The following is a 127,505-nucleotide window of genomic DNA, read 5'->3' as shown; positions in this document are numbered from 1 at the left end:
TTTACAGATAAGTGCCAGAAGTAAGTACTGCAGCGTAGTGATGCTATATGTTACAGTATATACAGCGATGGATAGTGACAACATACAGATATGTTTGTAAATATTTAAATGCATATTTACAGACAGGAAGTGCACAGGACTACATGCACAGATGTGCAATAAAGTGACAGTATGTGCAGCAGCAGTATGAACACGTGCAGTTGTTTATATATGTTCAGTAATATTGCATAGTTGTGGCATAGTTTGTGCAACAATTTAAGTGGTCCATTTTGTGCAAGAGATTAATAGTGCAAATGGCATGTTAAACTAGACTGCATTTCCGCAGAGAAAATGCAAAGTGTGCTTGCTGAGCTGTAGCAGAACAGCTATCATGCTAGCATGCTAACAGCTAGCATACTAACATGCTAACAGCTAGCATACTAGAGTGGAGGAGCTCTTTATGACATCATCACTCCAAAGTTCTACCCATTCATTTCAATGGCACGGAATTTTGCCGATAAATGGGAATACTGAACGAATGACAAGGGGTAGTGCAACCATTTTAACAAGCATGCCATTCCAGATTGGGCCCTACGTTTCAGCGTTGGAACGGTGTCTCTATCTCGAAAGCCCTAGGAGGAGTAGTGGATCCAAAAAACGGGTGAAACGGAATAATAATAATAAAACTTAAGACGAACAATAGCGTGCTTTTGCAAGCACACTAATAATAATAACTAGACTGCATTTCCGCAGAGAAAATGCAAAGTGTGCTTGCTGAGCTGTGGCAGAACAGCTATCATGCTAGCATGCTAAAAGCTAGCATGCCAACATGCTAATGCTAACAGTTAGCATACTAATGCTAACAGCTAGCATACTAGAGTGGAGGAGCTCCTTATGACATAATCACTCCAAAGTTCTACCCATTCATTTCAATGGCACGGAATTTTGCCGAAAAACGGGAATACTGAATGAACGACAAGGGGTAGTGCAACCATTTTAACAAGCACGCCATTCCAGATCAGGCCCTACGTTTGAGCGTTGGAACGGTGTCTCTATCTCGATAGCCCTAGGAGGAGTAGTGGAGCCAAAAAACGGGTGAAATGGAATAATAATATAAAACAATAGTGTGCTTTCGCGGGCGGCACGGTGGTGTAGTGGTTAGCGCTGACGCCTCACAGCAAGAAGGTCCTGGGTTTGAGCCCTGGGGCCGGCGAGGGCCTTTCTGTGCAGAGTTTGCATGTTCTCCCCGTGTCTGCGTGGGTTTCTTCCGGGTGCTCCGGTTTCCCCTATAGTTCAAAGACATGCAGGTTAGGTTAACTGGTGACTCTAAATTGACTGTAGGTGTGAATGGTTGTCTGTGTCTGTGTCAGCCCTGTGATGACCTGGTGACTTGTCCAGGGTGTACCCCGCCTTTCGCCCATAGTCAGCTGGGATAGGCTCCAGCTTGCCTGCGACCCTGTAGAAGGATAAAGTGGCTAGAGATAATGAGATGAGTGTGCTTTTGCAAGCACACTAAATACTGAAGAGTGCAGTGATGCTCGTAGAGTGGTGATGTGCAATTCAGCACGGTTACTGCCTCAGAGAAGAAGCTCCTCCTGAGCCTGCTGGTGCGGGAGCGAAGGCTTCGGTAACGTCTGCCAGATGGGAGGAGGGAGAAAAGTGCATGGTTATGGTGGGTGGCATCCTTGATGATGTTACTCGCCCTGCCCAAGCATCACTTGTGATAAATGCTCTCAGTGGAAGGGGTAGCTGAGTGCTGGTAATCCGTTGGGCAGTTTTCACCACCTGCTGGAGTATAGTTAATATAATGTGATGGTGGAATTAGAATTAAAGGTGACATATGATACCCCTTTTCCACAAGTTATCACAGTTCCCTGAGGTCTTAATAAAATGTCTGTGACATGCTTTGGTCCAAATACTACAAGGATAAAACACCACAGCTCCGTTTCACCCTGTCTAAACAGCCCTGTTCAAAACGGCTGATTTGAGTATCTGTTCCTTTAAATGATAATGAGCCGCTGTTCACTCCACCCCCCCTCTTTTGCCAATCAGTCAGGTTGCACTTTGCTCATGAATAATCATTCGGAAAGGCAGTTCTCAAGCCTTGAGTGGAGATATTCAGATGAAGGGGCGGTATAATCTTAATGAGCTCCACATGTGAGAGAAAGAGGAGCCGAATCTGAGCAGCTTGTTGAATCACATGTTTTCTGAAATAGGCGGGATTTATATTTGTAGGTTGGTAAGCTGCAGATACCTGTAAGTATGTGCACAAGCACTGAAAAAGTGAGTTTTTCACACCCCTGTTAAAATTGCAGGTTTTTGTGATATAAAAATGAACCCAGGGTGGCACGGTGGTGTAGTGGTTAGCGCTGTTGCCTCACAGCAAGAAGGTCCGGGTTCGAGCCCCGTGGCTGGCGAGGGCCTTTCTGTGTGGAGTTTGCATGTTCTCCCCGTGTCCGCGTGGGTTTCCTCTGGGTGCTCCGGTTTCCCCCACAGTCCAAAGACATGCAGGTTAGGTTAACTGGTGACTCTAAATTGACCGTAAATGTGAGTGTGAATGGTTGTCTGTGTCTATGTGTCAGCCCTGTGATGACCTGGCGACTTGTCCAGGGTGTACCCCGCCTTTCGCCCGTAGTCAGCTGGGATAGGCTCCAGCTTGCCTGCGACCCTGTAGAACAGGATAAAGTGGCTACAGATAATGAGATGAGAAAAATGAACCCAAGTTACAGTTTTTCACAATTGTTAAAACACATTTTTTGAATCCTCCTGTCCTTTTCTCAGAATTCTAAACACAAAACTCTTTTCTCAAACTATATTCACAAAACCTCTGATTCTTTTTGCAAAACCATACCATCGCCTCAAAATAGTTTTACATGTGTCAAAGACCAGACAGGAGAGGAGATCAAATGCACTCGAACCACAGTTTATTAATAACAGGGGAAAAGGGAGTTGGAAGAATGTGTGTGTGTGAAGTTCAGTGGCAGGAGGACTGAGAGGCAGGTGGGAGCGACATCTGAAGTCTCCCATCCAAGTACTGACCAGGCCTGACCCTGCTTAGCTTCTGAAATCAGACAGGATCAGGCATAGTCAGAGAGGTGTGGCTGTAGGCTGACAGCTCTTGGGTTTCAGGCAGTCCCTCAGCAGGCAGGAGATAGAGAGCAGGCTGGAACACAGAGTCACAAATCAGGTAGCAAGAAAGGGGACAGAAATGCAGGGTCAGGTTACCAGGGCAGATGAGTAGGGCTCCAGGCAGGGCTGCTCACACCAGGCAGATGGAGAGGCAGGCGAGCAGCAGGGCTGGGCGAGCTGGAGATCAGGCGAAGGTACAGGAGAGGCAGGCAAGAGGCAGAGTCGACAGGACAGAAGGCAGATCAGGTTACCGGGGCTGGAGAGCAGACAGAGTCAGACGGAACAGAATATCTTCAGGAGTCAGAGTAGTAGGAACACAGAGCAGGTTATCACGCTGAGAGTTGCAGACAATCTGACAAAGAAGCTTGGGAGAACTGCAGTATAAATACACACAGGGGGAAAGCAGGTGATCGGCAACAGCCAATGACAGTCACTGAAAGTAAATAAGAGGAAGTGAGTGGGGGCGTGGCCGGTAATGCTGAGTGGAGATGTTACCTGAAGAGAGAAGCCCACAGGTAGGACCATGACAACATGTGCTCAAAACCAAACAATGTTGTCAGACCTTACATGGATCGGTCAAAAGAGAAAAACTGCTGAGCAGTTATTAAACACTGCACCAAAAAATTGAAAACACAGTGGTCAAGGCATGTTGCTCATGGAGAAATGTTTACTGGTCACAATAAAGTATAGCATATGTATTTTGCATCTCCAAAAGTAAAGAAAAAAAAGATTTCACAACTCAGTGGATTTAGCATTTACTCTGCATTCAAACATCTCGTCTCATCTCATTATCTCTAGCTGCTTTATCCTGTTCTACAGGGTCGCAGGCAAGCTGGATCCTATCCCAGCTGACTACGGGCGAAAGGCGGGGTACACCCTGGACAAGTCGCCAGGTCATCACAGGGCTGACACATATGGCCCTTTTCCACTACCCTTTTTCAGCTCACTTCAGCTCGCTTCAGCTCATTTCAGCCCGACACGGCTCACGTTTCGACTACCAAAAACCAGCACGACTCAGCTCGTTTCAGCCCTGCTTAGCCCCTAAAACTCGCACCGTTTTGGAGTGGGGCTGAAGCGAGCCAAGCCGTGCCGAGTGAGGCTGGGGGCGTGAGCAGACCCTCCCCTGTGCACTGATTGGTGAGGAGGAGTGTCCTCACATGCCCACACACGCCCCGCGAGCGCGCTGGGATCTGTAAACACCGCAAACCCGGAAGGAGAATAATTACGAATTACGAGAATTTCTGAAGCCTTATGCGCCTCGCCTCATCTATACGCTCTTGCCAGTATCTGTCCGCGTTGTCGGTGACAACAAGCCACAGCACCAAGACCAGCAACACTAACGACTCCATGTCCTCCATGTTTATTGTTTACTATTCGGGTCGTGAGACTACCGCTTAAAAGCTCACTGATGTCACTGTTTGCGCTGCTTAACGACATCACGTGACGTCCACCCACTTTCGCTAACTCCACCCAATGTGTCCACCCACTTCCAGCCAGCACGGTTCAGCGCGGTTGTAGTCGAAATGCAACTCCAACAGCCCCGCTCAGCTCGACTCAGCACGGCACGGCTCAGCCCGACTCAGCCGCGTTTGTAGTGGAAAAGCGGCAAGAGACACAGACAACCATTCACACTCACACCTACGGTCAATTTAGAGTCACCAGTTAACCTAACCTGCATGTCTTTGAACTGTGGGGGAAACCGGAGCACCCGGAGGAAACCCACACGGACACGGGGAGAACATGCAAACTCCGCACAGAAAGGCCCTCACCGGCCACGGGGCTCGAACCCGGACCTTCTTGCTGTAAGGCAACAGCGCTAACCACTACACCACCGTGCCGCCCGTATTCAAACAAACTATAGTAATGGATACTGTGGAAAAAAAAAATCATCCTGAAATTGACAAATACAAATGAAAGTGTACATCCTACAATGTACAAAGGTTAAAAAAAAAGGTCATTTCCCGATCCCTCCCTGTCTCTCTCTCCCGCTCATTTCCTGTCTCTACACTGTCCTATCCAATATTAAAGGTGAAAAAAGCCCCCCCAAAAAAAAAAACTCAAATAACTTTACACAGTTGATCAATGAGCTTCATTGAGCGTCATCCTGTCTTTGGGCTGGGTCAGGCCACAGCACTTCATCCACATCACACGCTATATTTGCCCTTGCCAGGCAACGGGGGAAAAAACCCATAATGTGCCATACCCAGCCCTGACACATCTCCTCAACAATGTCATCACAGGCTAGTTCCATGGCCTCAAGAAGATTAAGCCTGGTGTAGGGCTGTCGCTTGTACACCTTCCATCTCCAAGTGGAGAGAAACTCCTCTATTGCATTGAGGAAGCGAGAGTACGGTGGCAAATACAGGTTAATGAAATTCTGATTCATATTGATCCATTCTCTGATTTGGACAGGGCGGTGAAAACTAACATTGTCCCAAATTATAACCTAAATAGGCCGCTCAATCATCTCATGTTCCTGCTGTTCATTTGCAGACAACACATCTCTAAGACCACCAAGACAGGTGAGAAGGTGCTGGGTGTTATATGGCCCCAGAGTGGCATGATGGTGAAGAACACCCCGGTTGCTTATAGCAGCACACAGTGTTATATTACCACCACGCTGGCCAGGGACTTCAACAATGGCTTGCTGGCCAATTATATTCCTGCCTCTCCTTCTTCTCTTGATGAGATTGAAGGAACAAAAATGAATTCATGGGGACTCTCCATGGCATCCAGTTCAAACATTCTCTGCAATTAGACAGATATAGTTTTGTAAGTGCTTCAAAGAGACAGGCCTATGCTGTGGAGTACCGTACAATGTATGCATTCTTCACTAACATACATTGTATATATAATGTGATGCTATTGAACTTGACAATAATATGTATATAGTACAGTACCATAACTAACTGTACACTTACCTGTACATACTGAAATCGCAGCTCCTCACCCTTGCAGAGTTACGTTCAAAGGGCGCTCTGTACACTTGTTTCATTCGTATCCTGTTGCGATGGAGGATACGGTCTATGGTGGAAAGGCTCACACTATTGATTCCCTCGAAGCCTCTGTGGTTTTCAGTAATTTGTTGCTGTGTTTCCCTAGTGTAATGGCATTGTTTTGACGGGCAATGTCGACTACAATGGCCTCCTGCTGGGGTGTGAACATGGGTGTCCTCCCACCCCCGTATGGCAGTCTTGCAATTCTGCAAAAAGAGAATGTGCAAAATATATGTCATGTAATGTTCTGAAATATAGTATATACAGTATACAGTAGTACTGTAAACTTTCAATGATAAAACAGTACAGTAAAGTAGACTGTACCTGTTCTCATGTCTGAATCTCCGAATTATGGTGGACACAGAGAATCAACTGACATTTGGCTGGACTCTTTGGCCTGCCTCCCTCATGGTCATGCCATGCACCAGTACGTGGTCTATGACGGTAGCCAGAATTTCATCAGAAATTGCCACTCTTCGTCTTCCTCTCCCTCCTCTTCCTCTACCTCCTCTTACACGCACTCATCCTCTGTGTCTCTGATCCATTGTTGTCATGAGCTTGCAGGACCAACCTGCTTGCACTCTGAACTGGCTTATATTGGTTGTCATGTTGTCATGACATGATGAGAAACAAGCGTGATCAATTTTGAATCGTTGTGTTCAATGGATGACACGTGTTTCATTTGTGTTCATATTTTGCCACTTGTTGTTACCATTATGCATCACAAGTGCATCACAGTGACAACTGTGTTTTATTGCATGAGAATGTGTTTCGAGTTTTGCAGAAGGAAGGACTGAGATCTGCACATAGTGTTTTACTAGGTGAAGATAGTTTATGGTTTTGTCAAAATGATGCTCAGTTCAGTGAATGAGTTTAGACAACTGAGCAATCGATTCACACAACAGGAATTAGTGTTTTAGCAATTCAGAAAAACTTTAATAACGTCATCCTTTACCACCTTTAATGTGCAAAGCAAAGGGGAGTCCCATACACGATTCGTACATTGGGGGAGTGCCTGTTAGAGAGCGCACTTGTCCTGGGCCATCGGCATAGTGAGGTAGGGTGGCCAGTTCACCTTTAATGTGATATAGCAGCCAAAAAAATCCAGTGAAAAACAAATGAAAAAAACATTTTATAAAAGATAAAAACTTTCATAAAAGTGTGCATACCACCTTAACGAATACTTAATTAAGACAGTGATCAGGGGATCTCCTGTGCACAATCCGCTTCAAGTTATTCCACATGGTTTCAACTGGATTCGGATCTGGGCTTTGACTGGGCCATTCCAAAACATTGACGTCCTTCATCTGAAGCCAGTCCTTTTCTTACTTGAAATTGTGTTTTGGGTTGTTATTGTGACTGAAGGTGAAATTTTTCTGGCAGAGGCCTGCAGGTTTTCTCATCTCATTATCTCTAGCCGCTTTATCCTGTTCTACAGGGTCGCAGGCAAGCTGGAGCCTATCCCAGCTGACTACGGGCGAAAGGCGGGGTACACCCTGGACAAGTCGCCAGGTCATCACAGGGCTGACACATAGACACAGACAACCATTCACACTCACATTCACACCTACGGTCAATTTAGAGTCACCAGTTAACCTAACCTGCATGTCTTTGGACTGTGGGGGAAACCGGATCACCCGGAGGAAACCCACGCGGACAACATGCAAACTCCGCACAGAAAGGCCCTCGCCGGCCACGGGGCTTGAACCCGGACCTTCTTGCTGTGAGGCGACAGTGCTAACCACGACACCACCGTGCCGCCCTTCTGCAGGTTTTCTGCCAAAAGAAATGAAGTATTTGGAACTATCCATGATTCAGCTAAAGAGAAGCAACACTATCGCATGATGTTCCCACCAGGCTTGTAGTATTCGAGTCTGACTCATGCCCTAATTTTAAGGACTCATGACTTGGACTCGGACTCATGCATTGACGCATTCAGATTCGTAAAATGGAGATGAGGACTCAGATTTTTTCTTTACTTTTTGTAACACGCCATAATAATTTGGTTATATCTACATTAATTTTGTACTAATTTCGTCCAAGAGTGTCACACCTGCGTGCCTTGGTGCATGCATCAGATAGACTCTCAGGCGCACTTTGGACAGTGCGCACGCCAAGCGGACTCTCACACACACGCTGTAAACAACTCATACCTGCACAGGATTAAGGCGCAATCAGTGCGCCGATATAAAAACTGTGAAATCACACTTACTTTGCAAAGTATTGAGTTTCGTTGCTGACACATTACCGAGCCTTATTTCCTTGGTTGGTTTCCTGATCCCTGATTTCCTGTTTCTTGTCTTTGATTCTGCCGAGTCTACCTGTTTGTGCCTCGCTCGACCTATTGGCTGTTTCACTATTTTACGATTTTGCCTGCCATTCTGGATTGTTTACCGTCTTCACTTGTATTAATAAACACACCTTCTGCATTTACATCCGTCTTCCAACCATCTCTGACCGAATACTTCACACTCCCTGACAAAGAGAATGCACAATCACCAGTTCATACATCATGTTCAGGAACAAACTAATGTTAATGGTGCTAAGACAGCCACCGTCAAATGGTGCGGTTGGAGTCTTGAACTCAACTCAGATCAATAGTGGACTCGACTCGGACTTGATTCGAAATTTTCTTTAATGACTCGGACTTGACTCAGAGTTGAACACTGGGGGCTTGAGACTGGACTCGGACTCCAGGTTTAGTGACTCGACTTCAACACTGGCTCCCACCACCATGCTTCACCATGGGTATGGTCAGATATGTTATAAGGGAGGAGACAAACCACTTAAAAAAATCCTGAATCTTCAAATCTCTGAGAAAAGGCCAAAGATGGTGGTTGTATGCACATTTCCCACCCCTCTCCCCAAAAAGATAATCATCTGCCAAACCAGGAAACATATTAAGCCAATCATGTTGTTGGACTGACGGAAGCACACAATTGCGCATGTGTAGTAGAAGTATAGCAACCTTGTAGCAACCTTGCACGTGCGTTGTAGAAGTATAACCTGTATTCCTGACACTATTCCTGACACTGTCCAATATGCTCAGGGACGGTCAGGGCTCGGAGTATTTTTTACCGACCCCTGTATTACCAACTCTGTCCAATGTGCTCAGGGACAGTCGGGGCTCGGAGTGTTTTTTTACCGACTCCTGTATTACTGACACTGTCCGATGTGCTTGGGGACAGTAGGGGCTCTGAGTGTTTTTGACTGACCCCTGTATTACCGACTCTGTCAGATGTGCTCAGGGACGGTTGGGGCTCGGAGTGTTTTTTACTGACCCCTTTATTACTGACACTATCCGATGTGCTCAGGGACAGTAGGGGCTTGGAGTGTTTTTTACCGACCCCTTTATTACAGACACTGTCCGATGTGCTCGGGGACAGTAGGGGCTCTGAGTGTTTTTTACCAAACCCTGTATCACTGACACTGTCCGATGTGCTCGGGGACGGTAGGGGCTCTGAGTGTTTTTTGCCCACCCCTGTATTCCTGACACTGTCTGATGTGCTAGGGGACAGTAGGGGCTCCGAGTGTTTTTTACCGAACCCTGTACACTCAAAAAAAAACATTGGATTTACTTAACCGAGTTATGGCAACCAGTCCCACGAAACTGTGTTAATTTAGATGTATTGAATACAGTTATGTTGAGTTATTCAAAACATAACTGTATTCAATACATCTAAATTAACACAGTTTCATGGGACTGGTTGCCATAACTCGGTTAAGTAAATCCAATGTTTTATTTTTTTGAGTGTATCACTGACACTGTCCGATGTGCTCGGGGACAGTAGGGGCTCGGAGTGTTTTTTACCCACCCCTGTATTACTGACACTGTCCAATGTGCTCAGGGACGGTAGAGGCTCGGAGTGTTTTTTACCAACCCCTGTATTCCTGACACTGTCAGATGTGCTCAGGGATGGTGGTTTTTACCGACCACTGTATTACCGACTGTGGCAGCGGGGGTGTGGACAAGCGTCGGTCTGTGAACGGAGGGCGGAGTCAGGGAAGGTAAGTGGCAGAATCACTACACCTGATGTTAGTTAACCTGTGTTTGTGTGTCTTCCCCAGTGACCGCGCCCTATAAAAGGAGAGAGAGAGCAGAGGAAGGGAGCTATCTCCCCAACCAGACAACTGATGTGTGTGTACGTGTCTGTGTGGCTGGGAGTTTGTGGATGACTGAAAAGTGTCACAATAAAGAGTTTTTGCAACTCAGTTTTGGCCTGCCGTACTTCTGTGCTTCATCCACCCACTCTAAGTACTACAGTGGTGCTGAAACCCGGGACAGGAGCACAGAGAAGAACAGCCCCATGGAGTCCTCCCCCTTCACAGACCTGATCCACGCCCTCGCCACGGCCCAACAGAGCCAGCACCAGGCGCTGATCGCCCTCCGAAAGGAGCAAGCACAAAGGTTCGAGGCCCTGGTGCTGGCGCAACAGGAAGATCGTCAGGCGTTCCGGCACCTCCTCGCGTTGGTGGGGTCCACCACCTCCACGGGCCCTCCCCACCTCACCCTAACGAAGATGGGCCCGCACGACGACCCCGAGGCCTTCCTAGCGCTCTTCGAGCAAGCAGCAGAAAGCTGTTGGTGCAGGAGGGCTGCCAAAGCACTATTGAGAAAGAGTGCCTTGCCATCAAGTGGGTGGTCCTCGCCCTCCGCTACTACCTACTGGGATACCCTTTCACCCTCTGTTCGGACCATGCGCCCCTCCAGTGGCTCCACCGCATGAAGGATGCCAACGCGCGGCTCACCCATTGGTATCTGGCACTCCAGCCGTTTAAGTTCAAGGTGATCTACAGGCCGGGGATGCAGATGGTCGTGGCGGACTTCCTCTCCCATCAAGGGGGAGGGGGGGGAGTCGGCTGCAGGCCGGATGGCTCCCCGGCCTGAGTTGGGCGGTGAGGGTATGTGGCAGCGGGGGCATGGTCAAGCATCAGTCTGTGAACGGAGGGCGGAGTCAGGGAAGGTAAATGGCAGAATCACTACACCTGATGTTAGTTAACCTGTGTTTGTGTGTCTTCCCCAGTGACCGCGCCCTATAAAAGGAGAGAGAGAGCAGAGGAAGGGAGCTCTCTCCCCAACCAGACAACTGATGTGTGTGTGCATGTCCGTGTGGCTGGGAGTTTGTGGATGACTGAAAAGTGTCACAATAAAGAGTTTTTGTAACTCAGTTCTGGCCTGCCGTACTTCTGTGCTCCACCCACCCGCTCTAAGTACTACACCGACACTGTCCGATGTGCTCGGGGACGGTAGGGGCTTGAAGTGTTTTTTACCGACCCCTGTATTACCGACACTGTCCAACGTGCTTGGGGACGGTAGGGGCTCCAAGTGTTTTTTACCAAACCCTGTATTACTGACACTGTCTGATGTGCTCGGGGGCGGTAGAGGCTCTGAGTGTGCTTTACTAACCCCCTGTATTACTGACACTGTCCGATGTGCTCAGGGACGGTAGGGGCTCTGAGTGTTTTTACCAACCCCTGTATTACTGACACTGTCCAATGTCCTCAGGGACGGTAGGGGCTCTGAGTGTGTTTTACCAACCACTGTATTCCTGACACTGTCAGATGTGCTCAGGGATGGTGTTTTTTACTGACCCCTGTATTACTGACACTGTCAGATGTGCTCAGGGATGGTAGGGGCTCGGAGTGTTTTTTACCGACCCCTGTATTACCGACACTGTCCGATGTGCTCGGGGACGGTAGGGGCTTGGAGTGTTTTTAACCGAGCCCTGTATTACCGACACTGTCCAATGTGCTTGGGGACGGTAGGGGTTCTGAGTGTGCCTCCCCCGTGGCTGTTGCAGCCCTTAAATCATCTTCAGTGCTTGAAGAAGCTCGTCCAAAAAACTTTGCCAGTTTAGACTGCCCCATTGTTCGGTTCACGCAGAGATAATTACATCACCACACCAGGCCGATTAAGACGCACTGTGATTGGTCAAAAGCTTGGTGCCCGTTTGATCATTATGTGTCGTTGATTTTTATTGGTCGCAAGCACATGCTCATAGTTTACACTCTAGCTTCCCGACGTCTCTTCACTGGGGTTGGATTTCGGCAGGTGGAGGGATTTCTATAAATGATCGCTTATGATAATGATGACGAATACATTCATCACTGCGACAACTGCTAGTAATTTTCTTTTCATCACTGATGGATTATGTTCATCAGTAACAAGTGCCAGAGGGAACCCTGCTTATGGTATGGTGTTCTCTGGGCGATTAAGCTATCGTGTTTTTGTGCCAGAATTGTAACCAAAAAAATTATACCTTGGTCTCATCAAACCATAATACATTTTGTTGTCACATGCAGGGTGTGACCGGTCTTTTTCTTCTTCTTTCAGCTGTACCCATTGGGGGTTGCGACAGCAAATAATGTCCCTCCATCTCCTCCTGTCCTCTATATCTATCGCACCATCCATCCTCATGTCCACATCCATAAATCTCATCTTTGGTCTTCCTCTTGTCCTTCTACCTGCCAACTCCATCTCCAGCTTTCTTTCATCATTATCCGCATCATTGATTTGGCTTGAGTTTTACGCCAGATGCCCTTCCTGACGCAACCCTGACCATTTATCTGGGCTTGGACCCGGCGCCAAGTATGCACTGGCTTGTGCACCTCAGTGGCTGGATTGCAGGGCGTGACCGGTATTTCCTAGATATTACCAACCCCTTTGTTGCTGTAGGTCTCTTCACATCCTCCCTGAAAAGTTTTCTTCGTGTTCTTCAGTCAGTTTTGAAGGAAACATCCTGTTCTTGATGACATCACTGCGGTGCCTAATTTTCTCCATTTCTTGATGATGGCCTTCACAGTGGTCCATGGTACATTCTGGAAGTTCTTTTGTACCCAAAGAAACACCTGATTGTTATTTGTGATGAATTAGAATCACTTTACTGATAATTATTCTTCAGTATGAGTTTGAATGAGGCTAAATCTGAGCACAGTCACATTATTATAAAAGTGTGTGCACCATTACGCAACCAGGTTATCGTAAGTTTTTCTTTTTCCTGCAATGTTTCTATTTGTTTTTCAGTTGAATTTTATGGTTTGCTATATGGCTTTAAAGGTGATAACAGAGCTGACGTGATTCTTGATTTAATTTTTAAACGTCATTAAAAAACAGGTGTTTGAACAAGGGTGCCTAGACTTTTTATATCCACTGTAAATATATTTATTATCCATTAAAGAGTGTCTGGAATTATGTGGAATCTATGCAGCATGTCTTTCAAATAATTCAAGTTGCATTAATTTGTGCTTTTTCTCCCAGTTTTTATGATATTGACCCCAAACCAACTTCAACTCATCCTTCCTGTGTCTGAATAGTGTGCTTGGATATAGCTTTTGGAAAAATTGATTAATTCTATCATTTTTTATTGTATATTTTGTCTCTGATAGGAATACATGAACTCTTACTGATCGGTCATGCTTCATTAGAGAGCCATAATCCTTGATATAACACCTTAGGACAACTCACCCAACACATACATGAAATCAGGTATGATTTCCGCAGTCATTTTTTCTTGCTTCTTGTCCATCACTTTTTCTCCCATTGGCTGCAATTCATTTTTGGAAACCAAATCAGTGACCAAGCTTTGACATTGAGTCATGATTCGTCCAACAGCCATCAAACTCCACTTCATATCTCAGACCAATTCACCTGGCACATCCATCCATCCATCCATCCATCATGAGCCGCACTCACATCTTCACCATGCTGCTGTGGAGCAATCGCACTAACATTTTCTTCAGGAAATGCACTTGTCTTGGTGGCAGCCATGGCTTGAAGGTTAGAGAAGCAGCCTTGGGCCCAAAGGGTTGCCGGTTTGATTCCCAGGACTGGCAGGGAAAATGTAAGGGAAGTTGAGTGAATGAACAACACTTTCCCTTCCCTCTATATCATAGCTGAAGTGCCCTTGAGCAAGGCACTTGGGCATTCCTGGGTATGACTTTAAACTGCAACCGGTGTTGAGTCTCAGGTCCGGGAGGACTTGAGTATTGGGGAAAGTGGATTTACCCCTTAATCACCATTGCTCCCAGGTCCGCTCTGACCCGGAGTGGTAGCACCTGTCTGAGTTCCTGAGGCGCTGGCAGCAGGGTGCTTTTTGGTGCAATGTGGCAGATGAACCCAACAGGGTCAATGGCACACTACTGGAAGAGCCACTCAGATGGCCAACGGATGGCATCACTCGGCAAGTCAGTTGTCACTGCAGGGCAACTTCCATACCCATCAGGTCTGTGGCACTTTTGTGCACCACTTGGCATCAGGTCTGGAGGGCCAGAGAGACAACACGATGGGGGCACGACGTCGTTTGTCTTACCTTACTGTGCAAGGCGCTTCGTTAGGAGAGGACGCTCTGGTGTGGGCCTCACGGCCCATCTCCGTTTCTCATCTCATTATCTGTAGCCGCTTTATCCTGTTCTACAGGGTCGCAGGCAAGCTGGAGCCTATCCCAGCTGACTACAGGCGAAAGGCGGGGTACACCCTGGACAAGTCGCCAGGTCATCACAGGGCTGACACATAGACACAGACAACCATTCACACTCACACATTCACACCTATGGTCAATTTAGAGTCACCAGTTAACCTAACCTGCATGTCTTTGGACTGTGGGGGAAACCGGATCACCCGGAGGAAACCCACGCAGACACAGGGAGAACATGCAAACTCCGCACAGAAAGGCCCTCGTCGGCCACGGGGCTCGAACCCAGGCCTTCTTGCTGTGAGGCGACAGCGCTAACCACTACGCCACTGTGCCGCCCCTTATCTCCGTTTCTGTGCATCCTAATAAAGCAGTCATCATCGCTAGCGGTGGACAGCTGCCGCCGCCGAGCAAGGCACCTAACCGCCAACTGCTCCCTGGGTGCTGTAGTATAGCTGCCCACTGCTTGGGTTATGTACGTGTTTGCTGCTTCAGATGGAAGAGGATTTTCACTGTGCTCGAGTCTGCGTGATAAATAAAGGCGGCTTCTTCTAGTTGAACGTTAAGGACCTTAATTAGCTTTTAGAGTAAATCTTTTGCAGTTTTGCAGTTATACCTGCACCTTTCCAGGTAAAAGGTGTACCTTTGAGGGTCTCACCTCAGTGACAATGAGAAGTACAGTGGTGGGTTTCCCAAAAGCCTCTTAACGCTAAGAGCATCTTAACTAGGAGAGAGAGTGTTCACTGTGCTGCTCATGTGACCATTTAACGATGATCTTTGTGCTATGATGCTTTTGGGAAACTCGGCACAGTTTAGTACTTTTGTATTGTCAGCATATAATTTAGCAAAATTCTTTTCACACGGTATATAAATATTACAACAAGGGCAAATACAGCCCCAATTACATACCGTATAACGGCACCCAAATTACGGGCTTGTCAAAAGGCCCAAAATAGAACCTACAAAAATCACCCAAATTAGAAGAAAAAATCCTGTTTCATAAGGGTGGAGAACCCAAAATATTTTTAAATTATTGTTAAATGTCGTTTTTTTGGCATATATATTTCAATTTGTTGTTTAGTCGCTTCATAACATGAAGTGAACATGAAATGCGTCTCGCGATTACCGTAAACCATGCCTGAGTGTCTGACGTCAGAATGTTGTAAAATATACTTCCTTTGTTTATGTCGTGAAATTCTCAACGATTCATAATAACACATGGCTGTCGGTTTGTGATACTGTTGATAGTATAGATTGACAAGTGGTCGTCATGCCAGGTCGTGGTAGACCTAAGACAACTGGTAAATCACATAATAAGAACAGCAGTTCATATATTCATGGAAAACGCACAATCGATGGCATTATTAAGTCTACAGGCGGGGGAATGGGGAGGTTTATCACACGACAGAACAGTCAGAAGACATCAGACGATATTGTTGACAAGGTCGAGGTCATTGACTTGTCGTCTGCAACAGCTGCCTTACAGTTGCCAGGTACGCTATGGATTTTTATTACATATTTTATGTGAGACTTTTATGTAATCTGCTTTGTACCAGCTTATTTTTAAACTTAAGTGAAAATTATTTTTATCCCATTTATGCCCAAATTAATTTATACCAAATTATATTGGAAGTTGAATTGAAATAGATGTGCGCCCAAATAGATGCTGTGATCATAATTAGGCTTACAAAATATAGCATAAGCTATTATATCTAGTACTTGATTTTTTTTTTTACTTTTCATGTTTAAAAACATGGCTTAACTCATACATTTAATTATAATAATAATTATTCTTTAGGTGGCACGGTGGTGTAGTGGTTAGCGCTGTCGCCTCACAGCAAGAAGGTCCGGGTTCAAGCCCCAGGGCCGGCGAGGGCCTTTCTGTGCGGAGTTTGCATGTTGTCCGCGTGGGTTTCCTCCGGGTGCTCCGGTTTCCCCCAAAGACATGCAGGTTAGGTTAACTGGTGACTCTAAATTGACCGTAGGTGTGAATGTGAGTGTGAATGGTTGTCTGTGTCTATGTGTCAGCCCTGTGATGACCTGGCGACTTGTCCAGGGTGTACCCCGCCTTTCGCCCGTAGTCAGCTGAGATAGGCTCCAGCTTGCCTGCGACCCTGTAGAACAGGATAAAGTGGCTAGAGATAATGAGATGAGATGAATTATTCTTTAAGGGCTGCACACAATTAAAAATCCAGTTATTAGTTTATTTCTCATCATCTCTAGCTGCTTTATCCTGTTCTACAGGGTCGCAGGCAAGCTGGAGCCTATCCCAGCTGACTACGGGCGAAAGGTGGGGTACACCCTGGACAAGTCGCCAGGTCATCACAGGGCTGACACATAGACACAGACAACCATTCACACCTACGGTCAATTCAGAGTCACCAGTTAACCTAACCTGCATGTCTTTGGACTGTGGGGGAAACCGGAGCACCCGGAGGAAACCCACACGGACAACATGCAAACTCCACACAGAAAGGCCCTTGCCGGCCCCGGGGCTCGAACCCAGGACCTTCTTGCTGTGAGGCGACAGCGCTAACCACTACACCACCGTGCCACCCCTATTCATTTATTTATTTTTGATATTTTGATTGTTCTAGATCATTATTGTTTCACTGTTTGAGATTTTAAAGTTCTCTGCTGCCCATACTCTTGTGCAAATAGATTGATATTGTTTCCCATTTTTCATGCATATAAAAAATTCATTAACTATTTCTCTCTTTTTTATTTATTCAGAATGTTGGAGAAAACTTTTGACTTTTTAGATACAGCACTACTTGCACATGATTATGTAATTTCTATTATTTTTATTGCTCGATATATTTATAACTGGTTAAAAAAATTACTAAAAATGATACGTCAAAAATTTTCGGCACGCTACGCGCAAAAATAGTAAAAAAAAAAAAAAATTAGGTGCCCAAATTAAAAACCTGTCTTTGCACCTGGACAAGAAGATGAATATTTTATGTATGAATATGAAATAGTGGTTGAAGGAGTCTCTGTGACGTCACAGGCTGGCAGCAGTAGCAGCAGCAACAGAAGCGAGAGCGCTGTTAACAGAGATGAGACGCCTCTGACACGGACCATTCATTCAGCCGCATTTATTATTCTTTTCTCATACTGTATAAAATTAATATGCCACTCTTATTATTAAATCACCATGGCGTGTGGTACCCCGGGCTCGGATTGCGGCAGCTGCAGATGAAGGTAACTATGCTTTCAGAAACGTTAGCTTTTCCTTCCCTACCCGTTTCCTGGTAAGTCCCGCCTTCTTCGTTCGGATTGGTTAGTAATGAGCGGTTTCTGCTATTCGATTTGTGTATCGGTCATATTTACAAGAAGACGACCAATGGGATGTGTCCGGTCAGAATGTGGGTGGGAAAACAACTCAGTCAAGCTAACCAAGTAATACAGGTTTTATTTTTTTGGCTAAATAATAATATTTAAAAGGAGCAGTAGGGGGAAGCGTTTTTGGTCAGTTATGACTGATAAATAAATTGCAGGCGAGTCTGTGAAGTCTACATGAGGCGGGGGAAAAGTAATTAGCAAGCTAGCAAAACAAAAACGTGAGCGCTAATAATAAACGCTGCAGTGATGTAGCTAGCCGGCTAAGCAGATCAACAAAACTAGCCTCCTTTTAGTGCACTCAACATGTAATTAGTGCGTTGCCAAGGTTACGCTCACATCCGAATGAATGCAGGTAAGTTAGTTAGCTAGCTAGCTGTGAATAATGAGACATGCATGTGTGTTTGCTAGCAGCTCTGATTTTAGCCTGCGACTGTGTGACCTTTAAATCTCTGAAGAAAAGCGACAAAATACTGAAACTCTTCACAAGCTGCAGTGTAACGGATCTGTTTTCTTCTCCAGCCGCAGTAGTAATGATCATCATCTCAACCACAGCAGTGTCTGAAGGTTGGAGGTGTTTTTAGCTGACTGAAGTCAACATTCAGAACCAGAACCAGAAATCAGAACTGAGTTTATTGCCAAGTCTGTTCTCACCTGCAAGGAATTTGCTCTTTTTGGTGATTAGTGCTTGAACAGGTGAGGTAAAAAAAAAATATTTTTAAGTGTGTGGAAGTCTTTATTTTATATCACAGCTGTTTTGCAGTCTTAAATAAATTCAGTTCAAGATTAGACATTTCACTTCGACTTCCTGTTTCCTACTAAAGTGTTTTAGGAGCTTTGTGTAAGTTTTTAGTTCTTTCTCAGTGTACCGTTGAATTATGTTAAATATTTTTCTCTTGAATTTGAAGACATTTCTCAATGTTTCATCAAGAACAGAAATTACGTTTACATTTCCTGAAGGAAATGCACAGTGGGCGGTACGGTGGTGGAGTGGTTAGCGCTGTCGCCTCACAGCAAGAAGGTCCGGGTTCGAGCCCCGTGGCCGGCGAGGGCCTTTCTATGCGGAGTTTGCATGTTGTCCGCGTGGGTTTCCTCCGGGTGCTCCGGTTTCCCCCACAGTCCAAAGACATGCAGGTTAGGTTAACTGGTGACTCTAACACTACGTTCACACTGCAATGCGCAATTCCGATTTTTTTGTGAGGTCGTTCACATTAACAAATATATGCGACTTGTATGTGATCCTCAGTATGAACGAAAAGCGACCTAAAAGTGTTCCGCATGCGCGTTCCAGGATACGACGACGTCACACGCAGTGAGCATGGCCAGTGTTTACGGAAGTAACCTAAAGTTTCCTGTGTATGACAGTAGCCAGCATGGAGTACCTGGCGATGATGCAGTTGTTGTTGCGACGGAGCCAGAACATGCACAGTAGCCTTAAGGAGGAGGTTGAGAAGGAAGAGGGCAAGGGTTTTGGCTCAGGCGTTCTGCGGGGTAGTGACTGCAACCTCCGTTCAAAGGAACGTGTGGGTGCGGAGTCGCATTGATGTCATGCGCCATGTTGTTGTAACTTTTTTTGAGAGACCCGCCGCCTACTTCAGCGCAGAATAGTGACGTTTGTGGCTTGTTGATGACGTGTAAGTCGGATGAATGCGACCTGGCGGTTCAGACTGAAGTCGCATATGAAAAGATCGGATAGGAATCGGAATTAGGACCACATATCCAAACGGCCTGGGTCGGATTTGAAAAAATCGGATCTGTGTCGTTCATATTGTCAATAAAAGATCGGATACAGGTCACATATGGGCGAAAAAATCGGATTTGAGTCACTTCAGCCTGCAGTGTGAACGTAGTGTTAATTGACCGTAGGTGTGAATGTGAGCAGGGTGCGATTTGTCAAAAAACCAGAAGGGGGGATGTTTTTTTTTTTAAAATCATGAAACGTCACAAAATTAAGGTAACAATAGGCTAACAGCTCAATAACATCCAATGATATCAAATGAATAACACTAAATGAAAACGAACACTAAACCAGAGATAGTAAATTCATCTTCCTATCTCTCTGACTTTAAATACACGAACACTAACACACAACAAAGTTCGCATTGCTTGTCGCGTTGCTGTGATGTTTCTCTCCCTCCGGATTAAATGGACAGTGACTCGAAAATCACTAAAATACATGAATACTAAATGAGCAGTTTGCTCTGATGGCGCAGTTCATGTGGCCTTTTCTGCTTTCCCGTCGGTGCGCTATCCGCCGCGTTTCGCCCTTCTTTAATCCACATTTCTGCGAATTTCTCAGCAGGGAAGGAACGCACGTCTGACCCACTGACAGCGAGGAAAAGAAGGCTGTTCAGTGTGGATACATTCATTCTGTTGCGCTCATCAATAAGGATGTGATTCATGGCGCTAAATCCACGTTCACACTCTGGATATTGTTATTATCTACAATGTATCTATTTGCTGGGGACGTTCGTGAACATCAAAGCTGCCACTTCGGGTCATTTTGAAAGTGAGTGCAATGTAGACCATAGAAAACTGTGTCACAACATGCCGGTCATGTCAACTTTTTTTTTGGTTTGTTTGTTTTATTGACGGGGTTGTCCCCGAGGATTTTTTTTCAGCAGAGATAAAAACCAGAGGGGGGGATGATCCCCACCATCCCCCCCAGCAAATCGCACCCAGAATGTGAGTGTGAATGGTTGTCTGTGTCTATGTGTCAGCCCTGTGATGACCTGGCGACTTGTCCAGGGTGTACCCCGCCTTTCGCCCGTAGTCAGCTGGGATAGGCTCCAGCTTGCCTGCGACCCTGTAGAACAGGATAAAGCGGCTACAGATAATGAGATGAGATGAGAAATACACAGTGCTTGAAAAGACATGAAAGAAAGTTTAAAAAAAAAAGGGAAAAGCAGTTCAGTAGATAGCAGTGTTGTGGTGGTCTGGGGCTCTTCGGGTTCACGGAGTATTTATATAGTAGAGCAGCGGCTACAATTATCGACACCTTAATGATCTTTTGGCTTTTGCAATACGTATATTGTGCATGAATAATTCCTCAAACTTCCACAGGGAAAAAATGAGTTGATTCACGATTACTTGGTGTATCAGATCACGTGACACCGTTTCACAATTATCGACACCTTTGTCCACAGTTATTGACACTGTTCCACAATTATTGACACCCAGATGATTATTTATATTTAAAAAAAAAATTGGTATGTGGTATTAAGTTAACAAAACATGCTTGAAAAGACATGAAAGAAAGTTTAAAAAAAAAAGGGAAAAGCAGTTCAGTAGATAGCAGTGTTGTGGTGGTCTGGGGCTCTTCGGGTTCACGGAGTATTTATACAGTAGAGCAGCGGCTACAATTATCGACACCTTAATGATCTTTTGGCTGTTGCAATACGTATATTGTGCATGAATAATTCCTCAAACTTCCACCGTGAAAAAATGAGTTGATTCACGATTACTTGGTGTATCAGATCACGTGACACCGTTTCACAATTATCGACACCTTTGTCCACAGTTATCGACACCGTGCCACAATTATTGACACCTTAGATGATTATTTGTATTAAAAAAAAAAATTGGTATGTGGTATTAAGTTAACAAAACATGCTTGAAAAGACATGAAAGTTTAAAAAAAAAAGGGAAAAGCAGTTCAATAGATAGTAGTGTTGTGGTGTTCCGGGTCGTTGCTTGGGTCTAGGGCTCTTCGGGTTCACGGAGTATTTATACAGTAGAGCAGCGGCTACAATTATCGACACCTTAACGATCTTTTGGCTTTTGCAATACGTATATTGTGCATGAATAATTACTCAAACTTCCACAGGGAAAAAATGAGTTGATTCACAATTACTTGGTGTATCAGATCACGTGACACTGTTCCACAATTATCGACACCTTTGTACACAGTTATTGACACTGTTCCACAATTAGTGACACCCAGATGATTATTTATGTTTGAAAAAAAATCGGTATGTGGTATTAAGTTAACAAAACGTGCTTGAAAAGACATGAAAGAAAGTTTTTTTTAAAAAAAAAAAGGGAAAAGCAGTTCAATAGATAGTAGTGTTGTGGTTGTCTAGGGCTCTTCGGGTTCACGGAGTATGCAGTAGAGCAGAGGCTGCAATTATCGACACCTTAACGATCTTTTGGCTGTTGCAATATGTATATTGTGCATGCATAATTACTCAAACTTCCACCGTGAAAAAATGAGTTGATTCACGATTACTTGGTGTATCAGATCACGTGACACCGTTTCACAATTATCGACACCTTTGTCCACAGTTATCGACACCGTGCCACAATTATTGACACCTTAGATGATTATTTGTATTAAAAAAAAAAAATTGGTATGTGGTATTAAGTTAACAAAACATGCTTGAAAAGACATGAAAGTTTAAAAAAAAAAAGGGAAAAGCAGTTCAATAGATAGTAGTGTTGTGGTGTTCCGGGTCGTTGCTTGGGTCTAGGGCTCTTCGGGTTCACGGAGTATTTATACAGTAGAGCAGCGGCTACAATTATCGACACCTTAACGATCTTTTGGCTTTTGCAATACGTATATTGTGCATGAATAATTACCCAAACTTCCACAGGGAAAAAATGAGTTGATTCACGATTACTTGGTGTATCAGATCACGTGACACTGTTCCACAATTATCGACACCTTTGTACACAGTTATTGACACTGTTCCACAATTATTGACACCCAGATGATTATTTATGTTTGAAAAAAAATCGGTATGTGGTATTAAGTTAACAAAACGTGCTTGAAAAGACATGAAAGAAAGTTTAAAAAAAAAGGGAAAAGCAGTTCAATAGATAGCAGTGTTGTGGTGGTCTGGGGCTCTTCGGGTTCACGGAGTATGTAGTAGAGCAGAGGCTGCAATTATCGACACCTTAACGATCTTTTGGCTGTTGCAATATGTATATTGTGCATGCATAATTACTCAAACTTCCACCGTGAAAAAATGAGTTGATTCATGATTACTTGGTGTATCGGATCATGTGACACCGTTCCACAATTATCGACACCTTTGTCCACAGTTATCAACACCGTTCCGCAATTATTGACACCCAGATGATTATTTGTATTAAAAAAAAATCGGTATGTGGTATTAAGTTAACAAAACATGATTGAAAAGACATGAAAGAAAGTTTAAAAAAAAAAAAAAAGGGAAAAGCAGTTCAATAGATAGTAGTGTTGTGGTGTTCCGGGTCGTTGCTTGGGTCTAGGGCTCTTCGGGTTCACGGAGTATTTATACAGTAGAGCAGCGGCTACAATTATCGACACCTTAACGATCTTTTGGCTGTTGCAATACGTATATTGTGCATGAATAATTCCTCAAACTTCCACAGGGAAAAAATGAGTTGATTCACGATTACTTGGTGTATCAGATCACGTGACACCGTTTCACAATTATCGACACCTTTGTCCACAGTTATCGACACCGTGCCACAATTATTGACACCTTAGATGATTATTTGTATTAAAAAAAAAAATTGGTATGTGGTATTAAGTTAACAAAACATGCTTGAAAAGACATGAAAGTTTAAAAAAAAAAAGGGAAAAGCAGTTCAATAGATAGTAGTGTTGTGGTGTTCCGGGTCGTTGCTTGGGTCTAGGGCTCTTCGGGTTCACGGAGTATTTATACAGTAGAGCAGCGGCTACAATTATCGACACCTTAACGATCTTTTGGCTTTTGCAATACGTATATTGTGCATGAATAATTCCTCAAACTTCCACAGGGAAAAAATGAGTTGATTCACAATTACTTGGTGTATCAGATCACGTGACACTGTTCCACAATTATCGACACCTTTGTACACAGTTATTGACACTGTTCCACAATTAGTGACACCCAGATGATTATTTATGTTTGAAAAAAAATCGGTATGTGGTATTAAGTTAACAAAACGTGCTTGAAAAGACATGAAAGAAAGTTTTTTTTAAAAAAAAAAAGGGAAAAGCAGTTCAATATATAGTAGTGTTGTGGTTGTCTAGGGCTCTTCGGGTTCACGGAGTATGCAGTAGAGCAGAGGCTGCAATTATCGACACCTTAACGATCTTTTGGCTGTTGCAATATGTATATTGTGCATGCATAATTACTCAAACTTCCACCGTGAAAAAATGAGTTGATTCACGATTACTTGGTGTATCAGATCACGTGACACCGTTTCACAATTATCGACACCTTTGTCCACAGTTATCGACACCGTGCCACAATTATTGACACCTTAGATGATTATTTGTATTAAAAAAAAAAAATCGGTATGTGGTATTAAGTTAACAAAACATGCTTGAAAAGACATGAAAGTTTAAAAAAAAAAAGGGAAAAGCAGTTCAATAGATAGTAGTGTTGTGGTGTTCCGGGTCGTTGCTTGGGTCTAGGGCTCTTCGGGTTCACGGAGTATTTATACAGTAGAGCAGCGGCTACAATTATCGACACCTTAACGATCTTTTGGCTTTTGCAATACGTATATTGTGCATGAATAATTACCCAAACTTCCACAGGGAAAAAATGAGTTGATTCACGATTACTTGGTGTATCAGATCACGTGACACTGTTCCACAATTATCGACACCTTTGTACACAGTTATTGACACTGTTCCACAATTATTGACACCCAGATGATTATTTATGTTTGAAAAAAAATCGGTATGTGGTATTAAGTTAACAAAACGTGCTTGAAAAGACATGAAAGAAAGTTTAAAAAAAAAGGGAAAAGCAGTTCAATAGATAGCAGTGTTGTGGTGGTCTGGGGCTCTTCGGGTTCACGGAGTATGTAGTAGAGCAGAGGCTGCAATTATCGACACCTTAACGATCTTTTGGCTGTTGCAATATGTATATTGTGCATGCATAATTACTCAAACTTCCACCGTGAAAAAATGAGTTGATTCATGATTACTTGGTGTATCGGATCATGTGACACCGTTCCACAATTATCGACACCTTTGTCCACAGTTATCAACACCGTTCCGCAATTATTGACACCCAGATGATTATTTGTATTAAAAAAAAATCGGTATGTGGTATTAAGTTAACAAAACATGATTGAAAAGACATGAAAGAAAGTTTAAAAAAAAAAAAAAAGGGAAAAGCAGTTCAATAGATAGTAGTGTTGTGGTGTTCCGGGTCGTTGCTTGGGTCTAGGGCTCTTCGGGTTCACGGAGTATTTATACAGTAGAGCAGCGGCTACAATTATCGACACCTTAACGATCTTTTGGCTTTTGCAATACGTATATTGTGCATGAATAATTCCTCAAACTTCCACAGGGAAAAAATGAGTTGATTCACAATTACTTGGTGTATCAGATCACGTGACACTGTTCCACAATTATCGACACCTTTGTACACAGTTATTGACACTGTTCCACAATTAGTGACACCCAGATGATTATTTATGTTTGAAAAAAAATCGGTATGTGGTATTAAGTTAACAAAACGTGCTTGAAAAGACATGAAAGAAAGTTTTTTTTAAAAAAAAAAAGGGAAAAGCAGTTCAATATATAGTAGTGTTGTGGTTGTCTAGGGCTCTTCGGGTTCACGGAGTATGCAGTAGAGCAGAGGCTGCAATTATCGACACCTTAACGATCTTTTGGCTGTTGCAATATGTATATTGTGCATGCATAATTACTCAAACTTCCACCGTGAAAAAATGAGTTGATTCACGATTACTTGGTGTATCAGATCACGTGACACCGTTTCACAATTATCGACACCTTTGTCCACAGTTATCGACACCGTGCCACAATTATTGACACCTTAGATGATTATTTGTATTAAAAAAAAAAAATCGGTATGTGGTATTAAGTTAACAAAACATGCTTGAAAAGACATGAAAGTTTAAAAAAAAAAAGGGAAAAGCAGTTCAATAGATAGTAGTGTTGTGGTGTTCCGGGTCGTTGCTTGGGTCTAGGGCTCTTCGGGTTCACGGAGTATTTATACAGTAGAGCAGCGGCTACAATTATCGACACCTTAACGATCTTTTGGCTTTTGCAATACGTATATTGTGCATGAATAATTACCCAAACTTCCACAGGGAAAAAATGAGTTGATTCACGATTACTTGGTGTATCAGATCACGTGACACTGTTCCACAATTATCGACACCTTTGTACACAGTTATTGACACTGTTCCACAATTATTGACACCCAGATGATTATTTATGTTTGAAAAAAAATCGGTATGTGGTATTAAGTTAACAAAACGTGCTTGAAAAGACATGAAAGAAAGTTTAAAAAAAAAGGGAAAAGCAGTTCAATAGATAGCAGTGTTGTGGTGGTCTGGGGCTCTTCGGGTTCACGGAGTATGTAGTAGAGCAGAGGCTGCAATTATCGACACCTTAACGATCTTTTGGCTGTTGCAATATGTATATTGTGCATGCATAATTACTCAAACTTCCACCGTGAAAAAATGAGTTGATTCATGATTACTTGGTGTATCGGATCATGTGACACCGTTCCACAATTATCGACACCTTTGTCCACAGTTATCAACACCGTTCCGCAATTATTGACACCCAGATGATTATTTGTATTAAAAAAAAATCGGTATGTGGTATTAAGTTAACAAAACATGATTGAAAAGACATGAAAGAAAGTTTAAAAAAAAAAAAAAAGGGAAAAGCAGTTCAATAGATAGTAGTGTTGTGGTGTTCCGGGTCGTTGCTTGGGTCTAGGGCTCTTCGGGTTCACGGAGTATTTATACAGTAGAGCAGCGGCTACAATTATCGACACCTTAACGATCTTTTGGCTTTTGCAATACGTATATTGTGCATGAATAATTCCTCAAACTTCCACAGGGAAAAAATGAGTTGATTCACAATTACTTGGTGTATCAGATCACGTGACACTGTTCCACAATTATCGACACCTTTGTACACAGTTATTGACACTGTTCCACAATTAGTGACACCCAGATGATTATTTATGTTTGAAAAAAAATCGGTATGTGGTATTAAGTTAACAAAACGTGCTTGAAAAGACATGAAAGAAAGTTTTTTTTAAAAAAAAAAAGGGAAAAGCAGTTCAATATATAGTAGTGTTGTGGTTGTCTAGGGCTCTTCGGGTTCACGGAGTATGCAGTAGAGCAGAGGCTGCAATTATCGACACCTTAACGATCTTTTGGCTGTTGCAATATGTATATTGTGCATGCATAATTACTCAAACTTCCACCGTGAAAAAATGAGTTGATTCACGATTACTTGGTGTATCAGATCACGTGACACCGTTTCACAATTATCGACACCTTTGTCCACAGTTATCGACACCGTGCCACAATTATTGACACCTTAGATGATTATTTGTATTAAAAAAAAAAAATCGGTATGTGGTATTAAGTTAACAAAACATGCTTGAAAAGACATGAAAGTTTAAAAAAAAAAAGGGAAAAGCAGTTCAATAGATAGTAGTGTTGTGGTGTTCCGGGTCGTTGCTTGGGTCTAGGGCTCTTCGGGTTCACGGAGTATTTATACAGTAGAGCAGCGGCTACAATTATCGACACCTTAACGATCTTTTGGCTTTTGCAATACGTATATTGTGCATGAATAATTACCCAAACTTCCACAGGGAAAAAATGAGTTGATTCACGATTACTTGGTGTATCAGATCACGTGACACTGTTCCACAATTATCGACACCTTTGTACACAGTTATTGACACTGTTCCACAATTATTGACACCCAGATGATTATTTATGTTTGAAAAAAAATCGGTATGTGGTATTAAGTTAACAAAACGTGCTTGAAAAGACATGAAAGAAAGTTTAAAAAAAAAGGGAAAAGCAGTTCAATAGATAGCAGTGTTGTGGTGGTCTGGGGCTCTTCGGGTTCACGGAGTATGTAGTAGAGCAGAGGCTGCAATTATCGACACCTTAACGATCTTTTGGCTGTTGCAATATGTATATTGTGCATGCATAATTACTCAAACTTCCACCGTGAAAAAATGAGTTGATTCATGATTACTTGGTGTATCGGATCATGTGACACCGTTCCACAATTATCGACACCTTTGTCCACAGTTATCAACACCGTTCCGCAATTATTGACACCCAGATGATTATTTGTATTAAAAAAAAATCGGTATGTGGTATTAAGTTAACAAAACATGATTGAAAAGACATGAAAGAAAGTTTAAAAAAAAAAAAAAAGGGAAAAGCAGTTCAATAGATAGTAGTGTTGTGGTGTTCCGGGTCGTTGCTTGGGTCTAGGGCTCTTCGGGTTCACGGAGTATTTATACAGTAGAGCAGCGGCTACAATTATCGACACCTTAACGATCTTTTGGCTGTTGCAATACGTATATTGTGCATGAATAATTCCTCAAACTTCCACAGGGAAAAAATGAGTTGATTCACGATTACTTGGTGTATCAGATCACGTGACACCGTTTCACAATTATCGACACCTTTGTCCACAGTTATCGACACCGTGCCACAATTATTGACACCTTAGATGATTATTTGTATTAAAAAAAAAAATTGGTATGTGGTATTAAGTTAACAAAACATGCTTGAAAAGACATGAAAGTTTAAAAAAAAAAAGGGAAAAGCAGTTCAATAGATAGTAGTGTTGTGGTGTTCCGGGTCGTTGCTTGGGTCTAGGGCTCTTCGGGTTCACGGAGTATTTATACAGTAGAGCAGCGGCTACAATTATCGACACCTTAACGATCTTTTGGCTTTTGCAATACGTATATTGTGCATGAATAATTCCTCAAACTTCCACAGGGAAAAAATGAGTTGATTCACAATTACTTGGTGTATCAGATCACGTGACACTGTTCCACAATTATCGACACCTTTGTACACAGTTATTGACACTGTTCCACAATTAGTGACACCCAGATGATTATTTATGTTTGAAAAAAAATCGGTATGTGGTATTAAGTTAACAAAACGTGCTTGAAAAGACATGAAAGAAAGTTTTTTTTAAAAAAAAAAAGGGAAAAGCAGTTCAATATATAGTAGTGTTGTGGTTGTCTAGGGCTCTTCGGGTTCACGGAGTATGCAGTAGAGCAGAGGCTGCAATTATCGACACCTTAACGATCTTTTGGCTGTTGCAATATGTATATTGTGCATGCATAATTACTCAAACTTCCACCGTGAAAAAATGAGTTGATTCACGATTACTTGGTGTATCAGATCACGTGACACCGTTTCACAATTATCGACACCTTTGTCCACAGTTATCGACACCGTGCCACAATTATTGACACCTTAGATGATTATTTGTATTAAAAAAAAAAAATCGGTATGTGGTATTAAGTTAACAAAACATGCTTGAAAAGACATGAAAGTTTAAAAAAAAAAAGGGAAAAGCAGTTCAATAGATAGTAGTGTTGTGGTGTTCCGGGTCGTTGCTTGGGTCTAGGGCTCTTCGGGTTCACGGAGTATTTATACAGTAGAGCAGCGGCTACAATTATCGACACCTTAACGATCTTTTGGCTTTTGCAATACGTATATTGTGCATGAATAATTACCCAAACTTCCACAGGGAAAAAATGAGTTGATTCACGATTACTTGGTGTATCAGATCACGTGACACTGTTCCACAATTATCGACACCTTTGTACACAGTTATTGACACTGTTCCACAATTATTGACACCCAGATGATTATTTATGTTTGAAAAAAAATCGGTATGTGGTATTAAGTTAACAAAACGTGCTTGAAAAGACATGAAAGAAAGTTTAAAAAAAAAGGGAAAAGCAGTTCAATAGATAGCAGTGTTGTGGTGGTCTGGGGCTCTTCGGGTTCACGGAGTATGTAGTAGAGCAGAGGCTGCAATTATCGACACCTTAACGATCTTTTGGCTGTTGCAATATGTATATTGTGCATGCATAATTACTCAAACTTCCACCGTGAAAAAATGAGTTGATTCATGATTACTTGGTGTATCGGATCATGTGACACCGTTCCACAATTATCGACACCTTTGTCCACAGTTATCAACACCGTTCCGCAATTATTGACACCCAGATGATTATTTGTATTAAAAAAAAATCGGTATGTGGTATTAAGTTAACAAAACATGATTGAAAAGACATGAAAGAAAGTTTAAAAAAAAAAAAAAAGGGAAAAGCAGTTCAATAGATAGTAGTGTTGTGGTGTTCCGGGTCGTTGCTTGGGTCTAGGGCTCTTCGGGTTCACGGAGTATTTATACAGTAGAGCAGCGGCTACAATTATCGACACCTTAACGATCTTTTGGCTGTTGCAATACGTATATTGTGCATGAATAATTCCTCAAACTTCCACAGGGAAAAAATGAGTTGATTCACGATTACTTGGTGTATCAGATCACGTGACACCGTATCACAATTATCGACACCTTTGTCCACAGTTATCGACACTGTTCCACAATTATTGACACCCAGATGATTATTTATATTTTAAAAAAAAATTGGTATGTGGTATTAAGTTAACAAAACGTGCTTGAAAAGACATGAAAGAAAGTTTAAAAAAAAAAGGGAAAAGCAGTTCAATAGATAGCAGTGTTGTGGTGGTCTGGGGCTCTTCGGGTTCACGGAGTATGCAGTAGAACAGAGGCTGCAATTATCGACACCTTAACGATCTTTTGGCTGTTGCAATATGTATATTGTGCATGCATAATTACTCAAACTTCCACCGTGAAAAAATGAGTTGATTCATGATTACTTGGTGTATCGGATCATGTGACACTCTTCCACAATTATCGACACCTTTGTCCACAGTTATCAACACCGTTCCGCAATTATTGACACCCAGATGATTATTTATATTAAAAAAAAAAATCGGTATGTGGTATTAACAAAACATTAGTTTTTATTTAAAATTTGTTTTCCATAGACTTATATTTAGTCCAAAATATCTTTTATATAAATATCTGGATGTCGGTGTTTACGTAAATGAGGAAGTAATTCTAATGTTTGTAAACAAATGAACTGATAATGTTTAACCTGCATCAGAAAATCTTTTCTACCCACTTTCTTGGTATTTTTGTAGATCATATTTTGTTCATCATTCATTGTGGTTTGTATTAATTTCTAGTTTTGTCGTTTACCAATAAATGTCAACAGGGAATTGAGATTGTAACTGCATGAAAATCCAGGTCAAAGGTCGCATATCATTCCTCGAACTAAAATATAAAATGTCTCGTGATATTGCAATATGTGGTAGAGATTTACAACAAACTGCAAAAAAAAAAAACCCTGACTATTTCAATCATGTCATTTTTATATGCTAGGAATTTAATTCTGGTCTAAGGCCGAATCCCATTTCACCCCTTGGACCTACCCCTTGGCCCTTCCCCTCCATTTTGCGCGTTCACGTGAAGGGGTAGGGGTATCCCAATCCCAGTTAACGCGGAGGGGTAGGGGAAGGGGTAGGGCTTCTGTACCCCTCCAAACGGAGATTTTCCTGGAGCTGACTCCGAACGAAGGGGTTTGAGTGATTTCCCACAATGCCATGCGGATTTCAGCGAGATTTCATGCGGATTTCAGAAAGATGGCGGTTCCTGCGGCGAAAGATTGTCATAAATGTATTTTCTCCATTATTTACGTGTTTTAAGTTGTTATCCAGAGGAAACACGCTGCTTGATTCGCTTTCGAGCTGAGAATGAGCAGCGATTTCTGAAATCCAAGCTGCTGCTAAAAAGCTTTGGGAGTGAGTATTGTTTTCGGTTGCTTGACTGCGTACGTTTTGTTCTGTTATTCTCGCTTTTATTGTTTACATGAGTGTTCTGACACCTCATTCTGTCGGATGTGGTGCACGAAGCGCCAAAGATATCCCATTCAGTGGTGTTAGTTAACAGATCACACCCTGCCAGCAGAGATTTCTGGCTCTGACTGTAGCGGCTGGTCGCAGCCAATGACGCATTTGGTCGCGTTTTGCTAACGTAAACGCTGACGGAGGTACACGATGACGTATGCGATCGTTGAAGGGCTATCCCAATACGTAGGGGTTGAATTTCAAGCCCTATCCCTTGTAGCTCAGTTTCAAGGGGAAGGGCCAAGGGGAAGGGGGAGGGGTAGGGGAAGGGGTAGAAATTAGAATTGGGATTGGGCCTTATTCTATTTATTGCAGTCGGATTCCAAACACTCTATAAACATTCCATTCTGTTATGAATAAAAAAAATAATTATTATAAATCACAGCACTTTTATTTTTTTAAAGTACTTCATTGTTCTACTTCAACAATGTTACACAAACATCGATCCATAACAGTTGTAAATGTCCCTTAATCCCACAGGGTGTCGATAATGGTGGACACCGTTAGTGGAAAGCGATCACTATTATCGACACCTCACGTGAGTGACTTGCTTCTTAAACGTGCGTTTAGATACAAAATGGCAGCTGTCGAATGAAAGAGTGAGAAACAAAGTAGGTTTGGACGAGGAGATCATGAAATATCGGTGAATTTGATCAGTAAAAACATGTCCATGATCTTTCCACCATGCTCACCTGCGATGATAACGTCCGGGCTTTCCGAAAAATTGCTGATCGTGCTGAAAAAAATTCCATCTCAGGTAACGAGCTGTCATCCAACAAGCTCAAAGGCCGAGGAGGGTCTTCCGGTTGATTAATTAACCAATAATAACTGTTGTAACTGAAACTCACCTTTGTAAAATTGTTTTTTATTGGTAAATCTGAAAAGGTGTCGATAATTAATTGTAGCCGCCGCTCTATTTGGGTTTTGGGGAAATTAATAGACAAGGTGGTATCTTTATATCTGCATGGGGTAAAGGGGTGTGTAGTTTTGAGGTTGGGGTATTTACCGATCAGAAGGGTGTTTTTGTTTAGGTTTGGGGAAATCGAAGGGCACACGGTGTTTATATTTTGGTTCTGAGGCAATTAGCAGTCAGGGTGGTGTTTGGATTTGGGGGAAATTAGAGATTCACGGGGGATTTGTTTTTTGGTTTTGGGGCAGTTAACAGACAGGGTGGTGTTTATATTTGGGTATTGCAGGAAGTTAAGTGGCAAGGTGGTATCTTTATTTCTGTTTGGGGCAATTAAAAGTTATGGAGGATTGTAGTTTTGAGTTTGGGGCATTTAGCAGTCAGTGCGTATTTATATTTGGGTTTTGGGGGAAATTAACAGCCAAGGTGGTATCTTTATCTGTTTGGGGTAATTAAAAGTCATGGATGTATGTAGCTTTTAGGCAATGGGTATTTAGCAGTCAGTGCGTATTTATATTTGGGTTTTGGGGAGACACAATGGTATTTTCGCTTTTGTTTGAGGCAATTAAAAGTCATTGGGGTTTGCCGTTTTGAGTTTGGGGCATTTCGCAGTCAGTGGGTATTTATATTTGGGCTTTAGGGGAAGTTAAGAGACAAGCTGGTATCTTTATTTCCACATGGAGCAATTAAAAGTCAAGGGGGTATGTAGTTTTTAGGTTGGGGTATTTATCAATCAGAAGGGTGTTTTTGTTTAGGTTTGGGGAAATCGAAGGTCACACGGTGTTTATATTTTTGTTCTGAGGCAATTAGGCCAAAAAAAAAAAAAAGTGTGTTTCAGGTAACATGAAATACTAAAATAAGGTCGGTAGGTAGGAAAAAGGTTTTTTTTTTTTTTTCTTAATTTTTTTTATTTTGTTCGAAAAAATTAACACTAGTAAACATCTTACAAAATAGTATTTTGGCACAGAATCCTTTATACCACACATCATAAAATAAGTGTTTTAAATCTTTAAACGAATAAAAAAAAATCGCGAGAGTTCGAGTTATGATCTACGGAAGCGTATTGCTGCCACACTCAAAAAAAAATTGGCTTAGAATCAAGTAATTACGTGAAAAGATATTGTTAACAAAGTCATCACGTTTTTACAATATATTTATCATGTAATAACATAACATCACGTAATTTCATGAATCACGTTATTTCATGATATTTTCATGTGATAACGTGAAAACACCTTATCAAGAAATAACGTGAAAATAACGTCCTAAGCTAGGCTACTTCCATTAAAAGCAGACAGCCTAGCCTAGCCTACTGTAGAACTTGGGTCGAGCAAAAACATGGCTGAATCCTGAATGACTCCTATTTGTATAAATAGGGGACTGCATAGGCCGCAAAATGTAGTGTTTTTCCCTGCCATGGAAGTGCACTTGAATACTGAAGAGGAAGCGATTTGCATTACAGCCTTGAATGAGGATTCAAAATGGCGCCTCTGCTGTTTTCCCTTCCTCCTTCAGTATACAAGTGCGCTTCCATGTTTATGCAGGAGGGCTGATAGAAGTGGCGAAACATTTTACTTTTTATCGTTTCTTTCACAACTTGAATGCATTGAAACAAAAAATTGACAAACTAACGTTGCTTACACTAAAATATCGAGGGAAATTTGTAAAAAAACTTTACGGTCGGCAATTTCGACGCGGAAATTCTCGATCGGTCGGGTTACTGGAAACACACTTTTTTTTTTTTTTTTTGGCCTTATGCCATGTACACACGTAGCCGGGTATTTTTAAAACCGAACATTTCCCCCCCCTCCATTTATAAAAATGTTTTATCCACACCACCTCGTCTTCAAAAAAAATCCCTTCCACACATAACTGAACATCTGCGTTTTCAATCACATTCATAAGCATTCCAAACCTGTAGATGGCTATTTCCCCAAATCCTACCCCCTAATCACATCGCCTGTGCTCTTGGAGCAGTAGTTGGGCTTCTAAAATTAAACATGTAAATAGCACCTGCACAATAATTAACGCTTTCAAGGCACTACTCCGATCCATTACTCTTTAGCTAGCCGCACAACTACGCCAATTTTCAGCGTACCGAGCCAACTGAAGTCGCGAGTCAGGCGTAAAGACTAGTTTTCGATGGTACCGACTCATCTCACAGCCGATTCGAAAAAGTAATCGGGAGCCAGACTGATCGGCGAGAGTCGCTAGCAATAAATACCCAATCATATCTTTCGCATATAACACGTGACATCATTAAACACAATTTCTAGCGCGAGAAATACGTGTTGGTAGCACCTAATGCAGGTATATACTGTAATTCCATAGACTGAAGCTTTATCCATAGACACAGTGGGCTGGAAAACCACTCTGCTCAAGTTGTGTGGCTGAATTCCAAATCGCTTTAACTCCCCTATATAAGTGCACTATTTAAGGTTGGGAATAATAGCTCATGCAGCCTAGATAGTGCGCTACATATTCCATGTTGTGTCATTTGTAATTCAGCCTGTAGCATCTTCAAGTGTTGGATTTAACAGTAACTATATACAATAGCCAATCACAAAGCTATTAAGTTGTCACGTGTCGCTTCAATCGCGACTGCACTCGTCAACAGTCGGGGGATATGTGCGTGCCCTGTCGGGAGCCGGCTCTGAAATGGGTCGGTTCGGTACCGCGTGGATCGCCGTGGTGTGCGGCTAGCTTAAGTCCATGCTTAATCTGGCTTCTGCAGTAAACAAAGGTCGCACGTTTGACGTCAGGGCAGATTTGTTGTCATTTTTTTGGCGCAGATTGTGACGTTCTAAAACGCAAACCTCCGGTTATCTCTGTCTACACGAAAAGGCATACACGGAGTTTTCAAAAATCTTCACTTTGCCCGGAGTTTTTTTAAATATTCGTTTTTGATGTGTTTTCATGTGGATGACAGGCCAAAACGTAGAAAAATATCTTCGATTTAGCAGATACCCGGCTACGTGTGGACGGGGTCTTAGAGATCGCAGGGGAGATTTGTTTTTTGGTTTTGGGGCAGTTAGCAGACAAGGTGGTGTTTATGCATGTGAGTGAATTTGTGACATCACAAAACTCTTTAACCGAAGTCCATTTGTGCAGACTTTAAACCTAAACGGTTTTAATGGAGTCTGTACGTTCAAAAAAAATGGTGATTTTCAACGAATATTCAAGTTGTCCCATCGGACAGGCAGATGCAGATTTGACTTGTCTGGACCAGACATTTGGTCGTCCTGGACAGTTGGACTACCGTTAATGTTGAGCCCTGACCCAGCGTAAATTTTTAGTTTGTTTTGGCTTACGCAAACATTTTACACACAACTTTACATGCATTTAGCAGACGCTGTTATCCAGAGCGACGTACAACATACCGAGTTCAGCCTGGGGAAGCAGTTCAGGGTTAGGTGCCTTGCTCAAGGGCACCTCTGCCATTCCTGCTGGTGCAGGGAATTGAACCGGCAACCTTTTGGTCCCAAAGTTGCTTCTCTAACCATTAGGCCATGGTAAACTTTACTAAAAGATTGCTCAATGTAAACTGGAGCATAAACGCATTAGAGGTTGTGTTTTTGTGAATGACACTATATTCTACGTAACATGATAGCACATTTAATTCGTCAGCGTTTTGTAAATATCAGTTTCAGGTTGAACCATTGTGTGTAAGGCATAAAATAGATCTGTGATCTAAACAGTTTCACTGTTAATTCTGTGTTCTAGTATTATTATGCCAGCGTCGATCAGTGATTTTATATTGAGCTCCGGGTATAACAAATGTTTCTTCTACCTTGCATCATGCTTTACAACTTATCCTCAGGAGACATGTCTCCATTTGGCATATAGAAGCTCTGTTCTGTGCCCTGCGTTAGTCTTGGGACAAAAAATCAGGGCAAGGTCCTTAAAGAGGTCTTACTTTTGCCTCTCAAAAGGGATGAAGTATTAATAGGTCCATCAGCTGGCACAGTGAAGTTTCATTCAGTCACCTTTAATGAGTGCGATTCTGTACGTCCCCAGCAATGAGCTGAACTCCTCTTTAAACTCATCGATTCTTGTGCATTTCAGTGAGAAGCCTGCATCACTGATGCCAGATGCTGATCATCTCCGGCCGTGTTCAGTCCAGGCGTGAGCACTAAGATGAGTGGAGCAGTAGAGCAGACCGACATACTGTCAGTGGGGAACGTGGTCCGGGACCGCTGGAGGGTGGTGAGTAAGGCTTACGCACTTCCTACAAAAAACAAAACAAAACCACGGATTAGACCAATTGACTCATTCTCATCAACTCACTGATTGGTATACTGTACATAAACATTATATTATACACTCACTGGCCACTTTAATAGGTACTTGTTCTTGATTCTAAGCTTCCTGTTCTTGGCTGGCAGGACTGGAACCCAATGTGTTGTTCTGCCGAGATGCTTTTCTGCTCACCACGGTTGTAAAGTGTGATTATACGAGTTATTATATCCTTCCTGGCAAAAAAAAAAAAAAAGCTCAAACCAATCTGTCCATTTTCCTCTGACCTACCTCAGACAAGGCGTTTGTTTCCACCCACAGAACTGTCCCTCACTCAGCTCAATGTTTTTAGACCATTCTGTCCGTGTAAACTCTAGAGACTGTTGTGTGTGAAAATCCCAGGAGATCAGCGGTTTCTGAAATGCTCAAACCAACACCCGTGCCACAGTGAAAGAAAGTCACACTTCACCGTGAGATCACAATTTTTCCCATTCTGATGTTTGAGCATTAACCGAAGTTCTTGATTCGCATCGGCATGATTTTATGCATCAAGGGATCGGCTGATTTAGAGAACTGCATTAAAGAGCAGGTGGACGGTGTTCCTAATAAAGTGGCCGGTGAGTGTATCTCAGCCGATTGTTGAAACGGTTAAACAAAGAACCGAGAAAAACTTCAACCCAGATCAAGGCAAGCTTCAAGTTCAAGGTATAACACCACCCGTCGGTGTTTGAATGAAAATGGGCTTCATGGCAGAAGATCCCAGAGGACCCTTTTTAAAAGGCCACTCAGCTTACAGTTTCAGTTTATTTTATAAGGGACCATGTACAATTAAAACATAAATGTTGCCATTTCATTCATCGTACCAGAGTTAGGCTAGGCTGACACTTGCACGATTCCGTGGCACGCATTGGCACGACTCGAGTCGTGCCAGTGCGCAAACTAGTCGTAAACTGGCGTGAAGTGTGCGTAAACCCGTCGTGACTGCGTGCCATGTCGGGACGAGAATTTTGAAATGTTCAAAATTTTGGTCACGACAAAATTTCGCGACCGGGTCGTGAACTATGCGCAAACTGTTCGTGAACTCGTCGGGACGATGCGGGAGGATGCGTGCCAGTGCGTGGAAGTGCGCGCCATGCCACGAATAGTTCACGAACAGCTCACGTCGAGTTCACGAGTAGTTCACAACATGTTCACGAATTGGTGCGCGTCGCAGCGTGGCCGTGCCTTCCCACTGACACGGTCACGCATTGATGGCACAAGCAGTTCACGACTAGTTTACGCACTTCACGAACAGTTTGTGCATGGCACGAGCAGTTCACGACGAGTTCACGAGCAGTTCACGACTACTGCGCGACAGTGGCGCTCACGTCGGTGCGGGGGTATATATAGGGCTTCCCAGACACTTCTCGCCATTCGCAATTTTTTTTTCTTGCTTTTTTCTTTAATGTCTTTTATTTTCTATTCCTTCATGACTTTTTTTTTGGGGGGGGGGGTTTCGTTTCTTTTATTTCAAAAATGGAACAACTGTGGATGCAGCTCATGAAGCTACTACCATTCTTTCTTGCCAAGGGACAGCACCAGCAGGGGACATGTAGTAATGTGACAGGTAGTCTCGCTGATCCTTTGCATCCTTCTGGGTATGATGGCCGGTTAGAGGCAGCAGCCCCTGCAGGTGTCGGTCAGTCCTCCATCCACCAGGGATCAGATCATGTGTGTCCGGATCTTCGCGGTCCACTTCTGAAATTGCGTGTGGGTATCTGATGAGGATGAGGTTGTGCATGACACAGGCGTGCCCAAGTCGGCACGACACCGTCCGAATTGCGCAAACTCGTCGTGCCAATGCGGGAAGTGCGTAAACTATGCGCAAACTATGCGTGAACTCGTCGTGCCAGTTCGTGAATGTGGACAGGCACGCATTCGTGAACTCGTCGTGAACTATGCGTGAACTAGTCGTGAACAATGCGGGAGCCTCCCAGTTCGTGCCCCAAAATGGCACGACTTGCCATGACAAAATCGTGGCCAAAAGTCGTGCAAGTGTCAGCCTAGGGTTAGCCTCAGGCTAATTTACATCTGCAGTCCCAGGCAAGACATAAAAACAACAATACATAAAAACATACAAAATAAATATCCAGACCTCCTACCTCACCCAAATAGCAAACTCCACTCGTACAGTAAACAAATCACTCACATGAGTGTCCAACCCCCTACACCCCAAACTCGCGCACACACACCAGGCACGTGCACACATAGGGCTTTAGGGGTGCTTGAGCCCCTGCTGTTTTTGCCTCGAATTAAATGTTGCCCTTTTAAAATAATAATAATCCTAATAATAAATAATACAGTCCTGTTAGAAGTTTAAAACAACAGCGGTACAAAAACTCCACGGCAATCTACCAATGTTCTTGTAATCCACCCCGTTGTATTACAAGGTTGTGCGCGCTGAGCTGCCGCTTCTCTGTCCATTGCTGCTCCCCTCGAGCGCGGCCAGAGAGAGGGGGCGCGCGGACTGAGTGAGAGGGAAGAAGCCTCTGCGCTGCCACAATGATAACGGAGGAAACGGACAGTGAGGCAGCTTGAACATGTGAGTTATGGGCTAACAGTTAGCCCTTTCAAACTGTATGTACGTGACATCTGGGCGTTTGTAGGGCTACTGACATATCTCATCTCATTATCTCTAGCCGCTTTATCCTTCTACAGGGTCGCAGGCAAGCTGGAGCCTATCCCAGCTGACTACGGGCGAAAGGCGGGGTACACCCTGGACAAGTCGCCAGGTCATCACAGGGCTGACACAGACACAGACAACCATTCACACTCACATTCACACCTACGGTCAATTTAGAGTCACCGGTTAACCTAACCTGCATGTCTTTGGACTGTGGGGGAAACCGGAGCACCCGGAGGAAACCCACGCGGACACGGGGAGCACATGCAAACTCCACACAGAAAGGCCCTCGCCGGCCCCAGGGCTCGAACCCAGGACCTTCTTGCTGTGAGGCGACAGCGCTAACCACTACACCACCGTGCCGCCCGCTACTGACATTTGTGCGAGTAATTTTAAGTCTCTGTAGTTTAATAATCTGCTTGTTAACTGACGTGACCTGACCTGTTACTGTTCACAATCGATTGCCTCGGCCGTGCTTCGGTCTACATGCAAGTATCATATATCGTTGGGAAGCTTACGTTCTCCTCTTGTGTATATATAACTAGTCGTTGACCTCTTCCACAACGTGCTCAAATCAAATGTGGGTTATGTTTCAGAAAAAAACAATGTTATGCGTCAGTTTCTATTTTTTTTTTTTTAAAGATATTTTTTGGGCTTTTTTTCACCTTTATTGGATAGGACAGTGTAGAGACAGGACAGGAAATGAGTGGGAGAGAGAGACGGGGAGGGATCGGGAAATGACCTCGGGTCGGAATCGAACCTGGGTCCCCGGATTTATGGTATGGCGCCTTAGCCACCTGAGCCACGACACCCCCAGTCAGTTTCTATTTTTGCTGGACGTCGGAGTACGGTGCATCGAGCAGCACAGAGAAGTTTGCATGGTACAGGAAATCGTACATTTCCATATTTTGGAAAGGACCGGGAAAAAAAAAAAATCATGCACTTGCTGCCCTTTTTCTGACTTTGAGCCCCTGCCCCTCTATAATCCTGTGCACGTCCCTGACACACACACACGCAAACACCCGCATCCAACATAAACACATTCTGACAGCACCATGAATCAGAGATTACAGTTTTGACTGTTTTTTTAGGAAACATTTCAGCTGTGATTTGAAGCTCCTGATGGAGAGACAGCTCTTTAAATCCCCTGATAGTGCATTCCACTGTGTAGTGGCTTTAAAAGAAGACTGTCCAAAAGTTGTGCGATAGAAAGGTATGTTACAGTCATGGACAGAGGATCGTATGGAACTAGCAGGACGATAACAGACAAACTCTAATAGACAAGCTGGGGCCAGACCATGTAGGATCTTATACATTAGACACAAGCTTGAAAAAAGTCTAAAATTTTCAAAACTTAATAAATGATGTTTCTCTAAAATATTGCAATGGTGGTGCTGAAGTGGTTTTTTATCAAGAATTTTTATAGCTTGTTTATATAGTGATTGTAGCGGTCTAAAGGCCAATTTATGCTGACAACGCAGTCCTTGCAGATGGTGTCGCAGATGGCGTCTGCGTAGCCCCCCCCCCACCTCCCCCACCTTCGCAGACGCTCTGTGCGCACCTCCCAAAAATTGTGACCACCGCAGAAGCGTCGCAGACAAGAGGGTTCTGATTGGTCCACTCTACATCCGCTGTACACGCACTTCCGCTTCCCTACTTTCCCGGTTTGGTTTGTTTTCACGACCGCCATTTTTAAAAACACAAGCGAAGATGGAGCAGCACGAAGAGCGGTTGATCGAGGAAGTGAGGAAGTACGTACATCTATACGACTCCAGTTCTAGTCATTATAAGTAACCGGAGGATAAACACTCCACTAACCACACCCACCAACTACTCCTAGCGATTTCGCGACTTCGCGCCCCCTTGCGTTGTGGCGGTGAATAACATCGCGCACGCCTATTACTCCCCGCTCAACGATAAATTACAACTGTCTGCGAAAAGCTATCTGCGAAAGCCTTGTCGCAAGAGCATGCAGAGGCCCTAATGGTAGATTAATTGGCCTGCCCCCTACTGGTATGTTTAGGCCACACCAATTTAATTAGTTGGTTCTTGGACTTTTTTCAGGAAAAATATGAAGCGAGCGGGCGAAATTTAAAAAAAAAAAAATACTCTGATGGTAAAATTAGCGGTGGAAATAGACCAAACAATACAGGCAAACCAGTAAACAGAATTTCAACACACCTGTCAAAGATTTTACGCTTCTGTTCGCTGAATATCCTAACAATCACAAACACAGGCTTTGCAGGACTCCCCTCCACAGCCATGTTTCTTCCACAAGTCTTTATCAAAAGTGAAAGGGGCGATTTGATTGGTTTTCGATGTCACATGACTTCACGTCACGTGACCTTTTCTGTTGGCGGGAGTTTGATTTCGATTTTTTTTTTCCCATTTTGCATTTTCTTCAAGCGGCGATTCCGAGAACCAACTAATTGAATTGGTGTGGCCTAACCACCGGAAAAAAACAACAACAAAGCTTTTAAGGAAATGAACACTGTGCCTGTTATGAAACATGGAGGAGGCCCAGAGATGTTTTGGGGCTGTTTTGCTGCCTCAGGTTAGCCTGGCAAGCCAGACTAAATGTGAATATTTAGTCTGGCCTCGCTCGTAGACATTTCCGAAGGGTGTGGGTAGGGACAACCCGCTGTCTTTCAAACTGTCTCTGTGCGTATAGGCCAACGCTCTGACCAATCAGCGCAACAGTGACTGTGACGTAGTCAGAGCGACAGAAAGCAGTGGGGGAGGCCTTGAAATAAATAATTTTTCAAAATGCGTATTAATTAATAAACAGGTTCTAGATATTAAGAAGTTTGGAGATAATGACCACAAGTTTGGAGTCTGTACCACATACTTAACATACACTCTTATTTTTTTCAAGGGTTTTTCAAGGGTTTGCTGAAACTGTTTTTGAGAGTTTTTATTTAGTGGTGTTTGGTGAAATAATTTCCCTTAAATTTAAAATAACGGGAAAATAAGAAACAATCAAAAAGTAATGTTTCAAAGCTGTTTATTAATTCTTCGTCCTGCACAAACTAGCCCCATCCTTTTGGCTATGAGCGGAGCCAGCTGGTAGATCAGACTTTTGCCATAGCCGGTCGGCAAAACAGCGAAAACGTCCTACTTGAAAAGGAATGAGTGGAGAGCCTCTTCCTGCTCATGTTTCAACGAAAACTCCAAGTCTAATTCTTCTAAAACTCATTCCAAAGCGGAGTCAAACGAGCGCTATTCACTAGCCATAGCCATCTTTCCTGTTGTGCTTTCTCCAGCGTCGTGCAGCTTTGTCGTCACTCCTGCAAAAGCCCGCCCAAAGAATCCAAACAAAAACCTTGCGTTGTGATTGGCGGGCATGATTTGATGCCCGGGGTGTTTTGTTGATATGGTGCGAGGCTAGACCTAGTCTGGTTAACACCAGACCATATCACAAGTGAAATATGGTCTGGAATCCGCCTATTGAATTTCTCGTAGGGGAGGTGTGGTTTACGATTGTCAACGGCCGTTTATTGGACGTTGCGAATGTCTATCATTTGGCGTATGATGGCGTATGCCATCAATCATGGCAGTTGTACCCGGTGCCGTAGTTAGAGCGACGAAGAAGAGAAGGAAAGAGAAGGCAAAACAAAAATAGGAAAACAATGGCACCGAACGATTACTGCCGTTTTAAAACAAACTTTCGCTCTAAACTATTCAGAACAGTGTCTAAAGCTTGATCAAAAGTTTGGTTCGTATCGCTCGCCGCCATGTTAAATGTGATCCGTAAACAGTCCCAAATAAACTACAAGCTTCCGTTTGTCGAGTAGTACGCGTCACCGTCTTTCCACCCCTCCCCACTCTCTGATTGGCTCCCTAACTCAGGCGAGCCTTTAGACCATAGTTTCCATGCTGTCTTTTCAGATCGGAATGATTGTGCAAAGCAGCATGGGATTTCCCAGGCTAGGCTAGACCCACTCGTAGGCAAAAATATTTTTGGCCGCTAGGCGGGTGGGTCTAGTTTACTAGGCTCGCCTCAGGTACCATGTGTCTTAAATCTTGAATGAAGTCAGACGACTATCAAGGCATTTTGGAGTGGGATATACAGCTCAGTGTCAGAAAGCATCAAAAAGTAACCAAGAACGGATAAGAAGAAAACGTTGGATCCTTTTGAAACGGCCTTCCATAAGTCCTGATCTGAATCCTGTGGAATGAAGTTTAGGAATCTTATTCAGAACTGCGTTTACGTGCAGTCATTGCCTCCAAAGGCTGTGTTACAAAAGGTTAAGTTATTCTGGGACACCAGTATTTTTGTCCATGCTATTTTCATTCATTTGTGCTAGCAGCGCTGGTGCAAATTCTTACTTGCACTCAGGATCTTTCTACTTTTATTATTAGCTCATCCGGCCGACAGGCGATGAGCTTATCCCATTGTGTGTTGTCCGTCCAGCGTCGACCGCGATTTTATGAAAATCACTTCTTCTGTCTCAATTCTTCATCGATTTTTATTCTTTTTGGCAGGAAGGTCGGTCTGCCTGCAGTGCATAAACTGTAGCTTCTACCCAAATTTTCATAATTACACTTAATAATGAAGATATGGAGTAATTAATCAATCCCTAATGAGCAGTTTCCACACAAATTGCTTCTTCTCCCTCAGTTCTTCACTGATTTTGATTCTTTCTGGCATGAAGGTAGGGGTACCTAGGGTGCATAGAACTTCTACCCAGATTTGCTTAATTACAATTATTAATGAAGTTATGGACTAATTAAGCCTTAATGAAGAGTTCAACAAAAATCGCTTCTTCTCGGTCAATTCCTCGTTGTTTTGGATTCTTTCTGGCAAATAGGTTGGTATTCCTAGGGTGGATACCGCTTCTATATATAGCTTGCAACATTTATTGCGTAAGGTGGCCCACTTTAGATCGTTCCTTCTGGACTAGACGGGACTGGAGTGAGCTACACCGTCATTGACGGTCTCGTTATTAATTTGCGAAATCTATAAGACAAGCTCAGTATGCTGATGATATGGCAATCTTTTGGAAAGATGCCACTTCACTTCAGCTCCTATTATCTTATAATAATGTGTCACAAAAAATGCGTCTTCGGATCAACACCAGGAAAACAGAAACCATGAGTGTAGGAGAACAAGCAGATTTTTACATCAATGGACAAGTTGACAAAAATGGATTACTTCAAATACCTTGGAAGTTACGTCAGCAGTGACTGCAAGCTAGACAAAGAAATTGCTGTGCGTATCCAAGCTGCTTCATGTGCCTTTGGCAGACTTAAAGTCTTCGACTGTAGAGAACTAACAACTGAAACCAAATCAACGCATTATAGACCCTTTTCACTCACGTGACCTTCGTAAACGCGACCGCCATTTTGGACATGAAGAAATAACGGTTTATGGCACAGACCCTTTCGGTTCTCGCTCATCTAGCTGCTACAATGACTGCTTAGACTGCAACAATAATACCTAACACGCATTTAAGTATCTGTCGTAAAGACGTGAAACTCGTCGAGTGACGAGTGCGTTCATTGATAAGCTAACACAATCTAAAAGTAGACATACCATCACACTGCCCTGGCGCTGTGTACAGTTTACCTTCTATGGTTTGTGCACTCACTATTTGCCATTACTTTCTCCAACCCAGTGTTCGAACTATGCTGATATTTTCGGGGGGTCCCTTTTTTTTTCCCTTGGGGGGGTGCTTGCGCTTGTCTCAGAGCGCAGATCTCCAAACACATGAGAAGCCTATCTTACGCACATATCACACGGACTCCACACACGCATCGCGTCTGAAGTCATAACTCATCAGGGGAAATCGTGTCCGCATTGGCATGTTCAAAAAACAACCTCGCGTCAACAATGATGCCACACGCAAGAAAAAAAAAAACAGTCAGGCTACTCAACACATCTGATCCACAGCAGCACCAAAGCATCACTGGAAATCATGTCAACAACCAATCTTCCATTTCAACACGCGTCAACAAACAAATGGCACCACAAACATGAACGAATCGGTCAGGCTACCGATTCCAAACCCACAGCAGACGAATAATTAAATGCATCTTACCTTAAAGCAGAATCGACCACAAAGGAAGTGTGTTGGCACTGTTGGCACACTTCCTTTCTACTAGTTTGTGTCCCCAACCTGGCAGCAGCAGTCGTTGTCATATCGGTTTATTTTATCTTTGATGTAAACACAACACTTCGGATATGCAAATGCTTCCCGTTACGCACGATTGCTATGTCAGTAAACATCATTTTGCCAATATTTTAGAGACCATCCATCTTCTCCGTCGGTCAGCATCTGTCGGGATCCGATAAAATGATAAATCTTGCCTTGTGTGTTGATGGTTACTACATCCAGGTGCACAACAATATAATGGCATGATGGAAGTCTTGCTGAAAGTAAAAACTTTCTTTGATGGCTATATTCCTTTCGATGCTTCGCCGTCGTTCCTCGTTGTTGGCTGTGGTAGACTACTGGTAGTTCATGTCCAAAATGGCGGCCACGTTTGTCGTGACGTCACGTGAAAAGGGTCCATACCGGTGATGGTGTACGGAAGCGAGACTTGGGCTCTTTACCGCCATCATACTGGAAATCTAAGAACTATCCAGCAACGGCCTCTTGGCTCTATTCTTAAAATCAAATGGGATGATTACGTCACAAGTGATGAAGGTCTGGACTATGCCAAGTCTGAAGATATTGAGATCATGCTTATGAGAAATTGACTGCGATGGGTGGGGCATGTTGTACGTCTACCACATGATAGGTTGGTCAAAGCACTGTTCTTTGGTGAACTGGCAGAAGGTCTTAGAAAGATTGCTCGTCCATTGCTCAGATGTAGCCGTCTTGTAACCTGTATTTACCCGTATCAGGCTTAAGGCGAATAATATATTAATTTGAGCTCGCAGCGGTAGCGCAAATTGTTACTCTCATTCCGGATCTTTCTACTTTATTACTATAATGTTTTTCAGGACACTATTTCTCCCTCAGTTTTCAACCAGTCATGACCTAATTTCAAATGAAGAATACCTCTGGGCTGAATTATGTTGCTATGACTTTTGGTGCTGATCCGGATCACTGATCCAGAATGATTCATGAAAAATTGGACTTTTTTCAATCACTTATAACTCTGTCAATTTTCATTATTTTTTTTCAATCAGTGTTTTTTAATTTTGTTCAGGGCGGCAGGGTGCAACATCTCCTTGACCTTCAATTGACAAAAGTCAGCTAGCACAAACTACTGTGACTTTAGTCACAGTCTTTTTCTAGTTCATATTCTTATATTAAATCATTTAAAGAAGGGTACCAATATTTTTGGCCACATCTCCAAGCTGTTTGTTTATTTCACTCAGCTCACTGCAGGTGTAAAATGTGCACCCTCATCAGAGGTTGGAGACCCAGATGCTCCCAAATCGCTGTTTGTTTATGATCTGGTGCCTCTGTAAAGTTAAATTAAATTTCAGACCAAACCTGATCAAGCCAGTTCTCTGAACTAGAAAGGATGTGGGATGTGAAAAACACATTTGTGGTAACTATCGCTTTACGCGGAATTTATCTCTGTGAAACTTGACCTCTGTGTGAATTCACAAATCATTTGTCTTGTGAGCTAAACGTTGAGTAATTTGTATAGCTATGTTAATTAACAGGGTTGAAATATGCAGTGTGTCACTGTTTGTTTCATGTTATTGTTCAGTGAGTAGCACGGTGACATATATTAAAAAATAACCAAGATGTGACCATGAGTAATTACAGTTGTGGTCAGAGGTTTACATACAGCGACGTGAATGGCAATATTTGAGCTTTCAGTAATTTCTTTGAACTGTTCTTTTTCTGTGGCAGAATGATTGTACAGCATACAGCTTTAATTAAAAAAGCACTAGAATTTGGTGCACAAGTTTAAATTTTCTTTGGGTTTTCTGAAATCAACACGGTCAAATTTATATACGCTCACTTAGATTATTAATTCAGAGGTGCTGAGACTTCCAAAACGTCTCTTATCTTGCCAAGGCCGAGGTCTCTTAACTTCCTGTTAGTGATCATGATTGACTCCAGCTGGTAGCTTCTCTGTGCCTTCATAAAAAGGGTTTGTTTACAGCACTCACTGGATTGACCAACACACAGTAAAATGGGAAAGTCCAAGGAGCTCAGTGCAGATCTGAGAAAGAGGATCGCAGATATACACAACTCTGGAATGTCTCTTAGAGCCATTTCTAAACAACTGCAAATTCCAAGATGAGTTCAAACAATTGTATCCAAGTTATTGTGAGGTGTAGTTACTTTGCCAAGCCACTTTGCTTCAAGAAAACCCAAACTGTCACCCTCAGCTGAAAGGAAATTGGTTTGGATGGTCAGGAACAACCTGGGAACCACCATGGCACAGCCCTGCCATGAACTGGAAGCTGATGGATCGCTGTCTACAGTTCAGATCACCATGGACCAAGAGGCTGCTATCCAAGAAATAACCCCCTGCTTCAAAATTGACACCTTCAAGCTGAACTAAAGTTTGAAGCTGACCACACGGACAAAGAAAAAGCCTTCCGGAGGAAAGCTGTATGGTCAGATAAGACAAAGATTGAGTTGTTTGGCCACAATGACCACCATGTACAGAGGGGCACTGTACCAGCTGGCGGTGGTGGTAGGATCATCATGCTCTAGAGCTGTTTTGCTGCCAGTGGAACTGGTTCATTGCACAAAGTGGATGGAATAATGAAGAAGGAGGACGACCTCAGAATTCTTCAGCATAAACCATCAGAAACTTGAACACGACTTGGGAGTTACAACAGGACAATGAACCCAAACACGCATCAGAGCTGGTTGTGGAGGATAACGCAGGCGAACATTAAGCTTAAAACAAGTCCTGACTTCGACCCTATTGAAAATATATGGACCGGGCTTATAAGTCGAGTCCATGCCAAGAAAAAAAACCAAATTTAATTGAACTCTATCAATTCTACCATGAAGAGTCGTGAAATATCCAACCAGAATTCTGCCAGAAGCTTGTTCATGGTAAACAAAAATGTTTGGTCAAGGTGAATCTTGCGAAGAGACATTTTACCCAAATATTAGGTGTGCTGTATGTATATTTTTGACCCTGTATGTGTAATTTTGACCCTGTGTTGATTGATTTCAGAAAACCAAAAGAAAATTAAAACTTGTGCAGCAAATTCTAGTGTTTTTTTAATTAAAGCTGTATGCTGTACAATCATTCTGCCACAGAAAAAGAACAGTTCAAAGAAATTACTAAAAGCTCAAATCTCGCCATGACGTTCATATCCAAGATGACATTCATGTCACTGTATATAAACTTCTGACCACAACTGTACATTAGGCCACACGTTAGGTTTTTTTTTTTCTGACATCACAGTCCTTAGCGAACAAGTCAGTGGTGGTCATGGAGTATGGAGAGAAACGCAAAGAACAACTCCCAACTGTGTATCTTCTCACATAGATTAAGAAGATCGGCGGTGGAGGCTTTGGAGAGATCTATGAAGTCCTGGACCAGCTGAACCAGTGCAATGTGGCGCTTAAAGTGGAGTCGGCTCAGCAACCCAAACAGGTCTTAAAGATGGAAGTGGCTGTTCTAAAGAGGCTCCAGGGTAAGGGTACCAGTCTGACATCCACCAGATGGTATAAATTTTTTTGCTTAATTTACATGACCAGGGCGGCACGGTGGTGTAGTGGTTAGCGCTGTCGCCTCACAGCAAGAAGGTCCTGGGTTCGAGCCCCGGGGCTGGCGAGGGCCTTTCTGTGTGGAGTTTGCATGTTCTCCCCGTGTCCGCGTGGGTTTCCTCCGGGTGCTCCGGTTTCCCCCACAGTCCAAAGACATGCAGGTTAGGTTAACTGGTGACTCTAAATTGACCGTAGGTGTGAATGTGAGTGTGAATGGTTGTCTGTGTCTATGTGTCAGCCCTGTGATGACCTGGCGACTTGTCCAGGGTGTACCCCGCCTTTCGCCCATAGTCAGCTGGGATAGGCTCCAGCTTGCCTGCGACCCTGTAGAAGGATAAAGCGGCTAGAGATAATGAGATGAGATGAGATGAATTTACATGACCTGTACGGCTAGCGTAATCAAGGGATTAAAACAGAAACGGTTTCTGTTTTAGAGCGTAGATCAGTGAACTTTGCTGCTCACCAGACTTACAAAGTGTGTTTCTCAAATTTAGTGGGCTGTGTGTGTGTAATCATTTACCTTCAGAAGTGAAGGACCTGACTCCGGGACACAATAGTAGAGGAAAAGAGATGCCTTAGGTTCTGTAGCATCTTTGTAGCATATTGAAATAAACTACGTTGTCTAATGTTTGTACACAGGTAAGGAGCATGTCTGCCGCTTTGTCGGTTGTGGGCGTAATGACCGATTCAACTATGTGGTGATGGAGCTTCAGGTATGTTATGTTTTTTGATATTTTCTCACACACACCAAAAAAAAAAAAATCAGTGTTAATCTACCATTTAAAGTAACATAAGCTGGTGGTAAAAAAAAAAAAATTAAAGGAAAAAATAATTACACTTTGTGTGTATTAGAGGTGTAAAGGCCAATTTATGCTGACAACCCAGTCCTCGCAGATAGCGTCGCAGACAGTGTCTGCGTAGCCCCCCCCACCATCGCAGACGCTCTGCGCGCACCTCCCAAAAATTGTGACCACCGCAGAAGCCTCGCAGACAGCGTTGCAGACAAGAGGGCTCTGATTGGTCCACTCTACATCCACTGTACACGCACTTTCGCTTCCCTACTTTCCCGGTTTGTTTTGTTTTCACGACCGGCATTTTTAAAAACATGAGCGAAGATGGAGCAGCATGAAGAGCGGTTGATTGAGGAAGTACGTACATTTATACGACTCCAGTTCTAGTCGTTATTAAAAAAAAAGTTCTAGTCATTATAAGTAACCGGAGGATAAACACTCCACTAACCACACCCACCAACTACTCCTAGCGACTTCGCGCCCCCTTGCGTTGTGCCGGTGAATAACATCACGCACGCCTATTACTCCCCGCTCAACGATAAATTACAACTGTCTGCGAAAAGCTATCTGTGAAAGCCTTGTCGCAAGAGCATGCAGAAGCCTTAACGGTACATGGATTCGTATCGGACCGTTTCAGTACAGGTATGGTTCAGATGTGTACCGAATGCAGTCTTTAACAGTTGGCTTTTTTGCGTGCGGAACACGCTTCAAATCCGAGTTCCCACACCAACATATTAATTGGCGGATCGTACGTTTGTTAAGGCCGAATCCCATTTCACCCCTTGGACCAACCCCTTGGCCCTTCCCCTCCATTTTGCGCGTTCACGTGAAGGGGTAGGGGTATCCCAATCCCAGTTAATGCGGAGGGGTAGGGGAAGGGGTAGGGCTTCTGTACCCCTCCAAACGGAGATTTTCCTGGAGCTGACTCCGAACGAAGGGGTTTGAGTGATTTCCCACAATGCCATGCGGATTTCAGCGAGATTTCATGCGGATTTCAGAAAGATGGCGGTTCCCGCGGCGAAAGATTGTCATAAATGTATTTTCTCCATTATTTACGTGTTTTAAATTGTTATCCAGAGGAAACACGCCGCTTGATTCGCTTTCGAGCTGAGAATGAGCAGCGATTTCTGAAATCCAAGCTGCTGCTAAAAAGCTTTGGGAGTGAGTATTGTTTTCGGTTGCTTGACTGCGTACGTTTTGTTCTGTTATTCTCGCTTTTATTGTTTACATGAGTGTTCTGACACCTCATTCTGTCGGATGTGGTGCACGAAGCGCCAAAGATATCCCATTCAGTGGTGTTAGTTAACAAATCACACCCTGCCAGCAGAGATTTCTGCCTCTGGCTCTGACTGTAGCGGCTGGTCGCAGCCAATGACGCATTTGGTCGCATTTTGCTAACGTAAACGCTGACGGAGGTACGCGATGACGTATGTGATCGTTGAAGGGCTATCCCAATACGTAAGGGTTGAATTTCAAGCCCTATCCCTTGTAGCTCAGTTTCAAGGGGAAGGGCCAAGGGGAAGGGGGAGGGGTAGGGGTAGAAATTAGAATTGGGATTGGGCCTAAGTCTCCGCCTCACACTTCGAGCGCACTACACACACCGCCAAGTTAGCAAACATCATGGGTTCAAGAGCTTGAAGACCCGCCCTTATCATTAAAAGTAGACAGCCTTTCGATTTCATCAAATCGGTGAAATTTAGTTCCCTTTGAAATGTGGTCATTGTGAGATATAGTGAGAGTAAAAAGTATTTGATCCCTTGCTGATTTTGTTGGTTTGCCCACTAATAAAGACACGATCATTCTATACTTTTAATGGTAGATGTATTCTAACATGGAGAGACAGAATATCAAAATGAAAATCCAGAAAATAACTTTAAAGAATATATTTTAATTGATTTGTATTTCATTGAGGGAAATAAGTATTTGATCCCTCTAGCCAAAAGCACTTAATACTTGGTGGCAAAGCCTTTGTTTGCAAGCACAGCGGACAGACGTTTGTTGTAGTTAACCACAAGGTTAGCACACATATCAGGGGGAATTTTGGCCCACTCTTCTTTGCAGATCCTCTCTAAATCATTAAGGTTGGTGGGCTGTCGCTTGGCAACTCGGACCTTCAGCTCCCTCCATAGATTTTCGATTGGATTGAGGTCCGGAGACTGGCTGGGCCACTCCATGACCTTAATGTGGTTCTTCTTGAGCCACTCCTTTGTTGCCTTTGCTGTATGCTTCGGGTCGTTGTCATGTTGGAAGACCCAACCATGGCCCATTTTCAACTTCCTGGCAGAGGGGAGGAGGTTGTCCCTCAGGACTGCACGGTACATGGCTCCATCCATCTTGCCACTGATGCGGTGAAGTAGCCCTGTGCCCTTGGCAGAGAAACACCCCCAAAACATAATGCTTCCACCTCCATGCTTGACGGTGGGCACAGTGTTCCTGGGGTCATAGGCAGCATTTTTCTTCCTCCACGCATGACGAGTAGAGTTTAGGCCAAATAGTTCAATTTTGGTCTCGTCTGACCATAGAACCTTCTCCCAATCACTTTGTACATCTTTGAGGTGATCATTGGCATACTTTAGGCGGGCCTCCACATGTGCCTTCTTAAGCAGGGGTACCTTTCGGGCACTGCAGGATTTTAATCCATTGCGGCGCAAAGTGTTGCCAATTGTTTTCCTGGTGACTGTGGTCCCAGCTGCCTTGAGGTCATTCACTAACTCCCGCTGTGTGGTTGCAGGCCGATTTTCTCACAGTTCTCGTGATCATTGCCACCCCATGAGGTGAAATCTTCTGTGGAGCACCAGACCGAGGTCTATTGATGGTCATGTTATACTACTTCTTAAATTTTCTCACAATTGCACCAATGGTTGTTACTTTAATACCCAGCATCTTGCTAATGGTTTTTGTAGCCCATTCCAGATTTGTGCAGGTCAACAATCCTGTCTCTGAGGTCCTGAGAGAGTTCTTTGGTCTTACCCATGTTGGAGAGTTTGGAATTTGTCTGATTGTCTGATTCTGTGAACAGGTGTCTTTCATACAGGTGATTAGTTAGAACAGGCGTCTTCAATTCAGGTAACAAGTTGATTGGGAGCGTCTAACTGGTCTGTGAAAGCCAGAACTCCTAATGCATACTAGGGGATCAAATACTTATTTCCCTCAATGAAATACAAATCAATTAATATATATTCTTTAAAGTTATTTTCTGGATTTTCTTTTTGATATTCTGTCTCTCCATGTTAGAATACATCTACCGTTAAAAGTATAGAATGATCATGTCTTTATTAGTGGGCTAACCAGCAAAATCAGCAAGGGATCAAATACTTTTTACTCTCACTGTATCTTTATTTCTGCAATATCTAAAAAAAAAAACCAACAGGCCGTTCTGTGACTGGGAAGTTATTGAATTTGAGGGGATTAAAGCAAATAATGTGCATGAAATCGCTCACTTCGTGGAGTCAAGCAGACAGAGGAAGTCCGTGTGCGCACGCGTACGCTTACCTGAGCCACCGCCGTCGTCATCTTCATCTTTCAGGTTTTACTGCAGCTGGCATCCACAGTGTTGCATTACTGCCATCCACGGGTTTCCGTTTGAGCGTGCACTGACAGTTCCATCATTCTGTCGCTAAACGAACAGCTGATCACACCGAGGTGCTCGCTGAGCGCCGATATTTATTAGTTTGGTCCTGCGTTTCCTTTCCGTCGTATATAACATAACGTCTTTTCTTCTCGCTTTCTTTCCGTTACTGTTGTCGGTCTTTCACGTTTCATTCGCACACTCGCATCCTCCATTTTTCTCTCCTGTTACAAATTTGTATCCCACAATGCCTTGCGCAAACGGGGAAAGCCCACCACGTCATGCATGACATAGTATCTTGAATTGGGTCATGGTGAAGCAGGAAAAAATAGCGAAGAATTTAGGGCCACGTGGAAATGCATTTATTAATTGTTCTTTTAGGAAAAAAAGTAATAAAATCGGAAGTCTGTGATTTGAATTCGGTAGCTTTCTGTCCACTAAACAAAAATAATTTGGTGTCGGGGACTTTTTTTTTTTTTTAAATATGACCTAAGCGTGAAAAATCTGAAAGGCAGTCTACCTTTAAGGTCTCCTGTTTGGGAACACTTTTTGGTTTCCTGGTGAAATACAACGACGAAAGCACTGTGCCGACATCGTTCAGTAGTAATCTGGTATGCTTCTGGCAACACTTTGAACTTGAACGCTCGTATATTGTAATTGCCAGCTGCAGATCTGCCATTTCAGAGGACAGTGTGAACAGGTTAATTTTTCTGGGGGGAAGGAACCGTGAAAGCTGAATGAAACTGAACAGGGTTACAAGCTGGAACTGTTGATGCTGCACTTCAGTCAATATGGAAACGTTCATTTCATTTTAATTTATTTGAGAATCTTTTATTTATTGGAGAAGTTATCAGTGGTTTGCAGTAATACACTATTTTTATTCTGTTTTATTTTCATGTTTTTTTTCTTTTTAGTGTTTAATTTAAAATGTTAAGACAATTTTATAAATTGTTGGTGTTACCGAAAATTAACCAAACCCCGACTTCAAAACCGAGGTACGTACCGAACCGTGATTTTTGTGTACCGTTACACCCCTAGTGTGTATGTTTGTACGGTGGTGCTTGAAAGTTTGTGAACCCTTTAGAATTTTCTATATTTCTGCATAAATATGACCTAAAACATCATCAGATTTTCACTCAAGTCCTAAAAGTAGATAAAGAGAACCCAATTAAAGAAATGAGACAAAAATATTATACTTGGTCATTTATTTATTGAGGAAAATGATCCAATATTGCATATCTGTGAGTATGTGAACCTCTAGGGTTAGCAGTTAATTTGAAGGTGAAATTAGAGTCATGTGTTTTCAATCAATGGGATGACAATCAGGTGTGAGTGGGCACCCTGTTTTATTTAAAGAACAGGGATCTATCAAAGTCTGATCTTCACAACACGTTTGGCACGAACAAAGGAGATTTCTGAGGACCTCAGAAAAAGCATCATTGATGCCCGTCAGGCTGGAAAAGGTTACAAAACCATCTCTAAAGAGTTTGGACTCCACCAATCAACAGTCAGATAGATTGTGTGCAAATGGAGGAAATTCAAGACCATTGTTACCCTCCCCAGGAGTGGTCGACCAACAAAGATCACTCCAAGAGCAAGGCATGTAATAGTCAGCGAGGTCACAAAGGACCCCGAGGTAACTTCTAAGCAACTGAAGGCCTCTCTCACATTGGCTAATGTTCATGAGTCCACCATCAGGAGAACACTGAACAGCAATGGTGTGCATGGCAGGGTTGCAAGGAGAAAGCCACTGCTCTCCAAAAAGAACATTGCTGCTTGTCTGCAGTTTGCTAAAGATCTTTGAACAAGCCAGAAGGCTATTGGAAAAATGTTTTGTGGATGGATGAGACCAAAATAGAACTTTTTAAATGAGAAGCGTTATGTTTGGAGAAAGGAAAACATTGCGTTCCAGCATATCCCATCTGTGAAACATGGTGGTGGTAGTATCATGGTTTGGGCCTGTTTTGCTGCATCTGGGCCAGGACGGCTTGCCATCATTGATGGAACAATGAATTCTGAATTATACCAGCGAATTCTAAAGGAAAATGTCAGGACATCTGTCCATGAACTGAATCTCAAGAGAAGGTGGGTCATGCAGCAAGACAACGACCCTAAGCACACAAGTCGTTCTACCAAAGAATGGTTAAAGAAGAATAAAGTTAATGTTTTGGAATGGCCAAGTCAAAGTCCTGACCTTAATCCAATCGAAATGTTGTGGAAGGACCTGAAGCGAGCAGTTCATGTGAGGAAACCCACCAACATCCCAGAGTTGAAGCTGTTCTGTACAGAGGAACGGGCTAAAATTCCTCCAAGCCGGTGTGCAGGACTGATCAACAGTTACCGCAAACGTTTAGTTGCAGTTATTGCTGCACAAGGGGGTCACACCAGATACTGAAAGCCAAGGGTCACATACTTTTGCCACTCACAGATATGTAATATTGGATCATTTTCCTCAATAAATAAATGACCAAGTATAATATTTTTGTCTCATTTGTTTAACTGGGTTCTCTTTATCTACTTTTAGGACTTGTGTGAAAATCTGATGTTGTTTTAGGTCATATTTATGCCTAAATATAGGCAATTCTAAAGGGTTCACAAACTTTCAATCACCACTGTATGGTATACAAAAAAACAAACGGGGAAACACACAATTCTTCTTTCTGAGAAAGATATTGTGAAAAAAATCTCTTACATTGTCATTATTCATCACATTGTGTTGTGTGCTGAGCCCCCAAAAAGTAGGCGTATCAGACGGTCGCTGGCCGTGCTGTGAAAATTGTGCATGCAGACGCTCATCTAAGTTCCCAAACCTGATTAACTCTTGAATATTTTCTATCATTAAAAAGCTTATACTTTCTGCTTTTCAAGGAAATGTATCTGGTTAAGATCTGTTCAGTATTTTGGGAGTAATGTCAGGTTGAAGTTGGTACAACAGAGTAAAAACTCTGCTCGCATGACGTAAGAGGTCAGGCTCTCTCTCTTCTGATCGATTTCCCACTGAATTACTTGTGAATATCAGTCAGATAACTTTTAAAGGGTTGTTCTTTCACTCTCACTGTTTCTGATGAAGGATTGAGCAAAAATTTTCCGTCAGCTACACTGTAAAAAAAAAAAAGAATAGTTGAGAATACTTGAAATTTCAAGGCAACCGTCTGCATTAAGAATTTAATGTTTTGCCAACGATGTGCCCATGATAATCCAAACTATGATAACACGGTTATCTTTATTAAGAATTCTTAATTAAGTCAATTTTCAATTCCTCATTCTGCCAACATAGATTTCTCTTTTTGCTGAACAGTGGCATTCACTGTAGTACAAAAAGGCAATTGAGGTTATCACAATTTATCATTAAACTATACATGCCTTTTTTCATTGTTCTACACAATTACAAAACTTCACACTTTTTTAAAAACTTTATTTCAATAAGCACTTTTGAACAAAGTAAAGTATTTGTATAATTACAGCGCATGCCCCCTGAGTTCAGTCTATTTTCCGTCTTTTTAAGCATGAATAGGCTACATGGGGTTTCATTTCTTTAATCAAAACATGGCCCTTCAGTACTTGAACTTGGTTTCACAGGCCAAGCTACAGTGCAATAATAAGTGCACTTGTAATTGGGGCGTCTGTTCATTCTAATCTAGCTGCTCTGAAACACAAGCTACATCCATGTCAAAACATTCATGTTTAAGGGGGGGACATGGCCCTTCTAACTGTTAAGATGCAGATTGACTTAGGCTACATCCACACGACAACGGCAAGGAGATGTTATTAAAAAAATATCGCGTCCACATGGGCAACGGATCAGTAAAATATCAGGTCCATATGGCAACGCAACGCTTGCTGAAAACGATGCAATACACATGCCACACCTCTAGGTGCGCTGTAAGACGGTCCCATCGGAGACACCAGGACAATAGAAGAAGTAAGGACGCATGCGCATAAACTATTATGCGCAAGACTTCATATTAGCCACAAAGTCAGGAAAATCTGTTTGTAAAGTTACGTTATAATGACCAAATACAATGAAAAGTATTTTTCCAGTCTCACCTGTGAAAGGTAATCCCATGTGATCTCGTTTGGACGGTAAACCTGTTGGTACAGTTAAACACAGCACATGAATGAGGCATCTTTATTCTCCGCTTTGCCCCATCCAATATGGCGGCGAGGATGACGTATGATTCTACGCGGAAGGCGGCGTCTTTAATGGTCAGGAATAAATTGAATGCTACACGTTGATGGATTAATTTGTTCTTCTACGCCCTTTTTGAGGAATGTATTGTAGGACTTAAACCAACATCTGAAGAGGTGAGATCGCTCCTTTTTTTCCCTATTTTTGCTGGCGGGATTGACTCTGCCCTAAGGGCAGAGTCTCTCTCTCTCTCTCTCTCTCACTTTGCACCATTACACAATAAATATTCACAGTGAAAATATTTTGTAAGCACGTTTCATGAACCAAGTTATAGGATTTGTTGACAACTCGCATCGAGTTCGTTACACTTCTACCCGGCGTGAAGCACTGACAGTCATGTGGTTGTGACGTCATCGTAAACAAATCCGTTCTACTCATCCAGACGACTTCGCAACGGCGCCGTTGCCAGATCTTTCCACTCTGGAACCCGTTCTCAAAAGATTTTGTTTTGGGGCACCCAAAACGCCGGTGCCGTGTGGACGCCAGGCCGAAACGATAAACAATTTTATCAGATTCACCTGTATCCGTTGCCGTGTGGACAGGGCCTTAGAACATGACCCTGCACAGCCTAAATACACACTGGCTGGTTCAGAACATGGGCCTACACAACTTCAACCGGAGAGAGAACGACATTGCCCAGCCCTTGCATTTGGGAGAGGAAACCCTGTGTCTTGGTCATTAAGAGCATGCGCTGAATTATGGCAATTACCTGTGGCAATTATGTATTTTCAATTCAGATTATTCACTGTTGTATATTTACACATCATTTGAGGTGCACCCTATCAGTCTGATGTGGATTTTTCTGTTCGTTAATAATTATTCATGTTTTCTTGTCCATTCAGTTGTGAATACGGAATTACTTGAACAAAGCGTAATTCTATTTTTTACAGTGTAGTTTTGATGATGTGCTTCACGGGAGACTTTGAAGTGAGTTTTCATAGCTTTACCTACTTATTTTTTTTTCCCCAAATCAAACTGATTCATGTAAATAAATAACTATTTTAGAATATAACTGTAGTTGTTTTGATAAAAAATATTGAGATTTTTAGCAGTCGGAATGAGATTTTAAAAAACCGGAAGTCAGAAACGCGAGCGTCGATTTCAGTTCAGTTAAATGGAATTGTTTATTGGATGTGGATCAGACAGGTTTTTCGAGCCTTGAAAGCTATGAATATTATCACTTATATTCTTTCATATAAACACTAGTAGGGCCTACTTTTGAGAAATACAAAGGCCTACAGAGCACAAAGAGGGGATTAGAAATACTTTTTTTTTTACTGAGTGTACTGATTTAACAATTTATTTTTTTTTTTACCAAATTAGCGTAATTGTTTTTTACTAATTTTTCAGACTTTGTATTCAGTATCCAACCATCTCTGTGCTGCCAATTTCCATGTAAATATCTTGAAAATTAAAAAGTTATTAGGGCTATTATTAAAAAATGTTCTGTTTCCGGTCCACCGGCTGGGTGAGTGCCGTTTGTGCGGTTGAAATTTTTTTTTTTTCGGGTTCGTAAATCTAAAATCGAACTTGACATTTACGCATTCCCAGGGCTTTCCACTAAGGCTCATACTAGCCAGCCATGACAAATAAGTAGCCAGCCGGGGGGGAGTAAACACAAAATAAACTCCTGTGCATGCAGTTCCCAGGATTAAATGTATTTTCCACAGACCATTTATTTATTCACTTTACTCAAATACAAAGTAAAATGGCAGTAAATCTTCTTTCTTTTCTTGCGTATTGCATCATGAGGCGTTCCTGGCTTGTAAATCTCTTATTTTCGGTGCATGACACATTCACGCAGCTGAGTATGCTATGAATTAACAACGACAACGGTCTGCAGTGGGGCTACACAATTACACACTCAGCGAACATTTCTCCATTTGTGTATGAAAATACACTCCAACCACTCCGTTTGGGTTCATTTACAACCAACGGTGTCTTTTGATGCCAGCATGCAATTGAACGAGAGAAGACTGGTTTACCGGAGACAAAATAAGCGTCATCTCTGCTTCTGTTCCCTCCGACACACTACTGCCTCCGCCGAGTGCGCGCACACTCTGAACTGAATCAGCTCTGCGCATGCGCCGTGTGGCACAAAAAAATGGCAGCCACCATGAAGGAAGGCGATCCGGAGTTTTCAAACATTTGCTTAAGTGTGAAATCGCAAAATGGTATTCTAGCGAACAACAAAATAGTAAAGATTCAGAAAAACAAATCATTCAGTGATCATTTTAATAGTGTAATTTCATCCGAACTAGGCCTAACGCTCGATTTAGAACTACAAAAAGTCCGTGTGTCGGACAGTTTAAGTACCTTTGTAAAAGTTTTGCAAATGTTGCAGTCAGCATTTAAAATGCTAACTTAAAGTTTTTGTACAAGTTTCAGTTGATTAAACTGTCATATTTTATTAAATGTGTCTGCTTTTGTAATAAAAAAGTACTGAAAGAAAAAGCAAACACAGCATTGCGATTTCTTATCCATCCGTGTATATATATATATATCATCTCATTATCTCTAGCCGCTTTATCCTTCTACAGGGTCGCAGGCAAGCTGGAGCCTATCCCAGCTGACTATGGGCGAAAGGCGGGGTACACCCTGGACAAGTCGCCAGGTCATCACAGGGCTGACACATAGACACAGACAACCATTCACATTCACACCTACGCTCAATTTAGAGTCACCAATTAACCTAACCTGCATGTCTTTGGACTGTGGGGGAAACCGGATCACCCGGAGGAAACCCACGCGGACACGGGGAGAACATGCACAGAAAGATCACACAGAAAGGCCCTTGCCGGCCCCGGGGCTCGAACCCAGGACCTTCTTGCTGTGAGGCGACAGCGCTAACCACCACACCACCGTGCCGCCCACTATATATATATATATATATATATATATATATATATATATATATATATAAAAAAAAAAAATCCCTCCCTCCCGACTGAAAATTTTTTTGCTTACCCGGTGGACAGGAAACGGATTTTTTTTTAAGGATGGCCTAAGGAAAAAACATTTGATCTCATTGGTTAATGAGGCCAGTTTTGGACCATGTGATCCTCATACAGAATACGTCAGTTTTCTAAAAATTAACCCGTTTCTTCAGTCTTTGATTTGTAATATCTCAATAACGGATAAACAGTGAGGTAACCATGACCCCATGACTAACTGCAAGACCATAAGTATGATGTCGAAGAGAAAACAGATCGTGTTTGTTGGAGTTGATAACCCGCTGACTGATATCCAGTGATGGGAATAACGGCGTTAGAAATAACGGCGTTACTAACGGCGTTACTTTTTTTAGTAACGAGTAATCTAACTAATTACTTTTTACATCGTTATAACGCCGTTCCCGTTACTTACAATAAAATACTATGCGTTACTTTATTAAAGCTGTTCTCATCTGGCACGCTGCTCGCTCAGCCTTTCTTTACTCTGCTTTAGTGTGGGGCGGGGAGACGCGAGACAACGGCACAGTAAGCCAATCAGAGTAGATTTGGACAACAGACGTAGGTAGGCCACGCCTACTGCACTACTGCGCGCTCTTTCAATCGGAAGACACAGCGATGGCGAGTGGTCAGCCCAGCACTGCGCTTTCACACTGGAAATACAGCCATTACTTTTCATTACTTGAAATAAAAGGCAAGAGTGTTTACGTGCAATGCACATTATGTCGAGGAACAAAGCGTTTGTCCTCGTCAGTGGCCAGTAATTAGTAACATAATTTTAATAACTACAAAAATATATTACATTTGATAGATGTCTTATCTCACACTGTCCCACAAAAATATTAATATAGTGTAGATAACATTACTAATTGGTTCTGTTAAGTGTCCATTTCAGTCATTAAACACATTTAACATTCACTTTTATTATGATTACACTAATTGAATTTGATTTTTTTGAGGGGGAACAAAATGTAACGGAATAATTACTTTCCCTGGTAATTAGTTACTTTTATGACAAAGTAACTCCGTTACTAACTCAGTTACTTTTTGGGAAAAGTAACTAGTAACTATAACTAATTACTTTTTGAAAGTAACGTGCCCAACACTGCTGATATCTGATCACAGGGAAGGAACTTGGCTGACCTTCGGCGCACTATGAGCCACAGTACGTTCTCGGTGTCCACCACACTCCGGCTTGGCCGACAGATTCTCCAGGCTATCGAGAGCATCCACTCAGTGGGCTTCCTGCACAGAGACATCAAGCCAGTGAGCAGTCACAGCAGGCTTCACATGCCAGTTTCATTTCACTATAACCTGCAGACACACATTTTTTAATCCTGCACAGTGAAGACTTTTGATCTCATAACAGTTCTCCGACTGAAACAGTGCTCAATGATGTTGAAACTGCTCTAGGCCTAACAATGCTGGAATTATAAATACATTAATAGTCGAGCATGCCATCTCGTACTTTATGGTTTGATAAATCTTCAGAGCTTTTATTGTCCTTTCTAGTCCAACTTTGCCATGGGGCGACTGACAAGTACTTGCCGAACTTGCTACATGCTCGACTTCGGTTTGGCACGTCAGTTTACAAACTCCTGTCAAGAAGTCCGTCCGGTAAGTGATCATGACATTTTTATTTTTTTCAAACCTACAGTATGTTTATCGCCTTTAATACCACAGCAGTGTTGAATCCTCAATTCTCACTGGCCCGAAGCAGCTCTGATAGTAGTGCAGCTACAAATAACAGGCTTGTTCTTATGCCGTATCGTTTCTATAGTAACAGCTCATGGTGGACACTCTGTATAATCATCGATATGGTGAAGTTTTCTGTAAGGAGGTGTTTAACATTTATGGAAGGAGTCTCCAGTGTCAGTGCTTTGTAACACAAAGTTTTCCACCACATGAAAATTTTCATAACACAATAATGGCTGTGGTGTAAGTGGAATAAAACACTTCGGAACATGCTGTTATTTTAACAACTATTCTCCGACGGTGACGTTAATATCGGTGAATAATAACAGAGATGAAGTTGAGGTTATTATTTAAATAATATTGGCTGGCGTTGAGTGGTATATCAGATACAGTGCTCGGCGTAAATAAGTACACCCTCTTTGAAAAGTAACAATTTAAACAATATCTCGATGAACACAAACAATTTCCAAAATGTTGAAAAGACAGAGTTTAATATAACATCTGTTTAAAGGACCCATGGCATGGTGGTTTGTTGATGCTTTAAACGGGCTCGTGGAGGTTTCCGGATGTTATATCCGCAGCCTTTCTCGAAATGAACCCTCGGCACGTAGATATAGCCTCCTGGGAGAAAGCCCCATTTCAGCGCTTTTCCCAGTGCGTCGTTTTGCTAATGAGAAGCAGGAGGCGGGGAAGGGTAGAGGGTGGGGGCGGGTCTTATCATTAATATTCATGACATGTAAACGTGTTACCTCTGATTGGCTAACAGCACTGTGACGCTACCTCCAGTGGGTCAGAACAAGCGCATGTGGGTGTCTTACTATGGCGAGAGAGAAGGAACAAACCGCGAAGGGAAAAATACCGCGCGCTGACGTCATTAAGGTGCGACGCGAGGAAATAAAATAAATTCAACAAATGTTTGGGTTTTTACTGAACAAACAAACAAATAAAATGAACGAGTGACTTAAAAAAAGAATGTGGGTGTCTTTGTAAAAACTGTTTTGATTGGCTATTATAACAGAGCATGCTGCATGCTTTTTGGTTTTGTAGCGCAGAGTACCTGGCTAACTGCAGGAAGCGGTTAGCTGCACAGCTAATGTAGCCATTGCAAGGCTAACGTGGCACCGATTTTAAAACACGGCAAAACGACTTAACAGTTGTACACTTACTTGTTCGGTGTTTGTGGCTGATGCGGCAGGGATGCTTGGTACGGACCCAGGCTTCAGTGACGGTTGATGTGCAAAACCTGCCCTGTACTGTCCCAAGTTGTGGAAACATTCATCAGAAAAAAAATGCTTCCGACAAACATACACCATCTTAGGTAGACTCGACGGCATATTATTGAAGTAAATAAAATTAAGCCACTGCGTCTTCAGGGGCTCTCCCGTCGGCAGTAAAAACAGACTCTTTTCTGTGTTGTCACATCCATGTACAGCGCAATTTCCATGTTTCGCTCGCTTAGGTGATGCCATGTTGTTGTGTCCTCCCTCTGTGGTCTCCTCATTACAACTGGGCGGGCAATCCATACAGTGGGTGGGAATCCAGAGGGGGGGCGTGGGGATAATCTCCCTTGCTGACGTAGTAAAGGGAAGAGTTTATCAACGCGCCGTTTTGACGCGCCATTCTCAAATGTTGGGCATAGTTTGGTTTACACATTATGAAATTTCTAGCCACTGGGGTGACTTAAGAAGGTCAGAGGAACTCATTTTAACGTTAAAAAACCTCAGAAAGTGAAAATTTCATGCCATTGGACCTTTAACAAGGTTAATAATATAACTTGGATTACACATTTTTCAGTTCTACTCAAATTAGGGTGGTGCAAAAATGAGTACACCCCACAACAAAAACGACTACATCTAGTACTTTGTATGGCCTCCATGATTTTTAATGACAGCACCAAGTCTTCTAGGCATGGAATGAACAAGTTGGTGACATTTTGCAACATCAATCTTTTTCCATTCTTCAACAATGACCTCTTTTAGTGACTGGATGCTGGATGGAGAGTGATGCTCAACTTGTCTCTTCGGAATTCCCCAAAGAAAATAATTTCTTTCCACCACAAAGGTGAAGGCTACAAGAAGATCAGCAAAGCTTTACTTATCAGTCAGAATACTGTCGCAAAAGTGGTACAAAAATTTAAGAAAGCTGGAATTGCAACCATCTCAGAGACGTCCAGGTCGTCCACGGAAGTTAACACCTCGACAGGAGCGTCTTCTGATGAGAAGGGTTGAAGAAAATCGGCATGCAAGTTCACTGCCGTTCTCTAAAGAAGTAGAAAGCCAAACTGGGGTGACTATTTCTCGTGACACAATACGGCGTACACTGCAGAGGAATGGCATGCATGGATGCCGTCCACGAAAGAAGCCTCTCCTAAAGCCCAGGCACAAAAAAGCCCGCCTAGAGTTTGCCAGAGCCCCTGCTGACAAAAATGAAGACTACTGGGACTCTATACTCTGGAGTGATGAGACCAAGATAAATGTTTTTGCAGTGTTTTCCCCAGAAAAAAATTAAAGCCCTAAATTCTGGCATGATAATACACAGACAGTTGAGTGGCAATGGTGTGAAAGCAAGCGCCAAAGGTGCGAAGCGAAACTAGGGGGGTCCGGGGGCATGCTCCCCTGGAAAATTTTTTGAAAATAGATGCTCTCAGGTGGATTTTCAGGGTCTCTGAGAGGTTTTAGATCCATGATTATAGGATAGATTGTACCAATGATTTCTGACCTAAATAGTATTAATGTAGACACATTTGAAATTTCACCTTAAAGTTCAACATGCAAGTTAAACTGTCTTGTTGTAGATTACTGAGGTCTATGATAGATTTGAAAATCTACGGCGATCCCTTAATTACCTATGATCAAGTAGTGTTGTAACAAAAATGTGCATGAAAATATGACCAGTGGTTTGCTCCATCTTATGCAATCCAGTGAAGAGAATCGATCATCATGACCTCCTGTTGATCACAAAGGGATCTGAACCTAAGACCTGCCACCTTAAAATAAGTTGCTGTATTACTATAACTGTAATGATTTAGAATGTTTCGGATGCAATTACCGTAATATACCGTATTTTTCGGACTATAAGTCGCACTTTTTTTCATGGTTCGACTAGCCATGCGACTTATACTCCGGTGCGACGTATATATGTTTGTTTGTTTTTGTTTTTTTTTCACCGCGGAATAACTGGAGCTGATGCTGAGTCTGACGACAGCCACGCAGAAGAAGAGGAAACGGCGCTTCGTCTGCCGCTGGAGGCAGAGTTGTTCAGAAGCGACACCGAGGATGAGGAATTTAATGGATTTGCTGATTTGGAGTGAAATCGCCAGCTTGATAAACTTGATTGACCTGTGTTTTATTATTAATGATAGGGCTATAGTTATTTAAATAAGTTATGTAATGATTTTAGGCAGTGCTTAATTTGTGAAGTGGGAGGTCCCGGAACGCAGGAGGTGGGTGGGTCCGGCGACTCAAAAAAAAAAAGTGGGGGGTGGTTTACTATAACTTTACGCACACGCGCTTATTCTGTGTGTAAAAAAAAAAAAAATAATAATATCAGACATTATGATCTTAGAAAACGCTTTAGTGACGAACAGTTACAGACAGTAATATGTCATGATATGTTATAAAATATTATTTTTATTAGGCTATATATTAAATTATATATTAAATTTATCTTCTAAAATAACAGACTACTCATATCACAACCGGTTTATTTCACCATTGGAGATCAGATCACACAAGACATGAGTTAAATTACTCTTTTTAAGGATTTAAGTAGGGTATTTAAAAGCGGTTGTTTTTTTTTTCACTAGACGGTTGTCTTTGGAGATGATATACCTATAGCCTACTTGACCTCTGATTTAATGAAATAAAATTCGACAAAAATGAAGAATGATACTCCTCGATGATAACTACAGCTTTAATAACACAGATGAAAGAGCCATGGGGCGATAATAAGCCCTACCGGTAAAAATATTCTAAAAGCAAACTGATTAATGCATCAGTAATAGGCTACTAATATTAGTTATAATAATAATATAGGCTATTAGTAATAACGATAGTGAAAGTATTAAAGATAGTAGTAGATATTTAAAATAATCAGACTAGGCTAATTACAGGGCAAAGGGCGCGTTATCACTGCTCAGCTGTTCGTTTATTAAATAAACAATGCAGTCGCGCAGTAACCACGTGCCGCTTATCAGATAGAATCACAGATTCTATGGATAGAGTAACCCTTCAAAAAAGTGCGACTTATAGTCCGGTGCGACGTATATATGTTTTTTTCGTCTTCATAATGCATTTTTTGGCTGATGTGACTTAAACTCCGGAGCGACGTATAGTCCGGAAAATACGGTATGTAGAACTAAGATGCACTGAAAAGAAAAGTAAGGCAACTGCATATTATAAAGTTTTAAATTTTGGCACTTTATTAAATGGACTAGATTAAGATTAAAACATATTTAAAGGAAAAGAAAACTCAATTTCTACAGTTTAAGTTTGCAGAAAGATTATGTGCTTTTAAACACATTTCATGAAGGGAATTTGTCAACTGTAGCATAATTTCGAATAATAACGATAAGCGTATTTGGCAGTGTGATGTCACTGTGAGCCTTTAACAAAAGAATAATCCGGAGCCGCCTTTTGTTAAATGGATCCCAGTGACATCACACTGCCAAAAATGCTTATGATGATTATTTGAAATTATGCTGTATTTGACACATTTGGACAACTTTACTTCGTGAGAGTGTTTATAAGTACATAATCTTTCTGCAAACCCGAACTAATGAATGAAGTTTTCTACTCCTTTAAAGCAGATTAATTCTCCTTGGCTTTTGCTTGGCCCAATGTTGGGCAGCCCTCTCATAGTCCATCTCGCTGTCATCCATGCTGATGTGGATTAATTTGTCCAGCGAGTCTTCTCCTAGCTTATTAAAATCAGTCGGCTTTGTCCGTCTGGTGGGGGACAACATCGGCAGCCAATGAGATCACTTATAATGAATCGGAAACTTCCGGGATGTCTGACGTTTTCTTTCGATATTTTTATTGGACGGTTTGAAAACGTGATCTTGACGTAGCCAACAGATTAGTTTGTTTACATCATGCCACGCAGACATATTACTTTGACAGAATCAACACAAATATCAGTCGAGATGTAAATGGATCTGTTATTTGCTCTCCTATGTATCTAGTTACTTGTGGGTAGGAAATTTAACGTATCGGTACAAATCTAAGCATATCGGATTTTAACTAAAGCGACTAAGCGTATCGGCAGGCAGAGCAAGCGTATCGGGCCCGATACGCTAAAACACTTTGGGGAAACCCATGGTTTTTGGAACTGATGGCTTCAAAACTGTATGGCGTTGCAAAGGTGAGGAATACAAAGAAAAATGCACGGTGCTTACAGTGAAACATGGTGGTGGCAGTGTCCTCATGTGGGGCTGCATGAGTGCTGCTGGTGTCGGGGAGCTGCATTTCATTGATGGCATCATGAATTCACAGACGTATTGCTCTATACTGAAAGAGAAGATGCTACCATCACTCCGTGCCCTTGGTCATCGTGCACTTTTCCAACATGACTAAACACACATCTAAGGCCACTGTTGGATTCCTGAAGAAGAACAGGGTGAAAGTGATTCAGTGGCCAAGTCTGTCTCCTGATCTGAACCCAATCGAACACCTATGGGGAATTCTGAAGACACAAGTTGAGCATCACTCTCTCCATCCAGCATGCAGTCACTAAAAGAGGTCGTTGTTGAAGAATGGAAAGAGATTGATGTTGCAAAATGTCGCCAACTTGTTCATTCCATGCCTAGAAGACTTGGTGCTGTCATTAAAAATCATGGAGGCCATACAAAGTACTAGATGTAGTAGTTTTTGTTGTGGGGTGTACTCATTTTTGCACCACCCTAATTTGAGTAGAACTGAAAAATGTGTAATCTAAGTTATATTACAACCCCTGGCAAAAAGTATGGAATCACCAGTCTTGGATGAGCACTCATTCACACGTGTTATTCTGTAGAACAAACTCAGATCACAAACATGATACAATAATAAAGTCATTCCAAAGTGCACCTTCTTGGCCTTCAGAAACACTAAAAGAAATGAAGAAAAAGTATTGTGGAAGTCAGTAAATTTTACTTTTATAGACCAAGCACAGGGAAAAAAAATGGAATCACTCAATTCTGAGGAAAAAATATGGAATCATGAAAAACAGACAAACAAAAGAACATTCAAAACACATCACTAGTACTTAGTTGCTCCACCTCTGGCTTTTATAACGGCTTGCAGTCTCTTAGGCATGGACTTGATGAGTGACAAACAGTATTCTTCATCAGCCTGGTGCCAACTCTCTTTGATTGCAGTTGCCAGATCAGCTTTGCAGGCCGGAGCCTTGTCGTGGACCATTTTTTTTCAATTTCCACCACAAGTTTTCTACTGGGTTGAGATTTGGACTATTTGCAGGCCATGACATTGACTGGACGTGTCTTTCACCAAGGAATGCTTTCACAGTTTTTGCTCTATGGCACAATGCATTGTCTCATCTCATCTCATTATCTCTAGCCGCTTTATCCTGTTCTACAGGGTCGCAGGCAAGCTGGAGCCTATCTCAGCTGACTACGGGCGAAAGGCGGGGTACACCCTGGACAAGTCGCCAGGTCATCACAGGGCTGACACATAGACACAGACAACCATTCACACTCACATTCACACCTATGGTCAATTTAGAGTCACCAGTTAACCTAACCTGCATGTCTTTGGACTGTGGGGGAAACCGGAGCACCCAGAGGAAACCCACGCGGACACGGGAAGAACATGCAAACTCCACACAGAAAGGCCCTTGCCGGCCACGCGGCTCGAACCCGGACCTTCTTGCTGTGAGGCGACAGCGCTAACCACTACACCACCGTGCCGCCCCACGATGCATTGTCATCTTGGAAAATTATTTCACCATCCCCAAACATCTTTTCAATTGAAGGGATAAGAAAACTGTCCAAAATGTCAATGTAAACCTGTGCATTTATTGAAGAAGTAACCACAGCCATCTCCCCAGTGCCTTTGCCTGACATGCAGCCCCAGATCATCAAGGATTGTGGAAATTTGGATGTTTTTTTTATTAGGCAGTCCTCTTCATAAATCTCACTGGAACGGCACCAAACAAAAGTTCCAGCATCATCACCTTGTCCAATGCAGATTCGTGATTCATCACTGAAGATAACTTTCATCCACAGTCCATGATTGCTTCTCCTTAGCCCATTGTAGTCTTGTTCTTTTCTGTTTAGGTGTCAATGATGGTTTTCTTTTAGCTTTCCTAGATGAAAATCCCATTTCCTTTAGGCGATTTCTCACGGTTCGGTCACATACTTGTACATTGACTCCAGCTTCCTCTCATTTATGCTTCATTTGTTTTGTTGTACTTTTTCGGTTTTCAAGACATATGGCCTTAAGTTTTTTGTCTTGACGCTTTGATGTCTTCCTTGGTCTACCAGTACGCTTGGCTTTAAAAACCTTCCCATGCTGTTTGTACTTGGTCCATATCTTAGATACAGCTGACTGTGAACAGCCCACATCTTTGGCAACCATGCGTGAAGAGTTACCTTCTTTAAGAAGTTTGACAATCCTCTCTTTTGTTTCAAGAGACATCTATCTCTTGTTGGAGCCATGATTCTTGCCAATCCATTTGGTCCAGCAGCCCTCCAAGGTGTGATAACTGCGCTGTTTCTAACTGCAGACTAACGAGCAGATCTAATCTGAGGCAGGTGTCAATTTAGGGAAAGGAAATTGACTGGGTGAGTCCTTATGTTCTACCTGAAAATTGAGTGATTTCCATATTTTTTTCCTCAGAATTGAGTGATTCCATATTTTTTTCCCTGTGCTTGGTCTATAAAAGTAACATTTGCTGACTATCACAATGTATTTTCTTCGTTTATTTTAATGTTTCTGAAGGCCAAGAAGTTGCACTTTGGAATGACTTTATTATTGTATCATGTTTGTGATCTCAGTTTGTTCTACAGAATAAAACGTCTGAATGAGTGCTCATCCAAGACTGGTGATTCCATACTTTTTGCCAGGGGTTGTATTAACCTTACTTTCACGATATAAGTTAAACAGATGTTATATTAAACTTTGTCTTTTCAACATTTTGGAAATTGTGTTCATTAAGATATTGTTTAAAATGTTACTTTTCAAAGGGGGTGTACTCATTTATGCTCAGCACTGTATATTCCATTCAGCTAGCATGATACTGAACGAGTCGAAGATGAGTAGCTGAATGGAATATATCTGATAGGCCATGAAAAAAGCCATTATTATTATACATTTGATGGAACAATTATAGATTTTACAAAAAGTTCAGAACAGGGCGGTAACTTACCAATACTGAATGCTGATTTTGATCGAATGTAATTCAATGTTCTGTCGAGCCAATGTACTGTACAAAGTCAAATTTCTAACAATAGAAATGCTACAAGTCCAAAAAGCCTGAACAACAACCCAACTTGTATACACGCTATATCCAGGTTGACAGTTCAAGGTTACTTTTGATCATAGTTAATTGTTCCACTGTAGTTGTTCAAAACAAAAGGGCTTTGCTGAGTGAAGTCCATGAGTGAAGTCTCTGTCACTTTTCCTCACCTCCAAGTAGAACTTTGACAATATTTCCATTATTGCTCTCTTTTCCAGTTTTTCGATGTCCGTTGGTCTGTTTTTCTCTTGTAAATATGCGTGAAGAATATCCAGTGAAGTAGCCTTTCGGGTGTTCAGCACGTCTGCCTCTTTAAATCTTCCGCTTTTAATGAAGTAAACTTCGCGGTCGTGTTTGTGTACAAACTGTCATTCACTAGTGCAGAAGTTTTACATCTCTAATGTGTCTCTTTTCCAGTTTTTCGATGTCCGTTGGTCTGTTTTTCTCTTGTAAATATGCGTGAAGAATATCCAATGAAGTAGCCTTTCGGGTGTTCAGCACGTCTGCCTCTTTAAATCTTCCGCTTTTAATGAAGTAAACTTAGCGGTCGTGTTTGTGTACAAACTGTCATTCACTAGTGCAGAAGTTTTACATCTCTGATGTGTCTCTTTTCCAGTTTTTCAATGTCCGTTGGTATGTTTTTCTCTTGTAAATATGCGTAATATATATTCAAGTTTTGGGAGCCTTTCAGGTGTTCAGCGCGTCTTTAGTTTCAGTTTTCAGTTTATTTATTTAGTGCTTAAACCGAGCACTGGATTAGCCTCGTCTTCTCTCTTTCCCGGCCGACAAAGAAACGATTGTGTGCATGCACAACAGAATAGTTTTGTCATTGGATCTTCGCATGAGCTCCGAAGTATAACAATATTGCACGCTCATTCTCCATTGGGGAGAGTGGTGTAATACATGGAGGATAAGCGATATGATAATATTGCATGCCATCAGTAAACCCACTAGAAAGGAATAGAATATATATTTTTATTCCATGGAAAAAGTGACCCGTATGCATAATAATCACCGATATTCACTGAGCCTGAGGCGGATAATTGTTTTAGTTTAGATACACAGGTGGTTATTTAAAAAAAAAAAAAGTATTTCAAACTTCAAAAGCGGCATGTAAGTGTAATAAAGGTGCGGCGCAGACTTGTTACTTACGTGCACTGAGTTACATAAAATACTTTGTTTTGAAATCAATAAAATAAATCAAAATCCCACCTTCTATTTGAATAGTTTTAGACCAAACTTCATAACATTTTTAGTGCTTTTAGGAACAGCATGTTCTTTCATCATTTGTAATTCTGCCTCACTTACGCTACAGTGGTGAAGCGATCGGCAGCTAGAGGTGATTATCGAGAAATTCGGACTATTTCTCGATAATCGGCGCACGCGATTTTCTATAATTACCTGCATGTTTATACAAAAGGAAAATAACCAACTTCAGGATGGTAACATATGTCATTAGTCTGCATTTTGCAGAATGATTTTCAAGATTGCAGAAGAAAAATTAAACAACCTGCAATTTTTCAGAATGAAAAAATCAGGCTCGGGATACAATGGTTTTCAATTTAGCAAACTAGCGGCGCTGTAAATAAACTGAAACCTGAGCCGCGCGTACCTGATGGCGTTTTCCAGGTCAAAGTTGAGCAATATTTACGTAATACCGACGAAAGGCGACGACAACCAAATAAGGGCAGTTGCCATTTTCCGATGTAAGATTTCGTCACTTTTAATACCCGCCGGGAGGACCCGACAACTACCTCGGCAGTGTTCAGCAGTTTCCGCCATGCATCTCCCAGAATTCAATGCGGCACAACAAACATGGCTCCCAAGAAGAGGATGGTTTCTTCGGGGTAAGAGTCCGACAAAAACGCCAAGAAAACAAGGACGATTTTGTCGTATCTCGGCAAAACCGGCAGCCAGCGTGACTCCAACAACAACAGCGACAGATCGCGCGTCCGCGAGGGGGACAAAAATGAAGACGGTCGCTGCTGACTAGTTCTTATCTTGCATACATATATATTGGTAAATTGTATAGGTTTGTATATATTGTATTGTTGAATCATGCAAAATTATACTGATATATCCCTTTTGAAGACAGCAACAGAATTTTACCTTTATTCATAGATACTTTTGAATATTTTGTTTTCTCATACCAGGCTACACTAATACATGTTTTGTGCACATGTTCTACAACCCCGATTCCAAAAAAGTTGGGACAAAGTACAAATTGTAAATAAAAATGGAATGCAATGATGTGGAAGTTTCAAAATTCCATATTTTATTCAGAATAGAACATAGATGACATATCAAATGTTTAAACTGAGAAAATGTATCATTTAAAGAGAAAAATTAGGTGATTTTAAATTTCATGACAACAACACATCTCAAAGTTGGGACAAGGCCATGTTTCCCACTGTGAGACATCCCCTTTTCTCTTTACAACAGTCTGTAAACGTCTGGGGACTGAGGAGACAAGTTGCTCAAGTTTAGGGATAGGAATGTTAACCCATTCTTGTCTAATGTAGGATTCTAGTTGCTCAACTGTCTTAGGTCTTTTTTGTCGTATCTTCCATTTTATGATGCGCCAAATGTTTTCTATGGGTGAAAGATCTGGACTGCAGGCTGGCCAGTTCAGTACCCGGACCCTTCTTCTACGCAGCCATGATGCTGTAATTGATGCAGTATGTGGTTTGGCATTGTCATGTTGGAAAATGCAAGGTCTTCCCTGAAAGAGACGTCGTCTGGATGGGAGCATATGTTGCTCTAGAACCTGGATATACCTTTCAGCATTGATGGTGTCTTTCCAGATGCACTAATGCAACCCCATACCATCAGAGATGCAGGCTTCTGAACTGAGCGCCGATAACAACTTGGGTCGTCCTTCTCCTCTTTAGTCCGAATGACACGGCGTCCCTGATTTCCATAAAGAACTTCAAATTTTGATTCGTCTGACCACAGAACAGTTTTCCACTTTGCCACAGTCCATTTTAAATGAGCCTTGGCCCAGAGAAGACGTCTGCGCTTCTGGATCATGTTTAGATACGGCTTCTTCTTTGAACTATAGAGTTTTAGCTGGCAACGGCGGATGGCACGGTGAATTGGGTTCACAGATAATGTTCTCTGGAAATATTCCTGAGCCCATTTTGTGATTTCCAATACAGAAGCATGCCTGTATGTGATGCAGTGCCGTCTAAGGGCCCAAAGATCACGGGCACCCAGTATGGTTTTCCGGCCTTGACCCTTACGCACAGAGATTCTTCCAGATTCTCTGAATCTTTTGATGATATTATGCACTGTAGATGATGATATGTTCAAACTCTTTGCAATTTTACACTGTCGAACTCCTTTCTGATATTGCTCCACTATTTGTCGGCGCAGAATTAGGGGGATTGGTGATCCTCTTCCCATCTTTACTTCTGAGAGCCGCTGCCACTCCAAGATGCTCTTTTTATACCCAGTCATGTTAATGACCTATTGCCAGTTGACCTAATGAGTTGCAATTTGGTCCTCCAGCTGTTCCTTTTTTGTACCTTTAACTTTTCCAGCCTCTTATTGCCCCTGTCCCAACTTTTTTGAGATGTGTTGCTGTCATGAAATTTCAAATGAGCCAATATTTGGCATGAAATTTCAAAATGTCTCACTTTCGACATTTGATATGTTGTCTATGTTCTATTGTGAATCCAATATCAGTTTTTGAGATTCATAAATTATTGCATTCAGTTTTTATTTACAATTTGTACTTTGTCCCAACTTTTTTGGAATCGGGGTTATTTTTTTTTTTTTTACTAGTGCTGTCTTGCCTGTGGTGCAGACTTGCGCAAAGTAAAACAGTTGCCCTGTAAGACAGAGCTCATAGGTTCAGTTCTGTAGCTCTCAGTTCTGCCATGATTAGTTTGTACCCAGTTCTCTGTTGTTAGTTTAGAGCAGTGAAGCCCCTGCAGTAGTTCTCAGTTCAGTTCATGACCTTGCACTTTAGAAGCCAGGCAAACACCATGAACCCAAACATCTTTCCATTTGCCAGTTGGGTTTTATTCCTTAATGGCATCGATTCTTTGCATCATTGTAAGATGTAACAGAGTGTAGAATTGAAACCTTTCTTTCAATTTAGAACTACAGGTTGCAGATGCAAACACTGTGAATGAAGTACATTTTGGGTAACAATCTATTGTTCAAGCTAGAAACTTAATCTTGACAAAATGTAACATGACGTGTAACATGAAAATGAATGTTTTGTTTCTTGAAGAACAGTTGTGTTCTATTTTTTTATTGTGGCGATACCTTTATTAGTATGTTGTGTGGAAGGATAACGTGTGGGTGTGATAACTAGTACATTTATGAATTAGTTGGTATACTTCAAGTTGTAGTAGCCCATAGTGTCAGGGCGAGGGGGATGAAAGACCTGTGGAGGTATCTGGGAATGATAACTTTGCTGCAGAGAAGGATCTGTGAAGACTGAAATTAAAAATAGAGTGAGAGAATAAAGAATTACAGTAATGTTATGAGTTGTAAAGCTAGATATGATGTAAATCTAGGCATTATTAGGTTGAGAAGGGTGTAGTATGGAGGCTTGTGTATTTGCAGAAAATATTTCCAAATTGCAGAACAAAATTTTGACATTCTGCAATATTGCAGAACACTGGAAAAAAGTATTTCGACCACTGATATATATTAGTGCTGTCAAGCGATTAAAATATTTAATCGCGATTAATGTCGCGACTGTCATAGTTAACTCGCGATTAATCGCAATTTAATTGCACATTTTTGTCACATGAAAAACCATTGTAATTCTCTTACCAGCATAAAAAAGTGAATGGGCTTGTTTTGTACCAATGTTTTTTTTATTGCAAAGCATAACACGTCTTGACACAGCCACTGCAAAGTGAAACCTAAGCTGAGCACCGTGGCTCTTCGTCCCAAGGCTAGCAAGAGAACCATGAGTGAAGTGATTTACTGCTTGAGTTAGTCTACAACTCTAATCAGAGAGACAGGTTACACAGTGACGGTAGGCTTGACATGCTTGATTATAATATAAAGTACACTATTATATTAACTTTAAGTTGTTCGTTGATAAATATTGCATTGAATCTGATTTTTACTGTTTCAGCTCACTTAACACATTTTGTACTTTTACACTTTCTGCCTGTTGATGCGTCGCGCTGTCCAATCAGAGGCGGCCAAATTTGCATATTACAGGAAGGATTTCTGGGATAGCATTGAGTTTACAGTTCAGAGGGATCTGGCTTCTTTAGACGCTGTCTTCTTAAAACTGAATAAATATTTAAAAAGAGCCAAATGAGCCAGTCTTTTGAACGGCTCTTTTCAAAGAACGGATCACAAAGATGCGGATCCCATCAAAGAGCCATAAATCCCATCTCTACTAGCGCGCCCTGCCCGCGCTGTTTCTTTGGGGGAGGAGGGCAGAGGACTCTGGCTGTGCTGGGCATTACAGTCTAGCTGCTATCGTTTTTCTAAGCAAAGTCTCTGTTCCAAGTTTCTGGCAGTTTCAAAAGCTTATGAAAAACCTACATCATGTCACAGAGCGTTAATCTCGCGATAAAAAAATTATTGCCGTTAAAATTGAGTCAAGTTAACGCGTTAATAACGCGACATTTTTGACAGCACTAATATATATATTAGTACATATCTAATCTATAGTATAAACTACCATTAGAGTCTTAAGAGGAAAAGAATACAATAAAAATTGTAAGAAAATATGTATGAAACTAACATAATTATATAATAAATAAGATTATGAAAAATGTGACCTTTTAAATTTATTTAGAGACGTAGTTGATTTCATATTTGCTGGCAGTGAATGAAAAAGTATTGAACCTGAATATCTAAAAGTTCGTTTACCGAGCGTAAACTTAGGTTTTGGTAAACGCAGGTCAGATTTACATCAAGTGTTAGAATTATAAATAATTAATCGCTCAGATATTTAAAAACTAAATTATGAAGGCATTTAAATACTAGCAAACACTTAGGAATCTTTCTGTTTCTCTCTCTATAATTTTTTTTTTTCTGTCCTAATCATCTAAAGCCTCGTCCAGTGGCAGGATTCAGAGGAACTGTACGCTATGCCTCAATCAACGCTCACAAGAACAAGGTATGTAATTTCCAGCTTTTTATCCATCTATGCACAAGATTTAATATTCTGGAGATTTTCTATTCCTGAGCATTCAGGGTCACCTTTCGTTACATATCGAAATTAAGTCAGCTTAAATTTGTTTTTCCAAAACCGTTTTAAATAGCGTGCTGTACATTTTAAGCCTAGGTCACAACCGGATGTACGATTTTTTTTGGCCGTGCGATTTTTGGCATTTCCCAATTCGCTGCAATTTTTTTGTTCATGGAGAAAGACGCACGTTGGCCGTAAGTTTTTCTTGCAACCTGAAAAAAAACGTAAGCGCCCGTAGAGTTTGTTTGACATGACAAAGAACCTCTGCGGCCGGTCTGCGGCTCGAAAATCAGCACGTCACACGCGCACCCTCCGTGCGTTTCTTGCGTTTTTTGCACGTAGACCGGCCGTAGGAGCACGTACGGCCAGTTGTGACCGAGGCTTTGCGAGTGGTGAGATCTGTGATGGAGTCATTTCCTCACTGAAAAATTCACGTTGTGTTGTAATTGTTTGTGCAGGAAATGGGTCGGCATGATGACCTGTGGTCTCTCTTTTACATGCTTGTGGAGTTTACGGTGGGTCAGCTTCCCTGGAGGAAAGTCAAGGACAAAGTACGTGCCGTTTCATAAAGCGCATAAATCAGGCTTTGACGTCAAAGACGAAAAGGCTTTTTAAAATGGAATCCTCTTTTAAAATGTGCCAGAGAGAATATTTTCATCATGATTAGATTTGGTGTTAACATTTAATGCAGACTTTTTTTTTTTAATTTGAGAATTTTAAGTGGTTGAACTTATTAATATGGATTTTTTTCTTTATACTTATTTATGTGTCAGTCCAGCAGATTTTCATACCAGATGCTCACATTATGGATTTTGAGTTATACCTGCCACACTACATTACATTACCAAGCCTCCGTATACAGGAAATACAAACCAAAGTGAAATTGGACCGACATAGAACCCAAAATGGTCTGTTTTCCAGGCAGAAAGCCTTCAAAATGTACATGATGTTTCAGCTTGATCTAAAGTGTATTTCTGGACCAGAATGACACTACTTTCACTATGGATTTACAAAACCGTTATCCGTAACCGCTTATCCTGTGCAGGGTCGCAGGTGAGCTGGAGCCTATCCCAGCTGACTATAGAGGATGTGCAGTCACATGACCCGTCCGTGTTTACTCCGCCATATTGGACGGCTGCAGGATAGTTTACCTGGCATGAGCGTAATGGATCCAGGCAGTAATCCCCAAGAAAATTCGGAAAATACCCCATCTACATCGCGTGATTACTTGTCTAAGTTTGTTCAGCATCTTGAAGGTGACGTGAGGCAGCGTTACGTGGAAAAGTGTTCCAGGTTGGGGATTGCAGATCCGTACGACTTGCCGCAATCCTTGTTCAGGGAAATTCGGAGTTGCGGTGCCGGCGATTTGCCCGATCTGGCCTACCACGACATTTACAATTTTCTCGTTAATCGTGAATCGTGTTACACTGGCAAAGCCCTCAAAGCTTACAAGAGCCTGGAAGCTTATAAATGTTTTGTTGCGGGATGCGTATCTCAACTATACCTCTGGAAGGTTCCGAAGAAGAATGTCTACTTGATAACCTCACGGGTAAGTGGCATTAAGACGTTTATCATAAAGAGACTATGCAGGACGTTTTATCTTAAGAATGTTCGAAATTTAAACTCAGTTCCAGGTAATGACAGGGTTGTAAATATGTATGTTTTTGTCTGAAAAACAGTAAACACTCCAACGCGCGCCCCCCCCCCCCCCCCCCCCCCCCCCAAAAAAAAAATCGGATCTGCGCTATTCAGCCGTGAAAAAGGCGCATCCGCCGTTTGCATCCCTGTTTAAACTCATGATGAGGCTCGGTGGTCGGTCAAGATTTTTTTTTTTTAGTTTTCACCATCCCTACTATGGATTGGCCTTTCAAAGGCATATATGAGCCAAAAAGATAAAACATTGTCATAGACTAGGCCAGGGTAGTAGGGCTAGGCATAGCCATTTTAAACGTTAGAGACTGTCTAGTTTCTAAGTATGCAGTTATCATTCAATCCGAAAATCAACTTAACAGATGTCCTAGGAGTATTGAATTAGAAGATTACACCTACCTGATATGAAGTGTTCACTACAAATTCGGCTGGTAGAACTGGGGTACCAGTTTTCTCTTCGCACAGCGGACACCCATTTTGCGCGTCTCTCCTCGTCTGCGGGGAATCTATAAAATGACAGGCCCTCCTTTTGGCCCTGTCTATTGGTACAACCAAATGCTGAACAAGATATAACCATTCTCGAAAGATCTACTCCCACACACTTGATAATTAGAACGGGTTCGTCTAAAGGCCTCTGCATGCTCTTGCGACAAGGCTTTCGCAGACAGCTTTTCGCAGACAGTTGTAATTTATCGTTGAGCGGGGAGTAATAGGCGTGCGCGATGTTATTCACCGCTACAACGCAAGGGGGCGCGAAGTCGCGAAATTGCTAGGAGTAATTGGTGGGTGTGGTTAGTGGAGTGTTTATCCTCCGGTTACTTATAATGACTAGAACTGGAGTCGTATAGATGTCCGTACTTTCTCACTTCCTCGATCAACCGTTCTTCGTGCTGCTCCATCTTCGCTCGTGTTTTTAAAAATGGCGGTCGTGAAAACAAACCCAACCGGGAAAGTAGGGAAGCGGAAGTGCGTGTACAGCGGATGTAGAGTGGACCAATCAGAGCCCTCTTGTCTGCGACGCTGTCTGCGAGGCTTCTGCGGTGGTCACAATTTTTGGGAGGTGCGCGCAGAGCGTCTGCGAAGGTGGGGGGGCTACGCAGACTCTATCTGCGACACCGTCTGCGAGGACTGCGTTGTCAGCATAAATTGGCCTTAAGTTCTATGCGCGACCTTGCCGTCCAAAATGGCGGATAAACAAATATCACATGACGTCACGTGCACGCTCTCTATAGGCGAGAGGCGGGGTACACCCTGGACAAGTTGCCAGATCATCACAGGGCTGACGCACAGAGACAGACAACCATTCACACTCACATTCACACCTACGGTCAATTTAGAGCCACCAGTTAGCCTAACCTGCATGTCTTTGGACTGAGCATCCGGAGGAAACCTATACAGACACGACAAGAACATGCAAACTCCACACAGAAAGGCCACTGGGCTCGAACCCAGAGCCTTCTTGCTGTGAGGCGAAAGTGCTAACCACTACACCACCATGCCTCGCTGATTTGCAAAACAGCCGTAGGTCATTTTAACCTGATGCCTCATTGATTGGTTGGCACTGTGCCGATTATGTCAGAATATTAGTCGCTGATACTCTGTTTCTAACACGGGACCAACTTTAGCCTGTACACACTGTTACCAATAAAGCTAGAACTGTTGTTGATTGATACAAGATAGTCGTAAAATGTGTTTTTATTCTTTCTGGCCTCCAAACATGCAGAGTTGAAAGAAGACATGGAGACCAGAACTCCGAATCACGTCCAATGAATAGACGCTGCCGAATCGAGTGTTGGCTCCGTTCCGGTTCTGGACAGTAACTACACAGTAGTCATTTCAAACGAGTCCCTGTCTCAAGTCCTTTCAAACCAGCCTCAGTCCAACACCGTCGTGGATGATGTTAAAAGTGGTAAATGTATCCCGTAGGGGTGCTGTTGAGGCGATTATTCGGGATAGTGACTGGATCAGACAGTGAAAATGGTCCAAAATATCCCACACTTTTCAACGCCATTTCTACGCATTCTGTAAACGAAGCATCTGGTACAAAAATCCTGTGGTGCGAGACACATTGTAATTATGTACATAAAAAAAAAACTAATTATTTGTAGTATATAGCAAATAAAGCTTGGGCAAACCTTCTAATTCAGTAGTCTTTATTAATTAAAAGTCTCTTCATGTCGTAAAGTAACGATGGATGTCATTTCTCTTTACTTAGTCGAGCAGTTCTTGTTGTAATATATGTATGGATTATTACAGTTGTTAAATGGAATAGAGCTATTATGGAATTATTATTTACTGTTTGCATTAAGAAGGCAAGAAACTCATCCACTAATTAAGTTTTTTTTTGACGAGACACACCTGTTAATTGAAAAGCATTCCAGGTGACTACCTCATGAAGCTGGTTAAGATAACGCCGATAGTGTGCAAAGAGTCGTCAAGGGAAACGCTGCATACTTTGGAGAATCTAAAATATCAAACCCTTTTTGTTTCCCACATAATTCCATGTGTTATTCCATAGTATTGAGGTCTTGTTCTACAGTGTAGAAAATGCAAAATAACCTATGAATGAGTAGAGTAGGGGTGTACAAACTTTTGTCTGGTACTGTATATGAAACAAAGTATTGGGCTTGCTTTATGCTATGGCTGTACCCTTTTTTTTTTTTAAATGTTTTTTTTTTCGTGTTCTCACTCGCCATCTTATTTTACGTCTTTCTCCTTCAGGAACAAGTCGGGAACCTGAAGGAGACCTACGACCATCACCTCATGCTTAAACACCTCCCTGCAGAGTTCAGCGTTTTTCTTGACCACATCTCAGGCCTCGACTACTACACTAAACCTGACTATCAGGTACGTTACCTGATTTCCGTATCGTCTTTGATTTGAGCTGTTATTTGCTTTTAGTCGCCATGTCAATACCGTAAGTATATTAAAGGAGAACTGAAGGCAAATATTTTTTATTATCAAAATTCTACGCATCTCATTTTATTAAATATCGGAATGCATTTTCGAGAGCAATTCTGTCACTGCTGTAGCAAGTTCTGAGTGTTTGAAATATGCTCTGTAATATATCAGTCCATATGTCAAAGCGATGGCCGTAAACGAGATTCGTCGAGACCTGTGCGAGACATCGTAGGACGGAAGTAAAACGTGCAGCGGAAATCAAAGTGACCAACCCTGTGTCCGAAATCGCTCACTCGTTCACTACTCCCTATATAGGGAATTACTATATAGAGGACTATACAGCGAGCTCATTGGTAAAATTAAAAATCTCTTTCGGACACTAGTCCGTCGCGCTGGTATTTACGTCATTATTGTCGCACAATTAAAACGTGCCAGATCAGTCGGCTGCTGGGTTTCAAAATAATAAACCCACGCGTGTGTTTTTGTGATAAATCCATATTATACTGAGCGCATTTCCCACATTAATCAATACAAAGTCCCTGCAGCTTTCAGTTCTTTTAAACCAAGGCTGAATTCTTTCTTTCTTCTTCGCCGCTGCCTTTTATTAAATCACATTTGAGACTTTTAATTTGATTTCTTTCAGCGCGACCGCAATGCATGATGGGATATATTGCTTTGGTTAGTGTCCATCGCTGTACACTGCCTTTCGTGATGCGTTGTGGGATACTTTGAGTCCACTATATAGGGTGTAAATAATCCTCACTGAGGTTTCGGACAGCACTACAAAATGGCGTCCTCGCTATATATTGTGCTGTATATAGTGAGTAGGGTGTGATTTCGGACACAGGGGTTGTCAAAAGACGCGCGCCCCCTCTTTCGAATGCTGACGTAATCAAGCCGGAAGTTTTGTTTGTTTTGATAGCAATCAGGAAAGTTTGAAAAAAGTAGGCAGTAATTGCCATTTAAACTCGTTTTTGTGCAATACTTCGTTTGGAAAACTTTTCAAAATGGCGGCACTGACACCTGGCTGACACTTCACGTTTCGAAGTCTCGCACAAGTCTCGTGAAGATCGCGCCGATAAGCGACGCCTGCCGTGGACCAAACGAACTAAATTCAACACGGCTAAAAACCGAATATGCCGATAAGTATAATATTTAATTGCTGTTAGTTGCCAATACGAGTCACGATATAAGGTTACTAAAACCGAAAACGTAATTGAATAACACGCTAATTAAGAAATAAAGCAAGTTTAAAAACGACCTCAGTTCCCCTTTAATAAAGAAAGGCTACCGTGTTGTGTTCCAGCTCCTGATGTCCGTGTTTGAGAACAGTATGAAGACGTATAAAGTTATGGAGAATGATCCGTATGACTGGGAGAGGATTGACTCGGAGGATTCCCTGACAGTCGCAACTCTAGCAGCTACAAACCAGCAGCTGACTCGTCTCACACCAGCGTACTTGGGGTATGTGTATTACAAAGCACCAGTTAGGATAATGTTGTTTTATAGGTGATGCTGGGAATAAAGAAGATCCGGTCGTGTTTTAATGGTACGCCCTGGAATGTTATATAACTGATGAATGTCCGCACAGCATGGCCAACGCCTCTGCGATACCGGGAGACATGCAGCGTGAGAATACAGAGGACGTCCTTCAGGGCGAGCGGCTCAGTGAAGCAGACAATTGCCCGCCCATCCCGCCTCAGCACGCTCTGGGAGCTGACGTATGGGAGGAGATGGAACGGAGCCGAGACCGCAACCGCAATCACGTTCAACCACAGATTAGAAAGGTACCAAAAAGGACACGATGTACAGGTTTAAGGAAAGGAAAAGGAAATAAATGCATTAGGAGTATACAGAAGAGGCTGTTGCGTCAACTCGCTGATCCTTTTTTAGATAAAAGTCTGACTGTTTGTTTTTACACCAGGTGGCCAGCGAAGATGAGAGGAGTAAAGAGGGCAATCAGAGCCCCAACAGCGGCTCTGCGCAGGGATCTCCGAGACGGGTGCACTCCGAGACCTTACTCATCGACCGTATGGCTCCGCTCTTGAGGAGGATGCGTCACAGCCACAGCATGGGCCTGGACAAGAGACTGACTCCTGAACCTAAACCCACTATTGAACGCTTCTTGGAAGCCTAGTCAGTATCGTATTTTTTTTTAAAAACAAATAATTCCGAGATATGAGTGAGTCTGACGCGATTGCGTGATGGATCACTGTGATTTTTTTTTTAAAAATATATAACACGGTCAAAGTTTAAATCGATCATTTAACTCAATTACACACATTTAATTAACAGTTTATGTAACTCATTTCACATTAATGTCCAAAACAAATCCACGACTTAACACAAGGATGACTAGCCATTCAGCTAAGACAAAGGTAATGGCACCCTATGTGCACTATGGTAGCTGATGCAGGGCTTTCCCCAGAAAAAAAAAAAAAATCAGAGCGGTGCTACTGATGCACAGCCCAGCCCGTAAAGGAAAATTTTGAAATTAGAGACGTCAAATGGTGCATTCTGGTGGCATCTAGGGCTGATTTAGGTGCAATTCAACATTATTAAATTTGCTGGGTTTTTTTTACCTTGTCAAAAATGCAAGGGGCAAAACTAAATTTGAAATGAAAACACTGGAAACAGTCAATTCAGAGAAATATTTAAATAATATTGGCTGGCTGGTATATCAGATATATTCCATTCAGCTAGCAAGATACTGAATGAGTCGAAGACGAGTAGCTGAATGGAATATATCTGACAAACCACGAAAAACGTCAGCCAATATTATTATTATTATTATTATAATACCTCCACATTTGATGGAATAATTAGATTTTACAAAAAGTTAAGAACAGGTTAATAACTTGCCAATATTGAATGCCGATTCTGATTGAACGTAATTCAGTGTTCTGTCAATCCAGTGTACAAAGTCAAAGTTCTAACAGTAAAAATGGTACAAGTCCAAAAAGCCTGAACAACAAGCCAACTTCTATACAAGTTCAGTTACTTTTGGTTGTAATTAATTGTTCCATTGCAGTTGTTCAGAACAAAAGGGCTTTGCTGAGTGAAGTCCACTTGTAAAAGTCTCCGTCACTTTTCCTCACCTCCAAGAAGAACTTTATTTCCGCTATTGCGCTCTCTTCCAGTTTTTTGATGTCCGTTGGTATGTTTTTCTCTTGTAAATATGCATGAAGAATATATAATGAAGTTTTAGTCGCCTTTCTACGGAAGCCGAGAGAGGCCCTTCATATAATCCTTTTTTTTTATTCACCTTGTTATCCCGAGATAACGACATAATTCAGGATCTCGAGAAAACAACACAACTAATTAGAGATCTCGAGAAAACAAAACCGTTATTCCGAGATAACGACATAATTAATTCAGGATCTCAAGAAAACAACACAACTAATTCGAGATCTCGAGAAAACAAAACCGTTATTCCGAGATCTCGAGAAAACAAAACAATTATTTCATGATCTCGAGTAAACAGCTGAGAAATGGTTCATTCAGGTGCGCCAAGAGACTTGTGATATGCTGACTTTGGGGCTATTTCTCATTCTGTATAGACGCAACTTTGGTCATTAGAATGTCTGGAATAATCGATCACCTAATAAGGCAATATTTTGATCAGGGGTTGACACAGGGAGAGATTGCATCAAGTCTTTTAATAAGGGATAATTTCAAAATTAGTCCGCAGCACCTCCGCAGAAGACTGGCCCCCCTCTCTCTCAAGGCATCGTAAAAAGCCATTTCTGCTCTGTTACATGTCCGCCAATTTCTAAGTCTTTGTTGTCTGACCCACAGGGGGCGCAACTCTGCTAGAAATCTCAGCTGTTTTCTCGAGATCATGAAATAATTGTCTTGTTTTCTCGAGATCATGGAATAATTGTTTTGTTTTATCGAGATCTCTAATCAGTTGTGTTGTTTTCTCGACATCCTGAATTAATTATGTCGTTATCTCGGAATAACAAGGTGAATACAAAAAGATTATATGAAGGGCCTCTCGCGGCTTCCGTACCTTTCCGGTGTTCAGCGCTGCTTTAGTTTCAGTTTATTTATTTAGTGCTTAAACCAAGCACTGAATTAACCCCGTCTTCTCTCTCTCTCTCTCTCTCTCTCTCTCTCTCTCTCTCTCTCTCTCTCTCTTTCTCCCGGCCGACAAAGAAATGATTGTGTGCATGCACAACAGAAAAGTTTTGTCATTGGATCTTCATGTGTGACGTCGTGTCATCTTGACAGCATGCAATATTATAACAATATTGCACGCTCATTCTCCATTAGGGAGAGTGGCGTAATACACGGAGGATAAGCGATATGATAACAATATTGCATGCCATCAATAAACCCGCTAGAAGGGAATAGAATACATGTTTTTATTCCATGGAAAAAGCAGCCCGTATGTATAATTTAATTTTATTGCACAAAAAAATGCATAATCTTGAACAATATATCAGCTGAAATTAGGATATTAGCAATACGGCTGTCAACTACAGACCTGCAACCCAACAGGCAAAAGTCACACACAAAAGCCTGGAGTATAGTGCCAGGAACAGAATCAAGGTCAAATCATGCAACAGCGCCATCTAGTGACCAACATCTAGAACGTGGTTTTATGTATGGTTGTAAATGGCAGTCAGTGTCCGCAGCGAGACCCTTTTTCACTTCTGGGTTGAGTACCAGGATAGTCTAGATCTAGATATTACAATATCTTCCTATTTATTACTCATTTTCAGAGGGGAATAGGAGATAATTAGGTGCAGAAAGTACTCTGCATTTTTCAATTTATGGTATTGATTTGATTTTTTTTTTGGTGTGCAAGTGACAGTGCGGCGCTGACATCACACAACGCGGCAGAGCGCTGCGTATCCACACTTTGGGGAAAGCCGTGTGATGTATTGCTCTTTCTCTGTTTAGACTTCGCTTTTTTGTTTTAATTTGCTTTTTTTTCTTTTGTGGCTACTGCCTCATAGAGGCGAAGCGAGGCAGTAGCCACCATGTCATTGTGTTGTAAGAACGAGTGTAACAATAGCGCACTGCGCATACGCATAAGCGTTACAATCACCAGAACGGTGAATCGTGATCTCGCAATACGAACAGCTGATCTCGCGTTATCAAAGGTACACACGATGTCATTGTGTTGTAAGAATGAGTGTAACAATAGTGAAACTTCGTAACCAACCAGCACTTATCCTGATCAAGTTCGATTACCCGTTCTACTTCTTGATAAACTTCGGAACCAATCAGAACCAGAAATGAAATAAGAGAAACCTTGTTATAACTTTGTAGTATTGGAAGATAATCAGCAGATAAAAAGAAGATAAATGAAATTCACCTCGTGGTTCGCCAAGGCTACTGATTCGATATCAAGTAAGTGGTGTTTATTTTAAGAAAATTGACCTTTTGATTATCGCAGCTTTTGTTTGGTCCTAATCAGGGCTTTAAACCAGAATTTTTTCCTATTGGTTCGTTCCGAACAGAAACGGAATTTTAACGTTTCCGGTTTTGGGTTCCACCATTAAATAGATGTTCCCGAACCGGTTAGAACAAAAAAATTTCGTTCCCGGAACGGTTAATTACGTTCCCTGTCAGCTGTTTAACAAATGGCTATAAAATTATGTCTCTGTCTCATCCAGCTTAAGCCAAATGTAGGCTAATTCTATTACAACCTTCATTAAATAAGACAAGAAATAATTCAAAACAATTATTATTTCAAATGTTGGCGATTTGGATTCTCAGTATGTCTTCCCATCTACACAAACAGAAAAAGTGCCAAAAATGAAAGATAATTCGTTTAGTGTGTTACCAAAGGCTAGTCAGGCCCTATGCATTGATAGGCTAACAGAGGTTAACGTCATTTAATGTTCGCGAGCCTCTCATTAACGTGGACAAATATATTGATATCGTGTTTGAAATTGACGTTTTTGAATAACGATAGACTGCAATATTTACCTCTTATTTAAGATGTGGAGACGTGATAGTAGTCCACCCTCCCGCTCTCTCCATTCAGTCAGCGAACGTCACACAGGAAGTGAACCCCAGCGGGTCATAGAAACTTGCGCAGGAGAAGAATGACTTTTTTATTTGTAGGCTATGGAAACTTTGAGGAACGAAATAAAAACCGGTATTAACCGGTTACCATTATTTTTAATAAGCGTTTGTTCCGGAACATAAAAAATAATAAAATTTCTGGTTTCGTTTCTGTTCCATGTGAAATAGAAAAAGTTCCCGGTTTTCGTTTTTGTTCCTTGAACCAGTTCAAAGCCCTGGTCCTAATAAAAGGGTGTTTTTTGTTTTTTTTTTTTGCAGATATATTGAGAAGCTGATATCAAACTTCTGCTATTCGCTTTAATTTTTTAATTTTATTTTAGAGTCTTTACGCTACGTTTGTGAAACGAAATGTGCTCATTGGTACTAAATAATGCTTCTAAGACAATTCATGAGCAAGTGCTTTCTTACTATTTTGAAAATAGATCAAGTTCACAGCACTGTATTTTGAACAAAGCGCAGCAAACAAAATCGGTAACCAAAATCGTCCAAGCCCTGATGCTGCTCACAGCTTGGTGATGCTTGCGAGAGATGAGGAGGGTAAAACTGATAACATGTATATGTGTGATATTTACTGTATGGACATGGGATCAGAAAATTATTTTATTTATAAGCAGTAGCCATATGGACCCAATAAATCAGCAGTCCTGTGAAGGTGTGTGGTATCTCTCAACATGCGTGTGTGAATACAGAATAGCAGTGAAAATGTTCGTAAATCTGGTGAGAGCTTTTAGTTTAGTTTGGTCTCTGAAAACATTTACACAAAGCGCCACTAAAAGATTGATAAACGAGGCTCATTGTATCGTGGTAAATCGTTTTTCCTCCTCCAAGGTGAGTGCCATGTGTGATTTAACGACGCCGTCATTCATCTTATTTACAGCTTAGGAAAGCAGCGACCGGTCCTACCTCAGGAGAGGATTGGGTGTCGTCCTGAACAGGGTTCTGTAGAGGATGAAGAAGGAGCAGCCAGCAGCGGCTATGTAGCAGTGAACCTCAGCCCAGTCCCACAGGAAGGAGACTCTCAGGAGTGGGTGCTAGTAGAGCTGGAAGAAGGCAGCGGATCAGCGTGCTCCAAGCCTGACGAAGAGGATCGCTCCACCAACCCCCGGGCTCTGCCTCGCACCTGGTCGGATCCCCTGCCTCAGCGGGCCAGCAGCCTCAGCAGCTCCGGAGAACTCCATACTGCCCTCTATCACACCGGCCCTCCGTTTACCAGGCTTCCCGGATTGTCAGGGCTTTCCAGCATCACAGGGCTGAGGAGACTGCCTACTATACAGCCAGCATCGATGGTTCATGTTAACAAAAGTCAGCTAGAGCAGGTGAGTGTTCAAAATGTGCTCTTTGTCGGGTCTTTTATTTTAAAATCTGATTTCTTAACTCGTATTTCTTATATACTGTGGCGCGAAGATATGAAGTTTATCTTAAAGTGCTGATGACACGAACATGACTCTATTTAAGAAATTGCATAAACTATACAACATGGCAAACATGTTAGATTTCTGTTATTATTACGTGAAAAGAAGCTGTTACGCAAATATCCAACTTTTAATTGCACAGCGCAAGAAAACTGGGTCCGTGGCTCGCGGCCATGTTGTGACGTCAGCGGGAGAACACGCTGCGGTTCACTGGCTGTTCTACTCTGGTTCTACTGAATGGAAATGGCGCATGAAAACGCCGGTGAACTCTCTAGTGCTAGCTCTTCCTCTTCTGGAAGTCTAGAATTGTGTTGATCTCTTCCGAATAGAATCTATGATAGCCTACCCTCTTTACCCTTTGCCTCTCGTTGCTAGGCGGCAGTTACATGAAAGCCGCAAGCTTTCACAAGCAAATACATGACTGATATCATGCCGACTTTATGATTACATTTATGATTATCATGTAGAATCTATAGCTCTACGTACCTTTATCTTATGTCGTTTCACAACACATGTTCTGACAGGAGGACTGTCTTTGGATCCGGCATAGCTACTAGTAGACCCCCTCCGGAATACTGGCAGTGTTGCCAGATTGGGAGGAATCCCGCCCAGTTGGGCGGTTTCAAGTGCATTTTGGTGGGTTTTGAACATATTTTGGGCTGGAAAACGTCAGCAGTATCTGTTGCCAGATACTGCTGACGTTTTCCAGCCCAAAATATGTTCAAAACCCACCAAAATGCACTTGAAACCGCTTAACTGGGCGGGAAACCTCCCAATCTGGCAACACTGTGTAGGCACTGCTGATGGTAGTAACACACGTTTGTGATGAACTGAACACCCAAGAGATTCTTTTAAGCTGGGAAGGGTGTCAAAACAATCCAAATCGAAGTGTTCAGAGCACAGGACGGATGTTGGTGAGGGCTCCCACTTGTCACGAGTGCGCCTGACTTGCTTCACCCACTTCGCATGCAGCTCGGGATCTCTGGGAAACTTGAATAAACTTACCGGAGCAAAAGCCGGCAACACAACGCGAAGGCATAATAACTAATATATATATATATATATATATATATATATATATATATATATATATATATATATATATAAAATACTAATAATGACAAACTGAACACCTGTCGCATCAACAACAAACTGGTAAGTTAGGAGGAAGGTTCTTTCGCTGACGTCATATAGCTCCTCCTCCTCTTTCGTCTCCTGGGTGCTGCAGCCCCGTCAAATTTGCCCAAATAGCCGCGTTTTTTATCATAACTTGTAAAATAGGCACCTTCGTGAATTAATATATGGATCATCGGGAATTACTTTTTATGTTATAAAACATCGCCAAAGATGTCAAAAACGTGTCATCAGCACTTTAAAGTGGTGAATGTGTACATTTTTCAGCACGAGAATATAAACTTCATATCTTCGCGCCACAGTGTCATGTTCTTTTTATTATATGGACACATCCACAAAAAAATGCAAGTTAATCAAAAGCATTTTAATTTCGAGCCGGTTCGCCATTTTCCCAACGCACGTCTAGTCAGCAGGAAAGCACTGGGAGTGACATCATCGGAGTGAAATATCGGGAATTATTCTACATGCAGGACACTCTTTCGATGGAATAAAACCATGTGTTCTATTCACTTCTAGTGGGTTTTGTCATTGGGTTCGATAGCATGCAATATTGTTAGCATATCGCTTATCCTACTGTACCCAATGGAGAACGAGCATCGAATATGATTTACGATATCGCATGGTTGTCAAGACAACATGACGTCACACTTCGGAGACGTAAAACATCCACGCTAACGAGCGACTGGGACAATTTGTAAACAAACGTGGATGCCCGGTTTGCTTTATTAAAAAAAAATACGGAAGATTTTGAGAAAATTTTGAAAGGAATGTCTATGTATAATAATAATAATAATAATATTGGCTGGCTTTTTTTCGTGGTCCATCAGATATATTCCATTCAGCTACTTGTCTTTGAGTAGTTCAGTATCATGCTAGCTGAATGGAATATATAATACATCTTTACATGAGAAGATAAACTTCATATCTTCAAGCAAACGTACAACCCCGATTCCAAAAAAGTTGGGACAAAGTACAAATTGTAAATAAAAATGGAATGCAATGATGTGGAAGTTTCAAAATTCCATATTTTATTCAGAATAGAACATAGATGACATCAAATGTTTAAACTGAGAAAATGTATCATTTAAAGAGAAAAATTAGGTGATTTTAAATTTCATGACAACAACACATCTCAAAGTTGGGACAAGGCCATGTTTCCCACTGTGAGACATCCCCTTTTCTCTTTACAACAGTCTGTAAACGTCTGGGGACTGAGGAGACAAGTTGCTCAAGTTTAGGGATAGGAATGTTAACCCATTCTTGTCTAATGTAGGATTCTAGTTGCTCAACTGTCTTAGGTCTTTTTTGTCGTATCTTCCGTTTTATGATGCGCCAAATGTTTTCTATGGGTGAAAGATCTGGACTGCAGGATGTGTAAGCTGCCCATACCACACGCACTAATGCAACCCCATACCATCAGAGATGCAGGCTTCTGAACTGAGCGCTGATAACAACTTGGGTCGTCCTTCTCCTCTTTAGTCCGAATGACACGGCGTCCCTGATTTCCATAATGAACTTCTTCAAATTTTGATTCATCTGACCACAGAACAGTTTTCCACTTTGCCACAGTCCATTTTAAATGAGCCTTGGCCCAGAGAAGACGTCTGCGCTTCTGGATCATGTTTAGATACGGCTTCTTCTTTGAACTATAGAGTTTTAGCTGGCAACGGCGGATGGCACGGTGAATTGTGTTCACAGATAATGTTCTCTGGAAATATTCCTGAGCCCATTTTGTGATTTCCAATACAGAAGCATGCCTGTATGTGATGCAGTGCCGTCTAAGGGCCCGAAGATCACGGGCACCCAGTATGGTTTTCCGGCCTTGACCCTTACGCACAGAGATTCTTCCAGATTCTCTGAATCTTTTGATGATATTATGCACTGTCGATGATGATATGTTCAAACTCTTTGCAATTTTACACTGTCGAACTCCTTTCTGATATTGCTCCACTATTTGTCGGCGCAGAATTAGGGGGATTGGTGATCCTCTTCCCATCTTTACTTCTGAGAGCCACTGCCACTCCAAGATGCTCTTTTTATACCCAGTCATGTTAATGACCTATTGCCAATTGACCTAATGAGTTGCAATTTGGTCCTCCAGCTGTTCCTTTTTTGTACCTTTAACTTTTCCAGCCTCTTATTGCCCCTGTCCCAACTTTTTTGAGATGTGTTGCTGTCATGAAATTTCAAATGAGCCAATATTTGGCATGAAATTTCAAAATGTCTCACTTTCGACATTTGATATGTTGTCTATGTTCAATTGTGAATACAATGTCAGTTTTTGAGATTTGTAAATTATTGCATTCCGTTTTTATTTACAATTTGTACTTTGTCCCAACTTTTTTGGAATCGGGGTTGTATGATTTTTATGCCTCCGCCACCGTAAGGTGCAGGAGGCATTATGTTTTCAGGTTGTCCGTCCGTGCGTCCGTCCGTGCGTGCGTCCGTCCCGAAACATTGTGAACGCGATATCTCAAAGGTTAATGAAAGGAATTTCACCAAACTTTCACCATTTGTGCTTTTGGGGACAAAGATAAACTGATTAGATTTTGAGATCAAAAGGTCTAAGGTCAGGGTCACTGTGAGGTCAAATGTCTGTCCGAAAACCTTGTGAACACAATGTCTCCAAGGCGAATGAAAGGAATTTCACCAGGTCAAGATTACTGTGAGGTCAAATGTCCATCCCCAAATCACAACTTATTTAAAGTCCATTACTCACCAAAGAAGAATTTTATGTCAAATAAAATACAAATGTTTTCCTCTTGTCTGTAGTTATCCAGCACTTTACCACAGTCCACACACATTCTTCAGCCAAAGGGTGAAAACGATCCGGCTCAAGACACTCCAGCACTTGCTGTGGAAGACGACCCCAGTCATCTTCCAGTGAATTTGCCACCCAGACCCTCCTCCCCGCCTCTTGCCCCAGCGAACGACCAGCTGGGCTTGATCAAACCAACCGAGAAAGACATGGAGAGTGATTCAGGTTGCCCCGATGTCGGTCCTTCTACGACTCCGAACCAGGGCGAGACCACTGGGGACACGGTGGACCCAGGCCTCGCCTCCCCGGTCCCGGCTTCTCCTCGGGAATTGTCCCCACGGGCCAGCCGCATTCCTGTGCGTGACCCAGACTCTCCCACCAGAAAGGGATTTGCCCCTCTGTCACCATCCCTGTCTTTATCCTGCGAGCACTTCCCGTCAGCCATGCTTCGCGACAAGTTCTCCTTCCCCTCCGAGCGAGGTTCTCGCGCATCTGACTTCCAGGGAGATGATCTGCTCTCGCTCTCCTCCTCCTCGAGCCCGCTGTCAAGCAGGAGCAAGATTCCAAGGCCCATAAGTCCCACACTAGCTCCAGACCAGTGCTCTACTCGCTTTATGCCACGCCCACCTCCAGGAAAACCACCACTCCGCCCAGGGGGAGAAAACAGGTTAGAAGATACAGCTGTTAACAAGAGACGTTTTCATCTTGGCCGCCTGGTGATGATTAACTATGCACATTTAATTTATTAAAAAAAAAATCATCATATGTATTTTTTTTTTGTCCTAGGCGCAGACGTTACCGTATCCGGGCCAGCAGCACTGGCGATACGGATCTCCTTGACAACCTCACCCAGTTGATGCAAGAGCGAGGAGGCGTGGCTGTATCCCGCTACCAACGTACCACTTCCTCCATACAGCGCTCGTTAAGCTCCTCCCCTTCTCGCTTCGAGGGTTGTCACAGCCAAGTGACGCTCAGTGTTTTAGGTTCCCCGCCGCCACAGATACGCGAGGTGCGAGTTAAACGTGGGATCGGTTATGGTGCTGGAGGCAAAGCAGGAAGCCCCGAGAATAAAACCACTACCAAGGTGAACAAATAGAAGAAAAATGGTGAAAAAGTGACTCTTCTGATGGATCACTGATGACTTCATGGGTTTTAAAGGATTCATTTGGTTACAAGCAGCTTTTAAAATGGTGATAAGGGCGGAAAAATAATGAATTGACTTTGTCTGCTGAAGGAAAGTGTGACATAAAACGAAAAAAAAATTTGAAGCCAACTATGTTGGTTGAGATTACTTGAAAGCATTGTATATAAGCGATTTCATCATACCTCTGACATTCCCATGCTGCGCTCCATTTCTCCTGACATTCGATATCGCTTATTCATTTGTGTTTTTCTTCCATGTGTCATGTACCCTCCTGTGGAAACGTCCAAGCACGCAAGGATTTTTGTACAAATTCTTACGACTCCATCCAAACCCTCCTCCTCGGCGTCATTAAGTCTTACTGCAGCGTATCACAACCGGCCGAGCGTACAGTCAGCTCGCTTTTAAAACTTTTCCTTAGTGTCACCTCGCCGGCATTTTTACTTTTTATTAAAATTAGACGCAAATATCAAGAAGCAGGTCAGGCAAAATGGTATTTTCCTACAAACGTAGTCAATCATCCGGGATATGCTTGGTGATGTCTGATGTTTGCGTCTTTCGTCGTGTGCTGGAGCAACAAGACCTCATCATCTCAGTCGCGAATTCCTCACACACTTACCTTGATTCAGTTATACAAGAGAATATGCAAATCCTATTATACCGATTCCATGAAATCGAGTCGTACATGAGCTGATAGCCAACTCGGTGCTACGCGCCTCCTCAGCTATAAGCCGTGTACGATCAGATTGAGTGGAATAACTGTTTTATTCTATCCACGTTCACTGGATTTTGAGAAACGGAGCATTTTTATTTTGATTTTTTGCAAATTCGATAAATAAAAGCATCATGCAAAACGTCCGACAAAATTTCCGCTTAGAGTGTAAACAAATCGCCGAAATGACAGGAGCAATTTGTGAAAAATATGATGATAATTCTTGAAAAATAACAAGAAGACAGAGTCAACTATATACCAAGTTCTGCTGCAGGAAACCAACCCGACCTCTTTACACTGACCTCAGCAGCCCATGGCATAAGCCCACCGGACTTTTGGTCCAGGGGAGCTAAACATTTAAATTTCTCACATTTCTTAGTATCAAAAGGCACATATACATTACACTGTGTTCCAAATTATTATGCAAATCATATTTTCTCAGATTTTCCTAAATTATCTATATTAATGGCAGTCATCATGATTTTCCAGTCATCAACCATTAGAGTACAATTCAAATGTTTTTGAACGAACCTCCCAATGATAACAGTAAATTTTTAAGAAATAAAAAACACAAATGCACCCAAAATGCATGTTCCAAATTATTACGCACAATTGAGTTTCCAAACATTTTATTGTCATAAAGAACAAAAAATGGTCATGTGTGAAATTAGAAACATTAGCAGGTCATGACTAACTGAAATGTAACTGAAATCAAACTATTTAAATCAAAACATTATCACAAGTGAAGTCACATCTGAACATAGGACCCCTTGTTGAAAAGGACCTTCTCAAGTCTTCCATCCATTGAATTTGTCAGTTTTTGGATAGTATCTGCTGGAACTGCCTTGCATGAGGACAGAATAGCCTCCCAGAGCTGTTGTTGAGACGTGAACTGCCTCCCACCATCATAAACACTTCTCTTGATGATGCTCCAAAGGTTCTCAATAGGGTTGAGGTCAGGGGAGGATGGGGGCCACACCATAAGTTTGTCTCCTTTGATGCCCATTGCAGCCAGAGATGCAGATGTATTCTTTGCAGCATGACATGGTGCATTGTCATGCATGAAAATGATCTGTTTCGAAAAGCACGATTCTTCCTTTTGAACCATGGCAGGAAGTGTTCTTTGAGGAACTCCACATGCGTTATGGATGTCATCTTCACACCGTCAGGGATCCTAAAAGGGCCGACAATCTCTCTCCCCATGATTCCAGACCAAAACATCACTCCACCACCTCCTTGTTGGCGCCGTAGCCTTGTTTGCATGGGGTGGCCGTCAACCAACCATCCACCACTCCATCCATCTGGACCATCGAGGGTTGCACGACATTCATCGGTGAACAGAACAGTTTTGAAGTCAGTCTTCATGTATTGCCTGGCCCACTGGAGCCGTTTCTGCTTGTGTCCAATGGATAGGGGAGGTTGAAACGATGGCTTACGCACCGCTGCAAACCCCTGGAGGACCCTGCATCTTGTTGTTGGAGGCACCAGCAGCTTCAAAAACTTGTCTGCTGCTATGACAGGGCATTTTTACAGCTGCTCTTTTGATCCAACGTATTTGCCTGTAGGAAAGAGTCCTGGATTTTCCATTATCAGCACGCACACGTGTGTGCTCTGAATCAGCTACATACTTCTTGATAGTGCGATGATCGCGATGAAGTCTCTTGGCAATTTTGATTGTTGCCATGCCTTGACCCAAACATTCAACTATTTGTTGCTTTTCAGCAGCCGACAGGTCCTTTTTCTTGCCCATTTTGGTTGAAAATGGTAGCCTGCTTAATAATGTGGGACAACCTTCTTTAGTAGTTTCCCCTTAAATTGGACTCGCCTGCCAAACTAATTAGCACAGGTGTCTTCAATTGGTTTCAGTGATATACAGAGCCCTGATACACATTACCATTCATGAGTTTAACTGACAAACAAAAAATCTCTTACCTTACCACTCTTAAACACTTGTTGCATAATAATTTGGAACACAGTGTACTTAACACATATACCAACTTCCAAGACCGTACCACTCATAGTTTTCAAGTTCCGCTCCGGAAACTAAACCCGCCCCTAAAGCCCGGCGCACACAGGCAATTTTCCTACGCAAGTTTCCCCTCTCGTGTGTGCGTTATCTGCGACCAGTGGGCTATTTGGGGAGGGGGATGCAAATCACGTGGAAATCACATGACTACTTCGCGGGTGAACCGGCGATTGGCCTAATGGTTAGCGTGTCCGCCTCTTGATCGGAAGATCGCAAGTTCTACTCACGGTTGGGTCATACCCAAGACCATCATAAAAATGGTACCTACTGCTGTCTGGCAAGGTACGCTGCAATACAGATGCGAGTAGGGAGTCAAACTCTCGCGGTTACCAGAAAACTAGCCCCCCCCCCCCCCCCCCGTAACCCTAGCTAAACGAGAGGCTACGGAAACGGAGATCGGTGTCGCGCTATACGCCACGTGGCGTGGGAAAGACTTTAATTGATTTGACTTCACGGGTGGGGCTTGACTTAGCCTTTGGAGGTGATCGCCTCATCACAAAGACACGCACATGCGGCAATATCTCTGCAACAAGTCAACGACTGGCTTTTTTTTTTTTAATGTATTTATTTTTTTGGTCACAGAATATCAAGCATGTTTGATACCTGCGATCTGTCGCAAGCAACAAAAAAATCGCCGTCGCAAATTTCTGCACACGAAGCGACTTTTTTTTTTTTTTTGCTTGCGTCAAAAAGTTGCGCAACCAAGCGACGGAAAATCGCTCATGCGCACCGGGCTTAAGACTAACCCAAGAGACTAGGTCTGAAATGGTTTCCATGGAAACCTGAAAAATTAAAATTTCTCAGTCTGAAAAGGCACCTCTACATCACCTTGTGAACATGTATACCAAGTTTCAAATCCGTATCATGAATAGTTTTGGATATACGCTCCGGAAACTAACATTGCTCATAGAAACTAAGTCAAAATCTAATTTTTTTTTATGTAAAAATTTGAAAAATACTTTTTTTTTTTTTCCCCAAAAAAAATCCAAAATGGCAAAAGGCAGCAGTTCACATGTTGCTTGATATGTATACAAAGTTTCATGAAGATATCTTCAGTAGGTTTAATGATATGGACGGAACCCGTTTCTGTATCCGGCGCCAAACTTCATTTCGTCAAATACTTTTATTCCATATTTTGTTGCGCCCGTATTTTTTGGGTTTTGTTTTCGAGTAGTTTTTATTTCGTCCTCGGTTGCTTCAGCAACACGCTCGGCCATTTAGTTTTTCTCTACTCACGGTATATGAGCTGATATCAGAGTAGTAGAGTAGCCAATCGGAGCACACAATTGCTCATATCCAGTAAATGTGGATAGAATAATATATTAATATCATGATACATCATCAGTTCTGACTTCAAACTTCGGGTCACGCCTCCCACCTAACCTGAGTGACGTCAAACTACAACCCCGATTCCAAAAAAGTTGGGACAAAGTACAAATTGTAAATAAAAACGGAATGCAATGATGTGGAAGTTTCAAAATTCCATATTTTATTCAGAATAGAACATAGATGACATATCAAATGTTTAAACTGAGAAAATGTATCATTTAAAGAGAAAAATTAGGTGATTTTTAAATTTCATGACAACAACACATCTCAAAAAAGTTGGGACAAGGCCATGTTTACCACTGTGAGACATTCCCTTTTCTCTTGACAACAGTCTGTAAACGTCTGGGGACTGAGGAGACAAGTTGCTCAAGTTTAGGGATAGGAATGTTAACCCATTCTTGTCTAATGTAGGATTCTAGTTGCTCAACTGTCTTAGGTCTTTTTTGTCGTATCTTCCGTTTTATGATGCGCCAACTGTTTTCTATGGGTGAAAGATCTGGACTGCAGGCTGGCCAGTTCAGTACCCGGACCCTTCTTCTACGCAGCCATGATGCTGTAATTGATGCAGTATGTGGTTTGGCATTGTCATGTTGGAAAATGCAAGGTCTTCCCTGAAAGAGACGTCGTCTGGATGGGAGCATATGTTGCTCTTTCATTGATGGTGTCTTTCCAGATGTGTAAGCTGCCCATGCCACACGCACTAATGCAACCCCATACCATCAGAGATGCAGGCTTCTGAACTGAGCGCCAATAACAACTTGGGTCGTCCTTCTCCTCTTTAGTCCGAATGACACGGCGTCCCTGATTTCCATAAAGAACTTCAAATTTTGATTCGTCTGACCACAGAACAGTTTTCCACTTTGCCGCAGTCCATTTTAAATGAGCCTTGGCCCAGAGAAGACGTCTGCGCTTCTGGATCATGTTTAGATACGGCTTCTTCTTTGAACTATAGAGTTTTAGCTGGCAGCGGCGGATGGCACGGTGAATTTTGTTCACAGATAATGTTCTCTGGAAATATTCCTGAGCCCATTTTGTGATTTCCAATACAGAAGCATGCCTGTATGTGATGCAGTGCCGTCTAAGGGCCCGAAGATCACGGGCACCCAGTATGGTTTTCCGGCCTTGACCCTTACGCACAGAGATTCTTCCAGATTCTCTGAATCTTTTGATGATATTATGCACTGTAGATGATGATATGTTCAAACTCTTTGCAATTTTACACTGTCGAACTCCTTTCTGATATTGCTCCACTATTTGTCGGTGCAGAATTAGGGGGATTGGTGATCCTCTTCCCATCTTTACTTCTGAGAGCCGCTGCCACTCCAAGATGCTCTTTTTATACCCAGTCATGTTAATGGCCTATTGCCAATTGACCTAATGAGTTGCAGTTTGGTCCTCCAGCTGTTCCTTTTTTGTACCTTTAACTTTTCCAGCCTCTTATTGCCCCTGTCCCAACTTTTTTGAGATGTGTTGCTGTCATGAAATTTCAAATGAGCCAATATTTGGCAAGAAATTTCAAAATGTCTCACTTTCGACATTTGATATGTTGTCTATGTTCTATTATGAATACAATATCAGTTTTTGAGATTTGTAAATTATTGCATTCCGTTTTTATTTACAATTTGTACTTTGTCCCAACTTTTTTGGAATCGGGGTTGTATATGCTGAGGAGAGTAAAAAGCTGTCTGATGGAACTTTATGATCTTCTGCAGTGTCATAAACCAAGCAAGCAGCTCCGTTTCAAACACTGAACATGTTTCTAATCTTGAACAATTCCTACACACTAGCTAGTTAGTTACTGTATCATATCCTATATCATATGTACAGCAGCAGTGAGAGTAGAATCCAACACGTACTTCCTCCGAGACACACAAATCCACAGGATCTTTTTTGAAATTGCTGTTCAGACCACACGACAGGATGAAAGCGCTATCCGCCCTCTTCCACATACACGAGCCTACAAAGCGCCCACGGTTGCCGAGCGATTTTCAGGAGAGACAGCGTCATGATCATCCTCTGCAGCCTTGGGATTCAATCTCATGATATTCTGAGTACCTTTTTTTTGTTGTGCCACTCATTATAGCGCCACAACACACACCTTGTGCAGATAATGGTTTCATTTTCCAAACCGTCACTTCCATATACAAAACTTTGCAATAGAAGCATATAAATAGCATTTAGCTAGATTAAAAAAAACAAAACATAACTGGAACACTGTATTTAACGTGTAGCAAAGACGTGCATCAGATCCACGTTTTCACAGGAGTTGTATCTTCATGATCGTGCACTACATGTATTATGTGCCAAGATATTTATCATTTTTACGTCATTGTTGTAGCTGTTCACGTTATTTTGCTTATCGTGTCGGACACGTATTTACAGTCGACACCTGATTTTTATTTTTAAATTTAAATCCAAAACCGTGGATTAAAAGTATTGTATTTGTTTAAAAAACAAAACAGTATTAACGTACACATTTACATGAAATTGTTTTACATACATTCTACATCTGTTATATTTTTATTGCTATTTTGTAATTAACTTTTTTATTACATTATTTCTTTTTTTTTTTCCGCTCGACCCATCATATGTTGTTGATTCCTGTGTGTATGTATGTGTGTGGGTGTGTGTATACATATATTACAAGCAAGCATGTGTGTGTATATATGTATTTCAGGGAATGTACGTACTGTAAACTACATTATCTATCATAGAATGTATTTATTTATTTATTAATTAGATGCGTTACGATGACAATGTAGCCCAGCTGTTCGTTACGGAGGGTGTTATCTCTCTCTTCAGCGCTTTTCAGAGTGAAAGCTCTCATCATTTAAAAAAGCAAATTAACGCCATGGAAAGAATGTTATTTCAGCAAAGCGCTATCGTGTTCTGAGAATATTCTGAGCAAATCAGCGTGAGAATAATAATTTAATCATTCCATCAACCAAAAAAAAAAAAGTGTACATTATTAATGCTGTGTCTTGCATTATTTTTTTTGTACGAAAATGTCTGGAAGGTCAACAAGCGCTGCAGAGATGCATGTCAGATGGCTGTAATTATTAGGAACATCAAATCAAGATTAGAAAAACCGAACCGAGCTTGTAAACATTTAGTGTCGCTCATTCATCCCGATGTAGCTGTGTGTACTGTGGAGTTAGCCTAGTGCTTTTATTTTTAACCTCCTGAAAGTACCGATTTACTTTCCATACATCAGTAGAGCCCCGCTGTAGTAACACGGCCTACTACTTAAGCAATGTACAGAATCTGAAGTGTGTATATAGATATAAATACAGTAAAGGAGGAAAAAGCTTCATGCAATGAAATACATGTAATGTATTTTGCTAACAAACATTCACTTACGAAGAAAAGTCACTACATTGGAATGTACATGTATTCGTATAAACATAATAAACACTGACACGCAAGATATCACTCCTCCGGGTTGCCCTGATTTTAAGAAACATATCACTTTTTTTTGTTTGTTTGTTTGTTTAGTCATCCGAATCTTTAGGGTGAATTAATTTGTTCTTTTAAGAAAGAGAGAACATCTTGTTTGGTATTGAACCTGTACCAGGTGTTTATTACAGTGGGGCAAAAAAGTATTTAGTCAGCCACCAATTGTGCAAGTTCTCCCACTTAAAAAGATGAGAGAGGCCTGTAATTTCCATCATAGGTACACTTCAACTATGAGAGACAGAATGGGGGGAAAGAATCCAGGAAATCACATTGTAGGATTTTTAATGAATTAATTGGTAAATTCCTCAGTAAAATAAGTATTTGGTCACCTACAAACAAGCAAGATTTCTGGCTCTCACAGACCTGTAACAACTTCTTTAAGAGGCTCCTCTGTCCTCCACTCGTTACCTGTATTAATGGCACCTGTTTGAACTCGTTATCAGTATAAAAGACACCTGTCCGCAACCTCAAACAGTCACACTCCAAACTCCACTATGGCCAAGACCAAAGAGCTGTCAAAGGACACCAGAAACAAAATTGTAGACCTGCACCAGGCTGGGAAGACTGAATCTGCAATAGGTAAGCAGCTTGGTGTGAAGAAATCAACTGTGGGAGCAATTATTAGAAAATGGAAGACATACAAGACCACTGATAATCTCCCTCGATCTGGGGCTCCACGCAAGATCTCACCCCGTGGGGTCAAAATGATCACAAGAACGGTGAGCAAAAATCCCAGAACCACACGGGGGGACCTAGTGAATGATCTGCAGAGAGCTGGGACCAAAGTAACAAAGGCTACCATCAGTAACACACTACGCCGCCAGCGACTCAAATCCTGCAGTGCCAGACGTGTCCCCCTGCTTAAGCCAGTACATGTCCAGGCCTGTCTGAAGTTTGCTAGAGAGCATTTGGATGATCCAGAAGAGGATTGGGAGAATGTCATATGGTCAGATGAAACCAAAATAGAACTTTTTGGTAAAAACTCAGTTTGTCATGTTTGGAGGAGAAAGAATGCTGAGTTGCATCCAAAGAACACCATACCTACTGTGAAGCATGGGGGTGGAAACATCATGCTTTGGGGCTGTTTTTCTGCAAAGGGACCAGGACGACTGATCCGTGTAAAGGAAAGAATGAATGGGGCCATGTATCGTGAGATTTTGAGTGAAAACCTCCTTCCATCAGCAAGGGCATTGAAGATGAAACGTGGCTGGGTCTTTCAGCATGACAATGATCCCAAACACACCGCCTGGGCAACGAAGGAGTGGCTTCGTAAGAAGCATTTCAAGGTCCTGGAGTGGCCTAGCCAGTCTCCAGATCTCAACCCCATAGAAAATCTTTGGAGGGAGTTGAAAGTCCGTGTTGCCCAGCGACAGCCCCAAAACATCACTGCTCTAGAGGAGATCTGCATGGAGGAATGGGCCAAAATACCAGCAACAGTGTGTGAAAACCTTGTGAAGACTTACAGAAAACGTTTGACCTCTGTCATTGCCAACAAAGGGTATATAACAAAGTATTGAGATGAACTTTTGTTATTGACCAAATACTTATTTTCCACCATAATTTGCAAATAAATTCTTTAAAAATCAGACAATGTGATTTTCTGGATTTTTTTTTTTCTCATTCTGTCTCTCATAGTTGAAGTGTACCTATGATGAAAATTACAGGCCTCTCTCATCTTTTTAAGTGGGAGAACTTGCACAATTGGTGACTGACTAAATACTTTTTTGCCCCACTATATGTCATAGTACTCGAGAGCCAATCAGATTACAGTATGCAAATTAAGGTCAGGCAAAACATTTACACCAGTTTATGAAAGGAGGTGGGTTTTTTAATTTTTGAATGAATTTGTCCTTTTTTTTTTTTTTTTAAAGTGTAAGTACCAATGTTATGTTTTCCTGTCGCTGGATAATATTTTGTGTAAAACTACCTCATCCAATAATTTCTTTTTGCATAGAGGGGGGAGAAAATCTTTTAAAAAAAAAAACCCACAAAACTCACTTGCACTCACTACTGAAGGAGGCAGAAGGCACCTTTTTACTTGATGCATGACTCAAGTGTGCTCATGCAGAAGCATTGGCAATACGAGTGGTTTGTTCACATAAACGGGGTGAAGTCATGACTTAATGGTTGGAGAAGCAGCTTTGGGACCAAAAGGTTGCTGGTTCAATTCCCTGGACCAGCAGGAATGGCTGAAGTGCCCTTGAGCAAGGCATCTAACACCCAACTGTTTTCCCCAGGCTGCTCTGGGTATGTTGTACGTCGCTCTGGATAAGAGCGTCTGCTAAATGCCATTAATATGATGTAATGTGAATTTCACCTGCATACTTTATGTACATCTGAAAGAGTAAAAGTGGCATATCTGAGCCAAAAAACATTCCTGGATTTCAAGTTGAACTGTAAAATGATTAGCAATTTAATTCGCAGCGATGTTGGACAAACTCACAACTTTCCATCATCGTCGTGATTGTTGTCATCAGTGTTTTAGTTGAGTCACTAAACCTCAAGTCCAGTCTCGAATCCCAAGTGTTCAAGTCCAAGTCATTAAAGAAAATTTCGAGTTGAGTCCAAGTCATTATTAACATTAGTTTGTTCCTGAACAGGTGAATGTGCTTCTCTTTGTCAGGGAGTGTAAAGTATTCTGTCAGAAATGGTTGGGAGACGGATGTAAGTGCAGAAGATGTTTTTTTTTATTAATGCAAGTGAAGACGGTAAACAATCCAGAATGGCAGGCAAAATCGTAAAACAGTGAAACGGGCAATAGGTCGAGCGAGGTACAAACAGGCTATCGTAGACTCGGCAGAATCAAAGACGAGAATCAGGGATCAGGAAACCAAACAAGGAAATAAGGCTTGGTAATGTATCAGCAACGCAACTCAATACTTCGCAAAGTATAAGTGTGTTTTCACAGTTTTTATATCGGCGTGCTGATTGCGCCTTAATCCTGTGCAGGCGGGAGTCGTTTACAGCGTGCGTGCAAGAGTCCGCTTGGCGCGCGTGCTGTACGGAGCGCACCTAAGAGTTGATCTGATGCACGCGCCAAGGCGTGGAGGTGTGACTCTCTTGCATGAAATTAATACAAAAATGAATGTAGATATACAGTGGTGCTTGAAAGTTTGTGAACCCTTTAGAATTTTCTATATTCCTGCATAAATATGACCTAAAACATCATCAGATTTTCACACAAGTCCTAAAAGTAGATAAAGAGAACCCAGTTAAACAAATGAGACAAAAATATTATACATATTATACATGGTCATTTATTTATTGAGGAAAATGATCCAATATTACATATCTGTGAGTGGTAAAAGTATGTGAACCTCTAGGATTAGCAGTTAATTTGAAGATGAAATTAGAGTCAGGTGTTTTCAATCAATGGGATGACAATCAGGTGTGAATGGGCACCCTGTTTTATTTAAAGAACAGGGATCTATCAAAGTCTGATCTTCATAACACGTTTATGGAAGTGGTCGACCAACAAAGATCAGTCCAAGAGCAAGGCGTGTAATAGTCGGCGAGGTCACAAAGGACCCCAGGGTAACTTCTAAGCAACTGAAGGCCTCTCTCACATTGGCTAATGTTAATGTTCATGAGTCCACCATCAGGAGAACACTGAACAACAATGGTGTGCATGGCAGGGTTGCAAGGAGAAAGCCACTGCTCTCAAAAAAGAACATTGCTGCTCGTCTGTAGTTTGCTAAAGATCACATGGACAAGCCAGAAGGCTATTGAAAATGTTTTGTGGACAGATGAGACCAAAATAGAACTTTTTGGTTTAAATGAGAAGCGTTATGTTTGGAGAAAGGAAAAACACTGCATTCCAGCATAAGAACCTTATCCCATCTGTGAAACATGGTGGTGGTAGTATCATGGTTTGGGCCTGTTTTGCTGCATCTGGGCCAGGACAGCTTGCCAACATTGCTGGAACAATGAATTCTGAATTATAGCAGCTAATTCTAAAGGAAAATGTCAGGACATCTGTCCATCTAAAGAGAAGGTGGGTCATGCAGCAAGACAACGACCCTAAGCACACAAATCGTTCTACCAAAGAATGGTTAAAGAAGAATAAAGTTAATGTTTTGGAATGGCCAAGTCAAAGTCCTGACCTTAATCCAATCAAAATATTGTGGAAGGACCTGAAGCGAGCAGTTCATGTGAGGAAACCCACCAACATCCCAGAGTTGAAGCTGTTCTGTACGGAGGAATGGGCTAAAATTCCTCCAAGCCGGTGTGCAGGACTGATCAACAGTTACCGCAAACGTTTAGTTGCAGTTATTGCTGCACAAGGGGGTCACACCAGATACTGAAAGCAAAGGTTCACATACTTTTGCCACTCACAGATATGTAATATTGGATCATTTTCCTCAATAAATAAATGACCAAGTATAATATTTTTGTCTCATTTGTTTAACGGGGTTCTCTTTATCTACTTTTAGAACTTGTGTGAAAATCTGATGATGTTTTAGGTCATATTTATACAGAAATATAGAACATTCTAAAGGGTTCACAAACTTTCAAGCACCACTGTAAATATCTTATGCCAAATTATTATGGCATGTTACAAAAAATAAAGAAAAATCCAAGTTGAGTCACAAGTCCTTAAAATTAGGACACGAGTCAAACTCGAGTCCGAGTCCTGGACCCGAGTACTACAAGCCTGGTTGTCATGATCTGCATCTCGAATCAAAAACCGTGACTTTACGTTCAAACATACATGTATGTGTGATAGAAGCTGGAAAATCCAGAAGACTGGTACACAAACCAGACCTTTTTGTAGGCTTGATGACTTTTAAAATCCATGAAAGTTAAACCAGTTAGTGTTCGTATTCAACAAGTTTCACTTCAAGTGTCATGTGGAGCATCGTTTCTGAGGATATGCACAAGCGACGCTCTAAACGACAGCAGGATGTGCGCAGAAACCATCTTGTACATGTACTTAAAAGCAACTATAATCCAGACATAAGGTGCAGATTTTAAAAAGCAGTTGCTGTGGAGGGAAAATACAGTTGAGGCACATAAATGAAAAGCTAATTCTCTTCCTGTTTCTCTTACACGGTCCACACAGCAACTGTCAAAAAAAAATCATCACAATCTAGATTATTCAAGTCTCAACTTAATCATCATCTGTATTTCTCTAAAGTACAAATTGTAAATAAAAACGGAATGCAATAATTTACAAAATCTCAAAAACTGATATTGTATTCACAATAGAACATAGACAACATATCAAATGTCGAAAGTGAGACATTTTGAAATTTCATGCCAAATATTGGCTCATTTGAAATTTCATGACAGCAACACATCTCAAAGTTGGGACAGGGGCAATAAGAGGCTGGAAAAGTTAAAGGTACAAAAAAGGAACAGCTGGAGGACCAAATTGCAACTCATTAGGTCAATTGGCAATAGGTCATTAACATGACTGGGTATAAAAAGAGCATCTTGGAGTGGCAGCGGCTCTCAGAAGTAAAGATGGGAAGAGGATCACCAATCCCCCTAATTCTGCGCCGACAAATAGTGGAGCAATATCAGAAAGGAGTTCGACAGTGTAAAATTGCAAAGAGTTTGAACATATCATCATCTACAGTGCATAATATCATCAAAAGATTCAGAGAATCTGGAAGAATCTCTGTGCGTAAGGGTCAAGGCCGGAAAACCATACTGGGTGCCCGTGATCTTCGGGCCCTTAGACGGCACTGCATCACATACAGGCATGCTTCTGTATTGGAAATCACAAAACGGGCTCAGGAATATTTCCAGAGAACATTATCTGTGAACACAATTCACCGTGCCATCCGCCGCTGCCAGCTAAAACTCTATAGTTCAAAGAAGAAGCCGTATCTAAACATGATCCAGAAGCGCAGACGTCTTCTCTGGGCCAAGGCTCATTTAAAATGGACTGTGGCAAAGTGGAAAACTGTTCTGTGGTCAGACGAATCAAAATTTGAAGTTCTTTATGGAAATCAGGGACGCCGTGTCATTCGGACTGAAGAGGAGAAGGACGACCCAAGTTGTTATCGGCGCTCAATTCAGAAGCCTGCATCTCTGATGGTATGGGGTTGCATTAGTACATGTGGCATGGGCAGCTTACACATCTGGAAAGACACCATCAATGCTGAAAGGTATATCCAGGTTCTAGAGCAACATATGCTCCCATCCAGACGACGTCTCTTTCAGGGAAGACCTTGCATTTTCCAACATGACAATGCCAAACCACATACTGCATCAATTACAGCATCATGGCTGCGTAGAAGAAGGGTCCGGGTACTGAACTGGCCAGCCTGCAGTCCAGATCTTTCATCCATAGAAAACATTTGGCGCATCATAAAACGGAAGATACGACAAAAAAAACCTAAGACAGTTGAGCAAGTAGAATCCTACATTAGACAAGAATGGGTTAACATTCCTATCCTTAAACTTGAGCAACTTGTCTCCTCAGTCCCCAGACGTTTACAGACTGTTGTAAAGAGAAAAGGGGATGTCTCACAGTGGGAAACATGGCCTTGTCCCAACTTTTTTGAGATGTGTTGTTGTCATGAAATTTAAAATCACCTAATTTTTCTCTTTAAATGATACATTTTCTCAGTTTAAACATTTGATATGTCATCTATGTTCTATTCTGAGTAAAATATGGAATTTTGAAACTTCTACATCATTGCATTCCGTTTTTATTTACAATTTGTACTTTTGGTCCCAACTTTTTTGGAATCGGGGTTGTAAAAGAAGACCTAAACATCTTGACATCAAAAACATATGAATACACCGAACATTTGCATGAAAGATATTTTAGAATGTATTAAGAAAGCATTAAAGGAAAACTTCGATACTAAGAGTATTGCGGTTATGACATCTCGTACTACGGATACAGTAGTGTTTCTTTAAATGTCACGTGACATTACATTAGACATTTAGCAGACGCTGTTATCCAAAGGGACGTACGACATATCTGGAGCAGTTGGTGGTTACGTGCCTTGCTGAAGGGCTACTTCAGTCATTCCTGCTGGTCCAGGGAATCGACCTGGCAACCTTTTGGTCCCAAAGCTGCTTCTCTAATACCTCAAAGTATGACGTGTTACTGTCTTTATAAATACATTGAAAACTGTAATCGGCAGCAAACTGCCGTGGTGTAAGAGGAATAAAACACTGGGGCGTGCCAGTATCGGAAAATAATCACCTTTGGGGTGGAACTGGAAATCTGCATCCTCACACCATTGCATTGTTTATTATTATTATTATTATTATTATTATTATTAGCTCATCTGGCTGACAGGTGATGAGTTTATGCCATCATGTGTTGTCTGTCGTCGTTGTCTACATTTCACAAAAATCACTTCTCTGTGAATTCTTCACGGATTTTTATTCTTTTTGGCAGGAAGGTCGGTCTGCCTGGGGTGCATATACTGTAGCTTCTACCCAAATTTGTATAAATGCAATCAATAATGAAGATATGGAGTAATTAATCAATCCCTAACGAGCAGTTTCCACACAAATCGCTTCTTCTCCTTCAATTCTTCACTGATTTTGATTCTCTCTGGCATGAAGGTAGGGGAACCTAGGGTGCATAGAACTTCTACCCAGATTTGCTTCATTACAATTATTAATAACGTTACGGACTAATTAAGCCTTAATGAGCAGCTAAAAAAAACTCTTCTCCTCGGTCAATTCGTCGCCATTTTGGATTCGTTCTGGCAAATAGATTCCTCGGGTGGATATCGCTTCTATATATAGCTTGTAACACTTATTGCGCAAGGTGGCCCACTTTAGATCATTCCTTCTGGACTAGACGGGGCCGGAGTGAGCGACGCCATCATTGACGGTCTCGTTTTACTACAGCAGTGTGACCTGGAGCTCTTTATTCCTTACATTAAGTACAGCTTTCTCTTATGTCCACTAGGGGGTGAGGTATTGTTTTTGGTTGGGTTTCTTTGTTAACGATATTACGGCAAAACGGCTGGATCATCTCATCTCATTATCTCTAGCCGCTTTATCCTTCTACAGGGTCGCAGGCAAGCTGGAGCCTATCCCAGCTGACTACGGGCGAAAGGCGGGGTACACCCTGGACAAGTCGCCAGGTCATCACAGGGCTGACACATAGACACAGACAACCATTCACACTCACACCTACGGTCAATTTAGAGTCACCAGTTAACCTAACCTGCATGTCTTTGGACTGTGGGGGAAACCGGAGCACCCGGAGGAAACCCACGCGGACACGGGGAGAACATGCAAACTCCGCACAGAAAGGCCCTCGCCGGCCCCGGGGCTCGAACCCAGGAACTTCTTGCTGTGAGGCGACAGCGCTAACCACTACACCACCGTGCCGCCCACGGCTGGATCAATCTTCATGAAACTTTCAGGATAGATGGGCATTGATCTCAAATAGAACATTTTGAGGGTCATCTGGTCAAGGTCACCAAAAAGGTCAAAATCGTTTTGTCTGCTGTCTCATATAGAGGCGCTAGCCACTCCGTCATTGTGTTGTAAGAATGTAAAAGTGTAACAATCGCGCACTGCACATGCGCATACACGTGTTCCGATTAAAATGGCCGATGAGTGTATACAATTTGGTTCACCATTCGAAATAAATGGACTAAAGAAATGGCTTTCCGACATGTTTATGCTTATTACAAAGGGAAAGTGCGTTCCACTGAGCTCTAGCGCTGGGCCATTTCCGGGTAGTAAGAGTTTGGGTCACGGTGACAGCGTGTGTATGTCAGCCTCGAAAACTGTAAGAGGTAAGAGTAGAATAATATAAAGTACAGACATTTTGTATATTTTACTTCTGTGATTTTTAAATTGTTCATTTTTGGATTACGCTTCATTTTTGTGGCTACTGACTCAGAGTGAATATATATGCTATATTTACTGTATGGACATGGGATCAGAAAACTATTTTATTTATAAGCAGTAGCCACATGGACCCATAGGGGACCGATTTTTTTTTTTTCACGATATCTTCCTTCATATTAATCCTAAGTGCTACCGGGCGAGGATTGTTTTGCCTGGCAACACTTGTTATAAGTGAGTTTGGAGTAAACAAGTTTTCTGTTCTGTTCAGAGAATAATGTTGGAATATTCATCCAAGGTAAAAAAAACACACACACGCACACAGTGATTTGGTTGAAAAATGTTACACGACTCCGTTAACATGGACGAGTTTCAGGTTCTTCCTGTAGGATTATTTTATACCTCAAGATTACTCTTTAGAGCTTCAGAATGTGTTTGGATTTCTGTTCAAGCAGAAACGAACTGAGGATGTGAGGATTTTATTTTATTTAGACAAAGCATACAAAAAAAAAAAGTTTGAATAAAAAGTTTACAGTATGCACTGAACAAGCAAGAATGCTGAAAACTGGAGATTTTATTCTAAAACATACAGGTGTTTATTATTTACACATTTTCTTTAAACTCTTCATATCTTATTAATACCGTTAAAGCTTATGGTAAGTTCATGAAGGACAGAAAGCCTGAAAACAGAGCTGTTTGTTTCAGTCGATGCAATTCATCTTCGGAAAGAAGGTTCTCCAGGACACGAACAGGATTATAGTCAGTCAATGTAAGTGGAACCTGTTATTTAAGACTGACGCAACGTCCCGAGTCATGCGTTTAGAAGAGTGGGCCGGACTGTCTGGGATCGTCAGGCATCACGCTGATGGAATCTTCCGCCTTCCCACACAGCATACACAACATGGTGTATTCCTGAAAGAGGAACGAAAGTGGAAAGTAAATTAATTTGTACTTCTAGATTTTTCTATTATTCCACTGATTTCCAGTCACTCGTGTATTTATACCCCCCAGCACTGTTGGGTTCTCAAACCAGGAGCAGTAGTGTCATCTAGCATCACAGGTTAATGCTCATCCGATATGGTAGCAGTGTGTGTGGTCGCCTTATACAAGCCCTGGCAAAAATATGGAATCACTACTCTTGGAGGATGTTCATTCAGCTGTTTCTTTGTAGTTTAAAAAAAAAAAAAATTTAACAGCTGAACATTCTGGCTTTATAAAATATACCTCAAGTTTAAATGAAATTGTAATTAATGGCCCTTTTTTTTTTAAAGGATCAAGTAGAGGAAAGAAAAAAAAATTATGGAATCATGAACCAAAAAACAAAACACTTTTATTTAACAGCTGAACATTCTGGCTTTGTAAAATATACCTCAAAATTAAATGAAATTGTTATAATTAAGGGCACATGTTTTTTAAAATCAAGTAGAGGAAAAAAAATTATGGAATCATGAACCAAAAAAAATTTATTTTATTTAAACAGCTGAAAATTCTGGCTTTGTAAAATATACCTAAAAAAAATGTAATGAAATTGTTGTAATTAATGGCACGTTTTATCAAGTAGAGGAAAAAAAAAAATTATGGAATCATGAACCAAAATAAATAGACAATTATTTTATTTAACAGCTGAACATTCTGGCTTTGTAAAATATACCTAAAAAATTTTAATTAAATTGTTGTAATTAATGGCCCTTTTATCAAGTAGAGGAAAAAAAATTATGAAATCATGCACCAAAAGAAGAAAAAAAAAAACATGTGTCAATTATTATATTTAACAGCTGAACATTCTGGCTTTATAAAATATACCTCAAATTTAAATGAAACTGGAATTAATGGCACATTTTTTTTAAAGGATCAAGTAGAGGAAATAAAAAAGTTATGGAATCATGAACCAAAAAACAAAACACTATTTTATTTAACAGCTGAACATTCTGGCTTTGTAAAATATACCTAAAAAATTTTAATTAAATTGTTGTAATTAATGGCACTTTTTTTTATCAAGTAGAGGAAAAAAAAATTATGAAATCATGCACCAAAAGAAGAAAAAAAAAAAAACCACAGATGTGTCAATTATTATATTTAACAGCTGAACAGTCTGGCTTTGTAAAATATACCTCAAAATTAAATGAAATTGTTATAATTAACGGCACCTTTTTTTTTTTTAAATCAAGTAGAGGAAAAAAAAAAATTATGGAATCGTGAACCAAAAAACAAAAACAATTATTTTATTTAAACAGCTGAAAATTCTGGCTTTGTAAAATATACCTCAAAAAATATATAATGAAATCGTTGTAATTAATGGCACTTTATCAAGTAGAGGAAAAAAAAATAACCCCACAGATGTGTCAATTATTATATTTAACAGCTGAACAGTCTGGCTTTGTAAAATATACCTAAAAAATGTAATTAAATTGTTGTAATTAAGGGGTGGCACGGTGGTGTAGTGGTTAGCGCTGTCGCCTCACAGCAAGAAGGTCCGGGTTCGAGCCCCGTGGCCGGCGAGGGCCTTTCTGTGTGGAGTTTGCATGTTCTCCCCGTGTCCGCGTGGGTTTCCTCCGGGTGCTCCGGTTTCCCCCACAGTCCAAAGACATGCAGGTTAGGTTAACTGGTGACTCTAAATTGAGCGTAGGTGTGAATGTGAGTGTGAATGGTTGTCTGTGTCTATGTGTCAGCCCTGTGATGACCTGGCGACTTGTCCAGGGTGTACCCCGCCTTTCGCCCGTAGTCAGCTGGGATAGGCTCCAGCTTGCCTGCGACCCTGTAGAAGGATAAAGCGGCTAGAGATAATGAGATGAGATATATCAGTCCATATGTCAAAGCGATGGCCGTAAACGAGATTCGTCGAGACCTGTGCGAGACATCGTAGGACGGAAGTAAAACGTACGGCGGAAATCAAAGTGACTGACATCTGCCAACGTTGTCAAAAGACGCGCGCGCCCAGCTTGGCTCCAGCTTGCCTGCGACCCTGTAGAACAGGATAAAGCGGCTAGAGATAATGAGATGAGATGATGTAATTAATGGCACATTTTTTTAAAGATCAAGTAGAGGAAAAAAAAAATTTATGGAATCATGAACCAAAATAAATAAATAATTATTTAACAGCTGAACATTGTCTTTGTAAAATATACCTCAAAAAAATTTAATGAAATTGTTGTAATTAATGGCACTTTTTTTTATCAAGTAGAGGAAAAGAAATTATGGAATCATACACCAAAAAAGAAGAAGAAAAAAAAAAACACGTGTCAATTATTATATTTAACAGCTGAACATTCTAATGCCTTTGTAAAACGTACCTAAAAAAATTTAATTAAATTGTTGTAATTAATGGCACTTTTTTTCAAAGATCAAGTAGAGGAAAAAAAATTATGGAATCATGAACCAAAAGAAAAGACAATTTTATTTAACAGCTGAACATTCTGGCTTTGTAAAATATACCTAAAAAAATTAAATGAAATTGTTGTAATTAATGGTACATTTTTTTAAGATCAAGTAGAGGAAAAAAAATTATGGAATCATAAACGGAAAAAAAATAAATCACAATTAGCACTTTGTTGTAGCCTGGCAAGCCAGACTAAATGTGAATATTTAGTCTGGTCTCGGTCGTAGACATTTCCGAAGGGTGTGGGTAGGAACAACCCGTTGTCTTTCAAACTGTCTCTGTGCGTATAGGCCAACGCTCTGACCAATCAGCGCAACAGTGACTGTGACGTAGTCAGAGCGACGGAAAGCAGTGGGGGAGCCAGCTGGTAGATCAGACTTTTGCCATAGCCGGTCGGCAAAACAGCGAAAACATCCTTCTTGAAAAGGAATGAGCGGAGAGCCTCTTCCTGCTCATGTTTCAACGAAAACTCCAAGTCTAATTCTTCTAAAACTGATTCCAAAGCGGAGTCAAACGCGCGCTGTTCACTAGCCGTAGCCATCTTCCCCGTTGTGCTTTCTCCAGCGTCGTGCAGCTTTGTCATCACTCCTGCAAAAGCCCGCCCAAAGAATCCAAACAAAAACCTTGCGTTGTGATTGGCGGGCACGATTTGATGCCCGGGGTGTGTTGTTGATATGGTCCGAGGCTAGACCCACTCGTAGGCAAAAATATTTTTGGCCGCTAGGCGGGTGGGTCTAGTTTACTAGGCTAACTTTGTTGTACCTCCTCTGGCTTTCATGACAGCTTGAATTCTTTGAGGCGTGGACTTCACTAGTGAAAAACTATATTCTTTATCAGTCAGGTTCCAACTTTTTCGTATAGCAGTTAACAGGATGCAGGATGGAGCCTCATCATGGACCTTTTTTTTTTTTTTTCAATTTCCACCATAAATTTTCAATCGGATTGAGATCTGGACTGTTTGCTGGCCGTGCCATTGAGTTGATCTGCCTTTCCTGAAGAAAAGTTTGAATGCTCTTTGCTCTGAGGCAAGATGCATCATCATCCTGAAAAATGACTTCATCACCAAAAGTACTTTCGATTGATTGAATGAGGAAAAAAAAAAAAAAAAGTGTCAAATTTCAGTATACACCTGTGCATTTACTGTAGAGGTAATGAATGACTGCCATCTCCGCAGGTTCTTTACCTGACATACAGCCCCACATCAACAACTGTGGAAATTTGCTTGTTTTCTTCAGGCAGTCATCTTTATACAGTATGTTTCACTGGAACGGCACCAAACAAAAGTTCCAGCATCATCTCAGCCAATGCAGATTCATGATTCATCACTGAATATCACTTTCATCCAATCATCCACGGTCCATGACTGACTGCTTCTCTTTAGCCCACTGGAACCTTGTTTTCTTCTGTTTAGGTGTTTTACGTTTGGCTTTGTCTGTAAATCCCATTTCTTACAGTTCGGTCACAAACATTGACTCCTGTTTCTGCTCATGTGTTTTTCATTTTCTATTTTCAAGGCATATATCGCTCGGAGTTTCCTGTCCTGACGCTTTGTCTTCCTTGCTCTACCTTTTACAACCTTCCCATTTTGTTTGTACTCGCTCCAAATTTTAGACGCAGCTGACCGGGAACAACGGCGTCTTTTGCCACGCTCCACCTTCTTTAAGGAGTTTTATTATAATCCTTTCCATTGTTTCAACTGACGGCTCTCTTGTCTGGGCCATGTTTCCTGTCAATCAGCCAGGTACAACAGCTCATTAAGATCTACAAGTACTCTCTTTTAAAGGAGAACTGAAGGCAAATTGTTAACATCATCAAAATTCTATTTCTCATTTTATTAAATATCGGAATGCATTTTTGATCGCTATTTTGTTGCTGCTATAGCAAGTTATGAGTGTTTGAAATATGCTCTGTAATATATCAGTCCATATGTCAAAGCGATGGCCGTAAATGAGATTCGTCGAGACCTGTGCGAGACATCGTAGGACGGAAGTAAAACGTACGGCGGAAATCAAAGTGACTGACATCTGCCAACGTTGTCAAAAGACGCGCGCGCCCTCTTTCGAACGCTGACGTAATCAAGCCGGAAGTTTCGTTTGTTTTGATAGCGATCAGGAAAGTTAGAAAAAAGTAAGCAGTAATAGTCATTTAAACCCGTTTTTGTGCAATATTTGGTTTGGGAAACAGTTTTCAAAATGGCGGCACTGACACCTGGCTGACACTTCACGTTTCGAAGTCTCGCACAAGTCTCGTGAAGATCGCGCGGATAAGCGACGCCTGCCGTGGACCAAACGAACTACATTCAACACGGCTAAAAACCGAATAGGCCGATAAGTATAATGTTTAATTGCAATTAGTTGCCAATACGAGTCGCGATATAAGGTTACTAAAACCGAAAACGTCATTGAATAACACGCTAATTAAGAAATAAAGCAAGTTTTAAAATGACTTCAGTTCTCCTTTAACTGCAGACCAATTTGCATATTTAGGCTTGTGCGGGTATTTGTTTTAGAAATGCAAGTTTTAGGATGATTCCATAATTTTTTTTCCTCTACTTCATTTTTTCAAAAAAAAGTGCCATTAATTACAACAATTTCATTTAATTTTTTTGAGGTATATTTTACAAAGCCAGAATGTTCATCTCAGCTCATCTCATTATCTCTAGCCGCTTTATCCTGTTCTACAGGGTCGCAGGCAAGCTGGAGCCTATCCCAGCTGACTACGGGCGAAAGGCGGGGTACACCCTGGACAAGTCGCCAGGTCATCACAGGGCTGACACATAGACACAGACAACCATTCACACTCACATTCACACCTACGGTCAATTTAGAGTCACCAGTTAACCTAACCTGCATGTCTTTGGACTGTGGGGGAAACCGGAGCACCCGGAGGAAACCCACGCGGACACGGGGAGAACATGCAAACTCCGCACAGAAAGGCCCTCGCCGGCCACGGGGCTCGAACCCGGACCTTCTTGCTGTGAGGCGACAGCGCTAACCACTACACCACCGTGCCGCCCCTCTAGAACATCATAGGGGAAATATAATATCTGATCTACCTACCCAAAAAAAAATAAAAATATCCAGAAAGCACCTTATTTCTACTCGCATTAAGAATTACTTCGATACATTTGAGCCACATTAATAGAACGTATAATCATGACCAACAATTCCAACTTCACTCAGGGTCTGCTGCATCATGCACAATACACCGCATTCTCTTTAGGGAATGCACTTTCTAGTTCGAACTGCGTGACATGAAGCTCTTTATTCCTTACATTAAGGACAGCTTTCTCTTATGACTTGTTCATCCTGACACCTTTATTGCTAAACGTTTTATTGATAGAATTCAACATCTGCGCTGAAAAGATTATTGAGTTTGGAGTAAACAAGTTTTCGGTTCTGTTCAGAGAAAAACATAGGCTTAGCTAGTGAGCCGTGCTTTCCACAGCCAATTCTCAAAAAACACAGCCCTAAACCCCCAAACATGGCTGTGTCAGCGGGGGCGTGGTCAAGTGTCGGTCTGTGAATGGAGGGCGGAGTCAGGGAAGGTAAGTGGCGGAATCACTGCACCTGATGGGTAGCCTAATAAACTAGACCCACCCGCCTAGCGGCCAAAAATATTTTTGCCTACGAGTGGGTCTAGCCTCGCACCACATAAACAAAAACACCCCGGGCATCAAATCGTGCCCGCCAATCACAACGCAAGGTTTTTGTTTGGATTCTTTGGGCGGGCTTTTGCAGGAGTGACGACAAAGCTGCGCGACGCTGGAGAAAGCACAGCAGGAAAGATGGCTACGGCTAGTGAACAGCGCTCGTTTGACTCCACTTTGGAATCAGTTTTAGAAGAATTAGACTTGGAGTTTTCGTTGAAACATGAGCAGGAAGAGGCTCTCCGCTCATTCCTTTTCAAGAAGGACGTTTTCGCTGTTTTGCCGACCGGCTACGGCAAAAGTCTGATCTACCAGCTGGCTCCGCTCGTAGCCAAAAGGATGGGGCTAGTTTGTGCAGTACGAAGAATTAATAAACAGCTTTGAAACATTACTTTTTGATTGTTTCTTATTTTCCCGTTATTTTAAATTTAAGGGAAATTATTTCACCAAACACCTCTAAATAAAAACTCTCAAAAACAGTTTAAGCAAACACTTGAAAAAAATAAGAGTGTATGTTAAGTGTGTGGTACAGACTCCAAACTTGTGGTCATTATCTCCAAACTTCTTAATATCTAGAACCTGTTTATTAATTAATACGCATTTTGAAAAATTATTTATTTCAAGGCCTCCCCCACTGCTTTCTGTTGCTCTGACTACGTCACAGTCACTGTTGCGCTGATTGGTCAGAGCGTTGGCCTATACGCACAGAGACAGTTTGAAAGACAGCGGGTTGTTTCTCCTACACCCTTCAGAAATGTCTACGAGCGAGGCCAGACTAAATATTCACATTTAGTCTGGCTTGCCAGGCTACCTGACGGAAATTAACCTGTGTTTGTGTGTCTTCCCCAGTGACCACGCCCTATAAGAGGAGAGGGGGACTCTCTCCAGCCAGGAGGCTTGTGTGTGTGTGTGTGTGTGTGTGTGTGTGTGTGTGTATATATAATCTAAAGCTGAAAAGCTATAATAAAGAGTTTGAGAACTCAGTTCTGGCCTGCCGTGCTTCTGTGCTCCACCCACTTAGACACTTGTTACAATGGCCTACAGACTTTATCCTAACCCGTGCTAACCAAAATTTTGTTGTTTTGTGAAGTAATTTTGTGCATTTCTGTGGACGTTTTTGTCGACGGTCAGCGGTTCCCCAGGGCATGCCTGCTTTTCATATATGGAAGTTAAATCGAGAAAATCAAATTTACCCCCCAATATGTAGCGTTCTTATTGGTCAGACTTCAAAACGAAGCTTGAATGGAAGCAAAATATTACGAGTTTTGAGAGCTTCGCCGGCGAAGCTCAGCAGGTTTAGAATGAGTAGGTCATGTATTTAGATAAGTATCTTCAAGTTTTTTTTAACCATACAAGCATGATAAACATATTGACAGAAACTTTATACTTTACACTTTCAAATGTGTCCACTGCCAAAAAATATAGTTTTTAAATGACCTAAATTAGATGAAACATTAAACTTGTCTCCTTGCTCAGTCACACCGGACTCGGCGCGCTGAGCGCCCACTTCCGCGTTCATAAAAGACTGTTCCCATGGTAACAGCATGATAATCATGTTCATTCTTTCGGTTTCGACTGGTCTCTCTTTCGCCAAGATTCACATCATCTTAAATAGTACTTTCATAAAACTACCATCATTATTGAATTTTTTGTTTTGTTTACAGTATTTACATTTCAAGTAACTAATAACTACAGGAACATTTCCTTTCATTTGTAACTTAATTTTAACTCCTATTTATTGCACTTTTTAACAGAATCAAAATGATTCCTAACATTTTGTGATGTAACATTTCCATTATTGTACATTTCATAAAATCAAAACTTGTTAAAAGTATCTATGATTTTCAGTTGTATATCTCATCTCATTATCTCTAGCCGCTTTATCCTGTTCTACAGGGTCGCAGGCAAGCTGGAGCCTATCCCAGCTGACTACGGGCGAAAGGCGGGGTACACCCTGGACAAGTCGCCAGGTCATCACAGGGCTGACACAGAGACACAGACAACCATTCACACTCACATTCACACCTACGGTCAATTTAGAGTCACCAGTTAACCTAACCTGCATGTCTTTGGACTGTGGGGGAAACCGGAGCACCCGGAGGAAACCCACGCGGACACGGGGAGAACATGCAAACTCTGCACAGAAAGGCCCTCGCCGGCCACGGGGCTCGAACCCGGACCTTCTTGCTGTGAGGCGACAGCGCTAACCACTACACCATCATGCCGCCCTCAGTTGTTTGTATATATATATATATATATATATATATATATATATATATATATATTTTTTTTTTTTAATAATATTAATCTTCAGAGTCGGCTGAATCTCATTTGTTATCTTTGTTGTTTATAGTAAAGATGGATTCTGTGTAATACGACTTGGTTGCAGCAATTTGTATTTTGTCTTATGTGCACGAGAAATTGTAATTTAACGTTTCTGGTTTTATTGCAGGAATTTGTATAAGATTTTAGTGATAGTGATTTGTGAAGTTCTGGTTAATGAAAAAGAAACCAAATTTAAACTTTGTTATAACATATGTACATACATATATAACCCCCCCCCCAAAAAAAAAACAAACAAAAAAAAACCCCACTGCATTAGTCTGCTACAAATATTTTTCTAAGACCATGAAGAAATTTTGCTGTATTAACTTCGCCCGAGTTTATACTTAGGTTTTCTGACACGAGGCACCATTAAGCTGATCCTAGGAACAATTTATGAGTTTAAATGTTTCGAGGATCTTGTGTGCGCGCGTGTGTGTGTGTGTGTAACCACCTTGTGTTTTTTTTCACTACTGATTGTTATGATTGTAAAAGCACTTAGTGTGTTAAACACAGAATCGCCACTGTGTAGTTAAAGCCTGAAGATGTTACATGGTGGGAAATATAAGCAGGTCTGGTTTATTTTAAGTTCAGTAGAAGGTATGCGTTAGCCAATCAGAAGTCTGTGTTCAAACAAAGAAAAGTCCCTTTACAATGATTTTAACAGGAGCTGCCGTTTTGTTTTGGGGTGGGTCCCTTATAGCGGGACAGAGTTTAAATACTTTCAACTTCAGTGTGTATCCTAGATATCGGTGACTTCTTTTGCGTTAAGTGCATTTTTGAGGTTCAGACTTCCACGACGTTACCTGATAGTCATCCACCACGGAGAAGGTGTACTCATGTCTGGCTATGACATGGTCACAGTTCTTGCACTTGTCTGTAAGGAGAAAATAATTACACTCAGTTTCACTTTGTGGTTTTGGGTCAAGGCACCTTTTTATTCAACAATACGTACAGTTACAAACTTATGGACTTATTAAAGTCTCTCCTAGGAGAGGGAGAGAAAAGGATAGAAAAAATGCCTGTCGAAAACATTTAAAGGAGAGAAAAGAAAATGTGCACATCAACAAACAAAATAAACGGGAATACAGGAACAAATTCATGAGAAAAAACTAAAAGAAAAAAAACATGAGAAAATCAATAAAAAAGCTAAAGGAAAGATACTGAACAGGTATAATTTTATTTATTAAGAAAAGAAAACTCACGGAGGTAAGTGACTATCTCCTCCTCGTCTTCATCCACCAGCGTCTTGTTGCTGATGAGGACAAAGTCTCGCTGCTGACAGTTAGCACAGCCGACAAAGTTCATCAAATACGAGCCGTCATCCAGGCACGTGTTTCCCTGCGACCATTACAGAAGTCAGAGTGGAGCTGGGCGACATTATACACAATCAACTTCGCGATAAATTACACAGCATATGTATTATCAGGAGTTTCAGAAAATGTTTAACAAACATCTGTGGAAGGAGTCTCCAGTTCCAGGACTTAACAGTGAGTAAGGTTTCGGGTCAAATGGAAGAGACTTTACACTCGTACGAAAAGCTGCAGGTCATGACTTTGTGACTTCGAGAGAGAGAGAGGGGATAAGAAAGAGGAGAATCAGAGAGGGACAGAGAAAAAAAAGAAAAGAGGAGAGAGAAAAGAAGAGAAAAGAGAAGGGCAAGAGAGAAAAGAGATAAGAAGAGAAAAAGGGGAGAGAGAAGAAGAGAAAAAGAGGGGAGAGAGAAAAGAGATAAGAAGAGAAAAAGGGGAGAGAGAAAAGAGAAAAAGGGGAGAGAGAAAAGAGAAAAAGGGGAGAGAGAAGAAGAGAAAAAGGGGACAGAGAAGAAGAGAAAAAGGGGAGAGAGAAGAAGAGAAAAAGGGGAGAGAGAAGAAGAGAAAAAGGGGAGAGAGAAGAAGAGAAAAAGGGGACAGAGAAGAAGAGAAAAAGGGGACAGAGAAGAAGAGAAAAAGGGGACAGAGAAGGAGAAAAAGGGGACAGAGAAGGAGAAAAAGGGGACAGAGAAGGAGAAAAAGGGGACAGAGAAGGAGAAAAAGGGGAGAGAGAAGAAGAGAAAAAGGGGACAGAGAAGAAGAGAAAAAGGGGAGAGAGAAGAAGAGAAAAAGGGGACAGAGAAGAAGAGAAAAAGGGGACAGAGAAGAAGAGAAAAAGGGGAGAGAGAAAAGAGAAAAAGGGGAGAGAGAAGAAGAGAAAAAGGGGAGAGAGAAAAGAGAAAAAGGGGAGAGAGAAGAAGAGAAAAAGGGGAGAGAGAAGAAGAGAAAAAGGGGACAGAGAAGAAGAGAAAAAGGGGAGAGAGAAGAGAGAAAAAGGGGAGAGAGAAGAGAGAAAAAGGGGAGAGAGAAGAAGAGAAAAAGGGGAGATAGAAAAGAGAAAAAGGGGAGATAGAAAAGAGAAAAAGGGGAGATAGAAAAGAGAAAAAGGGGAGAGAGAAGAAGAGAAAAAGGGGACAGAGAAGAAGAGAAAAAGGGGACAGAGAAGGAGAAAAAGGGGACAGAGAAGGAGAAAAAGGGGACAGAGAAGGAGAAAAAGGGGAGAGAGAAGAAGAGAAAAAGGGGACAGAGAAGAAGAGAAAAAGGGGACAGAGAAGAAGAGAAAAAGGGGAGAGAGAAGAAGAGAAAAAGGGGACAGAGAAGAAGAGAAAAAGGGGAGAGAGAAAAGAGAAAAAGGGGAGAGAGAAGAAGAGAAAAAGGGGAGAGAGAAAAGAGAAAAAGGGGAGAGAGAAAAGAGAAAAAGGGGAGAGAGAAGAAGAGAAAAAGGGGAGAGAGAAGAAGAGAAAAAGGGGACAGAGAAGAAGAGAAAAAGGGGAGAGAGAAGAGAGAAAAAGGGGAGAGAGAAGAGAGAAAAAGGGGAGAGAGAAGAAGAGAAAAAGGGGAGATAGAAAAGAGAAAAAGGGGAGATAGAAAAGAGAAAAAGGGGAGATAGAAAAGAGAAAAAGGGGAGAGAGAAGAAGAGAAAAAGGGGAGAGAGAAGAAGAGAAAAAGAGAGGGGAGAGAGAAGAAGAGAAAAAGAGAGGGGAGAGAGAAGAAGAGAAAAAGAGAGGGGAGAGAGAAGAGATGAGAAAAAAGAGGAGAGAGAAAAGAGATGAGAAAAAAGAGAAAGAAAAGCAAGAGATGAGAAAAGAGGAGAGAGAAGAGAATAGCAAGAGAAAAAAAGAGGAAGAAAGGCTAGTGAGGGAATGACTTTAATGACATAAGTGAGAACAGGGAACTAACTTGTTCCATTAAACATAACTATAAATAAATATTAATGTATCAGGTTGTGATCTAATGATTAGTAAACTGCTGTGGCATCAGAGGAATAAAACACTCGTGGCTACATTACATCATTCTGTTGCTGATTCATTTCTGATAACAGCACATCCCCAAGTGCTTCCTTCCTTTATCTACTGTATTTTTCGAAATGTTCGATAAAACCATAAGGGAATCAATCCTCATTTTTTTTTAAAACTCCACAACAGTTTTGCTACCAAACCGCAAATTTAAAATCTACACCGAGTATCGTGGAAAAATATCGCGATAGTTTTTTAACGATATCAAACCCCACTCTGTCTGTATCCCTGCCAGTGAAAACGCTCTCAGATGGACTCGAACTAGATGCGTTCAAATCAGTTAATCATATCACACTAATCAAGAGACTGATAAACTACTGCTGTTGAAGAATAACTCAGTAAATTATCACCGAAAAGCTGCTGAAACAGTGATGATGTCTGTATTAGCTAAATGTTAAGGGCATTAAATAAATAAATAAACCAGCCAGTGCTGCTGATTATAAACTGTATTAAACTCACCCTGTCGGGATACTCTTTCTGCACACAACCCGTACACATTTTATATATTACAAAAAATAAATCAACACTAACAAACAAGATTTACACAGTTTAAAGTTGCTAGTTTTTTAACACTACTTCCGCACTTTCTTCTTCTCTGGTAGGAGTTTAACGGGTTGTTTGTTTTGGCTCCACCTAGCGGTAGGAAGAGGAATAGCGCTCTGTGAAATAGTTTAAATTGTTGAAATCTACACATATTAAGAGTGTCTTTAAATCAGAAGCAGGAATCTGGTTGCCAAGCCAGTAGAGTAAAAATATCCAAATAAGACATAATATGACATTATTTTTTTTCGCGGTGCGGTTTCTATCAAATCCTGCGCTCTGATTGGCTGGCGAGCGGGTCCGTATCCTACAGTACGGACCCCAGTTACGGACCTCTGGCGACTCGCTCGTTCACAGCAACAATAAACATAGTAGCATTTTTTGTCAACATTTATCTTTTTTTAAATAAGATTTATTTATAAGATTATCAAAAATCTTATACATTTTTGTCAGCATTTCTCAGGAGAATAGCATTAATTTTACAGCATGGATAGCGATAACGACAGTGTTCACAGTGAAAGCGAGTTTTACTACCCTGAGGAAGAAGAAATAAAAGAAAACATTTCAGGAGAAAGCTAAAAACCTCTAACTTGCTAACGCTGAGCAAAAACATGGCTGAATCCTGAATGACTCAATTTTGTATAAATAGGGGACTACATAGGCGGTAAAATGTAGTTTTTTTTTCCTGCCATGGAAGTGCACTTGTATACCGAGGAGGAAGCCATTTGCATTACAGCCGTGAATGAGGATTCAAAATGGCGGCTCGGCTCGGTTTTTCCCTTTCGGGTGCTCTCGTTTTCTGTTAGAATTTGGTAAAGAAAAAAATAAATATATTATTTACCAGCTTAAGGTCGGTCCATATGGTGAAATACCGTGACCTCGGCCTTGAATACTGACCTCGGCCCAGAGGGCCTCGCTCAGTACTTTCAAGACCTCAGTCACAGTATTTCATCATACGGACCTCCCAGCTGGTAAATAACATGTATAGATATGTTTATCCTATTTTTACACCACAGTGCTGACTGGTCAGAAGGCTCATTTTCAGCTTTTACACAGGGACTTGTATGGTGATGTTTATTTGTTTCTAAGGAGATTATTTAACATTTATTTAACATTTTTTGGAAGGAGTCTCCAGTGTCAGTGCTTTGTAAAGCACTGACACTGGAGACTCCTCCAGGACTGAGGAGTTTACATTGTTGTTTTGTTTGTTTGTTGGAATCTTCAAAAGAGTGAGGTAAATCGAGGCAGTGAGAAAACCAAGATTAAAACAAGAACTAACTTGTTTTGTGGCTGTTTCACAATATTAGATTTAATGATAAATGGGTAAAAGGTAGGGCGGGACGGTGGTGTCGTGGTTAGCACTGTCGCCTCACAGCAAGAAGGTCCTGGGTTTGCGGCCGGCGAGGGCCTTTCTGTGTGGAGTTTGCATGTTCTCCCCATGTCCGCGTGGGTTTCCTCCGGGCGGTCTGGTTTCCCCCACAGTCCAAAGACATGCAGGTTAGGCTAATTGGTGGCTCTAAATTGACCGTAGGTGTGAATGGTTGTTTGTCTCTGTGTCAGCCCTGCAATAACCTGACGACTTGTCCAGGGTGTACCCCGCCTCTCGCCCATAGTCAGCTGGGATAGGCTCCAGCTTGCCTGTGACCCTGTAGAACAGGATAAGTGGCTACAGATAATGGAGGGTAAAAGGTATAATTGTTCTTCAATTGATAAGAAATTGCTAGTGTGGGTAAATTGCTGTGATATAAGAGGACAGGGTATCTGCACATTTTTCAAGTACAAATTTAAAGACTTTTAAGACCTTTTCAAGACCTCTAAATGGAAAAATTAAGACTGTACCATGGCAAAGAAAATGATAAATACGACAACTTAAAACTGTTTTCTGCAATAGTTTTTTTTACTAACTTTAAAAAGAATGCACACAATTGGTGAACAACAGGGTGCATCAATGGCAACTGTTAGACACGCAAACAGCTGAAGCAAAGTCGTGTGTTCTGGGCTGCAGAACTACTGTAGCAGCAAGGAGAAGACTGGTGTTTACTGGAGAAAACACCATGAATCATTTCAAAAACGAAAACAATAAACAGCAAGTAGAACCAGCTGAACAACCTTAGCCGGCATTATTTCAATCTCCAAAGATTATCTTTGATGATGTGTGATTTTGTGTCCGACAGCAAAATCAGTCTGAGTGTCGTACAGTATACAGCTGGCTGAGGAAGTTCTCAAGTATCTTCTGCATTATAGCAGGTAACAGCATAAACCTGTTTATGCAGTCATACAATCATCAGAGCGTTACATTAAACACAGAAAAACTACTGTCACCTTTCAAAACCATTATCAATATTAATCAATGTGTTGAAATAACTAAACTAATTATCAGTGCAATTGTTATATCAATGTTCATTATTCAAAAATAATCATTATTATCTATAATCCATGAATAATTGTTTGTATTACTACTACTACTAATAATAATAAACTACTTTTTTAATAATAATTTAAAAAATTAACTCAATTTTATAACATTTTAATAATCACTACTTATTAGCTCATCTCATCTCATCTCATTATCTCTAGCCGCTTTATCCTGTTCTACAGGGTCGCAGGCAAGCTGGAGCCCATCCCAGCTGACTACGGGCGAAAGGCGGGGTACACCCTGGACAAGTCGCCAGGTCATCACAGGGCTGACACATAGACACAGACAACCATTCACACTCACATTCACACCTACGCTCAATTTAGAGTCACCAGTTAACCTAACCTGCATGTCTTTGGACTGTGGGGGAAACCGGAGCACCCGGAGGAAACCCACGCGGACATGGGGAGAACATGCAAACTCCACACAGAAAGGCCCTCGCCGGCCCCGGGGCTCGAACCCAGGACCTTCTTGCTGTGAGGCGACAGCGCTAACCACTACACCACCGTGCCGCCCTACTTATTAGCTATATTAATTAATAGAGTAGCAATTATAATTCAGTATTATTAATTACTACTTAATTAATAAGCAGTTGTACACATTTTTATTTTTTTCTTTTTCACATCTTAAACATCTGTGCTTTTTAAAACATCTTTTTTACACATTTTAAACATCTGCGCTTTTTAAAACATTTTTTTACACATTTTAAACACCTGTGCTTTTTTTTTTTTAAACATCTTGTTTTACACATTTTAAACATCTCATAGCATCGTTAGCTAGCACCTCTTGGCAGACACCACACTGTGGCAGTGGAGCATCTTCAGATCCAGTCCATGAAAATCCAAACTTTAAATAATCGTGGTCATACTTCCTTCTTTTTTCAGTCCCCCAGGATTCCGCGGGCCTTTTTTGTGATTGTTGTGGGCTAAAATGTCTGATGTTGCGGGGTTTTTCCAAAAAATTGCGATGAAAGTTGCGGTGTTTTTTAGGTTTTTGTTGCGATTACATTGCGGGAGGAAGTGAAAGTTGCGAGAAATTGTTGCAATTTTCTCTTTTTGTGATTAAAATTGAGTGATATGTTAAATATTAAGTTATTACTGAAAAACTATTGATTAAAAAAACAAAGACACTGAGAAATGGTCCTATAAACAACTTTACCAATATAAAAGATTACCAGGACTACAAAAATGCAGAAAAATAGGCTTTACTTATCCAAATGCACCTGTTGGTTCAAAAGTTAAAGTGCAGAGAACCTCACAGCACAACATGAAGTTACCTTCAAATATAATATAAATGCCTCAGCTTTCATGTACAACCCCGATTCCAAAAAAGTTGGGACAAAGTACAAATTGTAAATAAAAACGGAATGCAATGATGTGGAAGTTTCAAAATTCCACATTTTATTCAGAATAGAGCATAGATGACATATCAAATGTTTAAACTGAGAAAATGTATCATTTAAAGAGAAAAATTAGGTGATTTTAAATTTCATGACAACAACACATCTCAAAAAAGTTGGTACAAGGCCATGTTTCCCACTGTGAGACATCCCCTTTTCTCTTTACAACAGTCTGTAAACGTCTGGGGACTGAGAAGACAAGTTGCTCAAGTTTAGGGATAGGAATGTTAACCCATTCTTGTCTAATGTAGGATTCTAGTT

General features: G+C 41.7%; 2 protein-coding genes across 4 annotated transcripts; one reads left to right on the top strand and one right to left on the bottom strand.

The window, feature by feature from the left end:
* Positions 1 to 17,535: 17,535 nt before the first annotated feature.
* On the top strand, positions 17,536 to 98,089 carry ttbk2b (tau tubulin kinase 2b). Of its 2 annotated transcripts, XM_060916361.1 has the most exons (15): positions 17,536 to 17,719; positions 36,570 to 36,710; positions 48,829 to 48,976; positions 49,689 to 49,762; positions 61,674 to 61,814; positions 62,061 to 62,165; positions 76,735 to 76,800; positions 77,331 to 77,423; positions 81,244 to 81,369; positions 82,730 to 82,887; positions 83,015 to 83,210; positions 83,348 to 83,559; positions 88,343 to 88,781; positions 92,784 to 93,436; positions 93,556 to 98,089. In XM_060916361.1, the coding sequence occupies exons 2-15, from the start codon at positions 36,642 to 36,644 to the stop codon at positions 93,863 to 93,865; spliced, it is 2,790 nt and encodes a 929-aa protein (XP_060772344.1). In that variant the 5' UTR covers positions 17,536 to 17,719; positions 36,570 to 36,641; the 3' UTR covers positions 93,866 to 98,089. The 2 variants fall into 2 exon arrangements, with proteins under 2 accessions (XP_060772344.1, XP_060772345.1); XM_060916362.1 differs by lacking the exons at positions 61,674 to 61,814; positions 62,061 to 62,165.
* A 12,588-nt stretch (positions 98,090 to 110,677) lies between these two features.
* Positions 110,678 to 123,489, bottom strand: churc1 (churchill domain containing 1). 2 transcript variants are annotated; one of them, XM_060915794.1, is made up of 4 exons: positions 123,349 to 123,489; positions 120,767 to 120,902; positions 120,368 to 120,438; positions 110,678 to 111,126 (listed from the first exon to the last, which is right to left on the bottom strand). In XM_060915794.1, exons 1-4 carry the CDS (start codon positions 123,385 to 123,387, stop codon positions 111,034 to 111,036), a joined length of 339 nt encoding a protein of 112 aa, XP_060771777.1. In that variant the 5' UTR covers positions 123,388 to 123,489; the 3' UTR covers positions 110,678 to 111,033. The 2 variants fall into 2 exon arrangements, with proteins under 2 accessions (XP_060771777.1, XP_060771778.1); XM_060915795.1 differs by having other exon boundaries at positions 120,767 to 120,839.
* Positions 123,490 to 127,505: the final 4,016 nt, after the last annotated feature.

This window comes from Neoarius graeffei, chromosome 3 (assembly GCF_027579695.1).
Source record: "Neoarius graeffei isolate fNeoGra1 chromosome 3, fNeoGra1.pri, whole genome shotgun sequence".
Lineage (NCBI taxonomy): Eukaryota > Metazoa > Chordata > Actinopteri > Siluriformes > Ariidae > Neoarius > Neoarius graeffei.
The sequence above is the reverse complement of the archived record's forward strand: the minus strand, read 5'-3'. Positions and strand labels throughout refer to the sequence as shown.

Bases quoted from the DNA above. Each gene is read 5' to 3' on its own strand.
- ttbk2b (XM_060916361.1), top strand. From the start codon at position 36,642: ATGAGTGGAGCAGTAGAGCAGACCGACATACTGTCAGTGGGGAACGTG. The intron at 61,815-62,060 runs GTGAGCAGTCAC...TGTCCTTTCTAG, and splicing joins TGCACAGAGACATCAAGCCA to TCCAACTTTGCCATGGGGCG. The intron at 81,370-82,729 runs GTACGTTACCTG...GTTGTGTTCCAG, and splicing joins ACACTAAACCTGACTATCAG to CTCCTGATGTCCGTGTTTGA.
- churc1 (XM_060915794.1), bottom strand. From the start codon at position 123,387: ATGTGTACGGGTTGTGTGCAGAAAGAGTATCCCGACAGG. The intron at 120,903-123,348 runs GTGAGTTTAATA...TAATGGTCGCAG, and splicing joins AGAAAGAGTATCCCGACAGG to GGAAACACGTGCCTGGATGA. The intron at 111,127-120,367 runs GTAACGTCGTGG...TTCCTCTTTCAG, and splicing joins CCGTGGTGGATGACTATCAG to GAATACACCATGTTGTGTAT.